This window comes from Perissodus microlepis, chromosome 12 (assembly GCF_051167445.1).
Source record: "Perissodus microlepis isolate ML-2025 ecotype Zambia chromosome 12, ASM5116744v1, whole genome shotgun sequence".
In the NCBI taxonomy this organism is placed as follows: Eukaryota; Metazoa; Chordata; class Actinopteri; order Cichliformes; family Cichlidae; genus Perissodus; species Perissodus microlepis.
Window position 1 is genome coordinate 28,628,658 of NC_140472.1, and position 134,985 is coordinate 28,763,642.

The following is a 134,985-nucleotide window of genomic DNA, read 5'->3' on the forward strand; positions in this document are numbered from 1 at the left end:
CTCTGCAGGGATTTTCTAATCTGTTGGCTTAAAGTTTTCTCCTCGGACAACACTGACTGACAGGATAGAGAAGGAATGCGACAGTAGCAACACCCCCACTGTTGTTCGCGTGTATGCAAAATGCTCTGCGTGTCTTGTTAACCGTTAAATTTTTGCTCAGAAGGTCATGCATCAGAGTGCTAGAGTGACACCTATGTATGCTACCATGTTCCCTCCGAAGAATTACAGGAAATAAAGAAAGCCGCGTCCTGGCCGAGCCCACCCGGCCAGTCCCTTTATCTTTTAGGGCCAACCAGGACAGAAATGAGGATTAGAGTGCAGGGTTGTTGGTTGTGCTGCAGCAGGCATAGAGGGCCATGCTCAGCAGGTAGAGTGGAGGAGGACAGACAGTCTTAAAAGGCTCAGTGAGAGGAGCAATGTCTTTGTTGACTAAACAATTACTGGGGTTTGTGTCCAACTGCTTTCCCCAACCCCCAAAGTGAAGTGAAAATGAGCCCACTGTTTATGCAACCCCCCCGCCCGCCCGTTATAACGTGAAACCCCCGTTCTGCTTCCTCAGCCCCCTTCCTGAGGGGATCCTCGATCAACACTTCTGTGCCTCCACTGGAGACATGGCAATGTAGGAACCGTTCTTCATTGGCTGGCTGGCCGGCGTCTCTGATGATTCGTCTGTTTTGTCGCTGACCGGAGTGTAGGCCGTGTCATCTTTCGCCGTCTGCGCGGGGAGAATCGAGGATAGACGTCGTCAGTACAAACAACAGAAGTGGCAAAAAGTCTGCTTATTAACATTAAAGATATGAATAAATGCTCTGAAATGTTTACACTACAATGCAAATGTGCACCAGTTGTACAAAAACAAAGCCACCACAGAAACATTAACTTAAATTAGGGATAATAATAATAATAATAATAATAATAATAATGACAATGATAACTACTATGAGGTGAGAAAATGTCCCATAATGATAATTAAAATGATAACAATGAGAGATGGTGGATAACAAATTAAAAAGGAGAACAGAAAACAAGGCAAAACTGAAGACTTACAGCAAAAGAATGAAAAGCTTCAGTAAAATCAATACGTTTTACTTCATTCTAAAACAGAAAAGGAAAAAAGGGGGGTTACAGAAAATTAAAATTAGAACATGGTTAATACAACATTTCTTCACATTGCAATTAAGCATCAACATCCTCTTTGTGCCGACATATAAACTTGGATGCACATGCGCATGTTCAGGAACAGCTCTTGGAAATATTTGCTTTTGTAGATGAGACAGTGCTCGGCTTAGCACAGGGGTGCACAGCTGGCCTGGCTCCATCTCCAAATCTCTCAGATTATTTATATTGTGTAATCAAAAGCCAGAGAAGTAGGTGCCTGCAGGTAAATTTCTGTTTCCATTTTTTTGTGCTAAGCTAGGCAAGCTGTCCTCACGATTAAGTTTCATATGCGGCCACGCAGAGACGCACACAGTGGTATCAATCTCATTTAAGAGATTAGCAACAGAAGCAAATATTTCATCAAGCTATTCCTGTAACATGTAGCAGGCCTCCTTCTGCACACAGAATAGCAAACTGTAATAATCTGTGAGCTGGGGCTTCAAACTAGGAGTCCTGCACTGTTAGAGATAACAGGGGGAACATGTTGTACATCATCTCTAGGCTACTATCGTTCAATGAACTGCAGCTATTACGCTACATTCATGTCTGGTCTGACTGAAAGGAAATGTTGGACAACTTTTGCTTCCTGAAATCAAACATGCATCAGCTGTTAGGGAACGTTCAACAAGGGGAAAAAACCCCAACCCGCATCACGTGATCCATTCGTATTGTGGAAAACTGCTCATGCTGACTTTGCTGCGCAGATATCATGCAATGTGTTAGTTAACATGCACGCAGCTGTGGGTTAAACTTGCAGCTCCTCAGGGTCAATGGTAGAGGAAGTTGTTGTCCATGCAAGAACCAAATGATCAAAACCTTTAAGACTAGTGTTTACTGCAACTTATGACTAACGTCTAACTACCAGACTTAGTTATACTGTGAGATAATGTCAGTGGGCAGCACACACACCTCAAAACTGAGTAACTCTATCATTACTGCAGATTAGTTCACGGCAGAATGTGGCAGTCCCTACCTTCTTCTGGCGGTTTCGGCAGAACAAGACGAGAAACACGAGCAGCAGGATGATGCCCAAGCCCACGATGAGGACGGGGAAGTTGGACACAAGAGTCACGATGAGGAGCAGTGACCTCATCTGGGCTGCTGACTCATCGTCAATAGTCGCCGTCTAGAGTTGTGAAAGATGACAGTACTGACTAAGCAGTTCACTCGCAGTTAGTCAAACACGTTAAGCTGTGCTAAAAGATTAGACCCTCACCTCATTGACGAACATGATGGGGAAAATGGTCTCGGTGATGTTCTTCGTTTTGCTGCGGGGCAGAAAGACAAGCACGGCGAGGTCAGGGGGAGACATCTGGCTCAACATGTGGTTGAAATGGTGTCACAGTGTATGTGGCAACAGTAAACAGTGGATCAGAGTTCAACAAAGCCTGACTTACGGAAAGCCTTGGACTCTCTTCAGAATGATGTTGAGCTGAGCTCTCTTACAGGCACGAATGGGAACTCCTGCCGTCTATAAAGAGGAGAGCAAAGACAAAAATTGGGGAAGAAGTTTAATTTTCTCTTTTTCTTTTAAGAAAAACTGCAGCAACAAGCATGAAAAACTAAACAACAGAATTTAGAGGCCAAGTTAGACAGTATCAGAGAAATATGTGTTTATAATTCCCAAACTATGAGATACTTTAGCTATTGTTTGAAAACTTTCTTTTCCTTGTTTGGATTACTGTACGCATGATATCACATAGATATTCTTTTCCCCCCATCGTCAGAAGAATGCGATTGCTGTCGTCTTTCCATCTTTGTGTATTATTTGAATCTTTATTTAACCAGGAAGTGAAACTCTTAGCCACCGAGTCACAATGCTACCGCAAGTATGTGCTCTGAGCATTTGTCAGCAGAAACAAGGAAGGTGGTGGGGCCATTCTGATGCGAAAGTAGATCACAAAAAAAAGCTAAATCTGTTATTTTAACATCACGTTCTGTAAAATAGTCAGATGTCTATTCATATTAATGTACAGAATTCACCTGCTTGCTGCTACTACTGCACATTCACCTATATATATATATATATATATATATATATATATATATATATATATATATATATATATATATATATAAATAAATAAATAATGTTCTTCCTCTACCCCCCCCCCCCATTTTTGCACACATGTCGAGGAGCGTGTCAGGCTACATTTCACTGTGTGTTATACTTGTATAACTATGCATGTGACAAATAAACAACCTTGAACCTTGAACGTGCAATTTGAAAACTGACTTGTGCATGAAAATATAAAAGAAAAGAAAAAAAAAAAACTCAAGTAAAAGACTTAATTTAACTCACTCAATGTTAAAGTGATGCCGTGTTTATGTGGTAGGGATGATCAGTACAATAGCATTAATTCAAACTATAATAATAATATAGCTGAACTTTTTTTTTTTTTATAGGAGTGAAAAACAAAAAATAATGTTGCATGCGTGTTGAGCACTGATCAGTAAAATTACTTATAATGAGCCGAACACAAAATAAAAAGAAGTCCGAACAAAAACAAATAGAGCGATTAACCCCCCCTCAAAAAAAAAAAAAAAAAAAAAAAAAATCATGAAGCAACCACTCTAATTTGGAAGGACAGATCAAAGTCCATTACACACCCATTAGTCATGATAACAGCACTGAGTGTTCAACATACCGGCTGCAGATCAAGATACGTCTCGTGCTCCTCCTTGTTGGGGTTAAGGCCATCGATGGCGTTGATGTAAGCGGGGTCAGCCTGATAAAAGTGTGGGAAGGACACCACGATGGGAGCGCCTTGAGGGAAACAAATCAGAGTCATATTTCTATCTAAAGATTAAAAGGAAGGAAAAACGATAAAAGTAGTAACTTGAGATAACAGCTAGAGCTTTGTGTGATGGAAACATGCACTCGTGACTGTAAACCATATAATAGAAATGATAGCTAATGAATGTGTGTTTTAGGTTTTATTGAGCGATGGTAATGATTAGCTGAGAACGCTGCTTTTCTTTAAAAACAAGAAAACTAATGCGATCAGTCCTTTAGCAAAGGAGACGTTACTCCTTAAAATGACGCATTAGCAAAACAGAAACACCGTGCTATGAAGGATGCTCTGTCATAGGAGTAAAGTATAAATAGTCGTTTTCATTTAGTCAATCAAAACGAAACTTTGATTTTTTTCCCCCTTTTTTCTTTAAAACATATTTAGATTTTAGAAAGTGTTGAGCACTAAATATTTCTCCAGAATTGATCAAAAAAAAAACCATTTAGATGTGGTTTGAAATGCAACATCCTCATCTTTTTTGTCTTAGTCTGGACCCTCTGGCAGACAAAGTGTCGGTACAAGAAATGCTGGAAGAAAAGTCACGTTGGAAAGCCGAGTCTCCAATTATGGAGATGGGTCGGTGATGTCTGCATGCACAAATCTTGAACACTTGCAGCGTGGACAGTCTGTGCTAAAGATCTGATTTGAGAATTTAATCTCATTTGATTGTAGCCTAAACAAATTTCCTTTTAATATATTAATTTAACCTTTGAAAGCTGCTGTTTCTAAAACCCACACAATTTAAAAAAAAAAAAAAAAGGTGGGTGCAGGTTGTAACTGTCACATCACTGCTACAGTGAATAATGATTTTTTTCTTGTGGTTACAGCACTCAGACAGTTTCAGGATGACACCACTTTGCATATCACGGCAGGCCTTGATGTTGATTGGCTGAAATGTCACACCACAACAGAGTTTCCTTTACATTTGAATTGCAGGAAGTGATGCCAACAGCCAATTGTGTTCGATTATGGCTGAGTTTAATCAGCAGCAGCCTAATATAAAACCATAAAACATTTCCTATTTAAGACTCTTACAGTGTGGATTTTTTCACTCAAATGTAATAAAACTATAAAAGTAATTAATCAAATGAACAAACAGGAAAGTTTAGAGGTTACGGTATAGCATCTTTCCTTAAAGCCCAGTTAAGATCATGTTATCAGAACAACTGTACTTCCCTTAATAACCACCATAAAATAGTTCAATAACCCCTCCTATCTCAGTCGGCACAGTTAATTATTGAACCACTGAGTAAAATCTGGCCTGCTCAAACAGTGGGAATGTCAGATAGCAGCCAGGGCACAGGGTTGCTCACTGAAAGGACCTTTTTTTTGAGGGGTGGGGGAAATGAGGAGAAAAACAAAAATGTGTCATGGGGCCAGTGTGTGGGGGAATTGGGTAATTGGGGCAAGGGAGAGGCTGACGGTGAGATGGCTCGGTGCTCCTACCTTCTCGACAAACGCTGACTTTAAGCACCCCGGTGCCGAGACAGTCACCAGCTGGCACACAGAAGCCCGCGTTGGCGGGGTTGTTTTTGGGGCTCATGAGGACGTCATTAGGGGGTGCAAAGCGGTACGCTTGAATCCCTTTCACCTCCACGTCTTCCACATAGGCTAAATGAATAGACCTGAGGAGAGAAAGAAAGCGCTCATCACTTAAGGACTTCAGGATGGGTTTAATAAAGACCTCAAGTGCCATTCAAGAAGGAAATAGTTCTCTTTATATTTATAAATCTTCTAAACAGAATAAAGAATGACAACGCTCATTTCCTGTTCAATCTTGGCATGTCTGGGCCTAACTCTTTCCAACTGAGTTTCTACTGGATGCCTTCTCAGAAGTTGTTCTTATCAGTGTGTTTGTAAGCACACACTGTGCGACTCAGTCGGCATTTCCTTTCATTAACCTCGGTTGAAGTTCTTGTCCTCACCCCACCGGGTGCTTTGCCTGTAAACAAATTTAAAGCCACATAAGCATGCACACCTGCAGAGATCAGCAGCGAAGATGTAGAGCAACTCGTTCCTGTTTATCAGCGGGTGGAAAACTGCGCCATCCGTGCCGTTGATCATGTTGCTCTGATTGGATGACCACCACGACATTTCCCTGTTGATCAAGAAGAACCAGATATTAATTTGTACTAAAAAAACCCCAAACAAACAAGTATTAGTACTGCTCTAGTTTGCAATTCCACAAAAAAGCAAATATTAAAAGAAATTATACTCATTTAACCCCCCCACCCCCACCCCACCCCCCAATTCTCCCTCAGAATTATTTTGCAACCCGTTCTCAGCCTTCACCTTCTACAACAATACAATCTTCCTAAATGCTGAAATAAACAGGGGAAAAACCCATAAATATTTCATATCTCTCACAGCTGCTATTCTTTGGACATTATGTTTTTGGCATTTGGCCTTACTCACATTTCCGGTATTATACGACAAGTGAATAGAAAGCAGGGAATTATCAAGGTCTCTCGAGCTGAAAAATCAAACTGCTGACTGCGATTACACCCATACCACCACTGTGCTACAGAGTCACTACAACAGCAGCCATTTTTGTACGAACAAGGAATTTCAGTATAGTTTGACCGTTTTTGTGTCAGAAACCGAGTATTTCTGTATTGCTTCATCAAAGGGAGTACTTTTTTCAGCACACACAGTACTCTAAACACACATTCAAAGTGCAAGGTTGATGTAGATATCCAAATATCCATTTTGCAACCCCTCTCCCCCTAAAGCCAGGGAGCAAAGACTTTCCCCTCTGGACTTTCGGATGAACATTGCATAACGTAGTAAATGCTAGTAAGGTGCGTGGAAGGAAGAGGAAGCCATTTGCCGGCTAGAAAGTGTTTCCTACCATTCAAGAAACAATGAAAATAAAAGAGTTTATATAAAGACAATTGAAAGTGCCCTGTATGAGTTTTTACCTCAGGCCGTTCCACGTGTCGATCTTCCCATAATCCAAGTAATTCTGCTCACCAGTGTGGAACACAAACTCTCCTTCATGGGTGCCGTTTTTCTGTTGGACAGACAATAAAACTGCTGTCAGCTGCTGTGATAGAAAACTGTGCGGGATGGTAAACAGATATTCTGCTGCTATAAGAACATCAGCAAAAAAAAAAAAAAAAAAATGTAATTCAGCTTTTGTATTTGTTAGTGCAACCACAAGTAACCAAGTGAAGATTAAACTTCAGTTTAAATCAATATTTTGAACAACAAACTGATCAGAAATCAGTTCAAACACAAAAAGGCCAAATACATAAATTTTCTGTTACCAAAAAAAACAGACTAACAAATTAGTAATTGTCTTTAAGTCACTCTAAACGCTACACTCAGGATCACGTGGTTGTGGCGTCGCTAAGATGCGAACAATACTCTATAAACAGGAAATAAAAGTGTCATCCATCAGCATGTGAGCATTCAGAATTTTCTTACATGACATTACCACAGACTTCCTCTTGTTTTTCCTTGTGTGACTAACCCCTAACAACAAGAGAAACAAAAAAAATCTCTGAAAACAACAAAGTGAGTAAAACTTAAATGGCAGCTGAGCTTACCTTCCACATTAGCCCAAAATATTCATCTACTTCAGGCTTCATGGAGTGGACTTTTGTGAGAAGAGGGTCTTTAAAGCCCCACAGAACCTCGTGCACAGTGCGGGTCATGAACAGTTCAACACCCAGGCTGTTTATGTACATGGAAACAATAGTTCGCAAGAAGAAGGAGTAGGAGTTCAGCTCGTTCATTATTGCCTAAGGAAGACGGACAAAGAGAACAATGCTACCATCAGAAGGCTGGAGGCAAAAGGTGAGAGTGCTCCCATCACACACAGTGGAAAAGATCACTGAGTCAATAGTTGCATCTTCCTTGGCTTGCTGCCTTCTGTTTATCCGTTTAAAAAAATGAAAATGCTACAATGAAAATTTTGGGAACATGCGTTTGGATGTCATCCAAAATCTATATGACCTTTCTGCTTCTAGTCATAGAAATCCATTCGCTCACCACAAACGGGATGTTGACAGTCCTGACGATGTCAACCTGTGGGTCTCCGACGGACTTCTCAGGCACAAAGACAAAAGTCTTTGGGTTCAAGGCGTAAACCTTGGTGCCATTTTCCAGGAAGGTTACATTTTCCCGTGGCCTGTACTCCCTGGTGTGGACAGGACATTTGTCAGTTATTCCAAGTTTCTTTTGTTTTGATATCACACATCAAAATAACTTCAGATGGGTTTCCTTAAACATGGCTAAAATATTTCACTTTTCCAACATTACATATTACAGACGCATTTAAATTTCTTCACAAACTGACCTGTAAGTATAAGGTCCGATCTGTTTAACAGATGCCTTCCCACCTGCCATGAACACCTCTGGATTGGTGACGTTGAAGAAGTAATACTCCATATAAACAGGTGGAGGTGGATTCTTCCATGACTCGAATACTTGGCTCTTTTCTGTTAAAGTAATTTCCTATCAACAAAAGAAAAAAAAAAAAAAAAAAAAAAAACACCATTCAAAAACAGGAAAAACAGGAATAATATCACCCAAAGCATGAAGTGATGAGAATGTTGCTGCGTTGCATTTGATATTAGGAGTGCTTTTAAAACCCTTTTCTAGTCTCAAAGAGGGCCATCTGAAAGAACACATGGCACCTTTCAGCAAGGAGCTGGTGCCGGGCCAACACCTCAAAACCCAGAGGGAAGCAGAGGAAAGTCCTTTACAGCTGAAAAACCATCAGCACAGCGAGCCAGTCTTAGCAAAAACTGAGCAGTCTTCCAACTTCAGCAAGCCTAGGCAAGAATCTGACAGTGGGTTTTCAGTCCGCCCACGGTACTCGCATATTGCACTTAGTGGCGTTAGCCATCATACTGGATGCAGGATGTCAGGTAAGATTTGTAGCCAAAATACAGAAAAACAAAATGACCACAAAAATGCTGAAAACAGCTTCAGACATTTCCCAGATTCTTTGGCTAAACTCCTATGGGAAAAAACCTAAACAAAAATGAAGGTCTCTAGTACGTAAGCCGTCTGTAAGATTAACCTGGACACCACATGGCTGAACATGAGGAACGGTAACAATTAACTTGAACTCCCAGCTGTAAAAAGAAAATTAAAGACCTTCAAGTATGTTGACCGTTCGTTGACCAGAAAAAAAACAAGCAAACACTTTTTTTTTCTCCCATTCCTGCCAGTTTTCTAAACTTAGTGTGGAGAAACAACCCTCTTCCGTCTGTGTCTTTCATTCCTCAAATGATTTGTCGGCTGAGCGGTGCTCTTTAGAGATCCTATACATAGTCCTCTATGGCTTCTCACGGGCACTTACTGTTGTGAAACTATAGCTTAAGGTGTGGCTGCACTTCCTGTTTGGGTTAATATCTTGTTTTACTTAAAGCTATTGTTTTCCAAGCTTTGTTACATCAGTTCCTCTTTTCCTGCTTAAGAAAACCACATATCAGATTATCACAAGGGTCAGCTAAAATATCTACTTTGATCAAGTTAGACAACTGATTAAAGAGGGGAACATAAGATTAAAGCAAACTACAACTGAGTGAAAAAGACAAATTTAGCTGATTTAGTGTTGTCTTCTGTTCAAACCTGACTACAATCAGCAATTGTTTCTTTGCCAATTAGTATTTATTCTGTGAAAAATAGTGCAATGTAAATTATTCAGAGACCGAAATTGTGAATAATTACTTTCAGCCTGACATCCCAGGCAGATGACTATCCAGTATGTGGAAGAACAGAACTTGAGGTACTTAAGAAGTGAGACTCTCTTGAGTTTTGAAGATCCTGTTTCTTAATTAAGAGCTCGAATAAAACTGCATGAAGTGAGAAAGAGTGCTACCATCATAAGATGTGTCCACGCGCTAAACAACAAGCAAAAATGACCCAATTTGTTCCCTTTTAAAAGAAAGCGTCTCACTTTCGAAACAGGTTTGAGTCAACGTCGGGATTTTTCTGTGAGACAGCCTGCATGGATCCCTGTGTTTGCCAAACCTTGAACAAAGGTCTTTGGAAAGTCCTTCATCAAAGTTGTATTAACATAATTTATCTCTCAGAAAAACCTTGAAATAAAAAAAGATAGCCAAGGGACAAAGCAGGGAGGTTTTTCAGTGCACACAGACACACTGTGGTGGAAAAATTGAAATGAACTGGACCTTTGTCAAGCAACTTCAGGTACAACTAAGGTGTGGCGTCACAAGCTCCTGCTTTGATCAGCAAAAGAAGAAAAACAAACATTGTAAGTATTGTAAAAATAAAAGCTTTTGTAAATTTTTCTTTGTGCTTCCACAGTGTTGAAGCTTTTACATTTAAACTGTGCCACATTTTGAGTTTTACCAACATGACCTTGGTCTTGGAGGCTTTTATACAGTGAAAACACAGCTGAGGAGTGGCGTGAGTGGGTGTTCTCTTCTTTTCAGTTTCGTCATCTGAGCTCAACGACTTGGGCTAGGCCAAGCCCGGAACAACAGCAAGGAATTAGGAGAGGTTGCTCCTTAACAAAAATCATACCCCTGGGGGCAAGACGTCTGTCAAATTCCTCACATGGCTTTTATAACTCTTCCTCCACATCCGGCTTAACACAAACTCAAGAGTTTGTGCCTGGAGGTAACGCAGACTTGCCCCAAACACATCGGCTGCTTCTTATTACAAAGAGACAAATTTAAAGTCAGATTAGATAGATTTGTTTGGAGTTGGTTCAACACGTACAAGCCAGCCTAACTCAACGGGAAGACTGTGGTGAAAGAGGATTAGCTATGCTGTCATTTCATGTAATCGCCAGCCACATCAGAATTAGGTCCCCTGTTGATGAACTTTGACTAACTCTCTTAATTTGGGTCCCCTGGGATGGTGCTGTGACTGCGAATGAGAGAAAAAATGCGACCCCGACCTAAATTTAACCCCAGGAGGGGGAAACCATGTCAGTGAGGCAGCTGTTATTGAGCCACCAACTTGAAACAAATAGAATGTTAAACCTTTCTGCTGAGCTGATTTTAGCCTTTTCCTCCTTAACATGAAGATGCAATTTTTTTGAAGCAGGAAAGAAAAGGCAGAGAGGTTTTAAAGTACTGATAAGGATTTGCAGACGGCATTCAACACAATTTGTGTCAGTAAGAGGAATGTGAGGCATTTTAAAGGGCAGAGAGCAGCAGGTTTATCTGAGAGAGGGTGTCAACTGGCAGCACCCCCGCTCCATCACCCCATCCATGTCCTAAACTACAATAAAAAGCAGACATTCATGGTTCAGGCTGACCCACCCCTAATGCCCCACCAGTCCGCAAGCATGCAGACACTTAACTGCAAAAGTGCAATGGTGAAAGCAGGTTTTTGAAGCAAAAGCTGTTTCTGTCTAAATTTGAATCCAAATACAGTAAAACACAAATGTTTAGCCTGAGTTATTTCTCAAGTGAACGTTATTTTGTAAAATCACTACACAAAACTGAAACCCACTAAAATTAAGCATTCATGTTGAGTAATTTTTACCCAGATAAAATTGCACAAGAAAATTTTGCTCACAGCAAAGACACAAAATAAAGCAGTGCTGCAATTTAAGTAATGTACAGGATTGGACTGCGTGCAGCTGTATTTTAAGGACCTACTTCACCAAAGAGCCAATTATCTTTGGCAAGACGTGAGGATTTATCAATCAAATAGATGCAGATTTGCCTGATTTATACAAGTTGGATGCTTGATTTTCAGAAAGAATGACGAGTTCTACAATATGCAAAGAGAGATATAGATCCACCACTCTCAGTCTCTCCTGCCCGCTCACTCAACTCCCTTCCCCCCATATCCCTCCAGACCTGCAGACCACCCCCCAAAACTAGATTTCTACTACTACTACTACTACTACCGATGATCCTTCTCAGAAACCTAACACCTGAAAAAGACAGTGCATGGTGCCTGTATGAACAGAAATGTGCCATCAGGTCATTGCCTGGTACTGGAAAGGTTATGAAATGATATACTGATGATAGATTATATATTTCTCTCATTTCACCCAAAAATCAGCCGCATCTAATATAAGCAAACTGATGCAAAAAAAAACAAAAACTGTTCAAGGTAGCCAACAAATAAGAGGAATCATTATGAAATGAGATAAGGTCATGACAAGCTCACCTCATCATATTCCCCCCTCACTGTGGGAGTTACAGGGGATTTCTACCTACAGCGGTCTTTGTGGAAAACATTAAAACAAACCGAAACACGTTAAATGGCCTGTCTTAATTGAAGCTTGTAAAAAACAAAACCCTCGAAATCACAGAGCATTGTAAGGCGACTTAAACAACGTATAAGCCTCGGATCCTGCGGATTCGTGAAGGTGGGCAGGCTCTGGGTTCATCCCGCATCGCTGGAGGGGCAGAATGCAGCAAAAAAACAGCTCATAATAACGTGAACAGTTGAATCTATACAATTTACTCGGTCTTGTGACCCTGCATGTGTCATCACAGGTGAGATGCTGTAGGTGTAGGTGCATGATTGGCTACTGCAGACGAAACGCTAACATTTGAACCCCTCGTGTGTGACATATGTAAAGAGTGGCAAATGAACCGAAAACGTAAAGAAATCTTTTTTAAGAGATCCAACTCACCTTTTTTAAGCGGCTGTGGATCATGGTTTGGAAGACTTGAGCCACGACCAGGGCGATTCCCACTATCAGGAGATGAGCGCAGATGAAGCCGGTGGCGTAAATGGCACAGGATCTCCGAGTCATGCTGCCGGGCGTCTTTTGCTGTCCTCTTGGCACACAGAAAAAAAAGAAACCGAAAACTTTTGGACGGTATTCTCCAAAAATCTTCAACTAGAGACGGCGAAGGGACGGTGTAACCGCAGTCTCCTGAGCAGCAGCTAGGGTTTAAACTTCTTTCTTAACGGCTCCGGCGTGAGCTCCACAGTCAGGCAGAGGCGAGGTGGAGGAGGAAATGTGTATCAAAAATGTTGGCACTTCTTCATTAAAATACCAGATACTACTAAAATCTGGTACCTAGAAAGATAGAAGACGGAGCTGCTCGGAGGCGGTGATGAAATGAAACGGCAGCTATCGGGACACAGAAAAGGAGCTGACCTCCTCCTCCCCTTGCTCTACGTATTAATGTACCCGGTCAGGCGAGAGGCGAACAGCGTCGTTTGGGTAGGCTGCAGGGGCGGTGGGCGTGTGCAAAGAGAAAGAAACGGCAGTGATGATGTTTTTCTTACAAGACCGAAGTCACATAAAAACACAGCAAAACACATATATAATGCATCTACACACCAAAAACAGTCTATTTTGTCTTTCTTTTTTATGTTTTTATATTTCTCTATATATCGATTTTTTGTGCGTCTTTGCGCACACTTTGTTTGCTTTTGTTGTAGCCAGATGACCCCAGACAGCTTCTCTTTGAGTTAATGCTTAACAACTGTGATTATATTTTAAGTCACAGTGAAACACGAGCTGGCAGTAGTACACCCAGTGCTACCAGGGTTATGAATGATTTGGCAGCAGCGTGCACATCCACATGCCGCCGGTAGTGTGACACCCGGTGACTTTTTAACAAGCTTACTGGGACCGAGCTGCACCGCACATACTGGCGGTAACTGTTTTTGGGAAAAGTGACGTTGGGAAGGAAACACCTTCAGCTCGCTTCTCTACACATCACATCAACTGTGCAGACAGCTGGGACCCGTTACTTTTTATACGGAAACCGCTAGCTCGCCTCATCTTACCTCCTTAAATACGAACCGCGTGGACATGAATAATGTCCCATTCAAGCAACCAACGATTGTTGACGCGAGCCCTTTGTCCGACCAGCACACGTTTTCATTGGTTATCGTCCTCCCGGACCACCGTCTCGAGACCACCCCCTCGAGGCGCTGATTGGTCAGACGCTGGTGAGTACGATGTTGAATTCATCGACTGATTTCTGGGCGGGGCTTCTATAAAGGGGGAACCGGACGATGTGACGCTCTCCGCCGGGAGGAAAGTGGATTCTCAGCGGCTTGTGAGGACACGGCTGAACCCACGCATGATGCTGTGAAGAACAAGAAGAATGTGGAAGATTTATTGCTTGTATTGCACAGTTATCGTGAGGCAAAGTACGATTAAATACCGGCAAAAGTGTAATATTTTAGGTCTTGTATACAAGCAAAAACAGATCGTGTTGACAGAATTTATGTTTTTACTTTAACTACACTAAAAGCACGTATGAATGACCTTTATAGAGCACGTACAGGAAAGTACAGCTGTTTTTAAAACAAAACAATGAGCTCTGTTTGGTTTAGTTACATGCAGATGTGCAAGAGCTGTAAAGCCTTGATTTCACACACACTGGGACATCTAAATAGATCAGTGTATTTGAGTAGGAGCTTCCTCGATTCATATTGTTTTTGTCTGAGGTGCTTCTGGGAAGATATATATCTATATATAGAGACTTGAAAACGAACAATTAAACTGACTGGCATGCAAGCCATTGTCAGTTTTAACTTCCTGAGGAAACACATCAGTTTTGTTTGGTATTTTTTGTTTGTAGACATGTTTCATTAAACATAACAACACCAGGACTATGCAAGTTTTTTTTTAAATGATTTAAAAATGTGTTCCCTGAAGTTCCTTGTTTGTAAGTTTATTTGTGTAGTTTAACTAATTAAAAGTAATAAAATGTTTGAAAAAAATAGCTGTGTGGAAGTAAAAAATTAAAGAGATATTTCTTCATACCTCCTTCTTGATGCATAATGAATTATTGCCCATTTTATAAATGTGCAGGCCCACTTCATGCTTGTTCTAACAGTTAAGATGTTAGAGCTCGATAACCACCCATCATGAGAAGCTGTCCTGGCATGCTCTCTTGCTATTTACCTAATGTAGTACTGTTTACACTCTGTGATCAGCCTCGTACATGTGAAGTTTATTGTCACACCCTTTTTCTCTGAACAGGAATGTAAGGGGACCATGACATTATACTTATGCTTACGTGTGTGCAGTTCTACAAACAGGGTAATTGAGCGACTTTTCATCAAAAGGCCCTGAAGGCCTATTTTCTCAGTAAGCTCCTTCCAGTAAAGGCACACTACATGTACTGGTATTTTACAGAATACATTTTTAGTTGGTTTTACACAAGGTCATGTCATTGTTTTTAAGTATGTGGGGCTTTGCACCAATTACTATTTTTAAACATTCAAAATATGATGACATTTGTGGGGACACTGATCACTTTCCAGGGCCATGAACTTTGCAGCTGCACTTGAATAATTTGGGTCAGTGCTTTAAAACCCTTTTCTACTGCTGTACATGTATTCACATAACATCTGTTCATATGAATACGGATTCTGTATGTATGTATGAATTAGTCCTGGAAGTAGGGACAGAGATAAACAGGTAGCACTTGTTGCAAAACAATGCCAGGAAAAGGGTTGACTAATCTCACTTTAAATATGTTAAACTTTCAGCCATGTGTTATGACCAGATGAAATTCGTGAAAATACGATTCTTCTCAACTTTTTCCTGAAGTTTTCTGTAGTTTTTCTAATGTTTGTCTTTTGGTATTTTACAATGTTCTTCTCGAAATGGACCTTGTGCTAGCAGAGTCTGTATGAAATGTGATGATGTTTTTAATCAGAAAAGGTCAGAGATGACATTTCTTTAGTATGAAAACAGCATGAGGCTGAAACAGGACTGGCCAGTGTGAGCCACCATCACCCTTATTTACAGGTAACACCAGCTGTAAAGGAGATACCAGTGCAGACACCAGTTTACACATTAAAAAGAAAAACCTGGCTAAATCTGACTCTGCTTCCCAGCTCAATCACCCATTCACAAATTTATCCCAGTGGTTGCAGCTCTTCTCTGCAATAAATGTGAAATCTGAATGACCCCTGTGAAAGAGATCCAATCTCTTGAGTAATCTGTTTGTTATTGACTAGATGTTATTTGATGTTTGGTCGGTGGCCAACAGGTTAGGATTCACCCTGCTATAAAAGGCTGTCTATGCAGTAATGGACAGCCTGTAAGGTGAGCAAGGTCATGCAGCGGCCTCTTTCATAATCCATTCATAAATAAAACAGGACAAAAGAGCACAGGTTTTTCTTAGGAAGAGATATACATTGTTTGATGTTTGTTACTGGAAGGAACTTACTGGACCGGACTCTCACCATTAATGAAATTGAGTGTTACCTCATTGTGCTGAGCCTTATGGCAATCCCAGAGGATGGGGGCTACAGGAGGGGGCAGCATCTGTTCAAACAAGCGGAGTAAAAAATGCTAAAGAAAATCATCAGGGGGGAAGGATAACAAGTAATGCTGCAACATTGTTTCTGCCAAAAGAAAGGGTGGGAGGGTGAAGCGGGGTAAAACAGTTCAACCTTTGTAATGGTCTCTTTTTATGTTCGGTCAGCAGAGCGACACTGATGTCTTTTTTTTTTTCTTGCTGGACTTGTTGGAGGCAGAAGACATCAAACTTTGAAAGCTGACAAAAAACTGTTTTATGCAAATAATGGGGCTTATGGTGAGATAAAGGAAACTATTTATACATGCCCCAACAAGAAGCCTCTTATCCGTAGGGTAAATAATTTCAGACAAGTTCTTCAAACTAGTGTCTGTTGTCCACATAGATCATTCACTGTATTCTGACACATTTTTGAGCCCCCCCCCCCAATCCACAGGGCTACACCAATAGCTTTTGGTTTGTGCTTTGAAGACATGGCTAAAGTTCAAATGTGGTTGAACAGCAAGCCCTATTATTTTTAAACAAATGGCCATTCATGACTTTGGAAAAGAAAGTCTTCTATGAACGTATCTGTCATTCTGCAGAGTCAGCTTGGTCCGTGATTACATGGTGAAACGGGACTTCACTTCACATTGTTTCCTGGGAACAACTTCAGGTCACCAACCTCACACGCCCAACAATTATAATGAGTCAGTCAGTTTAGAGTCAGTTACTCATTCACCCCTGTTTAGTCTCATATTGTGAACAGAAAGTTGTTATTAAGTGTGGTTCTATTGCAAGTATGGGCACCGCTGAAGAGTAAATCCTGTCTCATATTTGTTCACAGGCCAATTGTAAACACTTCTTAGCCGATAAAGAAGGTGTCAGATAACACAGGCGGTATGCAAACAATGATTCACGTCTTTAGACTGAAATTTATTTTCAGTGTATTCATCAGCAGCACTGTACGAATAATACAGCCAACACCCTCACAGCTTCACAAAAGTAGCTGCAGGTTATATCTTCACGTGTAAACAGGGACAAAGAGGTGTGTCTGAACTAAGACAGTTGTAAATGGAAAACTAAGACTGTCCTAAATGCCAACATCAGCATGCTAACATCCTCATAACTTTAGCTAACATGCTGACGTTGTGTTCCCTGTTAGTTCAGTATGGTAGCCTTGTATGGTTTTATGTGCTAATTATTGCGTCTTGCAACCCTGAACTTGATAAGCAGCTAAGACAATGGGTGGATGGATGAATTAAGCTGATGTAAATGCCATTGGTTATGTTGCAGATATTACACATTGGAAAAAGAAAATGGAAATGTGACTTGATGATTGAGCTTGATGTGAAATCAGAGGACCAGTAGTTCTCAGTATATTGTACTGAACAAAACTAGGAAAACTGGGGGAGATTACCAAAGCTATTACTCTTTATGCTATGGGTGCCACGAATGTAAACTTCATTAAATTGCTGGGATATTTCAGTCTACCATACACTGAAGTCTCTAAACTAGTCATGCTAGCATGAGTAAAATGACAGTTTAACTGTTCAAGTAATCTAAATGTTTTAGATTACTTGAAGGTCTAAAGCCTTTAGGTTTAATTCGCTTCATATGCAACATTTGAGAAAGTGTGATTTTGAGTTTGGAAAGAATTTTAAAGGAATCTTATTTGCTTTCCTTGTTTTTATTCATCTTCAGTTTTCCTCTCAGAAGATGGAGTAATATCCCCCAGACTCTCATTTGGAATGGAGTAAAATGTCAAATCTAAAATGATAAACTCTGTTATAATAACTGTAAACAAAGCTGTGGCAGTATGTTTAAAAACACAACATTGTTACGCTGTGAGAGCCATCAGGGACTTCTTAAACACAACAGCAGCATGGTCTATATCACCCTTTAAACATAATCTTAAAAAAAAAAAAGATAACTTGAGCTTTTAGATGGTTAGATGGTTAACCGTTTAGTTAACTCAGGCAATGTTAAAGCTGCTTGGTAATAAAACAAAATGAAGGCAGCTTTTCCTAATTATTAAAAAAAAATAGAAGTACGGTATAGTTTTACTTGACAGAAACGATGTACTTTCTGTAGATTCAAAAAGTAAAAACCAACCACACCATCCAGGCACATCTTATCATCTGTATTCTGCACCTCCCTCCTTAAAACTACACAACAGAAACACCATTAACTCCTTCTGTAAATACTGCTTGACATAAGCTGACATAGGGCCGCACCATAGTGGAGCCTGGTACCAAACATTAAGTCACGATACTAGCGAGGCAGAGACAGCCTTTGTAAGGCTCGAGCCGTGATATACAGGCATAGTTGTGGGCATGGGGTCTTGTGAGGAGTGCTGGGAAAATTTCACTGGAGGTGATTAATGCAAACAGAGCCATAAAGTACTATGGGAAGAGGACTGAACACTAAATTTATTTCATCCATTCCTTGTTCTCTTTGTATGGACTTACAGTGACTGAAACTGCGTTGTATCAGAAAAAATAAATGTTAGGTAATCGGAGAAATCCAATAACTGCTGAAGAAGCAACACAGAGATCAAAGACAATGTCCTGTACAGCAGTGAAAGCACACAATTTTGAAGTATTTTAGGTGCTTTCTGCAACTTAATACTCTGACTCGACTATTTTTCAGACAGAAATACTGTTCAACATGGACCTAGTAGTTCCTAAATGTGTGTACTGGTGAGTTTACAGCTTTAGCGATTCCACCAAAGACTCAGTTTCATTTAAACTTCTCGTGAGATTTCATGTTCACAGCAGGAAAGGTCAGGCAACACAATTCCAACTTTGTGAAACAGACCTTCCTACATCAAACATCAATAGTCTATTGATTAAGTGAGTAGTTTTTAAGTCTCTGAAGAGCGCCACACTTCTAGGTTAAAAACCACAGGACTCGCTCTACCTTAAAAAGTGACAAATGAATGCAGTTTTACATTTTTTTTTTAAAGTAATTTTAAAAATGTAATGAAAGTACTTTTACTTTACTAGGTAGTGAAACCTAAGAGACGATCTTCCTTTCTCACTGTATGAATGCGTGTTCTCATGGCATGTTACCATAGTTTATTTACTCAACTGAGTTTAAGTGATGGACTGACCACAGTATTTCTTTGTCTGCCTAGGTGTGGCTAATTTCCCACCATTCAGCTTAATGTGTTTTGTTAACTGGAGCCAGTGACTCTTTGTTCCAGGGAAGAGCGTTAATTTAAGAATTCAAGATGGCGCTTCTCTCACATTACATCACAATGGCTGAGAAATAATCAGTGAGTTTTCACCTGGTTTAAACATATACTGAGTTGACCCGGCTTAGTCTCTGGGCTTCAGAGGAAAGTCATGCAACAATGTATGCATTGTGCTTTAGGCATAGTCTGACAAATCCAGCCCACAATCTGTTTCACTCAGTAAAAGTTGCGGGACTGCAGGATGGCTTGGAAAGGCAGCAGAAAATGATAGTTGTTTTGTAGGGGTGATAAGAAATTCTTTAATACCAGGCAAAATGAACAACTTGATTAATATAAGGACATTTATTATTTCAGCTTGTTGATCAGCAATTTGCTAATGCCTCTCTGCGATTTGGGACTGTGATGAATAATTGTCCTATTACAATTTATTGACTGAATTTATGAATTTATTAGCAACTTATGGACAGTGAATTCCAGTGTTTATCCATGCTGAAACTAACTGTCAATTGCACCCTGAATTATGTATTCTCTTAGATACAGCCTAACTGGAAACAGGTGTCATTAAAAACAATATAAAAATGAATACAAAAATATTTATATAGCAAAATAGCATGGTCAGTGTTTGTTTTTCCATTAAAAAGCAGTAACCACTGCTTTAAAAGCATTACTTTAGATGTGGAGGTGGTTATATGACAAAGTGTGAGTAAAGTTCAGAGAAATTCACTCCCTCAAAGGCTGACAGGACCTTGACCACAGGACCCTGAAGATGAGCGATGACCTATCGTGCAACAGATGTATTGTACTCCTTACAAAGAGCATGTTGGGAGGTTTGCACATCCTCTTTGGTGTATTGTTTTGTACGGTTGCTCAACATCCTAAAGGCTGTAAAACATTGTTAAAATTGGCAGCAAAGACTTTATAACTGGAAAGCCAGCATGCTGGCAACCCCTCTGATTTCACTGTAAACAACAACATTTCCTATTTATTGTAATAGTTTCCCTCAATTGTACTTTTCCGATTCCCGTTGATGAAAGATAGAAACTCTCTGGAGGAAAGTTAATGTTGTCTTGTTGTTTTTTTAAATTGATTTTATTGTGCATTTGTGCAATAAATAAATAAATAAATAAATACAAATGCATGCAATCGAACAAATAATAAAATCAGTTCTTTTTACTTTTGACATATCTGGCCAAGATAACCCCCCTCCTCCCAAAAAATAAAGAAAATTAAATAATTCATCTGAATTATTACTTCACCATTGTATTGGATTTGTTTATAGATAAATTTATGAAAGTAGGATTTGTTTCAGTAATGTAATAACAAATGACTCTTTAACAGATCACAGCACACACAGTATCTTAAAGATTGAATGTGTAAATACTGTAGACACACTGGTCCACATCCCAGTGTTTGCTCCAAGACGTTTTGTTTTTTTTCCAAATGGGGCTGAACTTTCTAAAGTCAGGCCATCTCCGTCCAACCATTTAGAGAGCTCTTTGCAGACAATGTCCACTCACGCCAGTGCAATTGGTCATTGTCAAACAACTTGATAATTTTGGGTGCATGGGAAGGAAATTCTTCTGGAGAATAAAGGTGCAGCATGTAAAACTTAGAGTGCATATGGTTTCAGGAATTTCCTCACTGCCGGCAAAAGATTAAACAAGAAAATATGTTCCCAGTTAAGAAAGAAAGAAAGAAAGAAAGAAAGAAAGAAAGAAAGAAAGAAAGAAATCAGTATTCAGTGACTTTGCAGCCCCTAAAAGCAGCACTAGAAACTAAATAAGATATATAACTTTCAAAGAAGTAAAAGGCGGCCTGAAAAGGCAGAGATGACTGAATTTTCCTGCCCTTGAGACAGACAGGTAGTGCTTCAAGTCTGAGATAGGAACATGGAAAATATTCTGATGCCAACTACAGTTAGCTTGGTTGCACTTACAGACAAAAGTGAAAAACACATTTTAGGTAAATGCCAACAGCAGGTCAAAGCTGTCAGTGTCACAGTGATGCCACACACAAACTGGAAAGTTCAAAGGTCAACAACTATGCTAAAAATTAGTAAGGGTGACAATTTTGATGTATGCAACACAAGGGCGTAGATTTGGCATGGATGGAAGGGACATGTCCCCACCAATATCCAGCGATTATTGAATTGTCCCCACCAATAATTTGATCTCTTCGAGTAAAGAAAAACAAAACCGATAGAAATAAAAAAAAAAAAAAAGCGATCTGTCAACGTCTCATTCACCCAGCGGTGCAGAAAGAGTTAAATTACGTTCTCTACTGGAGTCCTATATCATGTGACAAATATGGCCAATGTGATTGGCTGTGCCTTTCAGGGCGCTCTGTTTAGTTTTAGCAGCGGCAATCCTGCGCTGCTAGGAGGAGAGGAGGATGGCAGCAAAAAGAACCTGGATATAAGAAAGTATTTTTCAAAGAAACCTGTAAGTCACTTAAAGTCAAGTTCACTCATAAAACCTGTCCATCATAATAACGTTACAGGCAATGCAAGGCAATACATGCCAACCCTCCCGTTTTTTCTCGGACAATCCCGAATTTCAGTGCCCCTCTGATTACTCTTTCTGGGTTGCAAAATAAACTTTTAAAAATTTTTCAGGCGAGAATGTAGCTGTGCAAACTTCAAATATCTGAACCGGGGAGAACAGCAAACTCCCGGCACATCGTTTTAGGCTTTGGCCCACATCAGTCTAAAATTGTATGTAACCATGAATAACGTGTTACCATGTCCACCAGGAGAGACTGGACAGTATAGATGTAAAACAAATATGCCAGCAGTTTATCTCAGTTAATGAGAGGAGAAGGCATGTGTTTGGCTCCTTCACATAGTGGACATTGAGTTGTTGTGTGGGACACCAGTAGTCCATGTCTGTTGCTGTAACAGTAGTTCATGTTTAGAGTAAAACACCCCAGCTCACTGACTTGATAGGGGCAATTGTGTGCCTAAAATGTTGCATAATTTTGCTAAGAGATCTTTTACTTTGTGGTAATCTTAGATGAGTAGTTTTCTGGACAAAAACCACCAGGTCATTCAGTGTTCCCTTAGTGCTAATGTATCAGAGATGTTGGTGTAATATAACTGAAGTAATGTTGTTAAGTCCTTAAAGTCATATTCTTTTATTGTCATGACTGTATTTTAAGCTATTTTTATTTTTGTATGATACCTGATTTATATGGAATATGGTTGAAGTAAACTAAAGTATAAAATACTTAGTCATTTGTTTAATAGTAACTTAACATTATATAATTCACATGTAAAACTATGAATTGTAATTTTAAATGGTTTAAAAGCATGTAGAATAGCATATGTAGGCAAGTATATTTCTCCCTTTTTTTTTTATCAAGAAGCAAAGACGAAAAGGAAAAAAAAAAAGAAACAGGGCAGGGTTCGGTGGTTGAATCATCCGTCCCCACCAATGCCAAAACCAAATCTACGCCCTTGATGCAACAGAAAACTCAGGTCATAAGCACGAAGGAAGAGGACACTCTGACCTGACACTTGACCTTTGCAGTCCACTGAATGCCACCCAATCTGACTGACGTATGCAGAAAAAGCTTTTAAGACACCTTCTGGGTGGAGCAGAGTCGCAAAAGTGAAACTTTACCTACGGCTATAACTCTAGGCATAAGATGTTTATGACCAACCACTTACTGATCAGTGTTGCTGCTGATGCATCGTGTCTTCACCTCAGGGCAGTCTTGCGACACCTCCACAAACCTACAGCCAGGAGGAAGAGCCTCAGGGCGGCTAAAGTGACAAACAACCCATTCACAGTCTGTATCAGCTCCAACACTGGTCTTACTGAACGCTATACTTGCTGACATTTAAATTCCAGCACAGTTTTTAAATGCTAAGAATTTGTTCCAGTCTAGTGGTTGCCTTTTCCATCAGCTGATGGTACATAGCTCCAGCCAAAAGGTCTATGGAGAAGTACTTGCTTTCAGCACCAAATTTAATTTAGTATGAGCACACCAGGTGCTGCTCCATCAGCAAAGGGGCCATGTATGCTCCTGTGTACATTTTGACATAGGCAGGTTTCTGGTGTCACTGTCACATGGCTGCATTCAAGCGGACTGTGTTGCTGGCAAAGAAAACTGAAACTGCGGATTAGACAGTTCACTGACTGCATTTGAACAGCTTACTAACTCAGTTTGTTTCTATAAATAGGGATCATCAGAGCTCAAAGAGGGGAAACAGAAGTCTCTCTGTCCCAGCAGTCTTTTCCCTGATGTTTAAACAGCAGGAGAGTCCGGGGACCTAAACTGGAGCTAATTAGCTAATTCATGAGGCCTGAAGGGAGCAACATGTGATTTAATGCAGTCGGCAGCAACAGCCATGTTTCTAAACAACAGGTTTTGTCATTAATTTCTATACAATCCGAACAATTTCTCACATTAGCAGAAAAATATGGAAAGTATGCTTTAAGAGTGAAGTACAAATGTATCCTGGGAAACACAGAAGGATTATAGGCAACTTATCTCTACTGGAGATGTGTGTTGTATCTAAAGATATGTTTGACTTTGTAGTTGCAGTAGCACATATGAAAACAACATCTACTGATCCACACTGAGGGGACATAGGTTTGTTTTAAATCAACACCTTTGATTAGGCATGGCTTGTTACACACCCACATTATGTTGATATGTAGATTAGTTACACTGGCATTCTTACTGGGACAAGTGACATTTCTTTTTCTGAATAAGGGCAGCGACTTTTGGCTTATAAGATGTCAGTGCAAACTGAAGACAATAGTGAAGAGGACTGTCAGTCAGTGAACAATGAGAGCTGCTTTTTTTTATTTTATCGAGTTTGTACGTGAAAAGCTTGATTCACATGTGTATGTCGACCCAAACATAACGAGCATGACGACTACTACTTTCTTAATGTTAGAAAACTGGTGGGTGTTGACATCAGTCCAAAACTCGTCAGTGGAAGGACTCACCGCAAAGACCCCCACTGTTACAACACCACGGGTCTCTGGCAGAACGCATCACCTCTGTGGGTAGAGCGAGTCCATGTAACCGACCAGAAAGCTTCTCTTTCAACTTCGCTATGAAATCAGTCATCACATCCACGACTTGGGCCGGTGATGAGATGCATTTGCGGAGTGTCGGAAAATACACCCTGTGCTCAACTCAGTCGAAAAGAAGGTTAAGCTTGACTTTAAATGTCGTTCAGAAAGCAGACATTGGCCATAAAGCTGTTGTCCAGAATGTGATTCAAGTGTTTCTGATTTTTTTCTTTTTTTTGCCTGCTACTGGGGAACAAAGTTGTGATCTCCTCCCTCTGAACACCGCAACACCCTCACTGCAAATAAAACACATAGGTTGGGTATTTAGATTTGGCGGTAAAATAAACAAGTACTCGTCGGTACTTGTTTGCCGTACACCTTAAATGTGACACAGTGGAAACATAATGAAAGCAAAAGTTATTTTAACCTGTGTTCCTTTCATATGAAAATGAGCAGTTTTAGCAAATTAACTATAGTTTTTCTCTGCCTTTTTATTTTTATTTTTTATTTATTTATTTATTTTTTTTGGGGTGGGGGGGGGGGGGGGTGACTATTCAAGGAGCTTCCGCTGTTACCATAGTTACTGAGTAACAAACCGCCGTCGGACGTCACGAGTCAGCAATCGTACCGCTTGTTTTTAGTGGGGTTTTCCAAAACTCATTAACAGATAATATTTACGAAGATGGAGTCTAAAACCAAACAACCAGTTTTTCCTTGGTAAGTCACTTAAAAAATTTTTTTACTGTACTTTTTTTTTTTTACATAGAAAATATTTGCATTCGCCCTTTTTAACCACTGCTAAGAGAAGTGTCATCGCACTGTCTAAAAAGATGTACTTGTAATGTAATAGTGTTAACTAATGTTACTTGTAAATAGAAATCGCACTAATACATAATATCCCCTTTCAGACTGGTTTATTTCTGGCAAACTGCAATAAATGCATTTAGAAGTAAAATTATTTCAGCTTTATGCTAATGTTGTATTGCAGTGCAGCAGGCCTGCATGCTCCAGTTAATTTATATGCTGAGTAACCTTTTGCGTATAAAACACTGTATAAGTAACATAAGGGCTTGTCTAATGAATTTAACTCCATCTCACATAGGTTCAACAATAAAATATAATATTATAAAATGGCTACAATAGGACAGTTACATAAAATACTAATTTCCTACTCATATTTTTGCTTCTACGCTTGAGGGACAATTTGCTTCCCAGAGCATTTTTCCTAGTTGTATTATTGGCAGTATTTTATGTGTGCATTTCTAATACCTATTTCAGATACTTTTCAGACCATTGCACTGGTTTAACCTCCTAATTTCTCTTTGCTATTTGGGTTGATTGGGACCTGATGAATGTAAAAACAAAGAATTACCAGATTCTTTTTTAACCTGATTTTTGTATCTGAGAAAAATTTGATCCACATATGAGGACATTCGTTTTAAATTTTGATAGAACAGTGGCAGTATATGGTCCTTGTAAGTGGATATCAGGTCCTTGTAGAGCAAAATTTAGTATTTTGGTCTAGACAACCCAAAATATGATGTCCACATATTGTCCACCATCACTGATGCTGCCTCTTAGACCTACTTCCTGTGTTTGCCCACCTGACCTGAACAAGTATGAGGGCAGGGATGAGGAGACTTGAGAAATACATAGAATTCAGATGAGGAAGAGGAAAAGGGAGAGGCAGGACTAGAGAAGATAAACATGGTACTCTATATCACCGCACACATGAAAGAGTGCTATTTAAAATTGTCACTGAGCTGCTTTATTTATATCTTTATTTATATTCTAAAGGATGAGAGATGTGCCTGTAAGTGGGGGGCGGGGTTGATGTATGCCATTATGCTGCTGAGAGAGAGGCGATACAGCTGGACGCTTTACCCTGGTTAAGAATTTCAATATCTCTGAGATTAAGAACACAGTACAGAATAAATAATAAGACAACACCAGTCTGCAGGTAATCTAAGCGAACTAGAGAAACACAAATAACAAAATATAATGCCACTGTTCTTAAGCGGGTAAAAGGATTAAATGCTGGCATGCCACAAGAATTAATAAATAAACAATAAAAATTTTAACCAGGGAAAATTGATTTTATGGCGATATTGTGAGTTATTAGATTATATAATTAATTATCTGTACTGAATGCCACATGTGGACACATCAAGTTACTTCCTAACATAAATGCTAAATTTCGATTTGTTGTTATTAAAAACACCACTATGCTGGCTCAGTTTTTCCGTAATCCATTATGTCTCTTTCTGCTTAGAAACCACTTGCTTGAACTTTTAAAAAGTGCGTGAATGGGTGAACGAGACATGTTGTAGAAAGTGCTTAAGCAGAGTAGAAAAGTGCTACATAAGAGACAGTCAATTAAGCAAAAGACTAATTTGAAATTACCAGATTAAAGTGAATAATTTCATAAAACAAAGCACACTTAAGCAGGAAGCCATTCATTTTCTAAGGGTTAAATCCTGAGTTTTACAACTTAGCATCCATAAAGCAACTTCTGGCATTTATCATTTTATATGATCTTTAATTTCAGTGGTCATGTGGATGTAAAACTGTATGTAGTGTCTCACAAGTCAAGTTAGATAGAGAGCGCTTGAAAAGTTTGCTGGCTATGTCCCAAAATAAGATTTTTAATCTCCAACAAGATATACTAACACCACCTTTGTTGATAGATTTTCGCATATATTGTCTCTGTAGACATCACGCAAATGTTATGGCACATTAACTCGGACACTCCTCACCTGAATTTTTCATAAAGATCTGAACAACCAAGGAGACTCTTAGTTAACAAAGGTAATGAATACAGTTGTCATACAACTAATAATACCCTTGGAAAGCTTATAAAGGTCACACTACCAGAAGCAAACATTGCTTTCTTTGCAGACTGTAGCATAATATATCTGAAACTGGTAAAAGTCATATACCAGACTACTCCAATTTCCCTCAGTAAGAATCTGAAACTTGAACTTGCTTTAAACTGCGCTATGCTACAAAATATGATATTGCTACTGCCAAAAGTTTGGAAAGACAGATAAGGGTGTTCATGTAGGAGAATATTTTTGCAGTATCAAAAAGTCTAAACACAAGAACATCGTGTTGAATTCCATTCCAGCAAAAAATAATAATAATTAAATAAATAAATAAACTATCAAGCCTTTTTAAAAAATAAATCATTTTATCATTTGAGCAGATAAAAAAGGACATGGGAGTTAGTACAGACTACGTAAGTGTCTAGCTGGCAGAGGTAAATATAAAGACAACTCAGAGAACAGAGTGCAAGTATGTGAAGCAGAAGCATGTTACCTTTTCAAATACACAAAAAGTGTCTGCTTACATGAAGAGACACTTTAATTTAAAAAAAAGTTTGATTCCTGAAGGACCAGGCTCCATGACATATTAAAGACTTCACATTACCAAACTTTAGAAAAGCTCCTAAAAGTAGAATGGGAGGCAGAGCCTTCACTTGCCACGCTCCTTTCCTGTGGAACGAGCTGTCTATGATCAGGAGACAGACGTTACCTACTTTTAGTTTTTTTTTTTAAAGCTTATAGGTAGGGCTAGATTAAGTGAGTCTGAACCATGCCTTGGTTAGGCTTCTATACAGTCAGGCTGCTGGGAGAGTTCCCACGATGCACTGCATGTCTTTTATTCTCCACTCCCACTACAGCATTCTCTCATAAACTATGAGAGTGTTTTGTACATTGTGTCTTTCCATTCACTTCCTCCTTCTGCTTGATGTTTCTTCCTGTTAAAAAGAACATCTTCCTCTCCACCATCACTTCCTGATTTCCTATTTTTTGTATGTTTGTCACACAAAAATATTTCAAATTATCAAAAATATTTAAATATTAGACAAAGACAACACAAGTAAACACAATATTCATTTTCTGAATGACGGTATTAAGGGAGAAAACAATATCTAAACCTACATGGCCCCTAAATCTAATAACTGGTTGGGCCAACTTAGCAGCAACAACTGTGAAATAGTCTTTTTCAGCACTGAGAAGGAATTTTGGACCACTTATCTCTGCAGAATTATTGTAATTCAGCCATGATGGAGGGTTTTCAAGCATGAACTGCCTTTTTAAGGTCATGCCACAGTATCTCAGTTGCATTCAGGTCAGGACTTTGAATAGGCCACTCCAAAGTCTTAAGTCATTCAGAGATGGACTTGCTGGTGTATTTTGGATCATTGTCCTGCAGCAGAACCCAAGTGAACTTCAGCTTCAGGTCACGAAGAGATGGCTGGACATTCTCCTTCAGGATGTTTGGTAGACGGCAGAATTCATGGTTCAATTTACTATATCAAGTCTTCCAGGTCCCGAGGCAGCTTAACAGCTCCAGACCATCACCCTGCCACCACCATATTTTACTGTAGGTATGACGTTCCTTTTCTGAAATGCCATGTTAGTTTTACACCAGATGTAACGGGACACACACCTTCCAAAAAGTTCAACTTTTCTCTTGCCAGTCCACAGAGTACTATCCCAAAAGTCTTGGGGATCATCAAAATGTTTTCTGGTAAAACTGAGACAAGCCTTTATGCTTTCTGTTTATGCAATCACTAAGACACGCACTCTTTCATGGCACGCATTTTTAATTTCTCTTTGCTATTTGGGCTGATTGGGACCTGATGAATATAAAAACAAAGAGTTACGTGATTTTTTTTTTTACCTGATTTTTTGTTTCTGAGAAAAATAAGATCCACATATGAGGACATTCGCTTTAAATTTCGATAGGACAGTGGCAGTACAATGTCCTCGTAAGTGGATATCAGGCCTTTGTAGAGCAAAATTTAGCATTTTGTTCTAGACAACCCAAAATGTGATGTCCACCTATGTGGACACCAGGTCCTAGGAGGTTAATGATAAACACCGTGATTTAGAAACTGCATTTTGTGTTTACTTGTGCTATCTTTGTCTAATATTTAAATTCGATGATCTGAAACATTTAATTGTGACAAACATACAAAAAAATAGGAAAGGGGCAAACACTTCTGTCACAACTGCTGTTGTGATATATATAAAGGGCACATTTTCAATCTTCTTCTTAACAGAATATGAAAAACAGCTTCTAGAAAAATATCTGTGTTGTTCAGCAGGAAATACACAATGAGTGTCTGCTTTGATATATCTGATTTTGTTTCTCTGGACAACACAAATTTGCTTTTACTGGGTTGTATTCATGTTGTTTCACAAAGTTTTTACATTTCTCTAAATCCCCAGGTACAGGGAAAGGTTGCAAGAAAAGTATCTTAAAGTCCCGGATAGCAAGCTGTCATCTAGCAGGTGTTGGCATTTCACAAACACGAGTCTCTGCTCATCAGTGACACCTGGGGTCTACACAGGAGTCTCACCTCTTATTTTCCCGGGGACTCAACAGCACAACTCCAGTCAAAAGCCTAGAAAGATCATCTCTAAAGAGCATGCCTGCTTCTCAAAGCAGATGATCCAGAAGCAGATTCGCAGTACGTATGTCGCTTCTGTAGAGGAAAAACTCAAGCAGCACCCTCTGGCTATGTACCCTCACTATAAGGATCACCTGACTCCTGAAGTAAGCTCCTCTATGCCAGAATGACATAGCTTCAGGTTAGGCAGATAAATGATGCCTGAATGAAGGCAAATACCTTCACACTGTGTTAAAACATATTTACATGGTCTTATTGTTCTCTAGTTATTTAATCGGGTGGTGGCTGTTTTGGACCCAGATTTGAGCGTAAGCAATGCCTCTGCACTTCCTGCACCTTCAGAAGACCTCGCAGAGGAGGAGGTCAAAACAGGAAACAGCCAAACTTAAAATGTAGGTACACACGCAGCTTAGAAATACCTGGCTGTTTTAGTAATGCCCAACATGACTTCTCTGCTTAAATGCAGAGAAGTCATCCAACTCCAAGAAACCCTTCTATATAATAAAAAAAACACATATAAAGGGTATCAAGAGAGACCAGTTGGTCTCAGTAAAACAACTGAACACAATTAAGGACATCAAAGTATAGTTTTCAGGAGATAGTCTGCCTTCCTGGTAACAAGTTTGTTATCTCAAACTGAAAAGTTTGAGATAACAAACTAACAAGAGAGCACATTACTGTTTCGCAGAAGTTACAAAAGAACTAATATATTCTTATAATGACATGATACTTATGTTTGACTTTTGCAGGATGAATGCTTCTGATGGTGCTCCTCCTTCAAGTCTGTTTGCCACCAATTGTGCCCATTCAAGCACACAGCAACTTCTCAGGTTTTGTATAAAATCCCAACCAGGAAGGCTATTCATATTTCCAAAGCAAGAACAAAATTCAGTACAGATCACAAATATAAGTGAAATATAAATTTTGATATCTTTTATTTGGGGAGGAAAAAAACAGTTACTTGCAAAAATAAACAAATTCAAGAGTCCAGCAACAGGTCCAAGTAGCTGAACTAAAATGTAAACAAGAGATAGAATGGGGACTTGGATCTGGCACAAATCTCAAGAAAACCCATCGTCCTTTCCCGTCTAACATAACAAACAGCTGGTTTCATGGCAAGTAACACAAACCATCAAGAGTGAAGAGGATACAAAATATTTGGGTTTAAAGACCTCTGTGTGGTAGGTCCACATCGTTTGTATATGGAAAAAGCTCCAGAGGATACAAAGGACAAGGGTGTTTAAGTATGACTTTATTTCTAAAGAATCTCCTTTTTTGAAGAGTAAGATAAAGATCAATAACAAGAGGTGTGTATATTTGTTATCATATAAAAGAAATATGGATAATTAAGTAGTGCTTATAAACAAAGGATGGCAGAAGATTTCCAGAGTCCCTAAAAGCAGCCGGAACTGTACTAGATGTACTGTATGGGCAGCATGTGTCCCAACTACTTGAATCACAGCTTTTATTATAAATTTATTATAAATCTATGCTATGAATAAAATAATTATTAACAGACTTCACATTTTTCAAGCACTTTATTTAAACATGATAATACAGCTGATTGTTTTTTCAAATCAATCAAATCAAATCACTTTTATTGTCACATCACATGTGGAGGTACACTGGTACAGTACATGTGAGTGAAATTCTTGTTTTTTCAAAACGTTCTGCTGTCAGAGTTCATTCTTGTGACCTTTGAAAAATGAGGCATCTGTAAGACAAAAAAGAAAAAAACATAAAGGTATGATATTTGACAGATTATGATCAATCAGAAACACAATGGAATGTTAAGCGTGAGATGCTGTGAGATGCTAAAGGACAAGTGTAATAGCCTTTAACGCAGAACTGGATTTCAGCTGCTGTCACACCTAAAAGTCTTTTCATCTGTTACTGACTTACCTTTAAATACATGACTCTTCTTGTTGATGTTATTCAGCCTTTCCTACACATTCAAAGACTCTGAAATGGTTGCCTTGATCTCTCCAGTAAAAGAATAAACTATAAATGACTCAATCTGTACAAACAGTTGACTCATGTCATGATATCGATGTAGAGTGAACAATGCTTGTAACATGTTTTTTAAAACAATGTAACTGTAAATGTAACTATCATCAACAGCAGGAAACAGTTTTCAAAGTAAAAGTCTTCAAATCAGTTTGGTTTGTTCTTGACTACTGTCTGAATGACCTCAGTTTTGCTCAGTTGTGATCATTAAGAACTTTAAGAACTTACTGATAAAAGAAGAGGGGTTCAGAAGCATTTTGGCGTGTCTCTGTTAGTTGTTTGGGTCAGAGGTCAGGAGAGAGTGGACTGGTGACCTGCGACCCAGTGAGAGTAGCGGTGGTGAGGAAGTATCCCTCACTGCAGTCTCTGGTATCAATATAAAATTGCCTAAAAAGCAGAGTGTCTGTTACAGATTTAAACCAAATCTTATTTTATTAAACTGCTCTATCTTGCATTATCTAGAGTTATCTATTAAACTATCTATTAAATATTTTTTTGATGATTTTCTTGTTCAGTAACTTAAAAAAACCCCTGCGTATTTAACCAAACAACGACCAAGACCAATTAATAGTGACAAGGAACTGTTGCAGGTCTAAAATTAAATTAAAATAAAATAAATTAATGCTTAGTAATAAGAAATTAGATATATTAAATAAAAACTGCTTATGAAACTCACTCTGACTGAAGGACTTGATTATTTTCTCATCTGGTTCAGCTGTCTTCAGGAAACATAGCTCGCTGTACACAGTGTGTGTGCAAACAGAGATTCATTACATTGCTTTACAGGCCTGTAGCACACTGCAGGGCCTTACATGAGAGGTAACAGGTCACATGGCTATATGGTGTGATCATCTCACAGCCTTAGGGCAAGTCACACTCACAAAGTCATGCAAAATATTTAGAAAAACAAAAACAAAGGGCACTTTCCCTACCTGCTGAAGGTATTTCTCCTCAGTTTGTAGCCAGTATCGCAACGATCAGTTCTGCGTCACAGACAAAAGAAATATTACAATATGGGTAAAGTGAGATATAACAAGAGCGTATGAGAGTACAGCAGAAATTTGGGTACATACAAGCGTTTGAATGATAAAAGGCAAATTTTTACATTTTATATTACAACATAGACTTTGAAACTGTGTGGTCAGTGAAAGCACTCACCACGTAGGGCTCATCTATGATTTCTTGCTCACTTAGAAATATCACATGATTTTCATATGTGACCTAAGTCGGCCTAAGAATAAAGCTAATGCTTGGGGTGTGTGGGAACTGAGCCAGACGTACAATGCGGTTCTGTGTACTCTCTCTGGTGCAGACCTCCTCCTGTGAAAGCTGCTGCCAGTGGTGCTGTTATCGGTGTGTGGTCCAGGGTTCTCCAAAATCCCTCCTCGCAGGATTTTGTCAAGAGATCTGAGCTCACAAGTGGGGCTCTCCAGCTGCCTCCTTGACTTCAGCAGCCAAAAAGATGTGCATGACAATGTAAATGAAGTGATATTTGGTAAAATATTTATTAAAATGTTCATTTTTAACAGTGAAATCAAAATATATGGGACAGTCTTCTTTTATCTGAATTAAATCAATAAAAACACATAAAACTGTCTCCGCAGTCCAACACAAATAGCATTTCAACCCTGTGTTGAAATTATTTACAGTCTGTTTTCTTTCCCAGCTCCAGGAATTCAAAGGCTGAGCAGATGTCTCGTGTCTGTACAGCCAAATAAAATGATTCACACAAGCACTTGACAGACTGAAAGCAGGAGGGATAGGCGAGATATAGGGAGTTTCTCACTGTACCTTGATGGCATGCTGGGAGGAAGGTGGAGCAGTGTGTGCAGATGGGATCAGGGAGTCCAGATCAGGTGGACACACTTTCAGAGCTGTGTGCAGATTTTGACCTTGGAGCTCCTACAGAAAACAAATGTGGTCATGTCTCCCACTGAAAGATGTGCAATATTTAAAAATTATAGCCTAGCCTAACACACAGCTGAGAACCTTAGCATTGAGCACTTATTGTGTTTTTTTTCTTTACACAGACATAGAATACAGCATATTCTTGCTTATAAAAAAGCTCTGTCCTACCAATTATGTAGAACAGCTTTACCTTCAAGTGGAGGGCATGCTGGAGTTTTAAGCGGAAATATTCCTGCTCCCACAGCTGGATAAAATCCTGACAGTTTGCAAAGCTCTCCGATATCTTTTGAAATACAAAAAGAAAATGCGGTCACACTGGGACACAAACAGAGATACACAAGGACTCACAAAGTTCCTTTTTATACTTGACTCTATAAAATTTTGAACTTTTAATTCGAAAGGAACACAATAATTCTTTGGGAAACAGGAAAGCATGATGCTACCAATTGTAGAATCTTTTAATTTATTTTTATTTAAAAAGGATAATGAACATTAACAGAAGCATGTGGGCCCATCATGTAAATGGGGCAGATTATGTACTGCTTCCATAAGAGTCAGCCAGGTGCTACTAATCAAAATGCACTGGATTTTCTAATCATCAGACTTGAACACCTGTATAAAACCAGAATTTTGGCAGTTTGGTCTGGAGCATTCAGCTGTTTAATTAACACAATGCCAAAATTGTCCCATGAATGGATGCCTCGGCAAGATCAGACTGCGCATTGCTCAGAGAAATAGGAAAAAACCCAAAAGCTACCTCTCCAACTCTACAAGCCAGTTAGCATGTTAAATGTTCAGGTGCATGACTATTGAAGAAAGCTGAACAAGTATGGCTTGCTTGGAAGGGTTTCCAGGAGAAAGCTTCCTCTCTCTCTAAAAAGAACAGGCAACACAGCTTAAGTGAAATCTGAACAAACCACAGGACCTCTAGAACGATGTTCTTCAAAGTCAAAGTGGAAACATTTGGCCATAATGCACAGCCACAAAACCAAACAGAGCATTATCAGCTTAAATACTTCATGCCAAGTGTCAAAGGGATGAAATGGGCTTGTTTTGCAGCCATGGGACCTGTAGTCATTAAGTCGACCATGAACTCCTCCGTATGTTAAAGTATTCTAAAATCAAATATGTGGTCATATATGTGTCAGCTGAAGCTTGGCCGTAACTGTGTCACAGAACAGGACAATGATCACAAGCACAGCAGCAAATCTACATCAGGATGGCCAAAAAGAAAAGAATCAAGGTGTTACAATGGTCCAGTCAAGTTTAGACCATAATTAGAAGAGTAAAGAGCATTTTATGATTTTATTAAACAGTGTCAGCAAAAGAAAAAAAAGGAAACAGAGGAAACTGTTAAAAAAGAAAACAGTTACCAGCTGAGGAGAAAGTGTATTTTAAAACATTTATTCTTCACCGCACACTGCTTACACTCAAAAGTCTGCATGTTTCAGGCAGTCACCAACATATTCACGCTTCTAAAAATTGCAGGTGTCAAAAATTGTGTCATGACTAAAATGAAGTGTAAATGAATGCCACCTTGTGAAGGATTGCCTCCAGCTCACTGATCCTATCTGTTAACTGCTGATCTTTGGAGCGAAGCACCTCCAGCTCATTAGCAAGTTGTCTCTTCTCCTCCCTGACAAAGGTTAGTTCCTGGAGCTGACGCTCGGTCTCCAAGTTCTGGTAGTCTTTCTCCTGGACAAGAAGAGAACATGGAGTAAATGCCTATCTCACTTCAGATGAATGTGAAGAACTGGAAAAAGTATGAAAAATTAACTGCCAAAAAAGCAACAACAACAAAAAAACAGTTGTATAGTGTTGCATATTTGAAGACTACTGATTAAGACATTTTGACTGCTATGTCATCAAGAGCTAACTTGTCAAAAGTTAACATGGTAAAAGCTCACGTGATGCAGCTTCTCCACTTTCTCCTCCAGATGTTGAATTTTGCTCTGCATTGAGTCCACCTGCTCTCTCCTGGCAGTGATCTCCTTCTGCATGTCCAAGGCTACCTGGAGGCCTGAAGTGGAGTCAAACCCATGGGACAGAAAGATGGCAACATAAATAATCACAGAGCTCTTCTTTAGGGTGGATTACAGGGTAGGGAATTACAGATTACATCTCTCAGACCGAAATGAAGCACAGGAGGTCAAAAAGTGAATTGAATAAATTTCACTAATATTACATTTTTTTGTTCTCTGAAATGCAAAATGTCTCTGTGATACTAAAGGTCGCTAACGTGAAAGTACTTCACTGTAATCTGTACACCTGACCAAATATATATGAAAATCACAAGCAGTTCTTCAGAGTTTTATTTGTTCATGAAGACTTTTAATTAAGTTGCATTTTAAATTATAAACATTGATCAAACCATGTCTGTCAGCCCCTTTGAGGGTCCCCAAGGTGCTCTGGATCTGATCTAGCTCATCGTGGGCGTTCCTTATCTGACTCTGAAGATTCAGCACCACACCCTCATGCTCCTCGTTCTTGCAGCTGTGCAGCCGTTGCAGCTCCTTGTGCTCCTCTGAAATCGTGCCCGGACAAACACGTGTTACGTCCAGAGAGAGAAATAGACGGTAACACATAAGCAAACACACACCACAACAGAAGGGCTTGGTTAACAGTGTAAACATACCAAACATAATTCTTTGCTTTCTTAACACAGCAGGACAAGAAGATAATTTGATTAGACTAAAAGCCAGGAGAGCTAAAGTTTTTCGAGAAACACCTCCATGGTCTACACAGTAATTCCTGGTAAATGGAAGGCTTGACTTCAGCAGTTTATTGATTAGAGGTATCAGACGACCCAAAGATGGATGCTTAGCTTATGTTATACAGGGTTTACACAGTGTTCCTACACTTAACAAAACGTTTTGCATTCTCCTGTCGTTGTTGTCCATTTGATAAGAAATAATGTGTTTTAAAATTGAGAAAATTAAGCTGTCTTCAGTGAGGGTCATTGATATGTGCAGGAAAACCCTGAATACAGTAAAAATGTACTTTGCCAGCTTACTATTCTAGGCAGCACATTTCAGACATGTCTATTTTAACCTGGACACTGATACTTAGGTTAGTACTGTAATGAGGGCAAGGGAACAAGGTCACCCTGGTAAAAGAGATTTAATTTCAACAGGAATTCCTCTTAAAATGAAAGCTAAAAACAAACAAACACATAAATAACTATCCATCTCCCCACTCAGTAACAGAACAGAGCCTCAAGTCAGTAGGGTCTATCATTCAAGGTAATCAAGCACAAAACTTCAAACACTTCTCTGTGCTTACTATGAAGGTATTTTTAAGTGATATCTAAATTTAATTCAATTTCATTGGTTAACACCTGAATGTAACTGTAATAACTTTAATCTATTTGCTGGCTTTTCCCAAAGAGAAGTTTTTAAACAACTCTTTTTTTCTCCCTGGAAATCAGACTCTTACCAAGATTACAATACTTTTGCTAAATTCTCCTCAAAGTCTGTCTGAGTGGAATGCCTCTCTTACAAAACCTAAAGCCTTTTTTAAGATATTCTATTGCATAGTGTGAGACAAACTGCATGTCACAGACAGTAAGGGTGTAACAATTCTCCTAAACCACAATTTGGTTAATTACACAGTTTTCTTTAAAGGGAATGAATAACAAGAGAAAAGGCAGATTTGTGTTAACCACAGATCACTTGATCATTACTGTCAACAGAATCATCATTAATCAGCTGAACAGCATCTTTAAACTTTCATCAGACTACGCTTTAACCAGTCACCTTATTTCACTGATTGTGAAACAGGGTACATTCAACTCACTCGTAAGGCTGACTAACTGCACACGTCGCAGTTCCAGCTGGGTGGTAAGCTGCTGTTTCTCCAGAGTCTCCTCCCGGATGCGCTGGCTCTGCTCAGCCACAGAGGGCTCGAGCTGTCGTCTCTCATGCTCTACAGCAGCCAGGTGTGACTTATGGCGATCTACCTCAGCCTTACCGGCAAATGGTAATAGAAAAAAGAGAAAAGGTGGCATTAGGACAGGGGTGGGCAACTCCAGGCCTCGAGGGCCGGAGTCCCTGCAGGTTTTAGATGTGTCCTTGAACCAACACAGCTGATTTAAATGGCTAAATTAGCTCCTCAACATGTCCTGAAGTTCTCCAGAGGCCTGGTAACAAACTAATCATGTGATTCAGGTGTGTTGACCCAAGGTGAGATCTAAAACCTGCAGGACACCGGCCCTCGGGGCCTGGAATTGCCCACCCCTGCATTAGGACATGTCAACAGGAAAAAGAAAGGGAAAAATGTGTTTTGACCTAATACTTGCTTCTGACCCTTAGCTGCTGCATCTCCAGCTTGTGCTGGTTGAGCTGGTTGCTGAGGAGGCTGTTCTCCTGTTGAAGATCATCGATGGTGCGGCTTTGTTGGACTGTCATCTGGATGCTGCTCTCGATCTGGAACTTTAGAAGATCTATCGTCTTCTCTCTGTCACTCAGCTTCAGCTTCAATGTCTCTTGTTCTATCTGCAGGGTCTGGCACTGACTCTGAGCCTCTTTTAACCTGTTAAGATGCTAAAAAAATATTTAAGCCTGAATTCACTGAAAATTGTGATCTCCCCCCAAAAAATTTTTTATAAAAAGCATTAAAAATATTCTCTCTAAAGAAAAAAAAGCACCTGACTCAAACACAAGTGTATTACTTGATGAGTTTCTTGTTGCTTTAAGTGGAATTCTTTGTCTTTCTCCCACAGGAGTTCCTGGGATTTCCTTCCCTCGTGGTCCCTCTGCTCCAGCAGGGCCTCTAGGCGGGTTTTCTCCTCCCCAGCTTGGTGAAGCTGCTCCTTAGTCACCTTCAGCTGCCTTCGAAGGACCTTTAATCCCTCCTGGAGCTCACACTGCTGCTGGTCACAGCACCTCTGGATAAAGCAGGAAGCACAGTGAGTTGCCTGCACTGGAATGGGCAAAAATTATAATCTTTTGGAATTTTACACATTAAGGCAACCCTCTCTGAATGTTGAGAACTGCTCCTGACACAATAAGATTGTGAGTATAGTAAATCATGAGGCCAAAATTAACAGCAACCTTGTTGAATCCACATGGGCTAAGTGGCCAACTGGAAATGACAACTACTGAGTCCATTTAGCTTTTGTGTCTTTAGATGGCATGTGGGAAAAAACTTTATTCGTTACACAACACTAATGCCAAGCGGGAGATAGCAGTTGCCCAGTGTATGATCAGTGTATGCCCAAACGAGCTTGTTTGGGTGACTGAAAAATCACCAGAGTTGTATAAAAAACACTGTATTTCCTTTCCTCAGCCTTTGGCAACACATTTTATTTATCAAATAACAGGAAATTACACAGACTTCTTTTAACTGAGGTAACACAGGCTCATTACCTCAATGATCATGCTTCCATCCTTAGCTAATGCCCAAAGGCTAACTTTAAGACAGAAAAAACCCCAGGCCTCTTGGATAGTGTTGTTGCTTTGTAATTTGCATGCCCAGTTACGACGTTTTTTACATATTGCCTCACAGCAACAATGAACTCCAGCCTTCTAGTGTTGGCATTACAGAAAGACCTGATCAGTCAGGATGTTCAAACTTCAGTTGCTATAAAGGAAATTGTTGCCCTATTGTATAGATGGCGGTGCAGTACATAAGAACAGTATGAAAATATTAGTTATTACAAGAGGGGTGGTACAGGCTCAGTTTATACTGCCTTAGTAACCTTAAAACCCATCCATTTATAAAAAGCCTCCTTCTGGTTTTGCTAATTGTCTTTGACCACTCCCACCTACATCTAAAGAAGTTTCACAAGCAGATTAAATAAATTACATAATTTTACCTAAACTTGACACAAAGTTTAATCCGGCATAACCACTGTACTTTAATACACCGACATAACAGTTTATGCACAGAAGCAAGACTGTGGTACCACACCTTATGTTGTTTAAGCTGAGAATGAAGTTCCATTGCCTGTTGCAATGATTTGTCTTTTTCTTGCTGAGCACTCAAGAGCTGCGTCTGAGCCTCACTCAGCTGCTGCTCCAGACCACAAACCTACAACATGACAAAACACATACACAAACATAAACACATAAAAAAGACGCACATACTGGCCATTTACTGGTGCTGCTTCTCCACATCCAAGCAGCACAGTTCAGAGAAGCGAATTTATATCTGCCTGACTTAATAACTTCATCTTTTCAACATCATCTTTACCTTATCTTTAAGGCTGGAAAAGGTTGACTCCAATTCTCTGGCCTGATACTCATGCAGTGAGGGCGGTCTCACGGTGAGTTTTCTGGGTATACAAATCATGAGTGAATACTGTCATATTGTCTGACAGGTTTACAGTAATACAGAAACCAGCAGGGAGTTATCACTGCACTGCAAACTATCTGATGAATAATAAAAAGAAGACATTTTTTGACAGCCACTTACTTGAGCAATTCCACTTTGGCACACAAGTTGAAGCTGTTGTCTTTTGATGAGCTCAGTATATCAGTCAACATCGCCATCTCCTGGCCAAGAGTTGAAATGAGGTGTTCCAGTCTAAGTTGACACATTTTGCACAGGGTTTATTTACACGGTTAAGGTAGGGCACAGCAACTTTTTAAGTTTACTTTGTTTCTTTGATGGCACACAAGAACTAAAGAGAAGTAATAAAAAGAATAGCTATGATTCAGTAAAGAGTTTGTTAATCACTAAAGGCAAGAATTTCTCAATTTTGTTTCTGACAAGAAGATGACAATCATTATGTTTGAGCATATTTTCAACAGAATAACTTAAACCGCCTGCTCCATTGAAAAAGAAAAAAACAACTGCTACACTGAAGTTGGTATTTATATTATAAATATTCTTCAAAAGTGACACAAATTATGGCAAAAATCACACACAAACATTCTGATAATTTATCATGTAAATTTGCTGCTTTACTTTGTACTTCGTGTGAGTGAATGGAAAATCTTTAGCTTTTGTACAACAGGTTTGACAAACCCAGCTCTAAGAATCTGTGATGGGCAGTTGTTGACATTCAGTAAATGACAGAATTCACTGATTAGTTAGGAAAATGATATACCTTTCTTGTTCAATTGCTCCACTGTATTCCTTGTTCCCCATCTGTTCTTCTGACTGATATGAAACAGAAAGAAAAAAATCATGAGAGTCATATTTTTTTGCAAAATACACCCATTATTGTACTCTACTGAATGCTATCACTTACCAAAAAAGACCTCCCCTGTAGCTTGTCGTTGAGATCCACATTTCCCTTAGTAGGAATAAATTGCTGCGTTTTGCGATTCTCATGTTTAGTGCCGGTGACTGAGTGTTCAGATTGTTTCCCATCCAATGTATGATACACCTCCTTTATGGTCTGCTCCAATGTTTCAACTTTCCTATTAAGCGCGACAGCCTCATTCTCCATCTCCTGCAGCTTCTTGTCCCTCGACCTTTTGAGTTTCTGAAGCTCTTCCAACAAGCACAGCATCTTTTCCATCTGATCAACGTGTTTCCTCGAATCCTTTAATCTACAAATCAAAAGATATGTGGGTCAAGGTGTTTCAGGCATTTTATTTTATATATGTAGAACTGTATCTGTGTTTTCACCTCAGGTCAGACAGGGCATCATTCTCCATCTGGACTTTATGCAGCTCAGTTTTCAGGTTTGTGATGGCTTTCTGAGGACAGCATGTTTCTTGTTCAGCTTGATTAACTGTCTGTGTTTGGGGAGATGAAACATAAAAGATACATAATGCAGAGAGTGCACTATCCTCCTCTGCTATTAACATCACACATGACCAAACTATTACATAAGATTTCATGGCTGCAATAAAATATGAACCTTGTTGAGCTGCAAGTCTGACAGCTGCTGAAGGCAGTCATCCATTGCATTTTCTAACACCTGCTTTCCAGGAGAGCTGATGTCCCTTTGGGCTACTTCCTGGTTTAAAATATCCAGACCAAAGACCAAAGGCTGAGTCACTGCCTGCTGGTGGGTTGGAAGAAAGGAGGAATCTCCAGGAGAGTCATCTGCCAAAACAGCAACAGATGTTTAAAACACTCAGAGCGTACACTGTCACTGTTAAGATAGGGTGTTTGTTTATGTTGAATTCTTTCCCTTCATATCTGTGTATGCATGCTAGTTATTTGGATTTAAACATTTTCTGAGACCCAAATAGCTTAGAAGAATTTGAGCTTCAGTACTTCTGCGCCTTTGGTTTTCAGCCATTTTATTCTACTCTGGATTTTGTAAAACAATAATTAGATAACACATTTCCCCCCCATCTTTCAAGTTAGAGTGGCATAAACAAGATGTGTAGAAACACTTGTACTCACAGATATGAGGTTTAATATCATGGCAGCTTTGTCCAGGTGACCTACAGCTGCCGCCAAATCTCTCCAGAACCACCTTAGTTGCATTTTCCACCTCTTCTTGTAGTCTTTGGGTTTCCTTGGTGCGGCGATCAAGCTCATCACTGTCAATACATAGAAGCTCAGGCTTAGACTAACTCATACAGTGAATTCAGTTCAGATTTGTTTACTAATGGTACCCACTGCAGCACAGCCTGATTTATTTTCTTTGATCAAAACAGAATGTTTTAAGCCTAATTGTTAAAGCTGTGAGGAAGACTGCCATGCATCAAAACCAGGACCTGGTTCCACAGGAGAGGATAGCTGAAGGCTCTGCCTCCCACTTTACTTAAAGCACAGTGAACCACAAGTAAGCCTGACAGGGCAGTCTTACAATGAAGTGCTCTGTTAGGATAATATGGTACTATGAGGTCTCTAAGATATTCAATTTTGGCTTCAACAAGGAGCCAACACGGGACAAATGCGATCTCTCTTTCCAGTCCCTGTTAATACTCTTGCTGCTGTGACTTGGATGACGATTTGATGATTTGGATGCTTTTTCAGGGAGCTTTTAGAACAGCCGGATTAATAGGAATTATAACAGTCCATCCAAGAGTGGCACATGCATGAACTACCTTTCAGTATCACTGTGAGACAGGACATTTATAATCTTGACAATACAGTGCAATAGAGTGAAAGAAGGAAGTCTAAGTTCTTTTTTTAATGTTTATCTTTCATTGGGTCTGTCCTTTAGCATCTTCGGGACAAAAAACGTAGAGCGCGTCATTTTTTCAGTGCAAAAGCTGTTAAGTTATGGTGAGGAACCTTACCTCAGCTCCTCCAGTGTCACACTGTTGAATCTCAACCGAAGAGGGCCATCATGGGGATCTATAAAGTAAATAGGAACCGTCCAAGTTACTGAAACAACGTTTAGCATACTAACAGGCAATACTTTTCTTACTTAGCTTACCAGCGGTTCCAGTTCCTGCCGCTGTTGCTGTTCTATCTTTCGCTGTGGAATGGTATCGTAAAACGTTAGTGCCACTATTGATGGAAAGCCTATAGCTCTGGGGCTCAGAGGGCTGGGACCCCGTGGAAGACATCTCATTTTTTATGTCAAGTCATTGATTAAGACATTTACAAGAACCTGCAAATGACAACTGCTAACAAGTTGCTAGAGCGTGCAGTTTCATCACCATGGAAACAGCATCGGTGGTAGTGACGTGTCATGCGCAAAAGCATCGTCTCTAATCGGAAGAGCCAACTCCCATCATATTTGCCAAATAAAGATAAAATATGAGGCTACAGATGGTAATATATTAAGAGCCATTGAGAGCCAAAAGAGCCAGCTCTTCTTTGGGAGCCGTGCCACAAGAGCCATCACTAATTTGTAGCTAATTTGGCCGACGTGGTTGAGCGGTCTTTGAGTGTAACCGTTAAAATATAATGACAGACTTGTATGTGAAAGTCAGAACCGGTGAACTACAAGTTTATCGGTTAAGTGACCGTAAATACGAGGCAAAACATAAGTACTGCCGACAACTGTTATAGCCAACAGGCGCCTTTTTGTGCCACTTCGTGACGCAAACAGGCAAGACGTTGCGTTTCTAGAGATGCATGATGGTTAAAGTAGTTTTCCCCAGCAGGTCCGGAGCTGCTTGTTTATTACGGGCGACGGGGAGGGGGTCGTCGCTCTTCGACGGTGATCGAGGTCTTATTTTATTATTTCCCGTCATCGCAATCAAAATGGAAACATGGAGGAGTGAAATCTGAATTGAAGTCACGGAGCTGTTACTATCCTGCACGCCTTCCGCTCCTGGGCAAGGTAAAACGACTGCTTGATTAGCGCTAGCTAAGTTAGCTTACACTGGAGTACTTTGTGTGGGTGACGCCCCCCGAATGTTTTTTTTTTTTGGCAATTATTGATGTTTTTGTTTTTCAAAACACAATTTCTAAAACCCAAAAGAAGGAAATAGCCTAGCTCTATTAACTCAGCCCCGTCTGTAATATGAAATCATCTCCCTGTTTGGATTAGCCCGGTGACCTAGTTTCAGGTCAGTGGTCATTTAGCTCAAATATCTACATCTACTTAGATTTGGTGGTGGTTTAGTAGTTGTGCTTCGGCATATTTTATGCATTCACTTAACAAATCACTTATAATATTGTAACGATTGTCAGGTTATATACCAGATTATTATTATTTTTTTTTTCGTAGGGATACCGGACAGCCTGTAGGTGTAGTTTAGGAGGCAACAGTTACAGTCAACATAGGGTTACTCTGACAGTCTCTTGGATTTTAATGGAAAATAATAAACAAATATTACACTATGTTGTTTTCCAGATGAGGGATCTTCAGGACGTTGACAGTTTGCTCTTGAAAGAGTTGAAGTCATGCTGTGCGACAGAGTACAACTTTCTTCCGAGGGAGACTGGCCTGAAGTTGATGGAGTCTGCCTCCACAGAGGTAGCCCACTGCCCACTACTTTTGTTTTTGTGGAGTTTTTTTTAGCTGTGTTTGCAGGCATATGTGTTTGCTAAAATGACTGCTATTTTCAGTGATGCCTTTCTAATATATAGTGGTACATTTGTAGAATCACAGCGGAGTATCTGCAAAATGCAGAGACACCAGAGTGGAAGAACTGTGGAGCCTGACCAGCTTCTTTGGCTACTGCACCCAAACTTTTGTTCAAGCTGTCAATTTACTTGATAGATTTCTCACCATTATGAAAGTAAGAATTCCAAGTTAAACGCCAAGACTGCAACTGTGCATGTTTAATGTCCTTTAGTCTCCTTTGACTTTGATTCATTGGATTTTGGCTCATTTCTGTTGATGATAGGTGCAGCCTAAGCATTTGCCCTGTATTGGAGTTTGCTGTCTTCACATTGCTGCCAAAATGGTTGAGGAGGAAAGCAATGTCTCACCCACTCATGAGCTTATTCGCATCAGCCAAAGCAAGTTCACCGTGTCAGACCTGTGTCGTATGGAGAAGATCATCTCAGAGAAGCTCAGTGTGGAGCCCAAAGCAGTGACAGCCTTAACCTTTCTACACCTCTACTACTCAGCCTTCACATCCCTGTCTGCTGGAAGGTAAATATTTTTTTGTATTTACTTTTTCTTGTTGCTAATGCTGCTCCAGACTGATTGGAGCTGGTCAAATAGTTACTGCTGACTGAGGCTTGTACTAGCAGATCACATTAGGATTCCCTCTATATTTTAAGGGAGGAGATCCCAAGCATTGGGAGACTGGAAGCCCAGCTAAAAGCCTGCTTATGCCGGCTTGTTTTCTCTAAAGCAAAAGTAAGCAAGGTGACACTTTTACAGCATAGCAGCATTAGTTTGGAGTATCAGGACTAATTAATCTGTTCTTCTTCACAGCCATCCGTGCTGGCGCTGGCCCTCATTGCTCAGGAGTTTGAAGCCCTCCAGTCAGTCATGTTGTTGAAGACTGTCCAGCAGTTCCAAAGACATGTAAAGGTATGAAGAGAATAGGGTGCGGCAGCTAAATCCTCTCTCAAACAGTCAGTATTATTCCATCATAATATATTAGTAACAAGGGTATTATTAGGGTATTATCATATTAGTTTTTAGTTTTTATAGTGTACTTTTCACAAGAAAAAATTTGTTTGATGATATTTTAGCTCATCAAGCTGAAGGTTTAATGTACTTATGAGTCAGGAGTCCGTCATCCATCCATGCATCTGTTCACAATTAACAAGAATTGCGACTCCTGCTACAATATTGGTCATTATTTAATCAGGATTGCACATAATTATCACCTAATGCGTCTTCACCCAACTTTTGCCCAAGGTCAAGGTCACATTTGTAATTCTTTTCTTTCTTTCTTTTTCTTTCAATGGGCAGTAACTCGGGAATTGTGATGGAGCCAGATGAGCTTCCACATCCCTGATGTTGTGGTTTTTAATGTTTTGGCAGTTTCACTGTAGTCTTATCACAGCTGTGAAATGAGGATTTGAAGCTATTTATATTTAGACTTTTTCTTCCAACTCGTTTGGCACCAACTTTTCTGTCTCCAGCCAAAAACATGTTGTCTTTGTTTCACCTATCCCTGTGTTTGGAGGAGCTGCCTCACCCCACTCAGCATGAAAGTCCAAACAGAAACGGTGCGACGAGACATGACTGCAAAACAAGTCTAATTTTTATTAAAACTGAAAAATTTACAAGCAGCAGACAAAGTCTCTCCCTTAGAAAGACATGGTGACCACTAATATGCTTTTAAAACCCTTAAAAATCCAGTCTAACCTATAAACAAAAGTCAAGAGTAAATGTTACTCCCCCAGATGAAGCACCTGTATCTGGTGTGTAAACGTAGCCTGTTATATTTTTAAAGATAATTGTGTTCGGAAAACTTGTTTGCAGTTTGGCCGGGGTAATCCCGGAGAGACTGTAAAATGCGGTATGACTTAATGTTGCCTGGCCAAATGCATGGGAAAACTGTTAAAAAATATATATTTTAAGGCCATTCCTGTTTGTAACCTCTCAGATGTTTCCTGTTTTTCTTCTTCTCTTCAGATCAGTGACAGTGAGCTACTCCACTGGAAGGAACATGTGGCCAAGTGCATGGTGGAGTACCGCTCGAGCGAATGCAACAAACCAGACAACAAAAAGCTTGTTTGGATCGTGTCAAGGAGGACGGCTCAGAATCTCCAAACTAGTCACTTCAGTGTGCCCGGTCTGCCAACTATTCCCGAGAGAAGCTGGGATGAAAGCGAGAGGTTAATAGTTAATCTTTTCTACTTTCTTTGTGCTATAATGATTTCTCGGGTGTGCTGGGCTTCTTGGAAAACTAAATGGGATAATTATGGTAAAATCAGGTCAGAATATTTTCCACAGCTCATGTGTAGCACACAGCAAATGCATTCACATTAATGGAATGCAGTGGTTTAGAAGAGGTAGCTACAGGAAACAGCACAGTTGATAGCAATGAACGCTTAGGAGTTTTAGCCGATCTATTCTCATATCAGTGCAATCTAACATCGCACGGACTTTATACTAGGATACGGTTTATGTTAGACTGCTATGTTTATCCTTTGATCCTCTGTCCTGCATATTGACTCTCTCTAGTGTACATAATTTGACACACAAGTCTCACAATAAAACATGCCCTAAAGAGATGTGTGCTCTATGGATGCAACTGTATTAAAAAGTGATGATAAGATGGATCAGCAGGTGAAAAAATAGATTTGCCTTTTATTTTTACACCTAGCCTCCATACATGCTTATTGTATTTACTTTGTAGGAGGATCTGTAAAGCTGCATTCAGATAACACAAATTTGTCCTTCACATATTAGTACTAACATGCATACTTTGTGTGTGTGTTTTGTTTTGTTTTGTTTTTTCAAGATCCAGCAGGTTAGAGCCTGCAGAACCGCTGTGTAAAAATGGCTTAAGAAAAGTCAAAACGTCATTTTTCAAGTTTCAATTTTACAGCAGAATTATAAAAATGATTGGTTAAATATGTGCTGAAGAAGAATTATTCTCAATTAACTTTCAATTAGGTTATGGTTAGCATTAATAGAACTCTGGACTCATTATTCCTTGATTTCACTACTAAACCAAAACCAGAAACATTAAAAGAGTGAGGCGTGGCTCTTGGAGAGCAAAGATGGTGGTAGAAATGTAGAAACTTCCAGAGGAAAATAAAAACAAAGACTAACTTTACTCTGTGAGTTAGGACTCTGCATTTTGAACCTGAATTCTAAGGGTTTTGGCAACCGCTGTATCAAATATGTTTTCTCTTTTATTCCTTTTTGAATGTTTTTTGCTCACACTAGCAGGGAAGCTACATCTACAAACTGTAGACAGAAACACACACCCAAAAATCTTATTATTAGTAGAAGGTCACCTACAAATATGATAAAACATCAGTCCCAGAAAGTTAATTCTGTTCATCTGGACGTAATGTTTTCTGACGCCGTGTCCAGATGAACAGATTCAACTTTCTGGGATTGCTTTATCTGACTGGCTGAGCATGCATCAAAACGTAGAACATTACTCACTAAAATTGAACAGTGAAGACTCCACTTCACTGAGTCACATTACCCAAAGTGAGGCAGAGCAATTGGCTAAAGCTGCTTGTGATGGGACACTGTCCTATTATGCGAAGCAGCCACACCCTTAATTCCACCATCAGCTTCACGCAGCCACGAGAGGCACTGCAGTTTTTCTGCTGCGGAGGTTGCTGCTTGTTTAAAACCTTATTTTAGGTCAAATCAGGAAAGCTTCTAGGTGTTTTTCTATCAGATATAACAGATTCTGTTCAAGATTAAGATTTTATCCAGCAGTAACCAATGAAATCAAAGTCAATTTGGAAAATGCTATAAAAATAACGGTGCTGGTGCTGTTTCGAGTGGGACTTTGCTTAAATCCCATTCAAAATGACTGTAAGTAGGGTTGTAACGATTAAACAAAGGAAGCACTGAGTATTAATGCTGTCTTGTCTCATAGCGAGGACTCCTGTGAGGACATGAGCTGCGAAGAGGACAGCCCATGCGGCTCGTTAGGAAGCGACGGTGAAGGAGCCTTCTTCCCTTCCACTTTTCTCAACTGCAGAGAATAATGACTCCCAGTAGTGCAGTAACACCAGATGTGTATTTGTCCCCTGAACTGTAACAGATTTCAGGGCAGACCTGTGTGTTTCACTTGTGTATCGTGTATCGTATGTATGCCAAGTGACGGGTTTGGATTATTAAGTGCCTGTGTTAATTCATTTTACTGTTATTCTGATGTAAAACAAACTAAAAAACAAAAACATATCATAATAGTGCAAAATCGAAATTTGCAATATCTCGGCAGCTCAATGGCAATACATGTGAATGTCTTCTGTTTGTGTCTAAACTCGACACATTCCAGGAAAACTAGTGAGGCACAAGTAACAACTTTAGGATGTCAGTAATTAGACACCTTCACTGTTGAGTACCAGCTAACACACTAGCACATCCACATCCTTTTATTGTTTCTTAATATATATTATATGCCACACATACTTACAGTATTCTGCAGATGTCAGTGTGCTAACTAACAAATGTTATTCTAATGTGAAATATATGATGTTGTGGTGGGAAAATACCAGCCTGTAAATGCATGGAAGATTTTTAATATGTGACAGTGAATGTTTTCATGTTTACCAAGATAAGCTTACTGAAAAAAACGTTTTAAAAAAAATGTACATAACATGTAAAAAAATAAGAAAAAAACATGGTGCTTAATGTGTATTGTATTAAGATATAATGTGAAATATGTTGGAAGGTCAGTAATAATCCCTCCAATTAAAAAATACTTTTTAAGTGTTTTGTTCTGTTTTTATTTTCTTACTTTTTGAGGTTTTGTCAAGTCTTATCATTTTAACCTCTAAGATTAATTCAGTTAGATTTGTTTTTGTCTCAAAGTGTATTATGAAGACCCTACAACCCTTATAATGGCAAAAAAAAATAAAAAATCCCCCAACCCAACATTCAAATGATCACCTTTGAGCAGCACTTTCCGACAGTGGGGAAGAAGAACTCTCTTTTAACAGGAAGAGAGCTGCTGTCTTGGGGTAGTAGGTGAGGGGAAAGAGAAGAGACAAAATAGAAGAACAAAGCTATAGGAGAGAGTAGACATGCAGCGCATGACATGGAGAAGTGGCAGATAACTGAAGGACCGAGAAAAGGGTTTTAATGTAATTTTTAAAATTAATTTTAAGAATATTGAAAGAAAGCAGTTCTACATATTTGTTTAATGTGGATGTGAAGATTCTACACTGGGAGCAGGCTCAGTATTGTCCAAATTTAGACGTAACTGCTGGTTTGTTTATTTGCGTGTTTAAAAGTGGAATCACGGCCCTTGAGGGGAGTTTTCTGTATTTTTAGCTTCTTTTTTTTTTTTCATTTTTACCTGTGTTTACTGTGTTTTGTGTCACAGAATCACGTGATGCCTTCAGATTCCATAGTTTAGGGTGACCTTCTCAGTAAGGGGGTATAGCTCAGTAGTAGAGCATTTGACTGCAGCTCAAGAGGTCTCCGGTTCAAATCCGGATGCCCCCTTCTTCTAACAAAATAGATGTTGCTATAGAAAATAATCTGTGACGAATGAGTAATTTGACTTGCTGATATTACAAATAGATATTTATAATAGATATATTATAAATAATAATGCACTACAAAACCCTTTCTGCAAGCTGCACTACATGACAGACATCTCCATTAGGAGGCAAGATAAAGATCACTATTTTACATGTTTATAGTGAAATAAATGTATATTAAAAAATACTTGTATGTGCATGAATATGTAAAGAAGCATATTTGATTGTTTGTTCTACTTTTTAAAATGTATTTATACTGTGAAAATGTTAATTTTCATTCGTTGCCTCAAGGCAACACTGTGCAGTTAGCCCAATTTTTTCAGGCAATATAATGCATTTGCATATGTGTGTAGAGATGTGTTTGTGTGCATTTATATGATCATAGTCAATGTTTTTTACTTTATAATCTACTCATAATTACAGGACATGGATGTGAATACCTTTTATGGAAGGAAACCAAGGGAATGTGCACTTTCTGTCCTCAGTAAGTGAGGACAGTGAGCTTTCAGGGAGTGACAGTGAAGTAAAGGAGTGGATCCCTGAATGAGGTTTGAGGGACACTTAGGAGCTCAGGGGTCAGTTGGTAAAGTAACTGTGTCTGTGTGTGTGTGTTAGTGGCCACATGGCAAGCAGGTCTGGCCCGGATCTGGTATCAAGTCGGCACTGTGGCTGACTTCTGGCATGATAAGACGTATGTCATCCACATATGGGCCAGGCCTGGCATGGATGGCACTGTCTATGTGATGGCATGCCATATCTGGCTTGGTTGTGGTTTGGTTTATGAGGCCCAGGCCTACAGAAAACAGGTCTGGCCCAGATCTGGCATCAAGCTGGCACTTCTGACTGACTGGTGTTTTGGCAGAGTGTATATCAACCAGATGTGTGCCAGGTCTGGCAATGATGCCACTGTTTATGCGATGGCATGCCATATCTCAGGTGGTAGAGCAGGTTACAAACTGATTGAAGGTTATTGGTTTGATCCCTGGCTCCTCCAGTCTGGATGTCAAGAGTGTGAATGTGTATGAATGTAGTTAGGAAGTAGTTAGGAAGCACTCAGTTAAGCGAAAGTCGGTGAATGTGAGATGTTGTATAGAGCAGTTTAAGTAATCTGGGAGAGTAGAAAAGCGCTATATAAAAATCAGTCCATTCACTGTCTGAACAGAGTTTCGGCATGTTACTTTTGCACTGTTTTGCATGTTCTGGCACGTTGTTATTGCATGGCTTGATTAAGGTACACATTAGGCTGGCATCTGGGGCCAGAGCTGAAACTGTTCTGGACCAGCACAGGGCCAGCAGTGTGTCTACAACTGGCCCGTGGCTGCACACCACCTACAGGTGGCCCACATACCGCAATGAATGATGGCCCTTTGGTGGCCCAGATCAGGTTTGCCAGAGGTAATCCACACATGGGCTAGCACAGGACCACCAGTGTGTCTGAAACTGGCCTTGTGCTGGCCCATGTGTGAGCCACCTCTGGCAAACCAGGTCTGGGCCACCAAAGGGCCGTCATTCTTTGCGGTATGTGGGCCATGTGTAAGCACATTGTGTGGGCCTGATCCGGGCCATACCAATTTTGCTGTGTGTGTGTGTGTGTGTGTGGTCGTGTATTACTTATTGTTGTGGGGACACAAATTTGTTTACACACTCACATTGTGAGGTCTCGCCTACTTTATGGGGACAAATTGCAAGGTAAATCATTCAATTTTAGGGTGAAGGCTTGAGTCAGGGTTAGGTTCAGGCAGGGACTTGTGATGGGTAGGATCAGGATAAGTCTCCAGGAAATGAATGTAAGTTAATGTAATGTCCCCAAAAGTGATGGAAACACAACGTGTGTGTGTGTGTGTGTGTGTGTGTGTGTGGCGCGCGTGCATAGGGTTAGGGTTAAATGTTGGATGTATTTTGGTGTTTTATTGTTCTGTGAAATGTTTACATTGTTTATTTGTTGTTATTTATTTGTTCATCCTTGTTGTACTAATACAACTTATTATAGAATAACTTGGCGTTGTACTATCCTTATCGCACAGTGTTGCCTTGAAGCAACAAACCAATATCTGTTTGGGGAGGTGTCAAATTTTATGATTGATATATTATTAGGGACCCTAAAGTTCCCCCAAAATTGGGAGAAATATTTTTTTCCCCAAAAATGAAAAAGTCATGCAGTAGAGGGCTATTTCCTACTTATCTATAGACCCAGACTGTTATTAGTCAAATAAATCACTTGGATTTTTTTTTATTTTGACTTGAGCCTCAGTGTCAAGATTCCAGTGGTAAAGCTCAGTGGTAGTGTTCAACTGTAGATCGCTTGAGAATCAGTGTTAATGATGCAGAGCTGCTTGCTGTAGGGGGTGTAGCTCAGTGGTAGAGCATTTGACTCTAGGTCAAGAGGTCTCCAGTTTAAATCTGGATGCCACCTTTTTTTTTTAATATCACTTTTTAAGTATTAGGTTTGTACTACAGGAACTCTTTAGCTTAAACTATATATCTATATCTATCTATGTATTTATCTATATAGTTCCTGTAGTACAAACCTGATACTGTCGAGTTGGATTGTTTGTTAAACAGTGATACATGGTGCATATACATGGTCAATAAACGCAATTCTGATATATAAAAAAAAAGGGGGCATCCGGACTTGAACCGGAGACCTCTTGATCTGCAGTCAAATGCTCTACCACTGAGCTATACCCCCGAAATCCCTGTTAATCACTGCTATTGTAGAGAGTCATTGAGAGGCACACACTATAGGTCACTGCAGATCAAGAGTTCTCTTTTCGAAGACTGCCTAGATGACAAAATTACACTCTGCAGATTCATTAATCTAATAGCACTTAGGTCTCTCTATAGAAGAGTAAAAGTAAATCCTTCCTGCCAGTCAACCTGTAAAAACATCTCTGAAAGGCAGATAAAATTCTTAATGTCAGCTGTTGTCCAACAGTGTGCCACTGTGCTAACACTGGCTAAAGAAGCAGGACATGCAGAGGCTTTATTGTGACAATAAGGATATGATGATATGTGAGCAGGTTATCTGATCCCCTCACACTTTTTAGCATTTATTTTTTGTTCTAAATTCTGACCTGTGCTTGCTTTTGTTTTGTGTACTTTTCAGCACCAAAAAGACAGTAAAGGAAATTCAATCAGTTAAAACCCAGTATATAAAACCCATTCCATTAACTTTATTTGTATGACCGCAGATTGTTTTCACCCTAATAAATTAGTCAGCTTTTACCTGCTTTTCATTTGAGCTTCAGTGTTGAGATTAAATATCAGAATGCATTAGAAAACAAGCCCAGAGCGCCACAACTGAAAGATGAGACCCTAAGTTCCACACTGTGTGCAGTCATACACAGGGGGGATAACTCAGTGGAAGAGCACTGCAGATTAGATTGTCTCCAGTTCAAATCCAGATGCCTTGTTGTTTGTGTTACTGTTTAACAAACAATCAAAATCGACGGTATCAGGTTTGTACTACGGGAACTCTCCAGCTTAAACTATATATCCATCTATCTATTTATCTATATAATTCTTGTAGTACAAACCTGATACTGTCGAGTTTGATTGTTTGTTAAACAGTGATACATGGCGCATATACATGGCCAATAAACACAATTCTGATTCTGATATTAAAGAAAAAAGGGGGGCATCCGGACTTTAACCAGAGTCAAATGCTCTACCACTGAGCTATACCCCCCGGGCTCTTTAACAATGACTGCTATTGTAGAGAGTCATTGAGAAGCACACACTATACAGTTCAAATCTGGTTCAAATCCAGACGCCCTCTTTTAGAAGACTGCCTAGATGACAAAATCACACTCTGCAGATTCATTAATCTAATAGCACTGAGGTCTTGCTATAAAAGTGCAAAAGTAAATCCTTCCTGCCTGTCAACCTGTAAAAACATCTCTGAAAGGCAGATAAAATTCTTAATGTCAGCTGTTGTCCAACAGTGTGCCAGTGTGCTAACACTGGCTAAAGAAGGAGGACATGCCGGGGCTTAATTGTCATCGGCGTAACTTTGTGCTGAACAGTGGGAGTGTCAAGATCTTGGTCTAAATAAATAAAATCAACAGCCTATTTATGCAAGATATGTGACAAAGTGGCTAGAACGGAATTAATTTGCCAATTGTCACTTGCATATATTGTTATTTTGTGTTCTGTTATTTTACAGTCAGCCATAATGCTTTAATTTAGACATTGCTGGTGTAGCTTCTCTTAACACACAATATCCCGGGTTTTGTTTGTGGTAGCAGTAGTTACATCCTTTACATCCATGCATGTGTTTTAAAGCAAACACTACTAACCATCAGATAATCTGAATTTTCTTCTGTTTACAGGCACATGTCTGGTAAATTATGTTTCTTTATGTTGCTTTGGTTATACTTACCATGGTGTCCATGTTGTGTATTCAGGTCCTATATGTGAGACAGGTGTATGGGAAGGGCCGCCCACTACTTCCTGTTTATATAGGGTCATGAGGTCAATGATTGCATCACTGGGTGTAACCAAATGGAGGGTTTTTCATTTTGTATAGTATTGTTTGTTTTCTTTAAAGTAGCCTTTTGAGTTATATTGTATGCAGTGTTTTACTTTACAAACCATTTAGTTGAGTAAATGAGTTTGTCAGTTTCATGCATGACTTTATTCCTGTTCTTTGTTTAGAATTGTATTATTTGGTTTGACCTATTTTGTTTCAATGGTAGGGACTAACGAGGTCAGGTGTGGGCAAAGTCTTGTATAAAGCCAGTGGATTTTTGCATGCCTGATTGATTGTTTTATGGTAAAAGGGAGATGCCAGCAATAAAATATGCTTAAAAGAACTTCAATTGTCTGCTAATGCTATTTACTTATCACCTTCCTTGCTGCTTAAGTTATGCTACATCACAAGATAATTCATAATTTTATGGGGGGGGGGGGGTTATATTGGTTGGGTCTGATTAATGGGGGGGGGGTCATGACCCCTCTAGAAATTACGCCCCTGTTTATTGTGACAATAAAGATATTATGATATGTAAGCAGGTGATCTGCTCCTCTCACACTTTTTAGCATTTATTTTTTGTTCTTAATTCTGACCTGCGCTTGCTTTTGTTTTACGTACATTTCAGCATCAAAAAGACAGTAAAAGTATTAAAGAGGGTGCAGAGGAAATTCAAGCAGTTAAAGCCCAATATATAAAACCCATTCCATTAACTTTATTTGTATGGCCGCAGATTGTTTTCGCACTAATAAATTACTCAGCTTTTACCTGCATTTCACTTGAGCTTCAGTGTTGAGATTAAATATCAGAATGCAAAACAACTGAAAGATGAGACCTCAAGTTCCACACTGTTGCAGTCATACAGGGGGGGTAGCTCAGTGGAAGAGCACTGCAGATTACATTGTCTCCAGTTCAAATCCAGATGCTGTTGTTTGTGTTACTGTTTAACAAACAATCAAAATCGACGGTATCAGGTTTGTACTACAGGAATACGTTAGACTGAAAAAACTGTATATATGTATATAAACAAACAATATAAACACATCAAAGGGAATAGGGGGTATAGCTCAGTGGTAGAGCATTTGACTGCAGATCAAGAGGTCTCTGGTTTAAGTCCGGATGCCCCCTGTGTTAAATGCATGCTGCAGTATATTTACTACTCTATTTATTTAGAGGATGTTAGGCATTTACCATCTGACAGCAATACCTAAGTGAATTAATGAAGTAGTACTGGTGGCCCAGAAAGTCTTGTACAGTAAGAAAACTCCATAAAACGAAAATACAGTTAAAATACTAAAATGTATGCCCTGCCGGGATATCGAGATTAAATTCCAGTACGCATGACTTAACTTATGCTCGGAACTTTTAAATCTTCTGCCAGTCCCATTCAACTAATTACCGAACAAGCGTCTCTTTGTGCCGAAAGCTGCATCAGCTTGAGTGTGAGGGGGTGGGATTGGAGGTGGTGATGCTGCTGGTGCAGCTGGTGCGGCTGAAGTACGCGGCTTGCGGTGGAGCTGTCTGGGATGTGTTGACACGCATTTCTGCTCCCATCTCCTTGATTAACCCGGCAGCCTGGATGGTTTCGAGCCGCAGAGGAGAGGAAGAGGAATGAGCGCGGACCGAGCAGCGGCATCCTTATCATGCAGCCGCAGAAAATCACCACCCGTCCATTTTACACGATTATATGAGCCGATGAGCGCCAGTTTATGTGTGCTTTTCAGACGGGCGGCAGCGTTGTGCAGACCCGGGAATAACAACGCAGGCCAACACCTCGCTGCAGCTACATACAAGGAATGAAAACGCTCCCAAGATGGTCCGCATCGCCAAGGCCCTGGGTTTGGTTATTCTGTGCGTCGCCGTGCTCATTTTATCCCTCATCAGCTACGTGTCTCTGAGAAAAGACAGCCTCTTCTCCTCCTCCAAATACTACATGGGAGGCCCGAGGATTATGTTTCATGCAGGCTTTCGGTGAGTGAGAATTTTTTTCATCACAATGAGGATGGATGATCAGATGCAGAATTGGGTTGATGTAAACAGTGTGGCCTTTTGTGCACGACTCCAGACTTCATACTTTACCTTCTATATATACTTGCTGTCTAGGTTCAAACTTTAAGTGGGCCTCAGCTTCCAATCATAATGTCATTCATGCAGTACCTTGTAATTAATGTTAATGGAGTATGGTGTTTCCAAATGTAATCAATCCTTTTCACATTTGCAAACCTCCATTTAATTGAATAAACATTACAACGTTACTTTCAAAAGCAACCCAATTAATTGGATGACCTATTATAGTGTCTAAGTGTAGTGTCTAAGAATGAATAATTTAGAGTTATTGATCAGATTTCAATCGAATCCACCCGTTTTTAAGGCGGACTCTTTAGTTATCAAACCCAGGCAAAGGCTCGAAAGTCATGGTCCCGGGACTTCTGACCCAGTGTTTTGAGTTTTGTGAGTTTTGTCATTCTGTATTAAGTTCATTTGCATTCTTAAGATCCCTAGGTTGTCTGTTCAGCAGCCTATGGTTGATTAGATTTCCCCTTATGTCTTTGCCCTCTGTCTCCCTTTGTGTGTTTGTGTTTATTTAATTGTGAATTCGTGTGCCCTTTTCCCCTTGTGTTTTATTCCATCATGTTTATCGTGTTTCCCCAGCCTGTTATGTCTGTGATCTCCCCGTGATCTCTCTCCCCCCTCCTGTCTGCGTCTCTGTGTCCTTCCTGTGTTACGTTTAAGGTCCGCGTCTTGGGTCAGTATTGTCAGTTCCGTGTCCTCCCTGTCTTGTTATGTGTAACCCTCATCATCTGTGCTCCCCGTGTGCTCCCACATCCCTCATTACCTTCTGTGTATTTATGTCAGAATCTCCCTATGTTCCGTGTCACGCCGTCCCTCATGCTGTGTGATCCCTTGTGTGCCTTTCGGTAAAGTTTAGTTTATATTTTCCCAGTCTAGTTTAGTTTTATATCTTTCCTTTGCATCAGTAAATAAAGCTGTATTTTGAGTTCATCCCCATGTGTTGTGGGTCCTGCATTTTGGGTCCAATCTCCTGCCTGTACACAGAGATTCATGACACACTCAATAACGGAGTTAAAGAATCACTTGTGGGAAAGATGATAAGATGAGAAACATGCACAACATTATTTCAGTTCACCAAATCATCAAGCACTTAAAGTATCATTATTCAGTACAGACACTAGAAAATCACAGGAAACAAACTGGTAATAGAGTTGTTTTATGTAAAGGTTTCTGAATTCATACAATACAAATTCTCTTTTTTAAGTGTGCTACTGGAAAGCACAACAGCCTCCATGAAATACATGAAAAACTGCATATGAAAAATAACTTTCGTTTTTCCAGCTACCTTGACTATTTGCTCCCTCCTTTTTACTTTTCCTGTAGGATCTCTCTGTCCTCCCCCTCGCTCTCCATCCTCCTCACTCAAATAGAAACTGGAAAATGACAAAAATCTAATAATATAATAATTATTATAAGAGCTAGCGGGAGATTCCCAGTGGACAAAAAGACAACACACTGCTTAGTTATGCGAATGTGGGCAAAACAGAAGCTACAGCTTTATCATTTTTGGTGAATTGTTATAGTGAATGAAAGACAAACTGATCCATATCATTTTATAGCAATATTCAAACTGAATACAGGCTGCTGCAGGACATAGACAGGTAACATCCTTTTGACTTGCTGTCACCTGGATCTGGAGCGTATCATAAACAAACACTGAAACCCAATTTAATCAGAATAGGAATCGAAATTTGTAACAAACTAAAATAATAATGCACATGAGTTTTATAAGTCATGGCAATGTTTTGTTGTATTTCAGTTAAAGTGTGTTTTAATTCTGCATCACTGATTTGTGTCATGTAATTATCTCTTCGTGTTCTTTCTGCTGCAGCAACAAAAGTCTTATTATTCTTGAGAAGCCACGAGCCACGCCTGTGTGTGAGCGCTCTGTAACATCATGACATCAACAACACTGGACATAAAACCTGTTTTCATTCTTTCCTGTACTGCTATCAATAGAAAAGTCAGGAAAATAAACCATTAGAAGATAATTCCAGAAAATAATAATAAAATACGCCACAATTAATACTAATAATAGTTTTTAGGGGCTCTCTACAAAATAAATAAATAAATAAAATAAAAACCCAAAGGGGTCTAAACTCATTTAGGCCTGTTTTAACTAGAAAAATATCTAAATATTTTCATTTTTCCCACTCTCCTCTTTAAAGAGAAAAAACAAAAAAACAGTTGAATCATTTGAACATTTTTAACTGTAATTATTCTAAACATGAAAGTCTTTTGAGGGGCTGATATGAAAAGCAGATTGACCAAAGTGTGCCAGGAGCAGATCTGATTGGATCTTTCTAAACAGCAGCCAGTATAGCTGCTGCTGTTATTACATGATGACTCAGCTTCCAATGTTTTGTGGACATTAATTTCAGGTCTCAGTTCGCCATGAATTTCCTGGACCCTTCCTTCATCCCCTTAACTAATGCCCTAAACGAAGAGCTCCAAGGAAAACCGTCCAAATGGAAGTTCAACAAGACAGCTTTTTATCATCAGAGGTAAAAGATTTGACTCCTAACTGAATTCTGCTTGTCTTCTTTGTGAAACTTGAGTATTTTCTGGTCTGGAAATCAGACAGCATAAAACATCCTTCCTCTTCATTTTGTCTTCTGTTTGCTTGTGTTGTCCAACCAACATTCAAAACCAACAAGTGAATTGTTTGTGTGTCTAATTTTGCATATTTGTTATATGAGATATATGTGTACATATATATATATATATGCATGTATGTATGCATGTATGTGCCTGTAACATTCTGTAAATAAAAAAGGGATGTAGTCGCTGTGATTGGTTTTGGACTTTTTTTTAACATCTTTTTTTTTTCAGGAAAGATATCTTCAACTACATCGACATTCCCAACAACTTTTCCCTTACGAAGAACAGCGTGCGTGTTGGCCAGCTGATGCACTTTGACTACTCCAGCCACAAGTATGTTTTCTCCATCAGTAACAACTTCAAATCCCTGCTTCCCGACACCTCTCCCATCCTCAATAAGCACTACAGCATGTGTGCCGTGGTGGGAAACAGTGGCATTCTCACCGGCAGCCACTGTGGCCCTGAAATTGACCAAGCCGATTTTGTCTTCCGCTGCAACTTTGCCCCCACCGACATCTACTCCAAGGATGTAGGCAAGAAGACCAACCTGACCACCTTTAACCCCAGCATCCTGGAGAGGTATTACAATAACCTGCTGACCATTCAAGACAGAAATAATTTCTTCCTCAACCTAAAGAAACTGGAGGGAGCCATCCTGTGGATCCCTGCCTTCTTCCTTCATACCTCAGCTACAGTAACTCGGACCTTGGTGGATTTCTTTGTGGAGCACAAGGGACAGCTGAAGATTGAACTGGCCTGGCCAGGAAATATCATGCACGACGTGAACAAGTAAGATCTGATTCTGTTGAGCTTTGCAGGGATGGAGGATTTTTTAGGCAAACCATGAAACCAATGTGATTTTTCCATAGGCTTTTTAATTATCACACAAAATGAAACATTTCTGCCATAAAGTATTTTTTATTATGCTTAATAATCTTCAGAATTCACAATTTACTGCAACCTTTATAAAGACTATCATGCTACTGTACTGCACTACTGTTCTGTAAGTCTATGAATAAATGACAGTAGACTATAGACCTATCATAGGGCTGTAGTTTTAAATTTTATACTATGGGACACAATGTTAAAATAGCTAAAGCTTCTGTTAACCAAAAACCTTATTTCCTTATTTCAAACCACACATCCACTGAAAAATCCCAGGTCAACCAGTCATGCAAATCCTCAATCAGTTCCAGGTTCCTGCAGCTCTTTATATTCACATTCCTTGTCACCCAGTTTCTGCTCTCCACCTGTTGCTCAGATAAATGTTTATTGGTTAGGTGTAGAAATGCTTTCTAACTTTATTGACTGAACAGAGAGGTTTATGTCACACTGAAGAAAAAGAAACAAAACAAAATAAAACAGGCTGCTTTTATTGGCAGCCAAAAAGCCTAAAAACAACTTAAATCCATGAAGAAACATCTCAAAATGAGAAAATAACATAAATCCCAAACACAGAAATCTAGCAGAGAAAACACAGGGTTTGCAAAAACTATAATCTTACTAACACCAAAAGGAAAGACAGCAACTAAATACACAGTACAAGTGAAGGGACACTAACAAAGCTGGGAAAAGAACAGAGGAAGGCAGTAAAAAAAACACACACACACACAGACAACCACCTGAGGATATGACCTTCAAAATAAAACAAGAAATAAGTGAAGGAGGGACCAGGACAAAACTCACGCAGACAAAGAAGTGCACACAGGAACACAGGATGCACATGCAAAAGGAAAAAACAGGATAACAATAACTGGAATGCCAGTGATGTTTTAGCTCATCCGACTCATGATCCATCACAATTGACAGGTTATTGTAATATGTGAATCACAGAACCTATAAGTTTTGTTGTTATTGTTTGGCTGTATTACACAAACTAATGAGAACTGAAATCCACTGAGAAGTCAGGGAGGCTCCAAAACAGGACAAATGAATCGTGTTTCACTAAAATGTGACCAATACTCTGGGAGCAAGTAAGTGATTCTTTGAAAATGCATGTGACCTTGACCTTGATCACATTCAAGGAGGCCCATTTGTTGATCATTGCGCAATCTCACAAAAACCTGCGTGGTAATCGTGAAGGAATAATAATTATTATGAACTATGAAATGGACAGATGTTAAGACACCAGGCCGCTGTCCTTTGGCCAGATGAGCTAAAAATCAGAGAGTTATTGGATGTCTTGTTAATATGTAACAAGTAAAACTGAACCACAGGCAGTACAAAGACCAATTTAATCCACCGCTAATATGAAAGCATTGATATGACAGCACCGACTGATGTAAATGTGGGAATATTGTGGGAGTATATCTGAAACCCTGGTGTCACCAACATGGTAGTTTTATTTAAAGTGTGGCAAACACTAAAACCATGACCACACAGGCCTATAATTAGTTGGTGAATGACTGGTTGTACTTTAGTTACATCAATACTTTTGTTAAACCGCTTGATTTAAAATGGAAAATCTGCACCTCCATCACATCTTGACTATTTGATTTAAAACTCATTGTGGTGGTGAACAGACACAAAATCACAAAAATTGTATCACCATCCAAACATGTATGTGCTTAACTGTACATTACATGATAAAATGTTGAACAGACAACACAAAGTTACAGTCAATTTGTGATCTATTTGTTTTCTTCTCAGATACTGGAAGACTAAAAACCTCTCTCCCAAGCGTCTCAGCACTGGTATTCTCATGTACACGCTGGCCTCAGCCATATGTGACGAGATCCACCTCTACGGCTTCTGGCCCTTTGGCTGGGACCCCAACACAGGCAAGGATCTGCCGTACCACTACTACGACAAGAAAGGGACCAAATTCACCACTAAGTGGCAGGAAACCCACCAGCTGCCCAGCGAGTTCAAGCTGCTCTACAAGCTGCACAGGGAAGGCGTGATCAAACTCAGCTTGACGCACTGCTCTTAGACATTCGATGAGTCCGGGATGGTTTAAGACGTGACTCCAGAGACCATTACCGACATACATCAGCTCAGTTCAAACTTCTGTTGTGGCACACATGATAAGCATGATAAGTGTTTGGGCAGTTTATGATCATCCTGCAAACACACACTCATGTCACGTTGTAATTTTACATGAAGATGTCAGGCTCACTCGAGCTGCAGATCCCAGCGTTGTTATTCATTCAATATGTTGTGTTCAGCACCACAGTTAGGGGCTTTCATGCAGCTCAGTTGCTTTCATTATTCTCCTTTGCATGACTGCTGGCTAAATAGTTTGAGCCAAACAGACATCTATTTTAACTGGAGTCCACGGGGGATTCAGCTGTGGGGACGCAGTAAATTTCCACTTCTGCTTGAAACAGATCGATTAATCACCTTTACAACAGTATACCAATTCTGTACACTGAAATCACTGCCTAATCTCAGGGAAGGAGTTAGATCAGTGTTTTTTGTAATCAGATTTAATGCCTCCAGAGAGGTGCGGTTCCTGTTTTCAGGCCTTTTCCCCCACGAGGTGTCAGACAATCTGCACTGCTCTAGAAGATGGTATTTGTTTACAAGATTGTACTCTATATAAATATATGTGTGTCTTTTTTCTCTGTAGACAGCCTGACTGTCCACTTCAAAATTTTTGGAATAATAATCAACATTCCAACAATAAGCCATAAATTCATGGAGAGGTGTTTTGTGATCATTAGGTCAGAACTGCAGAACGTGTTACCGGCCTTCATTACGTAGGTGTTGAGAAAATGAGACATTTCCAAAATCTACCAACAAGACTACGAGGATAATTTTCCATCAGTAACAATGAAAATATATGTAATGGTAAACTTACTTGATTTAGGATCAAATTTAGCCAAGCAATTTCTGATAAGAGATCATCAAGTTTTGTTATCATCATGTATAAAAGAACCGATGTTTACAATTAAAATATTATCAAAATACATGACAGACTGGAGCAACAGCTCCATCTATTTGCCAATTCATGATTAAATCCCAGATTTCTCATTTGTGGGATAATAAAGGTTTATTCTAGGTTTATTCTATTCTATTACCAAGTTTGAATATCGCACCTAAACTAGTTTAAAACTTAGCTTACTAAATTGGGACCTCAGGAAGCCACTGGTCAAACCCAAAACATGGTAATCCCTGACCTAACCACTCTGTAAAACTGCAAATCTTTCACACATTGTCTAAAAATATTTACTCGTGCAGATACAAGATGCTATTTTGTGAGTTTTAAAAGATCTGCTAACCAAAATTTCTGATCCTTCAGAAGAGCCAAGCTATTTATTTCCGCTCTTTTACCACTCTTAATCAAAGTTATTAGGTAAAAATATTTATTTCACAGTTAAAGGCACCAGTGTTGCCAGATTGGGTTTTCCACACAGTTTTAAGCTTAACCTTGATGGTTAAAATTATGTTGGACAAAATTTAGGCTGTTTTGGGATCCTTTTTGATGATTTAAAAAATATGCATTTTAAATAATAGTTCACAATAAAACCCAAGAGTGTACGTATTTGACCTAATCCGAAATTGTCATGGCGGACTGTCTGCCATGACGCGAAATACTAAGACTTTATGTTCCAGTTGCTGCTATGTTATGTCAGATATCAGTGAGAAGATGCTGCCACAGTGGGTTAAATGTATACATACATATATATAAACTACAGAAAGGAGTGGGAGAGTGAGGTGAAGCATCAAAGCTTATATGTAAAATAGTCAGTCATGCTGTTTTTATATAAACAGTCTGAAATATTTAAAAGTATAAATGTACCTACTATATAAGTGGGTAGAGTGTGTGGATGCCTGGGTGCACTAAATTGACTATGGGTATGTGCAAAATGGAGCACAGATGTGCATGGATTGTTACTTTGGTTGGTTTTAAGTGATACGTGATAATTGTTTGTGGTTGACAGCAAGTGTTTCCCTGCAAACTGACAGGAAGAATAGTAAAAGAGGCTTCTGCTTCTCTCCCTCACACTCTCTTGTTTGCGTTTGTGTGTTGATATAAGGATTTCTGTTGGGAGCCATTGGGCACCAGCGTGCATTGCTCTTGAATGTGGTGCAGTGCAGTGGTGGATTGCTACTTACTCCCAGAGTACTGGTGAGATTTTAGTGAAACAAGGTTAATTAGCCCTGTTCAGGAGCCCTGCTGACTTCTCAGTGGATAAATGAGTACTTGGTAAATACTTCAGAGGGTTAATTACACCAGCGGTTCGCAACCTTTGGGCCACGGACCGGTCCCCGAGTCGTTTGGTACCGGGCCGAGAGAGTTGAGGCTTGGTTGTGATTTATGGAATTTATGGTTTTCAGGTTTTTTATCGGTTTTATTGTTAACTCGGTTTCCCTAGGTCTTTTCCCGTGTGTTATGAATAAATCTTCTTTTTTTGGTACCAGTACTGGTTTTATTTTTTTGTATTTATCCGCGACCCCTGAAAGACTGGTGCGTGAAAATATTGTCGGCCATAAACCGGTCCATGGCGGAAAAAAGGTTGGGGACTGCTGACCTACACAACCAAATGCCTGAAGTGTTCATGAGCAACCAACCAACTGCTAAAAAAATGCTCAGTGAGGAAGTTGTATGTCTACCTTAACTGTACCAGGAATTGAACTGTTGAGATTAAGAATCGCTTTTGCGAGGGTGTCCTAGGCCAAAATAGAAAGCACTGACCTAGCAACCTTGTGGAAATATGTGAAAATGTTGGTCGTTTCCAAACAGAAAAACCCCAAATCATCATTAGTAAAGACTTTATTATTGAGCTGTAACATATCTTCCAAATCTGAACGGTTTTGTGGTTAGCACACTGTTAGCTTAAAGGAAGTTGTGCATAGTTGATTATGCTAGCCTACTTAATGCTGTTTAGTGGAATGTAGTTTTGCTTTTACATGATATAATTTCAGATCTTGTAAGTTTATGTTTACACATTCAGATTGTTTCTTTTTCTCCTGCCTAAATGGAAACATTAGGGAGCTAATGTTAGCTAGCTAGTTACATGAGAGAGTCTAAGTGGGTTATGATATTTATTATTTACTAACAACATATTTATGCCACATGCTTCAATATGTATGCTTAAATTGTCACTTAGTAAACACAAGCTTGGTTTAAACATACAAACAAATGTCAAAAATCATTTTTGACCAGGGGCTACCAGACTCGGACCACCTTGTGATGTAAATCATGGCTCAAGTGTGGCTTAAAACATCAGGAAATAGAACTTTTTTAAATAATAACCGATCTTGAGGTTTCCCACTATGTCTAAAATACCCTGCCGACGATTGAACTTCACTATTTATTAGACAGCTTTTGTTGACTGAAGAAATGTTCTTTATTCCTACCGTAACTGTATCAAATTCAATATTCGTGATGCAAGATAAAATGAATGAATGTTATATGGCTTATTGCATCTTGTACAAACAGCATGAAATATTTAAGTGGTAATGCATGTGAGGCACTAACAGATCTTTTAGGCTAGTTTTATACAACCTTTTTGAAGGGTAAAATTTAGTCATTTGCTATTGTTTGTATTCCTGGTGGTGTATTCCTTAAGAATATCACTGGTGTCTTTGTATGAGAGCTGTTTGAAGGCTAAAAAGAACGCTGTATTCCACATGGGACCAAACTTCTACAGATCAACTTAAAAATGAACAAGCTTTATTTTTTATAACTGTAGATAGTCCTGGGGTCTTAAACAGTCCACCTTATCGTGCCAGACTGAAACAGACTGGTGGATATGGGGGTGAGGAAGACTGGACCCAAACAATAAAAGCTGGCCACATGACCATCCCATGACTCTGCAACATGTGCTCCTTGTTGCAAATTCCAGCTTAGGCTGAGGTTTAACACACAGAGAAATGCAGTCATGCACATTTACCATATGTAGTATCTGTTCTTTCGTCTTGTTCAAACGAACTAATTCAAATCGTTAACTTGTGTGTCTAACCTTTAAATCACAGTGCAGTCACGACATTAAAAGCAACAACCATGAAACTGCACATCTTGTAAAAAGACAGCCAAATGTTAGAACTTTGATTGTTATAGATGTGTAAGAATAATTTAAGCAGTCCCTTCACTGAATGTTTTGTAGGTACACCAAAGACCATGTGCTTAAAAGAAATAATGGAAACTGATTTGTGAAAGCTCTATGACAACTAATGGCAGTAGACAGTATAAAAAATGAAAGTGGCAGCCCTGCACACCTCCACTGATTTGTAAAGTCTGAATATGAAGCCTCAAGCTAAGTGTTTTCGCCGTGACCACCTTGGTGTTTTGAGACTGCCTGTGGCAAGTGAGGGCTGGATCTGGCTGAGAAACTAAGTACATGTATACTCATTGGCTAACGACTTGCAATATCCTGATCATGACTTACAAAACTAACCTATTGAGTTGATTAAGTAATGATAAAAATGTTTATAAATGTCACAGACTGAAGGAGCAAAGGGTGTTTTTCCATATTTCTATGTAATAGGACAGGAAGTCTTTTTACAGTCAAGGGAGTCGCCCCCTGCTGGATGCAAAAGGAATACAAGTTTGAGGCACTTTGGCTTCAGAACACTAGGGTAACCCCACAAACATTTGAGGTTTTTAGGGCTGACACTTGCCTAATGGCCACTGTTTTGCAGAGATTTCCCTAATTAACTACATTCGTAGAATGTCCTTGTAAAGCTATGAATGTCCTCCTTCAGAGTTATTTGTTGGAAATATCCAGTGGTATACTGCTGGGCATTTCCTCCTCTAAGAAAATTTCTCGTAACATTAAAAATCAATGTGCAGAATGTGTGTAAAATATGCTGATGCCAAGAAACTCTGTGATGATTGTATTCCAGTCAGAGTAATATATATTTTTTGTGCATTACAGTATGTTTAAATGACCAGACAGTGATGTGCATTACCTAAACATTAAATGTGTTTATTCCAAATTGAGCACTATACAGGATTTGTTCTTTAACAACCCTTTAACATTTCCGTACTTGTGTTTGATCTGCATGGCGATTTTGTTCCATTATGCTGCTTATGTACATGTTGTATAAAAGTCATAAATCATGTAAGTGACTGTACTATCCTGGTTGTTCGATCAGCAGCAATCACCCAAGTAAGAAACCATGTCCTACAGTAAATGTTTTTTGATTATATTCCATGATAAATATACATTATGTGCCTGCATATTCCTTCCATCAATGCCTCAACGTGTCAAATAAACAGTATTTTTCTCTGGTATGACCCATTTGGAGATTAAAATTTTTTTTTTAAAAAGTAAACTAACAACAACTACATAAACTAAATGAAATTGCTGGCTTTGCAATATATTTACACACACAAAAATCTTATTCTGCTTGAAATAGTGGCTACACATAAAGTCACATATACTTTACATGTAGAGACATTTTTATTGTCCCCGAATTTCAGCTTCTTGCGTTTTTACTACTCTTCCATGAAAGATTCCTCTATTTGCAAGATGCTAAAATGCTCAAAGGTTTTATTGCATAGACTATTTCACACTGTTATTAACCCTCCAACCGTTCCTGGGTGGATTTGCAGTGGTGCTTAGGACACACATAGACTGTATGTAAGTGGCTAGTGAAGTCCTCTTGTGAAGCCCCACACTGGGTATTTTCACCATTGCCATCACACCTTTTTAAAACTACACCTTACCAGCCCAGTGTTGGATCTGACTACAACAGGATCTACAGTTTGTAAATCAAAAATCTTTTATTACAAATATTACATTTTAACATATGAACTTCTGGGTGTGTTTAATATAACTGGAAACTGCCACAAGCCCATAAATTAATCAAGAAAATTTTTATTGAAAGCCAAGGGCCTTTCCCCCCCAAAACTTCTTTGGAACGGGAAGTCTTTTGGAATTGGAAGTCTGTATTGGCATTCAGAGCCAGAGGCTATGTCCATCTTTTATATACAGTTAGTGGATTTGGATAATTTTAACTTCCACTTTTAGACAACTTTCCTCACATTATCTGTGACTGAGTGGAATCATTGACTACCAGCTGCCTGAGGCAGCAAAGCAACCCCAGACCAGATAATTTCCAACATCATGCATCACACTTAGTATGACTTTCCTCTGGAAAGCACCCTTTGGTCTTCTCTTTCCTAGATTTTGTATGCCCAGAGAAGGCTTTTGTCTTTATCAGCATTCTGAGCCTCTTTGGAGAGTAGACATGTACGCACTGGCACCAACAGTTACCTGCACATACTACGACTGAGTTTTGGGGACTATATTTGCCACTGGTATATGATTTACTTTACAGTGGAATGATTATTTCAAAAGATTTCACAGGATTCTGTAGAAAGTCTGAGAGTTCTTCAGATACTCACACCGCACATTTCAATGACAAAAAGAACAACACACCCAAGATGTCAAAGGTTTAAATAAGACAGACCACATGTTTAGATATCACTGCATAAAGTTCTTCAAAACACTAGCAACCCAACCACCTAATTTTACACTTAAAGAAAGATAAATGTATCAGTGTACTTACTTTTTCTATCTATATTTTTAATCATTTTTTTGAATTATAAAAATTACTCTGGGGCATTTGTTTGAACCCATATCTTTATCTGTGGTGTGTTTGTACAAACATGTCAAAAGAGCCAATATTCGACTTGTTCACAGAGCTGTGTAAGTCTTTGGACCACTACTTTACTTGAAAATGGGAATAAGGGCCAGGAATGTTTTTCAAACAGACATATATGGAAATGCAGTTTAAAAGGTAAGAAACTGAGTTTTCAATCGTAAAGAACTTGAAAGACACAGGTATTGACTGGTTATTTGCCAAGTTGTTTCCTATGTGTAGACACAATACTGGCTCATCTGTTGAGTTGCATATTTTCCGGTGAATGATTATAAGTCAGGCTAAAGTGGCTTAAATAAACATTCTTCAGATAATGTGTTAAAAACAGCCAGTGTCCAAAGAAAAACTTTGAATGACCTTCAGAAAGTAAAGACCAACATAATAAGAAAGTTTGGCTCCTTGGATGCAAAATATAAAGAAATAAGGGGTTCAAGACTTTTACATAGTACTGCAGTTTTTTATAAGTGGACATACAGTTGTTTCATTTTGCAGTTTTCTTTTATGTTGTTTCTGACAATACAAAGTGTGTGAATAAATAACACTAGAAGACGAATTTATACTGTAACAATAATAACGCTTTAAATGAAACTTTCCAAAGCTCTTCTCCTTTCATGTACAGTATGGGCTTATATTTTGCTTGGTTTTAGGATCTCAAATGTCTCATTTCACAGGCTGTTGTAGATCTCGAGAAAATGGTAGGATCTCAAAATGCAGTGATATATGGTGTAAAAGAGAAAAGAGGAGCTGGTGGTTGCAACATCAGCAGGCACACCTCCTCCTCACAGATGCCTCCTCCACTTCATGGCTGGAGACGGGGCTGCCATTGGGTTCTGAGCCTTGGCCCCCGTATGTGCTCTGCTCCATCCTCTTCATCACCAAATTCAGCAGGGTGGTCACCGCCAGGTCCACATCAGCACCCGTCACTGCACTCGTCTCAAAGTACGGGATGCTTAGGAGAATGTGGAACAAGAAAAAAAAAACATTAGCTGATCTTAGAAATGATTGTTTTACAATCCAAAATAAGTCTTTGCTCTAAAAGTTTTTTTTACAGATCCAAGATCAGGGAAAACTGTTGACCAGCACCATCTTATGGTGACAGAATTAAAACTAGATTTCCATCATCTTCAAGGAAAAGAGAAAATAATTTATAATCTGAACTCATTAACTCATCATGAACCTGTGGAAAACACAAACTTCTAAGTCACAGTTACCAGATGAAGCTATATAAATATAAAATGATATTAAATTTAAAATTTAAAATAGCACCAGAGTAGTGATAGCAAACAATTTTAATAAAGTGTCATTTCGTTTTGGTTTGGCTGATAATGTCTTTCTCAGCAATTAGGCTGTAAAAATATAATGATCCCACTGTCAGTTTGCATTTGTAGGTCATGCTGAAAAGCCCCTTTGGGCTCCAGCTTGGAAAATGGGATCTCGTTTGGGATAATTCACACTTCTGGCTCAAATGAACTCATCAGTTCAGGCAACCACTTTCATCTATTCATAATAATGGATATTGTGCACAAATCAGCAAAAAGTCCAAAAGTTATCCCCTTCTCATCTGTCATTTATAAATCTGTAGGAAATCTAGTAGGACACACTGGATGTCTTTTTTATGTTGTACACTTGGCATCGTTACTAGAATCAGGTGATAATGTATGAAGGCCAAGAGAAAGTTTTTTGAGAGACCTACTAAAATTGGAGAAGCTAAAATGAGTAAAAACAATTCATAAAATAATAATTTACCACAGAACAATAGCAATAAAAAGGTTACAGTAACCTTATATTTAATGTGGTAGAACGTCAGGCTTAATAAGGCTTCTGAATATTAAAAAAATAAAACAGGACATAAGATCAATAAAAGTCATACACAAAACTGTAAACTGTTGTCACATGAAGTTTGGTTATTAATTTAATACCATGGCACTTTGTGATTTTTATCTGTGAAATGTGCTATATAAATAAATTTTACTTACTTACTTACTTACTAATAAACAAACAAACAGCAGCCATAATTATGTTTGCACAGAGGAAAGAAAAATGAAAAAACAAGTATGAAAGTACACTATTATGTCTCTTTATGGGTACAGACATATTTTTATGATTAATACAGTGTTTGTAAGGCCTTACCCATATCTGTCTGCCAGATCTCTGGCTTGCCTGGCGTGAACACTTCTCATGTCTCTGACGTCTGCCTTGGTACCCACCAACACCACATCTGGACTCTCACAGTACGCGTTGGCCTGCAGCTGACCTGAAACACAGAGGAAGTCACGTAAAGCCTCAGCATACATGAGAAGAAACTCAGAATCAGTCGAGATTATTATCTGTGCAGCAACATAAAACTAAATATATTGATTGGAAGCAGAACAGGGGGCTCAGTGGAAACATACTCATCCAGTTTCTGACATTGAGGAAACTTTGCTGATTGGTCAAGTCAAACATCAACAGGAAGCCCATGGCATCTCGGAAGAAAGCTGTGGTGAGGCTGCGGAACCTAAAGAAAAAGCAGATTTTTTAGAAAGCAGATGTCAAACTGACATGTCTAAGCACCTGCTGAATGGATTTAAATACAATACAACATTCATGGTCCCAAGAATCCTACTGGCGTTTGGGATTTCTGTAACTGCATCCCCAGCAGACCCACAAGGCTAAAATTGTTTTTTCTTAGCACAGACTGTATATATATAAGGGTGGAAGATGTTACTTGCATTGTTTCTAGGAGGTAACTACTCTGGTTCCAAGAAGAGAAAATAGCTTTCAGTTTGGTTTTTCAGTGGCCTCAGCAAAAGTTATTCCAGTTTATGGTCTTTATCACAGGTTTCAAGTCTTAGCGTAACATTAAGTAGGATGATAAAAGCAGAGTATGCTTTAGCCACTACCTTATGAGCGTGTGGGTTACTTGATAAAGTCTGTGCCACCTTGTACACATGGTGTCTGGTTTCATAAAGCTATGATGGAGAGGGCTCAAAGAAATAGGACTTCAGTAACAAGTGGGTGACATCAGAGTGGCTACACTAAAGTAAGAACTATGCAGTCCTGATTACACCTTTAGTGCTTCTACAGGAAGGTAAGTAGCAGCAGGGGGCTGCTAATCAAATACATTTAATCAACTGATCATCAGCAAGTGTGAGGATCTCTTTAAATGCAGAATCTATTGCATTTTGCTTGTCTGGAGCATTGAAGGGTGAGTTAGCACAATCCTACGACCTTTCTCAGATCAAACAACAAATTCAGACAAGCGCCAAATTTCAGACTCTACAGGCCTCAGTTAGCATGCTAAGGTTTACAGTGTTGGGAAGGTTACTTTTAAAATGTATTCCACTACAGATTACAGAATACCTGCCCCAAAATGTATATTGTAACGTATTCCGTTTCATTACTCAATGAGAGTAACGTATTCTGAATACTTTGGATTACTTAATATATTATCATGCTTTTTACAACTACATGAATGTACTATTGCTGTGTGATTTATTACTATTACTGAAGGTTACTCGCCATACCAATACTAACTAGATTTTTAAATCTTAATATAAAATGAGAAACAGCTGCATTTTTTGTAGCGAACTATAAAACAGGTCAGCGGCTCCGAACCGTAGTAAAGGGACCTCTGGCTAATACGTTGGGTTCTGTGTCGGGCTCATAGCCGAAAACTAGCTTTACTTTGTTTTCTGGGTCAACTTTGCGAGAGACAGAGAGAGGCGTTGAAAGGCTGCTCCAACTGAACTTATTGTTGTTTTGAAGGAAAACACGAACACAGTGTACAGTCGAGCCTTAATAGCTTACTTACAACTGGGCTCGTCAGGCACTCTATTTGGCTGCAGTGGTTATTTTTATATTTACATGCTTCCAGCTCCCGTTTCTGGTCGGTGACAACTCGTACTTTTCCACTCTTCTTTTTCTCCCTCCCTTGCACACAGACAGATAATGAGTATGGCAGTCCATTCTCCCTGCAGCACGGACTACACTGCCCATGAGGCTACATCCTTTAGGGCTATGCCTGTAACACTCTGCCTGTTGCCTTCATATTAAATAATGTTTTAAATAATAAAGATATTCCTTCACATCATTGTACAGGCTGCAAGTAGGGGTGACATGGGTCGTGAGATTGAGACACAGACATTAGAGTCTCTTAATGTGATTTGTTTGGGTTCCCACCAGTGTGGAATTACCAAAAATAGAGAGGGCATAGCTTAACATATAAAGCAGGAAAAGACCGCTGTGTAATCCATTTATTTCAACAAAGTAACTGTATTCTGAATACCACCTTTTTAAACGGTACCTGTAACAGAATACAGTTACTCATATTTTGTATTTTAAATACATAACGCCGGCACATGTATTCCGTTACTCCCCAACACTGAAAGTTTGTGACAATACAATTAGCAAAAGACTGAACAAGTGTGGCTTGTATGGAAGAGTTGTTCTCTCTAAAAAGAACGTGTCAGAACAAATGACAAGATGTCAGGAACAATATCTTTTGGACAGATGACACCAAAGCAGAGATGTTTGTCCATAATGCACAATATAGTGTTTAGCTTGGAGGAAACCAAACACAGCATATCAAGGCAAACACCTTATACCACCTGTCAAGACTGTTAGTGGAGGGTGAAGAATTAAGCTTGTTTTGCAACCACAGGACCTGGGCACCTTGCAGTCATTTAGTCAATCATGAAACCCTCTGCATACCAAAGTACCATGTGCCTGACAGCTAAATTTGGACATTCCGGACATGAAATGGACTACATAAACCAGGTGTGAGGAATTAATTATCAGGTGCAAAGATTTTTAAAATGATAAATAATGTTTCGATCCTCCACACACACACTTATTTATGAAATATTAACTATGAATTATGAAACAAAGAAAAATTTCATGATTACCTCTCTTGTCCTGCTGTGTCCCAGAGCTGAAGGTGAACTCTGAAGTTCTTCTCAGTTGCCCCATCTACACCTGTCCCCGTATAAACCTAAAGCAGTACACAGAGCCCAGTAATCAACTCAAAAAGTTCAAAATGCTCCACATCCAAACCAAATTACACGATTTCTATTTTACGTTTTGTGTCATTTCTTTGGATTAGCAGGGTGCGTGGACGGATGCAACACAGTTACACTTATGATAGGGATCAAGCAAAATAGATAATTTGATATAACAGGTCTACGTTATGGACAAAACTCAACGTGACCATAGCTGTACTGGCAACATAATACCACACTAATGTTTTAGTTTCATATAAGCAGTTAATAGAGACGTCTTTTTTCTCTTGGCTACAGATTGACTACAGAGATTTTCATATAACATAAAAACCTAGCATTTTCAGTATAGCTGATTACATCAGGAAAAATACATTTAGGGTTGCTACTTCAGCTTCAAAATCGTGGTTTTACTCACTAAGGATTTACAGGATTTCATTTTGTTCTTTGTTATATTTTTTCAAGAAGAAAGTATTAAACTTTTGGTTTGTAATTCTCTATTTTGTTTTAATTATTTCCCTAAGACGAGTTTGGCATGTCTAAGTGTTTATTAGATATTCAGTTAGATTTTCTTCAATAGATTATTACCATGTTACTAACAACCTGAGTTAACACATTTTTTCTAACAGACGATGAAGCCAGAAAATAATTTTACCCTCTATATGCATACTTTTTCTTTATTATTGTTTTAAGTAAGAAGAACACTCTCAGATTGAGATAGTTTTTTAGTCCAGTGAGTATTTGCAGATTTTTCTTTGTCTTTCTTGTAAAATTTAAAATAGTTTCAATAAATGTGAAAAGTTCTACTAAAATAGAGCAACCTGAAAGCCTCAATTTATTGTGACTTGCTGCAAGAAGTCAGTGAAACAAACAAACTAACTAACTAACAAAAAAAAGACCACATATGACTGTTAACACAAAGACAACAAAAACATTTTAAATAACATTTGATACTAAAGATGCAGATTTCACGGGTGGGGATCAATATTGGAGGGAGTCTGGGGGTCATCCCTTCAAACATATCTTTGTTTCTTTTATATTTCCTACAATATATCTCCACTAGAATGCTTTCTTGACTCTGGTGATCCCACATTAACCTGACAAATAATAATTTGTTGTGTACTCTATTAAAAGTTAATGGCCAAAGTTAAAAGTTATTTCTGTATCAAACATTATCTGCCAATTATTATAAAATACTTAAAAAGATAAATGTGTAAAAGGCTTACCTGGCCTTACTGAGTTTTTGAAATGTTTTTTTCCCTATAATTTAAATGCCATTAACATGTACTCACCACTCTCTTTTCCCTGAAGTCGATGCCCACTGTGGTTGTGAATTTGCGGTTGAACTTGTTGTCAGTGTACCTGTAGAGGAAGGTGGTCTTTCCCACTCCTGAGTCCCCCAGAGCCAGCAGCTTGATCAGATAGTCATAGTCCCAGTTAGCCATTGTGCAGCTGAGTGCCGAACCTGCCACAGAGTTTAGCTCACAGTACAACGCTTTGCTGGTTTTCACATGTCCCAAACCATGAGAGTTGAGACACATGTGGGAAAATAACAACTTATAAGGTTAAATTCTTCAACCTAAGCTGCAGTTCTCAGTCTGAGGCTGTAGGACCATCACACAGGCTTAGCAGGACGTCATAACTCCCCACTCATTAGGCACTGATCAGAGAAGGACTAGCACATGACTGGAGCTGGCTTCCACATGAGCAGTCAAATGCCTCTCCAGAGTTTTCTCTAACTTTGCTTAGCAAAACCCAGCTTGTTTGGCACACAGAAGTCCTTTTATTGACTTAAAGAGCTATGGGCAGACAGCTCAGCAGTGCATGACGCTACTATGTCATTGCAATGCTTTGCTTACACTGTCAGCTGGGGCTAGTCCAGTAAAGGCAGGATGGGAAATCCCATTTAATGATGCCAAATAGTTAAAAGTATTTTTCTTACTCCCTTATGTACTTAAAAAAAAACTACATTAAAAGAGATATTACTATATCTTACTCTGTGCAATCAAGTGACAAGGATGCTGCTTAATTAACCCTCTAATGATTAACAAAAAGATTTACTAGATTAACACAAAACATTACTTTAGTAATTTTCTAAATAGTCCAAACATCAATACTACACCCTCAGCACACACAAACCATTAAAACTTTAAAATCTTACCAGTCTATGTGGAGAAAATGAAAACATCCGTTCACAAGTTGCACCGCTTGTTCTTATTAAATAACCACTATCATCATTCGATGGTACATTGCATAGCCTGAACCTTTCCCCTGTGCTACATGTGATCCAGGGAGGAGTTTAATACCAGCTTCTGCTGTGTTTACAGACCCTTGTGTTTTCCGCTGTTATTTATGAGGAAAAAGGGCTCTTTGAACACTGGATTGTCTGTGGATTTAAGTGGAAATGGTCCAACCAAAAAAAACGGGCCTCACGTCTGGAGGCTCAGTGAAGTAATCCTGCTTCTAAAAACAAAGCGGCCTGTAGACGTTTTTAAGTTCTATAAAAGGTTTGATTTCTAAAAAGGAAAACTATGTCACTTATAAGTGCTGTGGTACAAAAAAAAGAACTGAAATATGAGAACTTTAATCAGTAATGTCTGAAGTGAGGCTTTCTGCTCATACTCATTTTTAAGGTTATAGTTTAGTTATTCCATTATTGAGCTTAACTACTGATCATTGATGGAATCAGTTAATTTCCTCCTTTATTGCTGGGCAGGTTCTGTATCTTTTCTGTATATACTTAAACAGTTAAAAGCAGGATTAAAAGCTTAGTATACCCCTCCTTTTAAAGTCCCCCTTCCTTTACGTGAACTACATACCGATTGGTTGCCTCTCACAAAAAATGGTTTGACCATGTTTAATATGAACATCTACCATTATAATATGTTGTATGATAGAAAATATATTTTATACACACGGTAAAGATATCACACAATATTAGATATCAATTATTTAATGCTTAAGAAAAACAAACATTCTGACATTCAAGGTCATCTGAGTCAATTTAGGTTATAAATTACTTTAAAAGAAAAGTTGCTTAGTTTGTTCAACAACCCAACATCAAGAAAACTTTCATTTATCTTTGTGACATTGTTTCTAACTGGGTTTGAAATACTTGAACAAGTTGTTGGCCTGGCTGCCTTTTCCTGGAGCCTTTCTGTCTTTGGACATCAAGCTTTTTCCTGGTTTCTTAGATGAGGAAGTCTTCAGAATTGGCTTCTGCTGTTTCCACTCAGACATTAACTCCCTTTGAACATCCGGCGGAAGCTCAGAAAACACCTTAGGGTCCACATTTCCCGGGAACTCGCAGTCAGATAACCGGGGAAATGACAGACCCCCTTCTTCCATGACTTCTTCTTCTGGGAATGCACTTGTACCTGCCTTCCCCTGGTGATTGACGGTGGTCGCTCTGTTGGAAGAGTTCAACTTGTTTGCAGCATCTTTTGTGTCACTAATACTTTCTGAGTCTGTAAGTGTCTCAGGAAGTTTGCTTTTTGATGTGCTGGGGACATCAGTGCCTGACTGCCTGCTAGAAGTGCTGTACAGGGAGCTCACATAAGCAGGAGATAACAGCTCCTTCTGGATGTCCTCTGGAAGAAGCTTGAACACCTCCGGGTCAACATTGGGAGGCAACCGTGTCACAGCGTTAGCCGTTTCGTCAGGGTCGCACCCAGCTGTACTGCAGGATGCATTTCGAGTCTCTTCTACAATGACAGCAGAGTTCTGTTTCCATCTTAACCCGTGTAATGGTGCCTCAGAGCTAGAAGAACTAGAAGAGCTTTGTATGGCGGGTTGTTTATTGTGTTGAGTAATCATGCCATCTGTGCCAAACTGATGATCCATATCAACACCATGAGAGGAATCGACACACTGGAGAATGAAAGAGGAACAAAAGTGAAGTGAGGAAATTCAGAGTACTAGCACACTCCTTCTAGGAAAGAAAAATCCTGCATTAGGTAACTGTGCAGTGTGAAAGAACAGCCTTTCTACTGACCAACATTAATTATTTCTTAAGAACCCTTCTAATACCACTTTGACTTTAATTTAATACCTATTTCATGATCATGATGTTCAAAGTAGAGCCAATATGGCCTTAAATACATTTTTTTTTTCAGGACTTCCCGCTGCTAACACAAAGCAGCGTTTTCATGGAGTTTGGTTACATATGAAGTCCACTCAAGTTAAACATGTTTCATGAAAGCCCATCAGCTCAGACCACATGATCTGGATAAATTATGTCTTTAATGACATTTCGACGCAGAACATGAAGGAAAGTTTCAGCTGTCATTACTTATTTAAACACAGTTCACAGTTTTTCTTCGGACTAATAAATTTGGCACCTAACAAAGACGTTTTGTTGCTACCTAAAAAGAAAATCACAGGGGTTGTAATATTTTAAGTGGGCTTTCATTTCCTCAAGCATGGCCAGAAATAATGTGCGGACCTCTCTTACATATGGTTACACACACTTATTGCCTCAAGAATATGATGACTAGTTGTGCTTATGTCCATACTTGACCCTGAAGGGCTAATTTTAAGTCAGGAAAAACCCCTGAAGTTGCTCTGGAGTGTTTTTAGAAACCCACAAATATTTGCCCTTAACAGCCAAATAAGAAAGGAAGAGGAGTACTGCCAATGGTGGGAATCAGGTTACAGTAGCATATTTTTAGAACAGGAAATCCAATGATTTCATTACATCAATTTGCCTATAATGATGTGCCATGGTTTCCCATTCTGGCTCAATATCTCTGACCCATCAGAGTATGGACAAAGATCCTCTGGGTATCTATAACATTAGGATGCCGTCAGTGGATCCTCAGTGATCCAGCTACTGCAGATCGTAGTATTGAAATTGTCGAGTGCAACTCTAATGGCGCTTAGTAATAGGAATGAAAGAAAATGATAGATAATTCCTGCCATTCAGACAAAATTAAGAAACTGTACAAATGGTCAAGTCCTAGCTTCTCCTTGTCCCAAAGAAAGGTAAAATTAATTTCTTTGGGCTGTTGAGACAAAATAAGACATATTAAGAGTGACTGATTTGTTTTTTTCATTATGGTTTGACATTTTATAATTAATTAATTAATTCATATACTAATATGATAGAAAATAAAGTTATTTGCAGCCCTAATCAGACAGAAATCAGATCCAACAGATTTTTTTATGAGTGATTCTGAAGGCCTTAGCGGGCAATCCAAAAAATTTCACTTTTATAGGCTACAGTTAAAAGATTTTACTATGTTTTTTATTACAACCCCTTTCATTTTCCTTTTTATGGAAAAATCAAACTAAGATTATCTAACAGTGTTGACAAGCCACGTTACATTTTACCTGGCACTGCGATAAGACGGCCTGGGATTTTTTGGGAGATGTGCTCTGTGAAAAGAACGATGTTATCGAGCCCTTCCCGGTGACGGCAGCTGCTCTGGTCTGCAGATTACTGAAGCACACGTTAATGAGGGTGAGGTGGAAGGGGGCGCCGCAGTCCACCATCCTGTAGAAGAGTTTCATGGCCAACGGGAGCAGCTGCATGACAGCATCATCACTGCTGCCTATAGACGCATTAGAGAAAAACTGTTTTAATGGAAAAAGTTTTCCTAACTGAGCTGATTTTAACTGCTTTCATTAAACAACTAATTAACTGATTAATTTAAATTAACGTGATTGAAGACATTACCAGATATTACAAAGGCTCAGTAGATATGGTACATCTAGACTTCTAGTTATAGTCAGACCTGGATGACTAAAGCTTTTTATTATGTTTTTGTTTAGCGAAAAAGCAAGAAATCACTGTAAACCGACTTAAACTCAAAATCAAAAAAGTTTATTTATGCTCTGATTTTGACTTGAGAAATCAACTTTAGCAACTAAAGTCTGCAAGGTTAAGCTCCTTCCCAGCGTGCTGACAAAATCTCGGGGAAAAGGATGTAGTTTTCAAAGGCAGAGAGCCAGGACAAATATATTTTTAAAAAATGTATACATTGTTTAATATTTTGGCTACGTTTTATTTTTTGACTCTATTAGAGAAGCTTTGCATGCTTCACAGTTCAAACTAAACCTTATTTTTTCCTCTAAAAGGAGGCGCTTTGTTAAGCAGAAGGAGGAGGAGCCTCCTGTGTGATACCATTTATAGAGATATCTGCTCAGAGTGACATCGTAAAACTCTAAGTGGATGATAAACAGCTTTTAACAGAGCATTTGGAGCAATCTGAAATCTGAAATGTTGGATTCACGGGCTCATCTAGAAATGATCTTATTTTGAGGATCTACCATTTAGCAGTACATGTGTGACAGAACATAAGAAAAGGATCTGTAAAACATTTATGAGAGAAGATTTTTGAAAAAACAAAATTTAATTATTGACAAGGGATAGACGGAGTGGGTAACTCTTGCTCTTTAGGCAAATGTGTAAACCACTACAGTGTGGAAGCACATTTTTCAAAAATTTATACACACAGAAAATTAAAAACCTGATAAAGCCTCTACAGATATCAGTCTGAGCTCTCCCTGACACGTGAGCATACCAGAGCTGATCTTCTGTCCAATGTGGTTGGGGATCGGACACTGCCGGCTCTCCCGACTGAACCACTTGTTGGTCGTTGTGTATTTACGGATTGTGAGCCTGAAGGTTTGAGGCTGCCTGCCGTCTTTGCGCATCCTGCTTTCAAATATAAAACCAAAGGTAAGATTAAGGAAGCCATCCCCCTGTGGTGATTCAGCTTTGAGCTGGTAAAACAAACCTTTCAACCAGACTGCTCAGAAGTTGTTGTGTCTTCTCTGAAACTTCTTTTGTTGAGGACATTTTTTTGAAAGAGTCTTCATCACTGAGAGACTGAAACATAAAGAGGAGAGCAATGCAGCCAAGAAATGTAAAATCATTTCCCATCAAACATGACTAGAATTAAAGGATTTCTACGGCAATTTACATATTAAAAACACAGGAATCAATATTATTTATGAACTTCCATTTTTACTATTCATCTGCTTCCTTAAAGGTCACTTCTGGATTATTTTTTCTATATTTTAAAACTAAATAACTATGGTTCACTAAACTGAACTGTATTGCTTAAACTCAAAACGCCAAATTAAAACCAAGTCACTGATGTTTTGTTTGAATACTACTAAAACTTATTTATCAGTGAAGTGTTTAAAAACATACAACCTCACACTATATAAGCTGTAGATAGCAGTAATTCATTCCCAATAGTTTCTTATCTTATAGTACTGCAAGAGTTTCTGCACAGCAAAAATAATAAATGGAAAGGGCCTGAATAAATGGAGCAAACACCCATTTATTCATAAATCTTTATACTGCAGCCGCTCCCTGCTGATCATCAGAAAAAATGCAGGTTGTAGCTACAAAAAAGAAAAACTCATACAGCTTCCCGACCCTAACTTTCTTAGATACCGGGAATCTCAGATGTCGCATCCTACCTGAGGGGCCCCAGTACAAGTAACAGGTGAGTCATCAACACCGAGGGACAGATTCTTCAAACGCTGAGCAGTGGGACTTCCAAACTCCTTCGCCAGGTCATTCAGAGGACACAGCTGCAGGTCTTTTATGCTGACCAATCCCAGGGCTTGAAGTCTCTTAGCAGTTTGGTGACCCACCCCTGAGAATACAAGATGGCACCACAAAATATATTGTCAGGCATACTTAACACATGTGACACACAACAAAAATGCATCAGTGAGTTTTGGATAAAAGCCTCTTTAATTAAAAATGCTCCAAATGTTAAGGACAACAGTGTAACAATTATACTTCATTAAAACTCAATCTCGATGCATATCATGTTATGCATTTCTGTTCACCTACCTGCCATCTACTGATGATTAACTATCTTTTAGAACATCTATACCTGGCACTTTGCGGACACTGCTTAGGCAGCCCATGATGTCACTGATGTTTTCTGGGAGCAGAGTGGTTTGCTGGTTGGGTTTGAAGGTGCCTGAAACCAGTTTGGCTAGCAGCTTGTTTGTGGCGATGCCAGCACAGCCGGTCAGGCCCAGTTTGCTGTGGATGGCTTCTCTGAGCTCTGCTGCAATGTGTGAACCTAAAGCCAACCTTGGGTAGTTACTGGCTTTAACATCTGCACCTGAACAGGAAGGGGAAAAACTGTGGGTATGAGCACACGTGATACAGTTTAGGATCTGCAGGTGAGCTGTTCATGAAGAACGAAACTGAAAGCACTATGCAAATATCTCACGAGTTTGAGCTATTTTTACGAGCCATTTCCCAGTTTCAGTGGGCCAGATGTACATCTACACTTCAGAAGCACAAATGTGACTTACTTGGATGACTGTAGACGTGTCCTTTAAATGAAAAGTCTTCAGACTTCACTATCTGTGCAAGCCTTTGTTCTACCATCTCAGTGACGTCCATGAAGTTTTCATCAAATCCAAGCCTTTCCACGAGAGGACAATAAGACATCAGCAGCTCTGGATGGCAAACGAGAAAAGGTAAATATATACAAACGGTTATCAGATGAAAACATCAATTCCATTTACTCCATTTAGTTTCTAATAACCAACAAGGAACACCAGTAGGGTGGTGAACCAAACAGTGGGTTAAAAACTGTTTACATTCTTGAGGAAAACAATTGCTGAAATGTAGGAATTAGAGATTTTAGCAGTTTAGTCAAAAAGGGTTGTTTTCATTATGAATTGTGGAATTTAAAAGTTGCCCAAATCATGATTTTCTTTAAGAGACCGACTCCAAAATTTGATATCGTGTTGCTTTAAGCAGCTCACTATTTAATTTGCTTGCTACAAGCTGAAAATAAATCCATGTCATAGAAACAAACACTAGTCACCGGAGAAAAACGGCATCCCAGATAAACTTTAAGGGTCACGTCACCATCTGGCATAAATGGCTAGTCAAAAGAAGTTACAGCAAGGCCCTCTTGTTACCCACATCTCTCAGTCATGTGAAAGGTTTTTACAGGACTGCAAATCAAATGCAGCTGATTATTTTTTCATCACTAAGTGTGACCACCTCTATAAAAAGCATTCAGCACAAATCAAGGATGACTATTTTTTCCAAAGCCAAAGTGGAAATATTTGGCTGTAAATCACAGAAACAGCATATTAGCACAAACATCTTATATCAGCTGTCAAGCATGGTGCTAATCTGGGCTTGTTTTGCAGCCACAGAATCTGGACATCTTGGAGTCACTGAGCTGACCACGAACATCTCTGTATACCAAAGTATTTTAGAGTAAAATATAGCATACACAGCAAAATACAGCAAAAGCCTGGCTAAAACTGGGTTATCAACATCATAATAATTCCACGCACAAATCTACAGCAGAATGGCTGAAAAAGAAAAGAATTAAGATGCTGCAGTGGACCAAAGTCCAACCTGATTGCTATGGTGCGACTTTAATCTCCGTGTTTAGCCTGACCTTCCAAGCTTCTTTTATTGCAGCAACTACAATTTCATTTTCTCAGAGTGCACTTTAATGTCATACTGCACACTACGACAAAAATTACTTTATTTACTACAGCGCACTATTTTCACGTCACACTGGTGTGATGCACTGCTTACCTGTCATTTTATATGACATCTCTCTGTAGTGTGTGAGGTCTTCTCCTTTAACCAGCACCAGCTCAGGACATTTCTCCTTAGCATCAGTCACAGACATCAGCTTGTTGACACCCCTCTCCCTTGCCACATAGTTACAGGTGACTATGATGTACTTCTGCTGTATACCTGATGATATGAAAGTCATTTGGAAGCTTTGGCACAAATGTTTTTTTACACTTTTTTTCTTTTGCAGCTTTTATAGCATGCGAGTTTACCTAACGGGACTTCTCTCAGTGCAGGGTTTCTGATCATTTCCACCTGAGCATAGAAGCAGTCCAGGTCAAAATGCAAAATGACTTTGTGTGCAGGTACTGGCGTTTTACTGATGCTTGGTCCTGAAACACACATTATATGTACAACAGTTACCATATCTCGAACTCTGAAAGTCATATGAAAGCAAAGAGCAACTGTCAGATTTCAGTTTCAGACTGCCTAGCTTAAGTTTCCAAGTTTACCTGAAGCAGCAGCAGCAGCAGCAGGGGGGCTATGTGTCGATGAATCCACGAAACTGTTCCTCCACTCGTTTTCATCCTCCTCATCCTCGCTGTTTTCCATCTCAAAGCTCGTAAATGTAATAAATTTTGCTGAAATATAGACTGCTACAACTACTGCTGCCGTTGTTGTCGTAATAGTTCTTTCATTGTAGGTCCCAATTCAGTTACGTGCAACGTTGCCATCTCTCGACATGGAGGGGTTACTGCAACGCAGCAACTACCAAAAAAAAGTTTCTATAAATGCATTTTTTTAAATTTACAAACACAATAAATAAAATCTATTTTTTAAATGTCACGGAATACTGTGTTATTTAAAGGCATTAAAATTAGTTTTTCAACAGTCGTCACGCGACCTGACCAGAACGTATATAAATGAGGCTGACGTCACCTGATATCGGAGGCTCCGGCTGCTAACGTCCGTTTGTTAATTAAAAAAAAACAAACAAAAAACTGAGGAAAAAAGTGCGGAAAGTGGCTAATGTTTCCTTCCTCGGGCTTTTTTGCTGATATAAACTGCCCCTTCTCACAACATGGGCGTTGTGAGCGGCCTCACTGTTTATACAAACATCCTACAAAGCTGGCGCGGGACTGGTTTGCTGTCTCATTTGAATCATCCAAAGTGGACTTCACAGGTAAGTGCTTCAACTATGCCAACTGACTTCGAACAGCTTGTGCATTAGCTTGCCGTTTTACCTGTTAAAAAGGTTTAATTGTTTAAGAAAAACCCCATAAACCCTGGGAATTATAAGAAGCTTTTAAATCGATTAAAAGGGTTTTAACGTTACAGGTGTAACATAAAAATTAAGCACATTATTGTAACTGCAGGTAAGGACAAGTGTTTTCTTAAAAAAAACCCTTCTACCATGTGTTCTTTAAAAGTTTTATTTTGTCACTAAAGGGGCACGATAGGATCTTCACACATCAAATAGCACAAAAACTAAATGGCAAATTATCAAGCTGTCACTTACATTTAAGTAAATACTTATCCCGTTTCATATTCACGTTGAACAGAAGAACAGAGGCCTTATACGGGCTGTGGAGATGACTGCCTTCATGAGCTGGAGCGGATCAACAAGGAGATTGAATCTGTAAGGCATGAGGTGGAGCAAGAGCGGATGCGACTGTCACGTTACCAGACTGTACAAGCAGACCGCATAAACAACACGCCTGCTTCCAAGCGTGAGTCTGGGAGTAAAACTATAGACAGAAAAACTTATGGGCCATCGTCTGGCACAGATTTTACTAAAGCACACCAGCGAGGAAAGAAGTATGTGGTTGACAACTCAAAACCGAGGACTGATTTGGAGTATGACCCACTGTCCAACTTTTCTGCAGACTTGCTCTCTTTCAGCTCATTGACAAAGGACCAGAAGTTGAAAAGTAGACAAGTAAAAGACAAAAGTCCGGAAAACACTGCCCCATGTATTGATAAAGAACCATTTGCGTATCAGGCTCCGATTTCCCGATCACCATCTCCGGAGCCACTTGATGTCTCTTCTGAAGGTGAAGACCTAATTATTGATGTTCCTCCTTCTCCTGACAAAACGGGTCAGAGAACTGCTAAGTCTGTAGCAGGTAAATCCTCTCAAGTGACAGCAGTGGAGATAACGGAGGAAAAAAAAGAGCCTAATTTACCTGATTCTCCATCACGACACTATAAAATACCTCTGTCTTCATCAGATTCAAATAAAACTCATCATTATGTTGAAAACAGTCAAGATTTACTAACTATACGTGCTGACAAAGAGTCTGAAGATCTAAAAAATGGTGGCAATGTAGTGGACTTAACAGGAAGTCCAGAAGACCTTGTAAATGAATGTCAAAAAATTACTAAATCAGTATTGGAGAAGATCCCCGAACAACAAGATCACAACCTGAACAATCCTCAGTGTGACCTGCTCAGTATCTTTGAGAAAATTAATCAGCAGGAGACACCCAGGAATTTACTTTTTTGTAAATCTCCAGCCTCTAACTCATCACGCAGGCAAGTGCCTCAGGACAGAGTTCAAAGTCACAGCTGTTCTGAAAAAAGTACACCCTCAGCAGTGATGGGAAACCAGAAAAAGTCAAGCAAAATGTCAGGACAGACACAGGGAATGGCTGCTGACGGTCCTAACCTGCCTCTAGAGCAAGCAGAACAAGGGTCGGAGAACAGCGAGTTTGAGGGTCTGCATGTTTTGTCAACTTCTGTCAGCTCACAACTCGGAGCCGAACCGTGTTCTGAGCAGACTTTGGTGACGATAAATACTGAAGAGATCATATTAATCAACTCCAGCTCTGATGATGAGGAGGAAGGGCTCAACCATTCAGGAATGGAGCTCTCAGACAGCGACCCAATGGAGGAATGCTACAGGATCTTCATGGAGGCAAACAATGAGGGAAAAGGAACTGAAGAGACTCCTGGTGCACATGTAAGTAGCCTGTAGAGACTGCAAATTCATTATGAAGAAATTCTTTTGAGAATGTAAAGATTTTTTTCTCTCCCCTTGTATTTCTTAGTTAGGGGCTGTGGATGCAGAGAAGATGGAGGTAAATGTCACACCCAAGGGATTACCAGGAAGGAAAAGAGTGGCTCATGAAGCCAAACAAACAGAGGTAGGTACAGTCCAGTCTCATAGCAAAATGTGTGTTTACAGACAGATGATGTCCTTTTTTAAAATCCAAAACACTGTTTTTATTGCCTAAACAGTATTTTAATACCCAAGCCTAACCTAGTAGTTTTTAATAATGATAACAAATTTTAATTGAATAACGTATTAAAAATAATATGACAGAAATGTGGGGGGAAAAAAAAAAAAAAAATCACCATGCTTGGCAGATGAAAGGTCACACTCAGGAATATTAAAAAGTAGGGTTGGCCATTTATGTCCATAATGACTCACTAGAAGTCGTGGCCTTTTTTTAAGATCTGTTGTGACATGATGTAAGTCAGCAGTCCCCAACCCCCGGGCCCCGGACCGGTACCGGTCCATGAGTCGTTTGGTACCGGGCCGCGAGAGTTGAGGCTCAGGTGTGAAATGTATGGTTTTTATTGGTTTTCAGCGTTATTTTGTTATCGTTTTTATCGTTAACTCGGTTTTCCTGGGTCTTTTCACGTGTGTTATGAATAAATTTTCTTTTTTTCGGTACCGGTACTAGTTTTATTTTGTTGTATTTATCTGCGACACCTTAAAGGCCGGTCCGTGAAAATATTGTCGGGCATAAACCGGTCCGTGGCGCAAAAAAGGTTGGGGACCGCTGATGTAAGTTGACTAATCTTTACCCAGGATTGCATAATCAAAGTTAAGCATGTGTTTTGAATGACCTCCTCTGTGCAGCAGCCAGTAGCTAAGAGCAGGCCTCAGCCGCAGGTTTTGGTTCCACTCTGTGAGCCAATAACTTCAGGATTTGGCTCTAGACCCTCTGTCAGTTCCAAAACCCAGCAGGTTCAGCAGAGAGCCTCCACTCTGACTGCTTCAGTTAAAGGTGGGCAGGCTTTTGTTTCCTCCACCTCTCAGAAGAAACCAGAGACCCAGTTTACACCTTCTGTTTTAACTCAAAACCCTGCAACCCTCCAGCCTGTGCGCAATGGTAAGTATCTGTTGGCAGTAGTAGTGATGATTGTTTAGTTCTTAGACACATTAAGAATTAAAAAATGCAAGAGCATGATAACGTGTAAATGAGATTAGATTAGATTCAGATTACTGGCAAGTTGTGTATTTTTTTTAATTATTGGCACAGTACAAGTAAACCATGTCTAGTATGAGTATGCTCTTACTAGCTTTTCCTCAGTACACATTTTTTTCTGTTCCATAGCTTTTGTGAACTATATACCTTTGGGACCAGCTGTTATTGAAGTGGGCAACAGCTTGCATTTGATCCTTCCAGACGGTGCCTTCCCTGTGCCCATTTCTTCCAATTCCAATCCAGTTACTCCAGTTTTAACTCCAATAAATCAGGTTCACACAAGGGCCCTTGCTATCAAACAAACATACCATCCACATGCAGTTACTCCTATGCATCCTATGCAGCGATGCCGCCTGGCAGCACCAGTGCTCATTCCTGCTGTTGCACGCAAACCTTTACTAAACTCTACTTTTACATCTACATCTTTACGTTCAAGTTCAACTATTTCTACTGTTCCTCAAAATTCTGGTCAAGCTTCTGCAAAGGTAAGAACTTCAACTAAACCTGGATCGTCAGTACAAGTTAGAAATGCTTAACCCACTTAATAAATATTAAGTGGTTCTGTCCCCACAGCCGTTGCCTGCTAAACGAAAACTGAAGCAGCAGTGTGAGGCTGCCAAAGACAAAGTGCCCCATGATGTCAGACAGCGGTATGTCAACATGTTTACGGAGGAGTTTCTCAAAACGACACCCAATGTTAATGATGCCTTTGAAAAGGTGAGCATATGTCACAATCTCCTCAGTAACAAACCCTAGTGTGGAAAGAGAGAGACACATGTATGTATTTTATTTAACTTTTTTTCTCCGATCGTTCTGTTGATAGGCTCTTGCTGAAGAGAAGACCGTGTACAATCGGAGTGTGAACAAGCTCAAGTATATGAGTGTTGCAGTGAATGCACTCAAGAGGCTGAAGAGTCAAAGCACTGTTGCGGCTAAAGGTGAGCACTTCATGGAAAAAGCTGTAGGAAATTACCTGTTTGTAAAATATCTCCAGAATCTCTGTAGATGTTGGGCATACAATTCATTCACTGTACAATTATTGTACTTTTTGTTCACCGAATTACATAAAATAGTCAAAATGTTCAACTCATTGATAATTCATTCAGTGTTACAGACTTTTTGTGATAATTTATTTAAATTCTTATCCAGGGCTTTAAATAAGGAAATTCCCTGTTGCTTTCTAACTGTACTTGTTTAGAGCAGATGGACTGACATCTCCCCATTCACAGTACTAGCAAGAAAAATTATACTACACTCCTGAAATCTAAAAATACTTGAAACATTTGATAGGTGGCCTCGGAATAAGGACATGTACTACCGGGGGGACTGGATACAGTACCTCAAGCAGGGTCTTTCAGAAATCAATTACCTGTCTGATTAGAGTGTTAAAAGGGATGAATGGGCTACTAGATAAACCACATTATAATTGGTATGAATATCTCGTAATTGTAATTTTGTGCTTATTGTTTTTGATATATCTTGAGGTTTTGTTTTTTTTTTTGACTTAAAAAAAGATAATAATAAACAGATGTTTTGATCTGGTGTATATAACGGACATTTAAATATTTGTTTTGCAGATGAAAACAAAGTCTACAGTCAAAAACTGAAAGGGAACATACCTCTTAACCCAACAAAGTTTAAAGGAAATTGTGAGCATTAGTTTCCTTTGTACAAATATAGACTTTATAATTATTAAATATTTTGACAGTTTATGAGTGTTTTTATTATTCCAGCAGATGACATGGCATTGTATGAGAGTCTGAAGGATTATATTTTGACTGATGAAAAGCTAATTGAGAGTAACTATCCCGTTCAACACCCAGAGAAACGTGGTTCTGCAGTTCTTTTTGCTGAAAAGAAAGTTAATGCAGATGGTAAGTGGATATATCCAACCATGCTCCCTGGTATTCCTATATTTCACTAGAGGGCGTGCTTAACTAAAGTATTTGGACTCCGGGTTGGTTCTCTCTGTTAAGTGTTGTATTTTATTTGTTAAAAGCACTGAAGAGGATCTGCTGTCGCTGTGGTGCTACATACTCTGTGAGCCAAAGTGGCAAACACATTCGCAAGGAGGAATGCAACTACCATTATGGGAAAGGAGTTGAGAATAGAGGTTAGAAACCATTACCAGGTTATTCTTGACTATTTGATAAAATATTTTGACTGGTGTCTTTTCACCATCTAAATGTTAAATCTATGTGCTATATAAACATGCTTGAAGGTGCGCACCGTCCTAGTAGACCAACTTTTTAGGAGCACCATACTGATACTAGTTCAAAGCCCTCCTTTTGTAAGCAGCAGCCTCAAAGCAACCTGAAGACTTGAGGGCTGTGCAGTAACAGTTTTTAAGCATTGGTACATTTTTAAAACTTTAATAAAATTTTCCAGTGCCCGGTGGAGTGGAAACTCGCTACAGCTGCTGTCAGGGAGTCATGGGAGCCCCTGGATGTCAAGTGTTTAAGGTAAAAAGGGGAAGGAAAAAAAAAGTCCTGAGTTAAAGGAATTCTTGTCAAATATTTCATATGTACCACTTTGTTTTGTCAACCAGTTACATGTCCATGATGCCCTCAGCCTGGATGGGTTTGTGTCTACCATCTCCCGGGGTCCCTCAGACAGGAGCTGTCCTGGTGTCTATTCCTTGGATTGTGAAATGGTGATGTTGGATTTGGGGATTTACATGTGGCTTTATTAAAATGTGCAGTTAAATAGATAGTTTTATAAGCTGCACTAACAGAATAAACAGCCTCACCTCACTATATACTCTACCTTTAACTCTTGTGCCCATGGGCTTTATGTCAGAACTTGTTGGTATGGAAAAAGATTTCTGAAGTTTGATTTTTGTTTTTAATCAGTTTGCAATGAAAACACATGTTTGCTTTTGTAGTGCTACACCGTTCATGGTTTGGAGTTATCCAGAGTGACAGTGGTCAACTCGAGTCTGGAAGTTGTATACGACACCTTTGTTAAACCTGAAAATGAGGTCATTGACTATAACACCAGGTAATGTGATAATATATCTCTGTGCACTACATAAACTATACGAACTCGCTCTGTTATTACAGAAGTGTGGCAGCAGTCTGAAAATTGTTCTGTATAATGGAAATTTAGTCAATGCTAAGTTCAAGGTTTAGCCATTATTTCAAAGATGGGAAAGATTTTTTTGCTTCATGACACACATGATGAGGATGATGGAATGAAGCTAACAAGACCAGTGCAGCTGTGCTTAGAGCCTGTGTGACACCTTACTTGTCCAGATTTTCAGGTGTTAGTGAGGAAGATGTGAAGGGTCACCATGCTTCTCTAAGAGATGTCCAGGAGACCTTGTTGAGCTTCATAAATGCTGACACCATTCTGATTGGACACTGCCTGGAAACAGACCTCTGTTTACTCAAGGTGATTTCTTGACTTCCCTTTTCACACATATTCTTGTTTATTTTTATTTTTTTAAGTGCACAGCGTATTCCACATTTTACAGCTGCAGTCCTTAATAGAAAATGATTGATATAAAACCATCTGGATATCTTTTTTTTTTTTTTTTTTATAGTTTATTTATTTATATAGCACATTTAATTACAACAGGAACGTTGACTAAAGTCCTGTACAAGAATACAAAATACCTAGTAAAATAACTGATAATATTGATACCAAACATCAAATATGAATGAACAAATAACTCACATTTGTATTTACTGGCTTTTAATACAGCATGAGTTTTAAGATAAGATTTAAAAAGATTGACAGTAGGAGCCTGTCTGATGTGTAGGGGTAAATTATTCCACAGCTTAGGCGCTACCACTGCAAATGCTCAATCGCCTCTATGAACCAGCCTCGACCTTGGTATGGCTAAAAGCAAAAGATCACTTGATCCTAAGAGATGTTTTAAACCAGAACCATGGAAGAAGTTTGTAAAACAAAGTACAACACATCTGGTTGTGAACATACGATTTGAGACCTTTGTTTGTTGTTACCCTAGTCTTTAAAATGTTATGTTTTCTATTCATCATATACTCAAAGTATTCAACAGGATCCACCTAGGCATTTTGCAGCTTATACAAATTCACAGCAACTGGTATTGAGAGAATCTCAATTAGACTCCCCTTTGTGCAGCACATGGGGACTGCAAGGACTCCCTTTGTCTCTTTAGATTAATCAATGAAAGATTTTTAGAACACTTAGTTACAGAGTTGGTCATTCAATAACTTCACAAGGCATTTTTACCACCCAGGCTGTTTTATAAAAATAAAAAAGTGATGGGGTATTTTCAACACCCTGCTGGACAGGCAGCGTGGACACAGTTTGTGAATTGAGTAATTCGAGATTGAGGCAACGTAGGAGTTTGAAATTGATACCCTAGGTGTAGCTATTAAAATTCTGAATGTTTGAATCCCAGTGACCTTAACATCAGATTTTCTGAAAATCTTGTAAATGTTATAAATCAAAAAAGAAGTCACCTAGGATTTTCAAATACATGCATAGGTGAATTTGTTAATAATATTTTAAGACTTTGAAACCCCGTGGCCTCAACATTAAGGTCAGAGGTCAGCTATTATGAAAAGACCTAGGATTTTCAAGTTTTTAGAAAAATGTTACCTTTACAACCTTCCGAGCTGTTCGATTGGATAAGATGCTATACACTACTGTGTGTTCTTTAAAAAAAAAAAAAAAAAAAAACTACTGGTTTTACAACACTATAATTTCAGGGTTGTTGTTTTTTTTTTTTTTTGTTTTGTTTTTTTTTTTTTTTTGACAATTATGCAGTTTAATGTCTCATTGCAGTCTGAAATGAAAGCATAGTAGAAACAATTGGAGTCAAAAAAGAAATCAAGGAATAAATTACTAAACCCAAATGTATTCTAAATTTTTGACTTATCAAAGTAGCCACTTTTGGGAGATATAACAGCTGAACACACCCATTGCGTTCTTTCTAGAGATGGACCGATCCGATATTACGTATCGGTACCTAAATTACTGGATCGGATATCGGAGAGAAATTAAAAAATGTAATCCGATCCATTAAATATCACAAAAGCACCTCAGAAAACTTGCGACATGGCGTAACTTGTCGGAGCACTATGCGTCACGTGATAGAGCGGTTGTGGCGTGCGAGACCTGTCGGTGGTCTGGTTGAGCCATTTGGAGCCTCGCTACCAAACCGGCATTTCATCTCCGAGAAAGTTATCCCAGAGAGAAGTAAAGCAAGTGTGTAAGTTCATCTCTGGATGTTTGTAAAGCATTCCCACGTTAAGCTTAACAACCGATATATGGAGCGACTGTCTCTCTTCAATCATGAAACTGATCAATGATCAGCTGATCGGCTTTTCTGTCGAGAGTTCGTCTCTCTTGTAAGTTTATCGCCCACTTTGTACCAGAAAGAGGAAACCAGCGAATAAACATTAGCAGCACATTTACACTTGATAAGCTGTTGTTAGAATTTATTTAATATTACTTTCTACACCAGGATCCTTTTCTACTGTGCAGGGGCGGGTCTAGCAAAGTTTAGCCGGGGGGCCAGGTAGGGCATTAACAGGGAAAGGGGGGCACAAAGAAATACTTTTCTTTCTTATTCTCATTTAAAATGTCTCGCTTTAATAAATAATTATTTGAATCTTACAACCAAAGTTTTAATCTGATGTAAAATGTATAGAAGTCCATTACTGTATATAGTAACTAATAAGTCTAATATACCCTAGTAAGCTAGTACTTTTTCCTTTAGGAAGGTACCATCTGTGCAGTCTGCAATTCAGTTGAAGAAAGATGTTGAATCTATTTAATTATTGTGGAAAAATAATTGATTTCTGAGCTTCTTTTTTTTTTTTAATTTTATTTTTTTATGCGTGCGTTAAATTAAAGTTGATTATGTCGATTAAGCATCACGAGACGGAGGGTGCTTAATATTTCTGCTGAGTACTCTTTAAAATACCAGAATAGGGAGGTTGGTGCAGGTTTAAGTGTATTAGATTGATCAGTTTTGCTGAACTATGAAATATTTGGGGTGCAGTGTATTTTTTTGCATACAGGTTTAACAGAATAGCTTTAGTTAAAACTTGAGTATGAACTTATACAAAATGCAGCAAGATATTAAAAAAATAGTTTTATTGATTAAGAAATACACTATATCGGCTTCGTATCGGCAGATATTCAAATTTATGATATCGGTATCGGACATAAAAAGAAAAGTGGTATCGTCCCATAAACGTGTGGCACTTGTAGGTTGCTTTGCTTTCACCCTTTTGTCCAGTTCATCCCAAACCAGCTTGATGGGGTTTAAGTCTGGAGGCTGTGCTGGCCACTCCATGTTTTCAAGCTTACAACCTTGTTCGTTCTCCTGAGGTACTTCTAGCGTAGCTTGGAACTATGTTTTGGGTCATTATCTTGCTGTAGGATGAACCCCTGACCAACTAGGCGCATACCAGAGGGTACTGCATGGTGCTGCAGAATGCTGTGGTAGCTGTTTTGGTTCTGGGTGCAAAAAGTCCCAGACCTTCACACTTCCTCCTCCATGTTTGACAGTTGATGCCACCACTGTGGAACGATCCTTGCACCTACTCAACGGCGTACAAAGATCCTGTGTGATTAAGCCAAGATTTCAAATCCATTTTCATCAATCCATTATACTTTCTTCCAGTCTTCAGTAGTCCAATGGCGGTGTTTCGTGGCCCAGCCAAGCCTTTGTCTTATTCTGAAATCTCAGCAATGGCTTTCTTGCTGCAATTGGTCCTGTCATACGTGCAGCTTGAAGTCTTCTCTTCACAGTTGCAACTGAGACTTAATTACTACGACCACTATTAAGCTGTGTTTGAAGCTGATGTCCTTTGAGCAGCCTATCAGCTGTTAACACTCAGAAACTTGTCCTCTGATTCAGTTGTGGCTTTGGGTCTGCTAGACCTCTTTCTGCCAGTTTTCTCCAGTTTCTGAGTGCCTTTTGATGGTAAAAGAAACTGTACGCACTGACATTTTGACTTTCCTTGCAACTTCTCTGTAGGAAAGACCTACATTTTTAAGTGTTATGATGGTCTGTCCCTCTTCCATTGTTAATTGCCTTTTTCTCACCATTTTTGTAGAAACAGTACTTTCTGCATTACAAAACTGTTCAGCTGATGCACACGAGGGTATGGTATCACAGTGTTCCAACACTGCTTTTATGCAGACAGGATAGTTGTAACTAATCCAGAAAAGTTGGAACACCTCTAGCTTTCAAGGCCTGATCAACCTCCACTGCTGTAAAACAGCTTTAAATTGTTAACCCATTTTGTGTTCCCTGAAAAAGGCCTTTTTGTATAATTCTGAAATGGACATTATTTTTCAGTTTTGGGAAACCTTTCTTCCTTTTTTTTTTTTTTTTTTTTTTTTTAAACCTTTGGCAGTTCAACACTTTTGTACCATTTCAACCTGTTCATTGGACTTGAACAACATAAATTGCAGTAAATAACAGAGAAATTTGGGTGTTCGAAACTTTTGACCGGTAACGTATTTCAAACACATAATTGACAGAGACCAACAGATATTGAAACTACATCATGGTCTGGTTGTCTTGTATACCCTAGATTTAATTTTATGTATGACATTTGGACAAAATGGTCCAAATGTCATAATACAGTAATCTCACTTCATTTCTCTCAAATGTCCTCCAAAAGTATTTTATTTTGACCATCTTAATTGCACTATAGTGGTCCCTCGTTTATCGCGGCAGTTACATTATAGGTGAAATCTGCGAAGTAGCCAACTTTAATTTTTACAATTATTATAGATGTTTTAAGGCTGTAAAACCCCTCACTACACACTTTATACACTTTTCTTAGACAGGCATGAACATTTTCACTTTTTCCTCTTGTTTAAACACTCTCAAACTTAAAACTTTTGTAGAAAAATAAGTCCAGTATTATAGAATGAAACCAAAGGCCCCTGCAGGTGCCTTTGACAGTGCAAAACGTTTCATTGATATTATGTTTGTAAGTTTTCTCCCCAACAAACAACAAAGTACAGCACTTTAGTCACACTGGTAGAAATTGAAGATTTATGTAAATTTGACAAGCTGAACGCATTCTCTACTGGACAGCAGACACGGCACGGGATTGACAATGGTCTACAGCTAATCAGGACGCGGAACACAATGTGCTGTTTAAATTTAAAAAAAAAAAAAAAAAAAAAAAAAAGCCCGCAAAATTGCACACAAAAAAAATCCGCAAAACTGCGAAAGGTGAACCGCGTTATAGCGAGAGACCACTGTATTTCTAATGACCCAAACCGAATTTTTATCTAAAGTTTTCACCAGCAGGTGGCAGCACATTACAGGAAAGTCTTAATGTAATGTAGCTACCAACCCCTCTCTTCAAGTAGAAAAAAAGTCACCATTTGCCCTGACTTAAGCAAATCACATACAGGAATTGTTTTTGTATGAAAAGTTTCTCACAAAAAGCTACCTTAGCAAACATATATGAACTGGTAGAAACAGGAAGCAGTCTCATTTTAAAAAAAAAAACAAAAAAAAAAAACGACAAACCCTGTAAAGCTGCTCTGAAAGCTGCTCCAGTGTTATTTTCTCCTGAACGGAGCATGGTGTTGTTCTGGGAGGATCTAGTGGTGATGACGGGGCCACCAACCTGTCCCTTTGACTAGAAGGCCAGTACTTCCTCTGATTCTCCATTATATTTCCTACACCTTTCAGGGCAGAGAGTCACTGCACCATTTTATGGCACAAAGTGGTATTACATGAAAGTACTGCTGGGCCCTATTTCAGCTTCAGCTTATATATCCTCTTTAAGTGTTTTGGGCAGTAAGATTCACTGGTTACTTCTCCAGATTTTGTTCATATTCTGTAGCTATAGTTCATGTTGAAAGTAAAACAGAGTAATTTATCAAGTTTGAACCAATAAGAAAAGCTTGAGATATCTTCCTGTTTACTGCAGCTGCTCCACGGGATGGTGGTGGATACATCGGTAGTCTTTCCCCACCGTCTGGGCCCCCCTCACAAACTGACCCTCAACAAGCTCACAGCTGAATACCTCAGAAGGATCATTCAAGAGAGTGGTGGGTTACCACTATGCAAATGGTTTATCTGTTACTATAATATCATTACATTCCAAATAAAGATGACTTATTAATATGACTTATAACATTAAATGCCACAGACTCATGGAGCAGATATCAGATTTATTGCTGAAGATACTGACTTCAGTTGCATAAGATTTTTTTTTTATTATTTTTTTCCCCCTTAGTTTGTGGCCATGACACTGCAGAAGATGCTACTGCCTGTATGGAGCTGATGCTGTGGAAAGTCAAAGAAGATGGAAAATTGAAAAAATGATGGAAATAAAATTATTCCTGTACACTTCATGTGGGGGGAGGGGTGACAAATACTAGCTGTGATTCAAATGTATTATTTTGTGTAAACCTCGTTCAGGACACGGAGGGCAGTTTGTTTTTTGTTAGTGTGATTTATGTTAATGAGTTCTGTACGTAAAATTTCAATTTGGAACCCATCTTCCATATTTGTATAAATGTTGACCACATGTAGTGCCAAGAGGACCCACAGTGGTGACTTTTCATGAGTAGTACTCAAGTAAAGGCATAGAATGAATTTTGTGTTTTCCTTTCTTAAAAAAGCAAAACTCAACAGCCAATCAGCATTCTGTTTTTAATGTGAGATTAACTTCAGGTACACTTCTGCAAATCGGTACACCTGTCTTCAGTTAAAGTAATCAGTGGTGATGCATAAAGAATAAGATGGTGGGAAACTCAACATACATGAAAGAAAGTCTCATGTAGGTAACAAATATTGCCCCGGCACAACACTCACAGCACCTTTTTCAGTTGTTATTCAGCCTTCCTTTTGGTCTTTCCTGACACAGCACCTGTGCAAACAGAAACTGCAGGTCTTGATGAAGATGAATATGAGGAGTAAAACTATAGTGAGGATGAAGCCCAGGACATCCAGGCTGTGATACTGGTACCAGGTGAGCTCATGGGCCTGGACCCTCAAGTGCTTGGCCCCTTTGTTTCTCAGTGTGAACTCTATCCAGAATACTGCCTCTTCCAAAGCACTTATGGGTCTGTCGTGGTGGATGCTGGGCAACCGCATAGCATTTTCTTTGTACCTGTGAATGTGTATAAATTAGAAAAAAGATTGTAAAAATGAATATCATTCATTATGGGGTGATCGTGGCTCAAGAATTGGGTGTTCGCCTAGTAATTGGAAGGTTGCCAGTTCGAGCCCCGGCTCGGACATTCTCGGTCGTTGTGTCCTTGGGCAAGACACTTCACCCGTTGCCTACTGGTGGTGGTCAGAGGGCCCGGTGGCGCCAGTGTTCGGCAGCCTCGCCTCTGTCAGTGCGCCCCAGGGTGGCTGTGGCTACAATGTAGCTTGCCATCACCAGTGTGTGAATGGGTGCATGACTGGATGTGTAAAGCGCTTTAGGGTCCTTAGGGACTATTAAAGCGCTATACAAATACAGGCCATTTACCATTTCTTTGCTTTTTCATTAATGAAAAAGCCATAAAACTCCAGACCATAAAAACTCCAGAAATTTGTATACAGAGGTCATTAAAGTTCTTCTCTCGCCCCACCCGGTCGCAGCAGATGGCTCCGCCCCTCCCTGGACCTGGTTCTGCCGGAGGTTTCTTCCTGTTAAAAGGGAGTTTTTCCTTCCCACTGTCGCCAAAGTGCTTGCTCATAGGGGGTCATATGATTGTTGTTTTTTTTCTCTGTATCTATTATTGTACGATCTATTGTACAATATAAAGCGCCTTGAGGCGACTGCTGTTGTGACTTGGCGCTATATAAATAAAATTGAATTGAAAGTTCAGCTCAGCAGGGCTTTTTTGTGTTAGCTGGCTTCAAGAAAAAATAGTTCAAGGTAGATTCTTCACGTTTCATACTCTGAGCCTGCTACATTTTTTTCCTTTTAAAGCCACTTTTCAGTGCCTAATTTAAAGTGCAGATAGTTCAGAGAACTCACGATTTGTCATTAATGACGGTGTTGACTGCATCTCTTAGGTCCTCAGCTGTCATGAAGTTCAAATTGAGAATAACTGCAGTTCCTTTTTCCTTCATGTGGATCATGTTGTCTGGCTGGTCACCGAACACGGGTATGCCCACCATGGGAACTCCGTGGTAGATGGCTTCATAAATCCCATTTGTGCCTCCGTGAGTGATGAAAGCTCTAGTTTTAGGGTGACCTAACACATGCCAAATAACCGTGTGACATTGAAAGTTAGTTTTTCACATGTGAAAAAAAGGAGAATTTCAAGAACCTGGAACAAGTGCTTTGAGCCAAGATTGATTTGCACGTTGTAATACCTCTGTGCATTCAACTAATCTTTAGTGCAACCTCTTGGAGAAAAAGAACTAGCCAGGGTAGATTTGCACAGGGTGCAATATGTAATCAAGATCACATCTGTTAGAAAAGTATATAATATAATATAATTTCCTTTTGTTAATAAACAGAATGCTAACAACCTGCATTTAATGTTGAATGCATGTTTAATTTATGTCATTGCAGATTTAAGAAAGTCTGTGTTTGATACCAAGTTTACGTACCCAGGAGGTCATTCTGAGGGATCCAGTCATATATTCTAGTGTTGGCACTCAAGGTTTCTGGTTTTTCTCCTTTGTACCTCCACAGCACCTGTAAAAGTAACATTTCTTACTTTACATTTTTTCTTTTGTAGTATACTCAGCCCAGTATATTTAAGTAATATATCACAACGTATTATGGAAAAACTAGAGAATGCATTTCCTGAAGAAAATGCAGTGTGAATGCTGATAGTTGAATGTTTTGAGCTGGATTGTGATGATTCCTGAATGTTAAAAATGTTGAATGAGCTGAAGAAGAGAATTTTTCACCTGAAAATAAAAGTGCTAAACAGGTGAAAGCTGACACAGAAGAAGTTTCAAAATTGAAAGGTAGCTCAACATGCTTAAATACACATTAGAAAAAGCTGAGTAATGACAAAAGAAATTTAGAGTCAGAAAACATCTGAATGAATATTGAAATCTGATATTCTTTAAATGACTTGGAAGTACATATGTGAAATGTCAAAAAAAAATTGAATCAGAACAAATCTAGATGAGTGTTGACAGCTTATATTCCTTAAAAAGTAGAAGAGTGGAATTATGTATTTTAAATGTCTAAAATCAAGAATCACAAATGGGAAAAAATGTTTCTGCATCTGTGCACATATCTGTCTCTGTGTTCGTGTGTGTCTGTGTGTGTTTATGCACGTGTGTGTCAAAGTAATAACAGAGATATTAAATTAGGTTAGATGAGTTTAATTGTGGGTGAATCCACTACAGACAGGTAAATAGTTTCATGTCTGATCATCCAGTCAGAAAAGATGATTCTAAACTTGATCAACTGACTCCATCTGCCCAGATTTGAACCACCTGTCTGCTGTAAAGAAATACTCCAATGAACAACAAGCTTGAATTTAACAGGCCAATCAGAATGCTCTATCCAGTTGGCCTGCACTAACTACTGGAATACTATTACTCTATAGCAAAACCAAGTCAAATCTCCCTGTCTGCACCTGTTGAAAAACTGCTTCTAAATTCAAAACCGTAACTCCTATCAAAAAGACCCTTTGAACCATGAGGACATGTCTACACAACAGTGTGTTTTTATGTTCCTGGTGTCAAAAATGGGTTCACAGGAGCAATTTAAAAAGTGGGGTCATTCCTGCTGTTGATACAAATTTCTGACAGACTGATTAATTTCTTACTTTGGACAGAAAAGCCCACAAATAGTAACTGAAAGTCGCTGCAGTAAAGGCCTGGCAGAGCATTAAAAAGGAGGTAGCCCACTATCTTGTGATTTTCTTGACTTCAAGACTTCAGGCTGTCATTGCCAGCAAATGGTTTTCAAACACGTATTAGAAATGAACATTTTATTTTCATTTTTATTCAATGTAATTTGTCCAATTACTTTTGAGCCCCTGAAATGAAGGGATTGTGTGTTTTCTTTTTTTTCTTTCTTTCTTTTTTTTAATGCTTTAGTTCCTCACATTTTCATGCAATGTATTTGCATTAAAGCTGAAAGTCTGCACTACAATGGCATCCGAGTTATATCATTTAAAATTACAAAAGCCAAATTAGAAAAAAGATGTCTCTGTCCAAATATTAATAGACCTAACTGTATATTGAAGCATGAGGTTAACTTGTCATTAGAAATCATCAGCTGTTGACAAAGTCTGATTTTTCACACTCTGTATTAGGAAAACAAACATAATTTTCTGGAAATAACATGGAAACTGGGCACTTGCACGTTGAAATGTCCACAGTCTGCAATGTCATTAAAAAAATTGTAGTTTTGGTAGTTCTGGTTTTCAGAAGTAGAGCACTCTGAAACTGGTTATCTGAATCATGAAAAACTACTCCATGCTTTCAGGGTTTGAACAAACTGATTACAGTTGGCACAAAGATTATCCTCTGACCTTTTGTGGGATCTGAGCGAGGCCTGAGGCTATCATGTTGGCCTTCTCCTTGGTGACGTTGTTGATCATGGATCCTAAAGTGTAGATCACAATGCCATCATCTCCAGAACTCTGCACAAATTCCTCCAGATCCTGTAACAAGTCAAATATTATCCCACTGCCAGCCAATCAGCTGTTTTCTCATTTTTGTTCAACATTTTGATGGCTTCACTGCTCCTGGCAGTGAAGCCATCCAATGAGAAAGAGACGTTGAAGGGCTCATAGCGAAAGCGGGCAGGTTCATTGGTGTTCATGTACATTGATGAGCTCGGGACCAGTACAGTCACCTGGTGTCCCCTGTCAACCAGCGTCTCTAGAACAGGCTTCGTGTTTATCCAGTGGCTGCCATCAGTGTACCACACCAAAATATTTCCTCCATTTGCACATGATGTTGCACAAAGTACCAGCAGGATGCAGGCAGAGAGACGCAGATCCATGGTGTCTGAATGTCAGCAGGAAAACTACCCGTGGTCTGATTCTTTGGTGAAAGTATATCAGGAAAGATAATTATTAACTCAATAAATCTGAACTCTGACTCATATCTGTCTGTGCTATCACAATGGGTTAAAAGGTAATCACAGTAAAGTTGACTGTACTGAGAAACAAGACTGATTTCTAACCTGTCCCAGTACCCTAGGGTGGCTGCGGATGACCCAGGTCTTTCTCTGTCTGCCTCTGGCTCCAAGAGGCATTATTAATTAAGTATAATATTAAGTATATCTTGTGACACATGCACAACACAGCAGGATTGTTGATGTGTGTAGGATTGCTGTATGACACTTCAGCTCACCTCATTATATACTCTACCTTTAACTCTTGTGCCCATGGGCTTTATGTCAGAACTTGTTGGTGTGGAAAAAGATGTCTGAAGTTTGATTTGTGTTTTAATCAGTTTGCAATGAAAACATATGTTTACCTTTGTAGTTTTAAACCATTCATGGTTTGGAGTTATCCAGAGTAACGGTCAACTCGAGTCAGCTAATTCTATACGACACCTTGGATTAAACCTGAAAATGAGGTCAATGACTATAGCACCAGGTAATGTGATAATATACCCCTCATCTTTCTCTGTGCACTACATAAACTATACCAACTCGCTCTGTCATTACAGAAGTGTGGCAGAAGTCTGAAAATTTTTCTGTCTATTGAAAATTTGGTCAACACCAAGTGCAAGGTTTAGCCAGTATTTCAAAGATGGTAAGGTTTTGCTTTATAACGCATATGATGCAGCTCTGCTTAGAACCCGTGTGACAACTTACTTGGCCACATTTTCAGGTGTTAGTGAGGAGGGTGTGAAGGGTCACCATGGTTCTCTAAGAGATGTCCAGGAGATGCTGTTGGGCTTCAAAAATGCTGACACGATTCTAATTGGACACTGCCTGGAAACAGATCTCTGTTTACTCACGGTGACTTCTTGACTTCCTTTTTTTAAAATGTATTCTTTTTTCTTTTTTTTTTTTAAAGTTTTTCACAGCTTATTTCACATCTTCCAGTTGCAGTCCTCAGTAGACTTTAATGTGCAAATAATTAACACAAAATCATCTGGATGTCTGTTTTAAACCAGAACCATGGAAGGCGTTTGTAAAATAAAGTACAAAACATCTGATTGGTTGTGAACATACCATTTGAGACCTTTTTGTTTGTTGTTACACTTATTTTTTGAAATGTTATGTTTTCTATTTATCATATACTCAAAGTATTCAACAGGATTCGCCTAGAAATTTTGCAGCTTATACAAGTTCACGGCAACGGGTATTGAATCCCAATAATCAGACCCCTATGAGCAGCACATGGGGACTGCAAGGACTCCCTTTGTCTTTTTAGATTAATCAATGAAAGAATTTTAAAACACGCATTTTTACCCCAGTGCCCTCAGCATTAAGGTCAGAGGTCAGCTGTTGTGAAAATAAAAAAATGTTAGCTATACAAGCTTCTGAGGCATTCGATTTGATGAGATACTATACACTACTGTGTCTTCTTAAAAAACTACCAGTTTTAGAACACCCCAATTTTTCCAGTTTTCTATTGAAAATCATGCTGTTTAATGTCACATTGCAGTCTGAAATGAAAGCATAGTAGAAACAAACAATTGGAGTCAAAAAAGAGATCAAGGGAAACCTTTCTTCCTTTTTTTTTTAACCTTTGGCAGTTCAACACTTACCTTTGTACCATTTCAACCTATTCATTGGATTTGAATTACATAAATTGGAATAAATAGCTGGACAATTGAGGTGTTTCAAAACTTTTGATGGGTAGTGTCCCATATAGAAAAGATATATATAAATCTTATAAAGTTTGTATCTGTCTTGTGTGAAACTTGTATGAAAAGCATACAAGAGTGAAAACAGATATAAGATCCCTTGAAAAATTATATAAATGAAACTTGTATGTTTTGGATACTTCCTAAAACAATATCTGAAAGTAATGAGAAAGTGGCCACTTTCATGAGTAAATCATATAAGTTTTTACTATTTCTTTTCCATATGGGGTATTTCAAACACATAGTTGACAGAGACCAACAGATATTGAAAATTCGTCATGGTCATGTCTTGTAGACCCTGAATTTAATTTGTCATAAGTCACTTTTGGACAAAAGGGTTGAAATGTCATGATACAGTAATCTCACTTTATTTCTCTCTGATGTCCTCTAAAAGTATTTTATTTTTTCCATCTTAATTGTACTATTTGTAATAACCTGAACCAATTTTTTATCTAAATACATGGATACATATATCTTTTACCACCAGGTGGCAGCACATTACCGTAAAGTCTCAGTGTAATGTAACTACCAATCCCTGTCTTGAAGTAGAAATAAAAAGTCACTATTTGCTGTGACCTAATTAAGCAAATCACATACAGCAATCGTTTTTGTATGAAAAGTTTCTCACAAAAAGCTACCTTAGCAAACATATATGAACTGGTAGAAACAGGAAGCAGTCTCATTAAAAAAAACCCCCAACAAACCCTGTATTATTCAAGGATCATTGATTCATTTTATTCTTGAAGAGCTGTGTGCAGCGATGGAAAGCTGCTCCAGTGTTTATTTTCTCCTGAACTGAGCATGGTGTCGTTCTGGGAGGATCTAGTGGTGATGACGGGGCCACCATCAAGGTGTTTCATCCACTGTTTGCTGTTCTTTTGACTAGAAGGCCAGTACTTCCTCTGACTCTCCATTATATTTCCTACACCTTTCAGGGCAGAGAGTCACTGCACCATTTTATGGCACAAAGTGGTATTACATGAAAGTACTGCCGGACCCTATTTCAGCTTATATATCCTCTTTAAGTGTTTTGGGCAGTAAGATTCACTGGTTACTTCTCCAGATTTTGTTCATATTCTGTAGCTATAGTTCATGTTGAAAGTAAAACAGAGTAATTTATCAAGTTCAAACCAATAAGAAAAGCTTGAGATATCTTCCTGTTTACTGCAGCTGCTCCACGGGATGGTGGTGGATACATCGGTAGTCTTTCCTCACCGTCTGGGCCCCCCTCACAAACTGACCCTCAACAAGCTCACAGCTGAATACCTCAGAAGGATCATTCAAGAGAGTGGTGGGTTACCACTATGATAATGGTTTATCTGTTACTATAATATCATTACATTCCAAATAAAGATGACTTATTAATATGACTTATTATAACATTAAATGCCACAGACTCATGCAGCAGATATCAGATTTATTGCTGAAGATACCAACTTCAGTTGCATTGATTTTTTAAAAGATTATTTTTTCCCCTTAGTTTGTGGCCATGACACTGCAGAGGATGCTACTGCCTGTATGGAGCTGATGCTGTGGAAAGTCAAAGAAGATGGAAAATTGAAAAACTGATGGAAATAAAATTATTCCTGTACACTTCATATGGGGGGAGGGGGAACAAATACTAGCTGTGATTCAAATGTATTATTTTGTGTAAACCTCGTTCAGGACACAGAGGGCAGTTTGTTTTTTGTTAATGTAAATGGTAAATGGCCTGTATTTGTATAGCGCTTTACTAGCCCCTAAGGACCCCAAAGCGCTTTACACATCCAGTCATCCACCCCTTCACGCACACATTCACACACACTGGTGACGGCAAGCTACATTGTAGCCACAGCCACCCTGGGGCGCACTGACAGAGGTGAGGCTGCCGGACACTGGCGCCACCGGGCCCTCTGATCACCACCAGTAGGCAACGGGTGAAGCTTCTTGCCCAAAGACACAACGACCGAAACTGTCCAAGCCGGGGCTCGAACCGGCAACCTTCCAATTACAAGGTGACCTCCCAATTCTTGAGCCACGATCACATTAACATTTATGTTAATGAGTTCTGTATGTTAAAGTTCAATTTGGAGCCCATCTTCCATATTTGTATAAATGTTGACCACATGTAGTGCCAAGAGGACCCACAGTGGTGACTTTTCATGAGTAGTACTCAAGTAAAGGCATAGAATGAATTTTGTGTTTTCCTTTCTTAAAAAAGCAAAACTCAACAGCCAATCAGCATTCTGTTTTTAATGTGAGATTAACTTCAGGTACACTTCTGCAAATCATTACACCTGTCTTCAGTTAAAGTAATCAGTGGTGATGCATAAAGAATAAGATGGTGGGAAACTCAACATACATGAAAGAAAGTCTCATGTAGGTAACAAATATTGCCCCGGCACAACACTCACAGCACCCTTTTCAGTTGTTATTCAGCCTTCCTTTTGGTCTTTCCTCTCCTGACACAGCACTTGTGCAAACAGAAACTGCAGGTCTTGATGAAGATGAATATGAGGAGTGGAACTATAGTGAGGATGAAGCCCAAGACATCCAGGCTATGATACTGGTACCAGGTGAGCTCATGGGCCTGGACCCTCAAGTGCTTGGCCCCTTTGTTTTTCAGTGTGAACTCTATCCAGAATGCTGCCTCTTCCAGAGCACTCATTGGTCTGTTGTGGTGGATGCTGGACAACCGCATAGCATTTTCTTTGTACCTGTGAATGTGTATATAAATGAGAAAAACAATTGTAAAAATGAATATCATGCAGTATTAATCAAAAAGCTATGAGACCATAAAAAATTGTTTACAGAGGTCATTAAAGTTCAGCTCAGCAAGGCTTTCTTGTGTTAGCTGGCTCCAAGAAAAAGGGGTTCAAGGTAGATTCTTCACGTTTCATACTCTGAGCCTGCTACATTTTTTCCCTTTAAAGCCTGTTTTCAGTGCCTAATTTAAAGTGCAGATAGTTCAGAGAACTCACGATTTATCATCGATGACTGTGTTGACAGCATCTCTTAGGTCCTCAGCTGTCATGTAGTTCAAATTGAGAATAACTGCAGCTCCTTTTTCCTTCATATGGACCATGTTGTCTGGCTGGTCAAGAAACATGGGTATGCCCACCATGGGTACTCCGTGGTAGATGGCTTCATAAATCCCATTTGTGCCTCCGTGAGTGATGAAAGCTCTAGTTTTAGGGTGACCTAACACATGCCAAATAACCGTGTAACATTGAAAGTTAGTTTTTCACGTGAACAACAGGAGGATTTCAATAACCCGGCATAAGTGCTGAGTTGAAATTGATTTGCACGTTCTAATACTTATGTGCATTCAACTATGTGCATTCAACAGATTACATTTGCACAGGGTGCAATACTATCAATCAAGATCAAATCTGTTAGAAAAGTATAATTGATCAATTTTTCCTTTTGTTAATAAACAGAATGCTCACAGCTTGCATTTCATGTTGAATGTGCGTTTAATGTATGTCATTGCAGTTTTAAGAAAATCTGTGGTTAGTGCCACAGACCCAGGAGGTCGTTCTGAGGGATCCAGTCATATATTCTAGTGTTGGCACTCAAGGTTTCTGGTTTTTCTCCTCTGTACCTCCACAGCACCTATAAAAGGTAACATATTTCTTAGCTTACATGATTTGTTTGTTTTCTGTTGTAGTATACTTACAGCCACACTTTAGGCAATATATCACAAAATATTATGGGGAAATAAAACTGCAGTATGTGTTTCTAGTCAGCTGTTTTCTACCTGTCATCTAAAACTGCATAATCGGAGTGATTTGGGTATAAAACTCTTTGAATGCTAATTTTAGATTTTATTTTAAAGTTAGATTTATATGTGTATTTATAAGATTGATGCAAGTTTTTTTTTTCTTTTTACCTGTTTACTGAAACCTGTTCTATTTATAGTTATATAATTGACATCGACATAATCTGTAGACTCTCAGATAGGTATCTACATTCAAATTGGATGAAGGTTTTAGGAGTGTTTAGCTCCTTAACATGTGCCATGCTCTTCTTTTAAGGGGACCAAAAGTAATTGGACTAAAGGGCCATTTCATCATCAGGTGTGGGCAATTCCTTTGTTATGTCATTATCAATTAAGCAGATAAAAGGCCTGGAGTTAAATTTAAGGGTGGTGCTTGCATTTAGAAGATTTTGCTGTGAACAGACAACATGTGGTCAAAGGAATTGTCACGGTCCCTGTGTCTCTCTGGCTGGCCCACACTGGTTACAGGTTGGGTTTTTGTTTCTCTCTCTCTTTCCTCCCTACTGTCTCCTGCTTGCCTGGGCAGAGTTCAGAGTTACTGGGCTCTTGCCTTTGGCTCGCACCTTTTGCACCTGGGTTTATTGCCACCACCTCCTGCTGATCTGTCCTGATCACTCTGGCGCTATTTAAGGGTAGGGCTCTGAGCACCTCATCGCTGAAACGTTTAACCCCCATAGTTCATGCTCTCTGCTCTGTTTTAAAGTTGTCTGTCTTTAACTAACCGTCGTTTCTTTAAATAGATTTCCCGGACCTGTTGGTGGACCCTTCCTGAGATTCATGTGTGTGGCAGCGTGAGTGGAATTTGAGAGTGAGTGGTCGAAGAGGAGCGAGTGTGAGTGGTGTTTGAGCGGCAGTGCGTGATGTAAAATTGGAGATGGCTGATTCTCACAAAGAACATGCAGCCTAAAATGTCCAAAGTCTGCAATCTCATTAAAAAATGTAGTTTTGGTAGTTCTGGTAGTCAGAAGTAGAGCACTCTGAAACATGAAAAACTACTCCATGCTTTGCAGAAAATTAATTTCAGCTGAAACAAAGATTATCCTCTGACCTTTTGTGGGATCTGAGCGAGGCCTGAGGCTATCATGTTTGCCTTCTCCTTGGTGACGTTGTTGATTACGGATCCTAAAGTGAAGATCACAATGCCATCATCTCCAGAACTCTGCACAAATTCCTCCAGATCCTGCAACAAGTCGAATATTATCCCACCACCAGCCAACCAGCTGTTTTCTCATTGCAACATTTTGATGGCTTCACTGCTCCTGGGAGGAATATTCTGTGATGTAATGATTAATCAGATAGTAATAGTTGAGTGTCCTTACCTCTGGTAAAGGTTTAGCAGGTCTGCAGTGGATCCCACCAACATATTTGAAGTTGGGGAGGAAAGGACGAGGGAATTCAAAATCCCAGTAGGTTCGGATTAACCAGATGTCTGCTTTACTCATCAACTCACAGGCACTGGTGGGAGTTCCTGTTGCAGGACATGGACATCAATGTATCACCAATAGTTTATACAAGGCATCATATTTTCTTAATCAGATCTGATGGGATATTAAAACACTGCGTTTGCATTATTAGCAGATTTCAAATAGTTTTTTTAAATCAGCCTATTTGCTCACCTTTGATATCAGAGTAATATCTGTCTAATACGTTCCAAAAAGTGTGATCAATCACAATGTCTTGAAGAGCGTAGAAGAGAAAGTTCCACACTCTCTCTGAGAAGTCCATCTTATCTGTGAGTTTGCTCATGGCACTGGGAACAAAGGATGGTGGAGCAGGCATCTGACCACAATGCCTCTCCCAGTTAGTAGCTAAGGAGAAGCGCAAGGAGAAGACGAGTGGGATCCCCAAAATATCTGCTACTAAGTCACTGCCAGCTTTCCAGGGGTCAGCTAAGAGAAGGTCATAATTTCCCTCTTTCAACTTCTTCATGACGACTTCTGATTTCACCACACCGTCCAAATACCGGATACTGTACTGAAGGTTTGTCTTTGCAATGTTAATGTATCTGATGTAGATCTCCCAGTAGTTCATATAATCAATCTCGTATATGGAGAATTGGAGGAATTCTTCTAAAAGCTTCTTATAAGCCTCCAATGAGAAGGAGACATTGAAGGGCTCATAGTGAAAGCGGGCGGGTTCATTAGTGTTCATGTATACTGACGAGCTCGGAATCAGTACAGTTACCTGGTGTCCTCTATCAACCAGCGTCTCCAGAACAGGTTTCATGTTTATCCAGTGGCTGGCATCGGCGTACCACACCAAAATATTTCCCCCGTTTGCACTCCATGTTGCACAAAGTACCATCAGGATGCAGGCAGAGAGACGCAGCTCCATGGTGTCTGAATATCAGCAGGAAAACCAGCTGTGGTCTGATCCTTTGTAGAAGTATCACAGGAAAGATAACTATTAACTCAAAGTTAAACTCTGACTCACTTCTTTCTGTACAGTATTGCTCATTTCACAATGGGTTAAAAGTTAATGGGAATAAAGTTGACAGTACTGAAAAAAGCAGGATTGAACCGGTACACTGTAAAATCTAATTAGTTCCCAGAACTCAGAAAAATTGAGGAAACTCGTTGCCTCAAAAAAATTGAGTAAAGCTTAGCTAAAAATGACTAAATTAGGACAACTTATTTATTTTGAGTACTCTGTACAAGCTCATTTGTTCCCAGAACTCAAAAAAATTGGATCAAGTTTACGTAAGATGACCAAGTTAGGGCAACTTACTCATTTTGAGTACACTGTACAACCTTGTTAGTTCCCAGAACTCAAAAAAATTAAGGAAACTCGTTGCCTCAAAAAAACTAAGTAAAGCTTACTTAAGATGACTGTTAGGACAACAGCCATCATTGCAAGTCTGCAGTATTAAGAATAACTTGATATTTCTGATTGTACAATACTAATTGTTTACCTACTGACAAACATTTCAAGTTCAACTAAATGAAAAAACAATTTGTGGTAACCTGAATATGATTAAAAATAATTAACAACACTTTTTGTAATGATGTTAAAATGAGCCCAACTTTTATTTTCAAACACAACAAAGTATAACAGCCAACATACTGGACACTGTTCTGCTGAACAACAAACAATTATATTGCCCTCACTGTTATAATCTTACAATGAAACAAAGTCTCAGATGTAATTATTCTGAAAATAAGTTTAGGCCTACCACAAGTTTGTTTTGTACTTACATTACTTATATAATCAAAATAAAATATTTGTTGTTCTGTCACAAGTGCAGTCTCTGATTTAAACAACATATTTGTTTTTCATTCCAACACAGGAGCTGGAATGTTGTAATGTTTTAAGGATGGCTTGTTTCCAGTCCAGGCATTACTGCCTGAATGACTATCATGGATCGAGGTGATCCAAATGTAAGTGCAGAAGAAAGTCTTTAACTTCCCTTAAGTACAGTGGCAGTGGATGTGGGTTGGAGATGAGCTTGAACCTGCAGGCGACCATCTTCACTGACCACACCATCTGTGACGGAGGACTCATCTCTCCTGGTGTCCTGCAAGCAAACAATCATATTTTTTGGAACATGAACTTAATTGCTTTCTTAAAACATTTTTTTCTGCATTTGGTATAAAATAGACTCCAATTTGGACAATCTCAGGCTCCCTCCCCACCGGAGAGGTGACATTCAATGTCCCAATTGTCAGTCTGGATAGCCCTGACCACCACCCAACATACAATAATGTCATGAAAGCATCATTTTAAAAAGGGCTATGCAAACATGGCCAATAACTTTCATTATAAATGATGTGCAAAATGATTTGGGCACAAAACAAAAGAAAACTTGCAGACTTCACTATTTACAGTGTAGACCCTCTAAACTAAGTTTGGGGGATGTGATCTTTCAAGAAATGCAGACCAAACTGTTGTTGTTTGTTTACTTACACAGCATGTCTTGTAGAATTAACTGGAGTCACCAGCAACAGCATAGTGCAGTCATATCTCAAGTCTAATAACAGAAGACAGGGAACGATCAGTAAAGAATCAACTTCCCCAAACCAAAGCACAAAAACAATAAGTAAAACAGGCTGATCTAAAGTATGATTAAAGTCCAGCCTGATTAATATAAATGTCACTGACAGTTGCTAATATATTGGAAAACCAAAATACTTACCACTGAGTTGATGTCTTTCTGTCCAACAGCAGGAGTGCTGGTCCTGAGCCTCAAAGACAGTAAGAAGCAAGCAGAGGGAGAAAAAACAGAACATTTTTCAGAAACTGATTTGATCCTTAATGGCTGTGCAATCATTGTAACATAGAGTTTGCTTATGTTGTTAAATAAAGGCTAGATTTGACACGTCTCTGAAAACTTTGGTGCATTTTTGCAAATATGTGATGTCTTGATAAATCGAGCAGATATTTGAAGTTTACACAGCTACATTCTCGCCTGAAAATATCTTAAAAGTTTATTTTGTGACCCAGGAAAAGTAATAAGTTTTTTAGCCGTGCTCCTCCGCCATTGCCGCGCTTACAAGTATGCACAGGCTCCGACAACCACGGCAGACAAATGCGATCCTCCTTTTCCCCAGACTACCCTTTCTGGGTCACAAAATAACCTTTTAAGATACTTTCAGCCGAGAATGTAGCTGTGTAATGCTCAAATATCTACTTAATTTATCAAAATAACACATATTTGCAAAAGTGCTTCCACGTTTTCGGAGAGCTCTGTTATCCACCAGCGGGATAGCTGACCGGGAGGTCAAGGCTTGATAGAGTCCGCCAGCACAGCTAACTCCTGGCGTATTGTTTTCAACCCCCTATATATATATATATATATATATATATATATATATATATATATATATATATATATATATATATATATTAGTTAGTTAGTTATGGCTATGGATTGAAAATACCCCCCACACCACACCCCACCCCACCCCTAACGCTGCACCTCCCGAAGAATTTTGTCTGGGTTCTTATCTCACTTTTTTATTTCAAACAATCAACAGAAAATTTCACAGACATATTTTTATGTAAGGTTTTTAAGGCTGTGGTGTTAATTTTTAAGTAACATGAGCCCAGCGGCAGCAGCAACGCTAGACTAACACTAACTAGCTAGCAAGATTATAAACCTGGTGCTAAACTAAAAGAAGCCACAAAATCAATTTGAATAAGAGTAAACATTTACTCACCAAGTCAGTGTATCAGATAAAGATTCACAGCAATGAAAACAATAATATCTTGAGCTGACGCTTTTCCAGGTTTGCTCAACATATTCCATAACAAATGCTGGCACCATGAACATGCGGACTGATCCCAGAGGGAGGAGGAAGGTAGTGATGTGGCATTTTCAAAACACATCTTTCATCCTTCCACACTGAGAAGCAAAACTTCCATCTTACTTAGTTTTTCTAAGTTAAGACAACTCAAATAAATTGAGTTTATCAGCGTTTTTGCATAAAATGTACTGGTAACTTATTTAAATCGAGTTCTAATAACAAAGTGATAAAAACTGAGTTCAGCCTATTTAATATTTTTAATTAAACACAATTTTACATTTTACAGTGTATGAGAAATCCACTAAGAAATTAGTAAAAATGTCAGAGCTCGACGTTGTTGTTAGTCGGGTAGAGACGGAGTGAAGTAATGCAAAACAATGGTCATTTCAACTGTATAGGCTTGGACACTGTTGCATAATCTGACGAGGACCAAAATATTTCCCCCGTTTGCACTCCATGTCACACAAAGTACCAACAGGATGCAGGCAGAGAGACGCAGCTCCATGGTGTCTGAATGTCAGCAGGATCATCAGCTGTGGTCTGATCCTTTGGTGAAAGTATTTTAGGAAAGATAATTCTTAACTCAGTTAAGCTGAACATTTACTCAATTCTGTCTGTGATTGTGTCTGTGAAGGTTCTCAGTCATCCAGGTCATCGTAGTCAAAGGAGCTTGCAAAGAAAAGCGTCTGGACTTCTTTAAGTTGCTTGAAGACGTTCACCTCTCATCTGAGAAGCTTCTTCAGTTCTAAGGTCAAATGGTGGGGAGTCCCAGATTTAAACCTAGTGGGAGTATCCCCCCACAGAGGGACAAAAGGACCCCCTGATGATCCTCTAATCGCCTTAGCCAAGGTGTGAAACTGGGTGTGGGTCCCAATCAGCCAGGGTTTCGGGTGAGCTCATTGTGAAACCTAGCCCCACCTTATCATGCGAATTCCTGAGGTCAGATGGCCCAGGATGTGAGTGGGCGTTAAGGCGTCTGGGGAGGGAACTCAAAACTGGATTATAGATGGCAGACAGTTGGTCTGCCATCTATAACTCAAAACTGGATTATAGATGGCAGACAGTTGGTCTGCCATCTATCTTGGCTCAGGCGATTAGAGGATCATCGTTAGTTGCTTCACTCAACAGCCTGACTTTAGATGAATGATTCTGACAATCTAAATTTTCTTTCTTATTGAATGCACCTGCTGTGGAAAGTCGTACAAGGACTGTGCATGGACTTCCCCTGTACAGAGGGCAACTACAAATGTTACCCAGGCTTAATACACAGAAAAAATTATCCCTGTTGTCTTTGCTTAATGATTGGTTTAAGTGTTGACAATCCAAATTGCTGGCATTGCATCTTTCAACGTGTTTGTGGGTAGATCTGAATGCACCAGGTTTAAGTGCAGCCACTCAGCCTCTACTCAAGGTGGTCATAGAACCAGGTGCAGATGGTCACTAGTTAATCTGGTAGTAGGCTATGGCACTTGGCCACAGGTGGCAGTAGTGGACTAAACTCCATTTGAGACTGCCCCAGCTGCTATGTGATACATCAGTAGATCGGCTACAAATTGAAGATCATATGCAAGTTTTGGAAATTAAACTATGAATATTCTTAACTTGGCTTTAAAACTAAAAATCTCTAAATCTCTAACCTCAAAACTAAAAAAAAACACATGGCAAACCACCCGACAAATAAATACATAAACCCATTTCTTTGACCGTCACCAGTTAATTTACAATGCCAATTAATCTAGAACACCGGCCCTATTTCAACTTCAGCTGACAGTATCTCACAAAAGTGAGTACACCCCTCACATTTTGGTAAATATTTTGTTTTATATTTTTTTAATGGAACAACACTGAAGATATGACACTTTGATACAATGCGAAGTAGTCAGTGTACAGCTTGTTCAACAGTGTAAATTTGCTGTTACCTTTATATAACGCAACACACAGCCATTATTGCCTAAACCCATGGCAACAAAAGTGAGTACACCCCAAATTATGCCCAATTAGCTATTTTCCTGTCCAGGTTTCATGTGACCTGTTAGTGTTACAATGTCTCAGGTGCAAATGGTGAACATGTGTGTTGAATTTGGTGTTATTGCTCTCACACTCTCTCATACTGGTCACTGGAAGTCTAACATGGCACAACATGGCAAAGACTTCTCTGAGGATCTGAAAAAAAAAAAAAAGAATTGTTACTCTACATAAAGATGGCCTAGGCTATAAGAATATTTCCAACACCCTGAAACTGAGCAGCAGCACAGTGGTCAAGACCATAAGGCAGTTTAAGAGTACAGGTTCCACCCAGAACAAACCTCACCATGGTTAACCAAAGAAGTTGAGTGCACGTGCTCAGCATCATATCTAGAGGTTGCCTTTTGAAAATAGCTGTATGAGTGCTTCCAGCATTGCTGTAGAGGTCGAAGGCATGGAGGGTCAGCCTGTCAGTGTTCAGACCATATGCCACACACTGCATCAAATGGTCATTGTCCCAGAAGGAAGCCTCTTCTAAAGATAATGCACAACAAAGCCCGCAAACAGTTTGCTGAAGAAAAGCAGGCTAAGAGCATGGATTACCTGTGATCTGATGAAACCAAGACAAACTTATTTGGTTTAGATGGTGTCAGGGGTGTGTGGCAGAAACCAGGTGAGGAGTACAAAGACAGTGTGGCTTGCCTCCAGTCAAGCATGGTGGTGGGATGCCATTGTTTGGCTGCAAGAGTGCTGCTGGCACTGAGGAGCTACAGTTAATTGAGGTAACCATGAATGCCAATGTACTGTGACATACTGAAGCAGAGAATGATTCCCCCCCAAAACAGTGCCCTGTTAAATAAACTGAGGTTAAAGGTACTTGACTGCCCAACCATGTCTACAAACTTAAACCCTATTGAACATCTGTGGGGCATCCTCAAATGGGAGGTGAAGGAGCACAAGGTCTCTAACATCTACCAGCTCCATGATGTCATAATGGAGGAGTGGAAGCGGACTCCAGTTTAGTTCCAGTTTAGACATCAATGGCTGTATGTTGAGTTATTTTTGAGGTGACAGCAAATTTACACTGTTATACAAGCTGTACACTGACTACTTTACATTGTGTCAAAGTGTCATATCTTTAATGTTGTCCCATGAAAACATATAATAAAATTACAAAAATGTGAGGGGTGTACTCACTTTTGTGAGATACTGTATATAGCCACATTACATTACATCGTGTTCAGGACACCAGGATGTAGTGGTTGCTTTTTCATATTACTTTTTTTTTTCTTTTCATATTCTGAATTATCGTCAAAAAAAATGGAAAATTGAGTTTTAGGACACCGCAGCACTTTAAGTAAAAACTTATTCCTGTACTTTTCAACATGTTCATACAAAAGAAATGTTTACGAAATTTTGTCATCCAAATGTATCAGCTTGTATCAACCTCTTTCATAACATGATTTAGTGTTTTTTTGTTTTTGTTTTTCCTCATAATTTATAATAACATAATTTATGTAAAATTGTAATTTGAACCTTTTATATCTATATGACTGTTGATGGCATGGATGTATGCCTAGATTACTAAAAGAGAAACTTGTGTTACTCAGCTAAAGGCATAGAATGAATTTTCTTTTCTTAAAAAAATATACTCAACAGCCAATCAGCATTTGGTTTTTAATGTCAGATTAACTTCAGGTACATTTATGTAAATTAACACACTTGTAATTAGTTAAAGTAATCAGTGGTGATACATAAAGAATAAGATGGTGGGAAACTAAACATACATGAAAGAAAATCTCATGTAGGTAACAAATACTGCACTGGTCCAACATCTCTGGCCTGTTTCAGTTCAGTCTGTTATTCAGCCTTCCTTTTCTTTTTTCCTTTCCTGACACAACACGTGTTCAAGCAGAAACTGCAGGTCTTTATGAAGATGAATATGAGGAGTAGAACTAAAGCGAGGAAAAAGCCCAGGACATCCAGGCTGTGATATTGGTACCAGGTGAGCTCATGGGCCTGGACCCTCAAGTGCTTGGCCCCTTTATTTCTCAGTGTGAATTCAATCCAGAATACTGCCTCTTCCAGAGCACTCATGGGTCTGTCGTGGTGGATGCTGGACAGCTGCATAGCATTTTCTTTGTACCTGTGAATGTGTATATGAATTAAAAAACATAATCTGAATTGTTACATTTTTATTATTTTTTTCCTCTTTATTTATAGAATTTTTACATGTAGCTTGACATATCAGGGCTAATAAAACAAGTACCAAATGATACAAAGATATACCTCATTACAGTTCAGGCAATTACAATTTTTGGGAACTAGTGAACAGCTGATAACCAGTCCTGATCCAAACGTCCAATCCAATAAAAAAAATAAAAAATAGGCAAGGCTTGAGTGTAACACTCAAAACAGGAGAGAGCACTGCAAAATAAAAAGTCCTGTATAACTGAAGTGTTGTGCAGGTAAAAAACACATGAGTTAAATACGAGGTGGATGTGTTGCCACTGTTACACAGGTCAGGAATGTCGGGGTATATTTTAGATAGTCTAAATCAGTCTTTCTCAAACTGTGGTACGCGTACCACTAGTAGTACTTGGGTTCTCTCTGGTGGTACGTGGGAAAGCTCCAATTTTTTTAATAATAATGGATTGGATTTATATAGCGCTTTTCAAGGCACCCAAAGCGCTTTACAATACCACTATTCATTCACGCTCACATTCACACACTGGTGGAGGCAAGCTACAGTTGTAGCCACAGCTGCCCTGGGGCAGACTGACAGAAGCGAGGCTGCCATATCGCGCCATCGGCCCCTCTGGCCAACACCAGTAGGCGGTAGGGTAAAGTGTCTTGCCCAAGGACACAACGACCAGGACAGAGAGCCCAGGGATCGAACCGGCGACTCCCGAGGCTCTTCTGTGAGCCAGAGTCAACCAGAAAACGTCTCTCCAACCACGAGTCCTCTGTGAAGAGCAGCCTTTCCTTATCGCCAGCGGTCACGGCATCTACAGAGCGCTGGCAGGCTCGTTTCCCTGGGCCTTAAAACTGCAACGATGGAACGGCGGTGATGGTAAAAACACAGCCCTTTTCCGCAGTGCCACAATCCTAGCCACAATCGATGAGTTGGAGAATCCGTGGCGCGGGAGATGCCGTTGGTGAGTCGGGAACTATCTCCTGGATGCCGAAGCTCTTGGTAGCCAGGAGAAGGCAACCTGCTTCTTCTGCGAGTGAGTGGTAATCCTTTGCAGCCAGCAGTGGGAAGTTGGCGAGGTCACCTCGCAACGGCAACTGTCGGAGGAAGAGGAATCCACCGTCATCCGTTCCTAGCAAGGGCAGCATGCCCTCCATGAGCTCGAGAGCTGTACCAATCACCCAGGCCTGAGAGAGGGAGTTTATCAGCCCGCTCTGCATCGGAGAGGGAGTAGCACCACAGCAGCAGTGCCTTGAGAGCGGTGTATTTCCCTTGGGTGGGGGGGATCACCATCATCATCATGGAGGGTCATCACACAGCGGGTGGACAGCGGATCCAGCGAGGCCACCACATGATAGTAATTCATGTCGTCAGCTGAAACGTCACGAAGAGCAAACTGAACTTCGATGTGCACGAACCACAAAGGAGGGTCGTGAAGCTAAAATTCCGGCAGCTTAACCGCAACAGCAAAAGTTAAAATGTACAGCTCTGCTATCACTTCCAACATAAATGAAGACTGAAAAATAAACAGCAGTGGCGTTTGTAGGGTTACTGAAGTTGGGCTAGCTGGTATATAATTATGTGCTGCACGGTGGCTAGCTGCACAGCTATGTTAGCATAACATAAACTCAGTGAAGCTGGAGTATGATAGCTATTTGTTCCTGATGATTAGGGACAAATTTAATCGAATGGCTGGATGCTGTAAACAGACCAAACTTCAGTCAGGAGAAAAACTGAGATAATCCATCCACAATACAAGGATAGTCATTAATATTCTGCTGCATGGGCTGGGCTGTAGTTACATCGTAAGGTTTTAAAAACTGAGCTTTAAAATGATTAGCAGTAATAAAAACCGAGAGAGGCCGACAGTGATCACTGACTGTTTTTAGGGGCTTGTTCAAATAAATAGAACAAAATAAAAAGCATTAAAACCGCTTTAATAAATGCAGAGTAGTTTGGACCTGGAAGCAGGGTTCATCAGGTAATCACTTAAAGATTGGATATCCCAACTGCTGTGAATGTTTTAATGCAGTACAGTTGTTATATTATCACTCATCACATCCTGTTTATGAAAGTTAAAATAAATAATATTCATATAAGACATAAAATTGTCTTGTGTAAACTGTATGTAGGTGTTAAATAGGCATATACTACTGTACTTTAATGTCGGTCATAAGCATGGTACTTTAAGAGCATATTTTATGAGGTGGTACTCATTGCAAAAAGTTTAGATCTTGAGAAGTGCAATCTGTATACCGTCTTAAACTGAATAAGGGAGAGTCTTGCACATGAGGACGAGGTATGAATTCTGTCAATTACTTTGTCCCAGTAATCTTTCCCAAACATAAGGCCCAGGTCCTGTTCCCAACTTTTGGGGGGGGGAGTTCAGTAATTGCCCCATGTCTTAATTAAGGTATTTAATAATAATGGATTGCATTTATATAGCACTTTTCGGGGCCTTCAAAGCGTTGTACAATCCCACTATTCATTCACTCTCACATTCACACACTGGTGGAGGAAAGCTACAGTTGTAGCCACAGCTGCCCTGGGGCAGACTGACAGAAGCAAGGCTGCCATATTGCGCGATGGGCTCCTCTGGCCATCACCAGTAGGCGGTAGGTGAAGTGTCTTGACCAAGGACACAACGCCGAGACTGTCATAGCCGGGGCTCAAACCGGCAACCTTCCGGTTACAAGACGAACTGCAAACTCTTTGAGCCACGATCGCCCTTTTTTGTGTTATAAGAGCCTTACTGTGAGACATCATCTCAAATAAGTCTTCCTACCATTGCTTAGGGGGCTGACTTAAAAACTCTGGCAAGATAGAAGATGCACAGTGTGTTATTTGAAAATAGCGGAGGAAATGATACAAGTTATAATAATACAAATTATACAAAGACTACAGGTCACTAAAGCTTAGAAAAGTGTTATGTTTAAAAAAAAAATCATAAAAACATGTAATACCCATCCCTCGTGGACTCCCATATACACGAGTTCACGAGGGATGGTGGCAATAGGTGGTTGTTACAGATTGGGGCCAGAGCAGAGGCAGAGACTGAATTGAAGTGACACCGGAATAGATATCATATTATATTGATTAGAGAGGCAATTACAACAGGGTTATGTGTAAATTGTAACATGGGAACAGGAAGGGACGAAAATAATAGTGCTGAAAGTGAGGTAGAGAGACATGATTGCACCTTAAGCCAAAACTAAGTAGCTTAAGGATCATTCAGCCAAGTATACGTTTGAATATTGACTGCACAATAATAAAACATCAAGTTGGGCAGGGCGAGACCATACGTTGACCATAGTCCTTCACTGCAGACTGCACCTTGTCTAACTTAGAGGACAAGTCCTCAAAGGATGACTCAGTGTCTGCTAGCAGTGCAGCTCTATGCTCCTCGAGCATTAGGCTAATCTTGGTACGATGCACATATTAACGAATTAGAATATAATAGTCTTATCACTCAGCAAGAACTTTCTTGACAATATCAAATGTGTCCAATAACTTGAAACTAGACTTAGCCGAAACTGGCTAATAAATAATATTGTGCAAAAAGCAGATAGCGTTTTCACTTTAAAATTAACAAACATTCACAATGGCTTGAAAAAAAATCAAGTATCCACGTCAATAAAGTGCTAATACTTACCTATTTTCCAAATATGAAAACTGAGTAGCATGAAATCACAGCTGGATGCTATCAACGTGGGTTTTTGAATTGTGAAACAACGGGTAGGATGGTTTGTGAGGTAAGATGGACTCCCAGAACACCCGGAAGCCCCCCACATTTTTTGTTTTAAATTGTTATACTTTTTCTGGCTTATAAAATAGAGATGCATTTAAAAACTCTACAACTGATAAAACCCCAAGAACTCTGTGACCAGTGTTTGAAGTTGAAATCAACATCAAGAGATCTTTTAATCTTGTTGTGCTGTTTTGTAGTTTAGTTTTGTCCCAGTATAGTTTAGCTTAACTCTGTTTTGCCATTTTTCCCCTTGTGCTTTATGTTACAATAAACCACCTTCACATCGCACACCTGCGCGTGGATCCTCATTTAATTCCTCACACGGCTCATCCCACTCGCCATGAGATTTTATGAATAAAATTGATCCGAGTAAGTCATTACAATGTACTAAATGTAAATCTGCGGCAGGGACCTACTTGCACTGTCTTTGGACTTGCTCAAAAATGTCAAAATTCTGTCTCTGTGTAACAAAAGAATTAAAGGGTATATTTAAAAGCAGAATACAAAAAGATCCAGCTCAGTATTTATTGGGGCTGCCAACTCTGAACAAATTTCCAGATTAAAAAAAAAAAAATAAACTACTATGTAAATTATTGTTCTTGGCAAGAAAATGTTTTTTTTTTTCATTGGATCAATGAAGAACCACCAACAATAACTCAGTGGTATAAAGAAATCTTTAGAGTCTTACCAATGGAAAGACTGTGTGCAAAACTAAGTGGTATTGACGATATCTTTTTGGATATATGGCGCCCTCCAGTGATTACTTACCTGATGATCTGAGGAAAACTATAGTGAGAGGGGCAGCCCCATTCCAATGGCAGGTTGGGTTTGTCAGGACAAATGTGTAAATGGCTGGTAGACCCAATTATTTACCATTCTCTATTAGTTTTCCTTTTACATGTCTCAGACTGCTTATTGTGTTGTTGTTGTTGTTGTTGTTTTGTATCAAAAAATTCAAATAAAGAGATACATTTAAAAAAACAACAACTTTGTGGTAGTTGAACTTTTGTGCTCATTAGACCTTTATTACGGTGGCCCCTAGAGACAAAGCATGTACAAACTCCAAAACACTTACAAATTCCAAATAGCACGCACAAACCCCAAAACACGTACAAAATCCAAAACACATGCAAACTCCAAAACACGTACAAAATCCAAAACACGTGCAAACTCCAAAATACTTACAAAATCCAAAACACGTACAAAATCCGAAACACATGCAAACTCCAAAACACGTACAAAATCCAAAACACATGCAAACTCCAAAACACTTACAAAATCCAAAACACATGCAAAATCCAAAACACGTACAAAATCCGAAACACATGCAAACTCCAACACACTTACAAAATCCAAAACACAAGCAAACTCCAAAACACGTACAAAATCCAAAACACATGCAAACTCCAAAACACGTACAAAATCCAAAACACATGCAAACTCCAAAACACTTACAAAATCCAAAACACGTACAAAATCCAAAACACATGCAAAATCCAAAACACTTACAAAATCCAAAACACATGCAAACTCCAAAACACGTACAAAATCCAAAACACATGCAAACTCCAAAACACTTACAAAATCCAAAACACATGCAAACTCCAAATCACAATGGAAGTGCTCCAGGACGCTAGGGGCAGTGTTGAGCTCGATTTGCAAAATAAACGGCAAGTTTGTTGGGCTGTATGGGACGGTCTAGTCTCCGTCACGCTGCCCAGGTTGCCTAGCAACCATGATACTAACCGCTGGAAACGTGTCATACAACTTTGTTTGACAGAAATGAAGGAGAACATATTTTGTTCATTTGTTTGTTTGTTTCTGCAAGAGCTTTGTGTGATTTGATAAGTATCTGAGGCTGAGACCACAGGACAGTAAACCATGATTTTTGGGCTTTGGGCTATTTCTGTACTGAACAGTCATTTAAGATTAGTTAGTAAATAACAATTAGCTACGGCCCTATGCATTGCCAAGAAAATGGTCCTCATTAACTGGAAAAATAAAAAATAATCTTAATTCTAACCAATATAAAAATCATCTAATAGATCACATTAGTCTTGATACAGCCTCTGCCATCACATTTGATCAATCCCTTTTGGGCTCCTTTGATCGGCTTCATCACCTAGTGGGGGTGGGGGGTCATGGTTTGGTCCTGCCTTCGCTATTGTGGTTGATATGGGGGTAGGGACGGCCTTAGGGCGTCTGGGGAGTCCCAAGGGATGTTTTCCCTGGAGGGCCTAACCCGGGGGATGTGGCCATGACCTGGTTAGGGGCTCTGGTGGCTCTTAGATGGTGTTTTCCTTGTGGCTGCGTACAGCAGAGATGGGGGAGGGTCTGTTCTGGCGGACGTTGGTTACTGGCCTGGTAGCCTGGCTGCCCCTGGGTGGGTCCGGGACGGGTGTGGAGGCTTGGGGGTCTGGGGGTGCTCCGCCCCCGGTCTGGGGTGCTGGCTAGACCTTGGGGGCTTGGGCTGTTGTGCCTGGCTGTTGGGTCCTGGCTGTTGTGTCGTTTTACAGCATCCAGAGGATGGTCGGTGTATTCCAACCCACCTCTGGCGCTGGTACCCTACCCTTAATTTTAAATGCATATAGACACTGAGGGTTTTCGGGAGGAGCCGTGCTGCTCTCTGATAGGAAGCAGGAACCATGCTCTCCGGTGTTTTAAATGCACTTTAGAACAGCATACAGCAACACTCACCCCGGTTCTGTTAGCCGTCAGGGCTGGGGGGCTGGGAGGAGGTGCTGGCCGTCAGATTGGGGTCTGGGATGCAGGGCCTCCCTGCTACTGCAGATAAGGAGGTGGTCCGCTTGCCTCCACCCCAGAGAGAAGGGTTACATCTCCTGGGTCTAGGTGCGGCTTGCCCCTCTGGGGGCGGGGGTACCTGGACCTGGGATATAGAGTATGTTTGGGGAGTGTGACTGTCTGTGCAGTGTCTATTTGTGTCTGTCTACACGTTGGGTGAGTGCCGAGTATTTGGTTGTGTATGTGGGGGTGGGGATGCACGTTTGTGTCCGCGTGCGCCTGTTCATCTGTGTCTATATGTCAGGTTGGGTCTTAGACTCAACCTCTCTGGGTACATCTCAGGCCCTCCAAAGTACGGAGGCCTATCTCCCCTCACCACACTCCCTGCCGGTGGCTGATGCCCTCAGACATTGGTGTGTTGGTGGTACCTGTCGACTGGGGCTGGGCGCTCATGTATGTACCGGCTCACTCCTGGTGGCCGATTGGCGGGGCCTGGCGCCTGTGGCCCAGCTGGGCCCCTTCCGGGGGGTGGGGTGCCCTCAGGCCTCTGGCCTCTGGGCCTGAAGCTCGGTCCTCTCTGGCACAGCTGGCTGCCGGCAGAGCCCGCGGGCACGCCACTGCAACCCCCTCTGGCCTCTGCTCCGTAGCTGCTGGGTGACCTCTCGTTTGGGGCTCTACTCAGCTCTTCCCAGGAGGGTGGCACGGTTCCCCCCCTTTGGTGGTCCTCCTCGGGTCCTCGTACTCTGGGGCCTCTGGATGTCTGGGGCCTGGATCTCCTCCATACCTGCTTCATGCCCTGGGGGACGGGGCTATGGCTCCCCACACTCCCTAGCAGACCGTTACATGGAGAAACCTTTGGAATACAAGCATGCTGATCCACACAGGTGTGCACACAGGTGTACACACGGGTGTTCACAGACGCGGACTACAGCTTTCTTGGCTGCTGCCTCAAAGCACATTGTGCGCTGTCTATCTTGCGTGCTGCACAATAGCATTTAATATTTAGTATCTACTGTTATCTACTGCTAGCTAGTTTATTGTGATGGTGCTGTATTTATTATGTTGCTCTTTTTTGTTTGTTTTCTCTTCTGTTTTTTTTTCTCCATACAGGTGATCCAGGTGTTTTGTTTGTTTTTCTTTCTTTCTTCCCCCCTTTCTCACCGTCTCTTCTCCCCTCTGTTTTTCTTTCTCTCCCTCTCTTTCTTTCATTCTTTCTCCCTGTCCTATCCCCCAGTCATGTCTGTCCCGTTTGTAGCAACCGAAAATAAAATAAAATAAATACATAATTATAATAAAGGTCAATCAAATGGACCAATATGGCAAGGCCATGATGACCCACTTGGTAAAATAAATCCGCTTGGCATCTTTCTTGGCCTTAAGACAACAATTCTGATGGCTAAAGATCCAAACGGGACAACAAAAAAGAAAAAAAAAAAAAAAAAAGTAAATAACAATTAGCTAATGTTGTTCATGAGACTAAAGTCATATCACTTTGGTAATGTAAATATAATATGGCCAATATTATAGTTATTATATTAATCCTTATTAGCTATTACAGCAGTGAACATGAACTCTGTGTCAAATACTGAGCCTCAGTACAGATTCAAGTTGCAGTTATTTATATGTCTTATCACCTTAAATCTTCACTCAAAGACGAGTATCTTTGACAGTGCATATATAGGTGTATCATATATAAGAGACAAATGTTGTTCCTTCAGTATGTTGGCATTACTAAATTTGGCTCATTGCTTACATATATTTATAAAAAGAAAATGTACGAGCTGTGAAAACTGTTTCTGATAGAATGAAGAGTAGACTGATCAATTAAATATTCCTTTATTGGGTGAGAAAATCAGACCATGTCATAACTGCTTTAAGTCATACAGAATAGATATCAGAGCCTTAAACAGGCTGACTTCTGCTAAATGGGTCAAACTGGGCAGAAAGTATACAAACACATAACATCCTTATAGAATATGATGTAACACTATAGATCAACTTACCTCAGAATATATAAAGCATATAAACAATTACAGCAATATGATGCAACAAACACAGCAGTACTACTAATCCAAAATACTCAAAGCTTCATAGAACTGAAACAAACATTTATTTTTAGCTCCATTCTGCTGCTGATACATACTTTAGGTTTCTGAATATTAAACTTGTTTCTGCCTTTCATAGTGTCTAACTTGAAGGCCCTGAGTACTTTCTCCCACACTGAAAACACTGGAATGATCAAATTATTTGAACATTACCTAATAAGACTGATTCAGGCCAGACAATTAGTTATGTTAAGCTTTCCTAGCAGTCCTTCACAAACAGGGAACAGTCTGTCTATTCTCTGCATCTGTCAGCTGCTGCTGGCTCTTCCTCCTCCTCTTCCTCACACACTGCTGAGTTTGTCCTGGTGGATCATCAGGGGTGTAAAGCCTCACAGATGATGTGCAGCAGTGGGTCCCTCAGTCTGTCCTCACTCTGGACACTTGCAGTTGTCACACATGGAAATCAAATGTGTGATAAGCTGCAGGATTCAAACACAAGTGTAACTTATAACTACATGTTCATACTTTTATTACACAATCAGAGAGAAAGAAAAAGAGAGAGAGTGCAGGACAGACAGACAGGTGACAGTCTCAGGTGTATACACTGCTACAAAACAGCACAAGAGAAGGAGGATTTAGTGTTTGTGTTATTACGAGTGCTAAACAAGAAGAGTTCCCAGATGGTACAGTGGACACATGTGTGACACCTGTGATTAAAGCATCTTTCTTTCAGCTTAACGAGTGAACCGTCAGCTCGTTCAAACACACGTTCAAGTCCGTTTGGCTCGACACCACCGAACAGAGGCAGCAATATAACATAGCTAACATTAACAGTGCAGTGAATCCTGCTTGTGCCATGATATTCAGGACTGCAAACCGAGCAGCATCACTGACTTTCAGCTTGTTGTGTTTGTGGATATATGACTGACTTTAATTATCCATAAAATCATCACATTCTCTGTAAGATTAAAGTCAACTATTGAACGGCGTATATTTTGAAGTAAAGGCTTTAAAACCAAGTTAGTACAAACATCGCGAATGTCACATAACTTTCCCGACATGTGGCCAACAGTAATGTTTTAATGTTCTTTATTATAAAAACATTCGCGCATAAATAAGTGACATAATATTCAGTACTTACTTCTGAAAGTTTACTCTTCGGCCGCTCCGCTTCCGACGTTTTTTTCGGCAAAATTATCCACACCGACTGCCGCGCTATGAAGTCTGGGATATGTTGGGCTATGAAGGCTACAGCGACCCATCCTTAAAATTCAGGGAAATGAAGGACGCATTTGAGGGCCGCATTTCGAGCAGCCTTTGAACTGGGACAGCCTTTGTCGTGTCGCTGTGACGTAATCGGCCTTAAAATGCGGCCTTTAAGGCTGCAGACCCTGAATTGGGATACAGCCCAAATCCGGTCATTGGTACTTCCTGGCTTGTGTAGTTACTAGGTAACAAAAGCTCAACACTGCCCCTAGCGTCCTGGAGCACTTCTGTTGTGTTTTGAAATTTGCATGTGTTTTGGGGTTTGCACGTGTTTTGGATTTTGTAAGTGTTTTGGATTTTGTAAGTGTTTTGGAGTTTGTAAGTGTTTTGGAGTTTGTAAGTGCTTTGGATTTTGTAAGTATTTTGGAGTTTGCGTGTGTTTTGGATTTTGTACGTGTTTTGGAGCTTTGTCTCTAGGGGCCACCGTACTTTATGATATGCTGTTAATCTGTCTTTTGAATTCTCCTATGAAGCAGAAAAACAATAGTTTGTACATAAAATATAGAAGTTGGCACTGTGACATCAACCACTGATTAGTGAAATCTTGTTTTGAAGTGTGAACCTGAGCATGGCCCTGAGAACCCAAGGGCATGTACATTCAGTGACTTGTGATTACTGTCTTTATCATCTTTCTATGTAAAGCTCTCAGCCTCAGGCTCTGTGTGCGCTCACACAAAAAGAGGTGTTTTATGGGACATGTGACTCTGCTTCTGTATGAAATGATCTCTTTGCCACCTAGTCCAGTCAGAGATGCTATCAGATGATGATAAAATTCTTAAAATTAATCTCTAAAGAACATAAAACTGCAAGAATAAACAGTTAAATGAGGCGAGAGATTAATGGTACAGAAAATCATTAATCTTGAAATTGTTGTTATTGTATTGTTATTGTAAAGAGCCCTTAACTCCAGTTAATAATTTAATCACTTTGTGCAGTCTCGGTGCTGCTGTTTATTTCTAAGGAGATGGCTGCACGTTAGAGCTTAAACTCCAAACTGGATCGAATTCAACGTTAAATGTCATGGTCTCAAAGCCTAATAAGAGACATGGAAATAACTTTAGTTTGTTGCAGATTTAAGTGAAACGAATTTGATTGTGTGAATGGGTATTCTTGGTGTGTGTTCTACTATTCCATCAGTGTAAAAGAGGTTTAACAGCAAATTAAAACAAAGTACAAAAGGATTGCTAAAACTTTTTAACATGACCAGCGAATAAGTACCCTGCACTTATGTGCAATTTGCAGGCAACAATTTAGGTTTTTGCAAGAAACAATAAAACAAGTACACTGGAAATACCCTGTGCTTTCTGGGGCACGGGTTGTGTTATTTTGTAACTAAAAAATGTTGCACAAAAAATTGCACTTAATTACAAGGTACTTGTAGTCTAACAATGTAATTATTTTATTATTTCCTGCAAAAACCTGACTTGGTACAAAACATTACATGTAATTAAAGGCTACTTGTGCCTTAGGTGTGGGTGCTACATTGTAATTGTTTCATTGTTTCGCTGGTGACTCCATAATATGGTTTGCATTCCAGAAAGTACAGGGTACTTACAGTGTACTTCTTTCATTATTTCCTGCAAAAACCTGACTTGACACAAAATGCACGTAAGTACAGCGTACTTGCACCATATTTGTAGTTTCTGTTATAAAGTGTTGCCAGAACATTTATACCTTTTTTTTGTATTGCTAAATTAATACATGCACATTCCAGTGACAATAAAGGGCTCACTGGTTTTAGTAAGGTACAGCATAACAACTTACATTTATGAAAAAAAAAAAAAAGCCTTGCAAAGGCTCTATAAAGCACCCCAAAACATGCTGCAAATCAATTAAAAAAATAAATAAACGAATGAGAAACCTGGGGTCCGTTCTTCGTACCTCGCTAAGTAAGCGGAAGGTGCGAGATTGATAAGGAGAGTTTTCAGAATTCAGCGTATATTGTGGGATAGACAGGATCCTTTAGCTCAGCGCGACAGTGTGCTCATAGAGAGATATCGATTTTCCCGTGAGGGTATTATTTACTTAACCAACTTGTTGACGAGGGGGTGCAGGACCACCACCTGTTTTTTTTGCTCTGCCCTTTTCTTGGTTGCTGTTATAAACAAACAAACAGATTATTTCAGGGTCTCTTTTCAAGAGACTAAAAGCAATATAAGTGATAAATATTACCATTCTGTAGAATATTCTTATATTTCACTTTTACTTGTTCCCATGTTCTAGTGGGTCCTGTTGTGGCTCTGATGTGAAAGAGGATATAATGTAATATAATATAATATGATATAATGTAATATAATATAATAAATTTACCCTACCGCCTACTGGTGTTAGTCAGAGGGGCCGATGGCGCGATATGGCAGCCTCGCTTCTGTCAGTCTGCCCCAGGGCAGCTGTGGCTACAACCGTAGCTTGCCTCCACCAGTGTGTGAATGTGAGAGTGAATGAATAGTGGCATTGTAAAGCGCTTTGGGTGCCTTGAAAAGCGCTATATAAATCCAATCCATTATTATTATTATTATTATTAAATTACTTACGAGTTTAATTTGTCAGCAACTTTCTGCCAGCCCTCTCTCCTTGCTTTTGCAGCCTTTGCAGTGTTCCCTTGCGTTTTAATTAAACTCTGAAACTCCTGAAATCCCTCAATCAAGAGTTCTTGCCCTGCTGCCGAAAAATACTGAGCGCGCTCCTTCGACATTTTCACCGACCAATCAAAGGGTTGCCGATCAATGTTTCTACTATCGATGCGTAGCCCCTTTTAAGCCACCCAGTGATCTCACATTACTTCATCCAGCTGTACTAATCGTCAACAACAGGTGTGTTCGGAGAACCGGAATAGCGAGCTCAAAGTTAGCGCGATGATTTGATCTTGGATGTGTCATTTGATCTTGGATGTAGTAAGCGAGGTATGAAGAACGGACCCCAAGACCAGATTATGTTCAGTGTAGGTGTTGAAATTGCAAATAATTCTGGTTTAAGGTATGTTATGCTTGTAGGACTGCCACAAACGATTATTTTGATAGTCGACTAGTCACCGATTATTTTTGCAATTAGTCGACTAATCAGATCATGCATCCATTGTACGTAAAACATACAGCTTACTGCACAAGCATGCATCTGCTCTTATATAACTATCATTAGCTTACAGCTTTACATGTGTAAGGTATGTGCTAACTAAAAATAAAGACAAGATGATAGTTTATTAAATTTTAATGAAATTTGCAGATTGTTTGGTGAAGTTTAATAAACTCCTTGCTATCTAAAATATAACGGGACACCGGAGTATATTCTCAAGCATCTCACACTTCTGATAATCAGTTGTCTGCTTGACGTTTATTCAGCTGTGTAAAAACTATAACTTTAATCTTAGCCAAACCGATTTACTCAGGAACAAATAAAATACTAAAAAAAAGCCAAACAATAACATTTTAAAGTTATCTAAGTGACTTATATATATTTAACCTGAGTAGCGAAAGACGGCGGTGGGTTTGAAAACAATTTGCCGGGAGTCCGGTGTTCTCACGGGCTCTAGTGAGCCTTGCTCCCGGGTAGCTATCGAGCTAGTGACTAACAGACCTCTCCGAAAACGTCGGAGCGTTTTTGTAAATATGTGGTGTCTTGATAAACTGAGCAGATATTTGAGGTTTACACAGCTACATTCTCGCCTGAAAATATGTTAAACGTTTATTTTGTGACCCAGAAAGAATAATAAGAGTAATATTAAAATTAACTAGCTGCCACCATTGTTGGAAACTGAGCAGGGCTGCACTATGAATTCTGGGACAGAGCTACTTCTTCAGGGTTTAACGGCAGCTGGCATCCTTGTACATGCAGTGCTGCCATCTTCTGTTTCAGTCCGTTATTACACTCTTAAATCTACTACTTATTCCTGCGTCTTTTGTGATCTTACAAAGCTTCAAACGACGCGTCGACGATTAAATCAGTCGTCGACGATTTTGATAGTCAACGTAATCGTGACTAGTCGACTAATCGTGGCAGCCCTATATGCTTTGCCTTCATACTTTTCATACTCTTGAGCCCACACTCATCTTTGCTATAAAATCTATACTTTCAAATCCTAACCAAAAGTATATATAGTTCAGAGAACTCACGATTTGTAGTTGATGACTGTGTTGATTGCGTCTCTAAGACCTTCAGACGTCATGAAGTTCAAGTTGAGAATAACTGCAGCTCCTTTTTCTTTCATATGGACCATGTTGTCTGGCTGGTCAGCAAACATGGGGATGCCCACAATGGGAACGCCATGGTAGATGGCTTCATAAATCCCATTTGTACCTCCATGGGTGATGAACGCTCTAGCTTTAGGGTGACCTAAGACATGTCAAATAACCATGAAACATCTGGAGTAAGTTTTTCACACTTGGACAGCAAAAAAGTTTCACTAAACCTGGACAAGTACTTAGCTTTAGTTTTAGGGTGACCTAAGATATGCCAAATAACCATTAAACAAACCATTAAACATTTAGTTACTTATTACACACTTGGACTACTTGGGAATGGCAATATATGTGAAGAAGTGATTTAAGCTGAAATTTAACTTGCATGTCCAGACATCTGTTAAAGTGGAACAGCTTTGAGAAAATGAACTAAACAAAGTAGGTTAGTGCAGCATGCAACATGTAATCATGATTTAATCTGTGAGAAAATCTTATTTCATTCAGTTCTCCTTGTTTTTAATATAAGAAATGCTCACAGCCTCCAATAAAACATTTAGTGTTGAATGTGGCAAAATAAGCTCCAGGTATAGTTAAAAAAATACAAAAGTTTTAAAAAGTTTTGTAGAAAAAATTATGTTTAGTGTGCAGTGAAAATTTGCCATCTTTGTGGAATCTGTTTTCGCTAAGATAAGTTTTGATGGAATCAACGTTTCTATACTGCCCATCATCTATTGATCCGTTATTCATCTGTGATTGGTACCCACATTACTTACCCAGGAGGTCATTCTGAGGGATCCAGTCATATATTTTAGTGTTGCCACCCAAAGTTTCTGGCTTTTCTCCTCTATATCTCCACAGCACCTATAAACAGTAAGATATTTGCTAACATGATTGGGGTTTTTTTTTGTATGCTAGTTTTATATTGTAATATAATTTTTCAAAACTTGAAGGGTAGGGGACAGCTCAAGACTTGTCATTAGAAATCAACAGACAAACAGACAAAATCTGACTTTTCGCACCCTGTATGAGAAAAACTGAGTGATGAAAAAATTGGAGATGGCTGATTCTCACAAAGAACATGCAGCCTAAAATGTCCACAGTCTGTAATGTCATTTTAAAAAAAGGTAGTTTTGGTAGTCCTAGTAGTCTAGGGTGACCATATTTTGATTTCCAAAAAACAGGACACTTGTCCTTAAAGAAAACTTTAACATATTTAAACAATGCCTTCTCTGTGCGGTTAATGAATGGCTTTCAAGTCAACAAGTGGAAAAAAAGAGGATGGTTGGTCACCCTATAGTGGTCAGAAGTAGAGCACTCTGAAACTGGTTATCTGAAACATAAAAAACTACTCCATGCTTTGCACAAGTTGATTACAGCTGAAACAAAGATTATCCTCTGACCTTTTGTGGGATCTGAGCGAGGCCTGAGGCTATCATGTTGGCCTTCTCCTTGGTGATGTTGTTGATCATGGATCCTAAAGTGAAGATCACAATGCCCTCATCTCCAGAACTCTGCACAAATTCCTCCAAATCCTGTAACAAGTCAAATATTATCCCACCACCAGCCAACCAGCTGTTTTCTCATTTTTGTTCAACATTTTGATGGCTTCACTGCTCCTGGGAGGAATATTCTGTGATGTAATGATTAATCAGATGGTAATAGTTGAGTGTCCTTACCTCTGGTAAAGGTTTAGCAGGTCTGCAGTGGATCCCACCAACATATTTAAAGTTGGGGAGGAAAGGATGAGGGAATTCAAAATCCCAGTAGGTTCGGATTAACCAGATGTCTGCTTTACTCATCAACTCACAGGCACTGGTGGGAGTTCCTGTTGCAATGCATGAGTAAAGGACATTAACGTATCACCAATAGTTCATACAAGGCATATTTCCTTAATCAGATCTGATGGGATATTAAAAATAGTTTTATAAATCAGTGCTTTACGCCTATTTGCTCACCTTTGACATCAGAGTAATATCTGTCTAATACGTTCCAAAAAGTGTGATCAATCACGATGTCTTGAAGAGCGTAGAAGAGAAAGTTCCACACTCTCTCTGAGAAGTCCATGTTATCTGTGAGTTTGCTCATTGCACCGGGAACAAAGGATGGTGGAGCAGGCATCTGACCACAATGCCTCTCCCAGTTATTAGCTAAGGAGAAGCGCAAGGAGAAGACGAGTGGGATCCCCAAAATATCTGCTACCAAGTCACTGCCAGGGTAGAGGGGGTCAGCCAAGAGAAGGTCATAATTTCCCTCTTTCAACTTCTTCATGACAACTTCTGATTTCAACACACCATCCAAATACTGGATAGAAAACTGCAGGTCAGTTTTCATTATGTCAATGAATCTGATGTAGATCTCCCAGTAGTTCATATAATCAATCTCGTATATGGAGAATTGGAGGAACTCTTCTAGAAACTCTTCCATAGCCTCCAATGAGAAAGAGGTGTTGAAGGGCTCATAACGAAAGCGGGAAGGTTCATTGGTGTTCATGTACATTGACGAGCTCGGGGTCAGTACAGTCACCTGGTGTCCTCTGTCAACCAGCGTCTCCAGAACAGGCTTCATGTTTATCCAGTGGCTGCCTTCAGTGTACCACACCAAAATGTTCCCTCCGTTTGCACTCCATGTTGCACAAAGTACCATCAGGATGCAGGCAGAGAGACGCAGCTCCATGGTGTCTGAATGTCAGCAGGACAACCAGCTGTGGTCTGATCCTTTGTAGAAGTATCACAGGAAAGATAATTATTAACTCAAAGTTAAACTCTGACTCACTTCTTTCTGTACAGTATTGCTCATTTCACAATGGGTTAAAAGTTAATGGGAATAAAGTTGACAGTACTGAAAAAAACAGGACTGAACCGGTATGAGAAATCCACTAAGAAATTAGTAAAAATGTCAGAGCTCGACGTTGTTGTTAGTCGGGTAGAGACGGAGTGAAGTAATGCAAAACAATGGTCATTTCAACTATATAGGCTTGGACACTGTTGCATAATCTGAGGAAGTTGTGGGTGCCTGTGCAACTGTTTCCATGCATGCCACTGAAACACAAAGGAGTCAGGATTGTTAGGATTCAAACAAGCTGTAACCCCATTGATGATTTGACTCTGCCAGTGTTGAGGTTCAAGGTTAAGCCAATATTTAAAAGATGATGGAGAGTTATCATTCAAGACATATCTGGTAAAATAAAGGAATTGATAAAAAGTTTTTTTTACAGTCTGTGATGATCTCTCCAGATTTTTTGAGGAGAATGTGAAGGATGAAGTTGAAGTGCACTGAGGCAACTGCTGTTGTGATTTGGCACTATTTAAATAAAACTGAATTCAACTGAACTCACTTTAATAAGAGAGGTCCAAAAGATCCTGTTGAGTTTCATGAGTCCTGACTCCATTCTAACTGGATATAGCCTTAAAACATACTTGTGTTTAATCAAATTTACCTTTCAGCTTCTTTTTTCATATTTATTAATACACAGCCATTTTCACATCTGTCAGTTACAATCCTCACTAAACTTTGATACACAAGAAAAAGATATGAAACCACCTGGATATTTGAAACCACAAGCATGCACGTTTGTCACATCTGAAGACGGCACTCTGAGTGCTTGTCAATGAAATTCCCCCCCTGACCTCACCTTTTATATAAGGTGATAAGATACAAGATACAACATGCCAAACACAATTACCTGACTGAGAGCAACAGATATTGAAACGGCATCATGCTCATGTGGTCTTGTCCTGCAGAGTCGGAATTACTTGATTATGAGTCATTTCTGGGCAGAAGTGTAAAAATATACAGTAATGTTTGAGACAAAAGTGATTTGGCAAGAACATGCATACAAAAGTAATCTCACTTTATTTCTCTCAGTCTTAACAAATTTCAATTCAACAATCTTAACTGTACTATTTGTAATGTGCCTAACCAAAGTTTTCCTACAACTTTAACCACCACATGGCAACTGGAAAAAGTCTTGATGTAGCTACTCGCACCTTTCTTGAAGTATTAACAAATATTAAAGGATTTGCAACTAAGCTAATCAAATAGCTTAATCATATTTTTTATATGAAAAATCTCTCAAAAACATTTTAAAACATGTTTGGACTGTTATTAACACTTACATATTCATAGATATCAGCCTCTTCTATCAGTCTACAAGAATATTGTTAATCATTGATTCATTTTACTCTTGAAGAGCTATCGTGTTTGAGGTTGTTTTTTTTTTCATAGGAAATGAGCATGGTGTCTTTCTGGGAGACTCTAGTGGTGATGAGGGCCTCCTTCAAGGTGTTTCATTCATTGCATGCTGTCCCATTGACTAAAAGACTGGTACTTCCTCTGCCTCTCCATTGTATTTCCTACATCTTCCAGGGCAGAGTTAATGCTGTATCTACTCACAAGTTGTGAAAGTACTGCTGGCTCTATTTCACATTAAATTGACACATCTATTGCATAAATGTTTTGGACAGTAAAATGTAGGTTGCTTTTTTTTGTAACCAGTAAGAAAATCTTCAGATGTCTTCCTGTTTACTACAGCTGCTCCATGGGATGGTGATGGATACATCAGTGGTTAAAAGCTAACCTTCAACAAGCTCACAGCTGAACACATCA

The 134,985-nt window shown here is 39.4% G+C and overlaps 10 protein-coding genes, 3 non-coding genes and 1 pseudogene across 23 annotated transcripts; 6 read left to right on the forward strand and 8 right to left on the reverse strand.

Moving 5' to 3' along the window:
• Positions 1–526: 526 nt before the first annotated feature.
• scarb2a (scavenger receptor class B, member 2a) lies at positions 527–13,055 on the reverse strand. Of its 2 annotated transcripts, XM_084946295.1 has the most exons (13): positions 12,538–13,054; positions 8,257–8,414; positions 7,950–8,097; positions 7,505–7,699; positions 6,875–6,966; positions 5,932–6,051; positions 5,400–5,578; positions 3,807–3,925; positions 2,556–2,629; positions 2,375–2,426; positions 2,132–2,284; positions 1,048–1,095; positions 527–715 (listed from the first exon to the last, which is right to left on the reverse strand). In XM_084946295.1, the coding sequence occupies exons 1-13, from the start codon at positions 12,658–12,660 to the stop codon at positions 584–586; spliced, it is 1,593 nt and encodes a 530-aa protein (XP_084802421.1). In that variant the 5' UTR covers positions 12,661–13,054; the 3' UTR covers positions 527–583. The 2 variants fall into 2 exon arrangements, with proteins under 2 accessions (XP_084802421.1, XP_084802422.1); XM_084946296.1 differs by lacking the exon at positions 1,048–1,095 and having other exon boundaries at positions 12,538–13,055.
• An 11,895-nt stretch (positions 13,056–24,950) lies between these two features.
• fam47e (family with sequence similarity 47 member E) lies at positions 24,951–31,929 on the forward strand. Its single transcript, XM_084946355.1, has 4 exons — positions 24,951–25,066; positions 29,590–29,917; positions 30,038–30,163; positions 30,521–31,929. The coding sequence occupies exons 1-3, from the start codon at positions 25,032–25,034 to the stop codon at positions 30,158–30,160; spliced, it is 486 nt and encodes a 161-aa protein (XP_084802481.1). The 5' UTR covers positions 24,951–25,031; the 3' UTR covers positions 30,161–30,163; positions 30,521–31,929.
• LOC146376526 (uncharacterized) lies at positions 31,291–43,544 on the reverse strand. 4 transcript variants are annotated; one of them, XR_014801812.1, is made up of 23 exons: positions 42,979–43,544; positions 42,839–42,896; positions 41,994–42,133; positions 41,500–41,687; positions 41,265–41,374; positions 40,882–41,185; positions 40,738–40,790; positions 40,101–40,211; positions 39,879–39,960; positions 39,597–39,716; positions 38,332–38,571; positions 37,991–38,227; positions 37,482–37,650; positions 36,058–36,210; positions 35,594–35,706; positions 35,223–35,381; positions 33,877–33,969; positions 33,570–33,680; positions 33,060–33,223; positions 32,711–32,761; positions 32,455–32,516; positions 32,007–32,092; positions 31,291–31,485 (listed from the first exon to the last, which is right to left on the reverse strand). XR_014801812.1 is itself a non-coding variant. In XM_084946351.1 (23 exons), the coding sequence occupies exons 1-22, from the start codon at positions 43,109–43,111 to the stop codon at positions 32,050–32,052; spliced, it is 2,832 nt and encodes a 943-aa protein (XP_084802477.1). In that variant the 5' UTR covers positions 43,112–43,544; the 3' UTR covers positions 31,291–31,485; positions 32,007–32,049. The 4 variants fall into 4 exon arrangements, 3 of the variants coding, with proteins under 3 accessions (XP_084802477.1, XP_084802476.1, XP_084802475.1); XM_084946351.1 differs by having other exon boundaries at positions 32,007–32,165; positions 37,991–38,116; positions 38,356–38,571; XM_084946350.1 differs by having other exon boundaries at positions 32,007–32,165; positions 38,356–38,571.
• A 108-nt stretch (positions 43,545–43,652) lies between these two features.
• On the forward strand, positions 43,653–49,314 carry LOC146376527 (cyclin-G2-like). 2 transcript variants are annotated; one of them, XM_084946352.1, is made up of 8 exons: positions 43,654–43,833; positions 44,350–44,472; positions 44,600–44,737; positions 44,846–45,096; positions 45,228–45,306; positions 45,385–45,483; positions 46,540–46,742; positions 48,476–49,314. In XM_084946352.1, the coding sequence occupies exons 2-8, from the start codon at positions 44,350–44,352 to the stop codon at positions 48,585–48,587; spliced, it is 1,005 nt and encodes a 334-aa protein (XP_084802478.1). In that variant the 5' UTR covers positions 43,654–43,833; the 3' UTR covers positions 48,588–49,314. The 2 variants fall into 2 exon arrangements, with proteins under 2 accessions (XP_084802479.1, XP_084802478.1); XM_084946353.1 differs by lacking the exon at positions 44,600–44,737 and having other exon boundaries at positions 43,653–43,833.
• Positions 49,315–49,980: 666 nt separating this feature from the next.
• On the forward strand, positions 49,981–50,052 carry trnac-gca (transfer RNA cysteine (anticodon GCA)). The gene has a single exon. It is a non-coding gene; the product is annotated as a tRNA-Cys (tRNA).
• A 2,655-nt stretch (positions 50,053–52,707) lies between these two features.
• trnac-gca (transfer RNA cysteine (anticodon GCA)) lies at positions 52,708–52,779 on the reverse strand. The gene has a single exon. It is a non-coding gene; the product is annotated as a tRNA-Cys (tRNA).
• A 2,838-nt stretch (positions 52,780–55,617) lies between these two features.
• On the forward strand, positions 55,618–55,689 carry trnac-gca (transfer RNA cysteine (anticodon GCA)). Its single transcript has one exon. It is a non-coding gene; the product is annotated as a tRNA-Cys (tRNA).
• A 303-nt stretch (positions 55,690–55,992) lies between these two features.
• Positions 55,993–67,420, forward strand: LOC146376531 (alpha-N-acetylneuraminate alpha-2,8-sialyltransferase ST8SIA3-like). The gene is made up of 4 exons (XM_084946920.1): positions 55,993–56,532; positions 59,016–59,138; positions 59,467–60,024; positions 61,885–67,420. The coding sequence occupies exons 1-4, from the start codon at positions 56,375–56,377 to the stop codon at positions 62,165–62,167; spliced, it is 1,122 nt and encodes a 373-aa protein (XP_084803046.1). The 5' UTR covers positions 55,993–56,374; the 3' UTR covers positions 62,168–67,420.
• A 1,298-nt stretch (positions 67,421–68,718) lies between these two features.
• Positions 68,719–76,599, reverse strand: LOC146376532 (ras-related protein Rab-27B-like). 2 transcript variants are annotated; one of them, XM_084946922.1, is made up of 6 exons: positions 75,931–76,599; positions 75,062–75,234; positions 73,680–73,765; positions 71,187–71,290; positions 70,924–71,047; positions 68,719–69,742 (listed from the first exon to the last, which is right to left on the reverse strand). In XM_084946922.1, exons 2-6 carry the CDS (start codon positions 75,212–75,214, stop codon positions 69,553–69,555), a joined length of 657 nt encoding a protein of 218 aa, XP_084803048.1. In that variant the 5' UTR covers positions 75,215–75,234; positions 75,931–76,599; the 3' UTR covers positions 68,719–69,552. The 2 variants fall into 2 exon arrangements, with proteins under 2 accessions (XP_084803048.1, XP_084803047.1); XM_084946921.1 differs by having other exon boundaries at positions 75,062–76,599.
• Positions 76,600–76,706: 107 nt separating this feature from the next.
• poli (polymerase (DNA directed) iota) lies at positions 76,707–84,117 on the reverse strand. 2 transcript variants are annotated; one of them, XM_084946915.1, is made up of 10 exons: positions 83,811–84,117; positions 83,571–83,690; positions 83,317–83,481; positions 82,062–82,208; positions 81,629–81,865; positions 81,204–81,382; positions 80,510–80,601; positions 80,294–80,430; positions 79,101–79,321; positions 76,707–77,639 (listed from the first exon to the last, which is right to left on the reverse strand). In XM_084946915.1, exons 1-10 carry the CDS (start codon positions 83,908–83,910, stop codon positions 76,866–76,868), a joined length of 2,172 nt encoding a protein of 723 aa, XP_084803041.1. In that variant the 5' UTR covers positions 83,911–84,117; the 3' UTR covers positions 76,707–76,865. The 2 variants fall into 2 exon arrangements, with proteins under 2 accessions (XP_084803041.1, XP_084803042.1); XM_084946916.1 differs by having other exon boundaries at positions 80,294–80,427; positions 83,811–84,116.
• On the forward strand, positions 82,114–105,116 carry LOC146376534 (uncharacterized). 4 transcript variants are annotated; one of them, XM_084946914.1, is made up of 16 exons: positions 82,114–82,229; positions 84,861–86,260; positions 86,349–86,444; positions 87,167–87,419; positions 87,645–88,000; positions 88,089–88,232; positions 88,339–88,453; positions 89,093–89,164; positions 89,249–89,389; positions 89,515–89,628; positions 89,904–89,977; positions 90,064–90,168; positions 90,400–90,515; positions 90,770–90,908; positions 96,422–96,542; positions 96,731–97,102. In XM_084946914.1, exons 2-16 carry the CDS (start codon positions 84,965–84,967, stop codon positions 96,817–96,819), a joined length of 3,231 nt encoding a protein of 1,076 aa, XP_084803040.1. In that variant the 5' UTR covers positions 82,114–82,229; positions 84,861–84,964; the 3' UTR covers positions 96,820–97,102. The 4 variants fall into 4 exon arrangements, with proteins under 4 accessions (XP_084803040.1, XP_084803038.1, XP_084803037.1 ...); XM_084946912.1 differs by lacking the exons at positions 82,114–82,229; positions 96,422–96,542; positions 96,731–97,102 and adding exons at positions 84,186–84,481; positions 104,413–104,533; positions 104,723–105,116; XM_084946911.1 differs by lacking the exon at positions 82,114–82,229 and adding an exon at positions 84,192–84,481.
• LOC146376535 (UDP-glucuronosyltransferase 2A2-like) lies at positions 97,209–101,419 on the reverse strand (annotated as a pseudogene).
• Positions 105,117–105,249: 133 nt separating the features above from the next.
• LOC146376536 (UDP-glucuronosyltransferase 2A2-like) lies at positions 105,250–110,962 on the reverse strand. The gene is made up of 6 exons (XM_084946923.1): positions 108,619–110,962; positions 108,322–108,470; positions 108,051–108,182; positions 106,749–106,836; positions 106,203–106,422; positions 105,250–105,938 (listed from the first exon to the last, which is right to left on the reverse strand). Exons 1-6 carry the CDS (start codon positions 109,334–109,336, stop codon positions 105,653–105,655), a joined length of 1,593 nt encoding a protein of 530 aa, XP_084803049.1. The 5' UTR covers positions 109,337–110,962; the 3' UTR covers positions 105,250–105,652.
• Positions 110,963–115,595: 4,633 nt separating this feature from the next.
• On the reverse strand, positions 115,596–133,291 carry LOC146376537 (UDP-glucuronosyltransferase 2A2-like). The gene is made up of 6 exons (XM_084946918.1): positions 132,336–133,291; positions 132,057–132,205; positions 131,781–131,912; positions 131,154–131,241; positions 130,315–130,534; positions 115,596–116,356 (listed from the first exon to the last, which is right to left on the reverse strand). Exons 1-6 carry the CDS (start codon positions 133,051–133,053, stop codon positions 116,071–116,073), a joined length of 1,593 nt encoding a protein of 530 aa, XP_084803044.1. The 5' UTR covers positions 133,054–133,291; the 3' UTR covers positions 115,596–116,070.
• Positions 133,292–134,985: the final 1,694 nt, after the last annotated feature.

Bases quoted from the DNA above. Each gene is read 5' to 3' on its own strand.
- LOC146376534 (XM_084946912.1), top strand. From the start codon at position 84,328: ATGTTTCCTTCCTCGGGCTTTTTTGCTGATATAAACTGCCCCTTCTCA. The intron at 86,445-87,166 runs GTAGGTACAGTC...TCCTCTGTGCAG, and splicing joins ATGAAGCCAAACAAACAGAG to CAGCCAGTAGCTAAGAGCAG. The intron at 88,001-88,088 runs GTAAGAACTTCA...CTGTCCCCACAG, and splicing joins CTGGTCAAGCTTCTGCAAAG to CCGTTGCCTGCTAAACGAAA.
- LOC146376531 (XM_084946920.1), top strand. From the start codon at position 56,375: ATGGTCCGCATCGCCAAGGCCCTGGGTTTGGTTATTCTGTGCGTCGCC. The intron at 59,139-59,466 runs GTAAAAGATTTG...TTTTTTTTTCAG, and splicing joins ACAGCTTTTTATCATCAGAG to GAAAGATATCTTCAACTACA. The intron at 60,025-61,884 runs GTAAGATCTGAT...TTTTCTTCTCAG, and splicing joins ATCATGCACGACGTGAACAA to ATACTGGAAGACTAAAAACC.
- LOC146376536 (XM_084946923.1), bottom strand. From the start codon at position 109,336: ATGGAGCTGCGTCTCTCTGCCTGCATCCTGATGGTACTTTGTGCAACA. The intron at 108,471-108,618 runs GTGAGCAAATAG...GTCCTGCAACAG, and splicing joins ATATTACTCTGATATCAAAG to GAACTCCCACCAGTGCCTGT. The intron at 106,837-108,050 runs GTCAGAGGATAA...TACCTTTTATAG, and splicing joins TCGCTCAGATCCCACAAAAG to GTGCTGTGGAGGTACAGAGG.
- scarb2a (XM_084946295.1), bottom strand. From the start codon at position 12,660: ATGACTCGGAGATCCTGTGCCATTTACGCCACCGGCTTCATCTGCGCT. The intron at 8,098-8,256 runs GTCAGTTTGTGA...TGTCCACACCAG, and splicing joins ATCGGACCTTATACTTACAG to GGAGTACAGGCCACGGGAAA. The intron at 2,427-2,555 runs GTAAGTCAGGCT...TCTGCCCCGCAG, and splicing joins AAGAGAGTCCAAGGCTTTCC to CAAAACGAAGAACATCACCG.
- fam47e (XM_084946355.1), top strand. From the start codon at position 25,032: ATGGAGTCTAAAACCAAACAACCAGTTTTTCCTTG. The intron at 25,067-29,589 runs GTAAGTCACTTA...CTAAATCCCCAG, and splicing joins AAACAACCAGTTTTTCCTTG to GTACAGGGAAAGGTTGCAAG. The intron at 29,918-30,037 runs GTAAGCTCCTCT...ATTGTTCTCTAG, and splicing joins AGGATCACCTGACTCCTGAA to TTATTTAATCGGGTGGTGGC.
- LOC146376526 (XM_084946349.1), bottom strand. From the start codon at position 43,111: ATGTCTTCCACGGGGTCCCAGCCCTCTGAGCCCCAGAGCTATAGGCTT. The intron at 42,134-42,838 runs GTAAGGTTCCTC...ATGTATTGACAG, and splicing joins GTGACACTGGAGGAGCTGAG to TGATGAGCTTGATCGCCGCA. The intron at 40,791-40,881 runs GTAAGTGATAGC...GTTTCATATCAG, and splicing joins TACAGGGGAGGTCTTTTTTG to TCAGAAGAACAGATGGGGAA.
- LOC146376527 (XM_084946352.1), top strand. From the start codon at position 44,350: ATGAGGGATCTTCAGGACGTTGACAGTTTGCTCTTGAAAGAGTTGAAG. The intron at 44,738-44,845 runs GTAAGAATTCCA...TGTTGATGATAG, and splicing joins GATTTCTCACCATTATGAAA to GTGCAGCCTAAGCATTTGCC. The intron at 45,097-45,227 runs GTAAATATTTTT...CTATATTTTAAG, and splicing joins ACATCCCTGTCTGCTGGAAG to GGAGGAGATCCCAAGCATTG.
- poli (XM_084946915.1), bottom strand. From the start codon at position 83,910: ATGGAAAACAGCGAGGATGAGGAGGATGAAAACGAGTGGAGGAACAGT. The intron at 81,383-81,628 runs GTATAGATGTTC...TTGTATTCTCAG, and splicing joins CAGTGTCCGCAAAGTGCCAG to GGGTGGGTCACCAAACTGCT. The intron at 79,322-80,293 runs GTATGCTCACGT...ATGCGTCTATAG, and splicing joins TGGACAGAAGATCAGCTCTG to GCAGCAGTGATGATGCTGTC.
- LOC146376532 (XM_084946921.1), bottom strand. From the start codon at position 75,310: ATGTGTCTCAACTCTCATGGTTTGGGACATGTGAAAACCAGCAAAGCG. The intron at 71,291-73,679 runs GTAATCATGAAA...CTTTTTCTTTAG, and splicing joins GACACAGCAGGACAAGAGAG to GTTCCGCAGCCTCACCACAG. The intron at 71,048-71,186 runs GTATGTTTCCAC...TCTGTGTTTCAG, and splicing joins CAATGTCAGAAACTGGATGA to GTCAGCTGCAGGCCAACGCG.
- LOC146376537 (XM_084946918.1), bottom strand. From the start codon at position 133,053: ATGGAGCTGCGTCTCTCTGCCTGCATCCTGATGGTACTTTGTGCAACA. The intron at 132,206-132,335 runs GTGAGCAAATAG...GCATTGCAACAG, and splicing joins ATATTACTCTGATGTCAAAG to GAACTCCCACCAGTGCCTGT. The intron at 131,913-132,056 runs GTAAGGACACTC...GACTTGTTACAG, and splicing joins CTGCTAAACCTTTACCAGAG to GATTTGGAGGAATTTGTGCA.